Here is a 137,213-nt window from a genome sequence, read left to right on the forward strand (position 1 = left end):
CGATACACTCGTGGCGCAAAAAACCACGAATCCGTTCGAAGAACGGAGGATCATCGTTCGAGTGCGCGGAAACGAGCGAGTCTCTCCATCGAGTGTGACCGATACGTAGTAGCCACTTTTGTTGTGTGTGGTTCAACTTTTCGTAGGGAACTTTCGTCCCGAGAAAAAAGCCAGGCAGCTAACTTTTCTTTTCTTTTCTTTTCTTTTTTTTTCCAACGCAGCTCGTTTTCCCGAGCCGGGAAAAGTTTCCCTGTTTTCGTCGACGAAAATGAAACCGTGTCCACTCTCCTCTTTATTCGAGCACAACGATAGAATCGATCCATCCAATTCCATAATCGTGATCTCGCGAGAGAGAGAGAGAGAGAGAAAGAGAAAAAGGTTCGATTTCGATTCGACGTGTATGTAATTGACAAACGGCGCGGCCAAACCGATTGTCATGCAAGCGTCTCGGAGGAGGGACGTCATTCTGAATGATGATTCTCCCCCATCGATCACCAGCCATTAGCCTGGCTCCCTCGGGTAATCTCCTAAATTAAATTCTATCATCCATTGCCGTAACGGGAATAATCAGCCACGATTTATCGCCAATAGAAATTAATCATTCCTCAATTGCAAGAACATTCGCTTAAAGAGGACGGAGAGAATAGAATTCGCTTTTTGTCGAAACGTAGGCAGAATGAATAGGTTGATTCGTTTATAAATTATGGATGCATCGTGTTTTCAACGAGAAGAAGGAGGAGGAGGAAGAGAAGGGGGGTACCGGTAATTCCGAAAATGCGCTTTGAAAAACCGTCTTATGCATAAATGCCTGCCTCCGATACCGGTGTGGCGCGGATGAAAAGCGTGGCGGCGAGGAAAAGCGAGGGGATAAGGGAGAGAAAGGAAGGAAGCGAGGAAGGAAGGAAGGAAGAAAGGAGAGGCGGCGGCTCTTTGCTTCTTTTCTTTTTTTTTTTTTTTCTTTTTCGACTCGAGGGAGCCGTGGTTAACCGTACGGAATCGGCGGTGTCGTGGAAAAGAGGGTTGTTATAAGCCGCCTTACACCACGCCCGGCTTGGCCCCCGAACCTGGGCGGTGTCACTGTCACGGAATCGATATCTGTTCGCTCAATTTTCTTCCCAGACACGGTCCAACTTCTGTCTCTATCTCTCCTCCCCTATTGTTTTCTCCTCCTCTTTTTCTCCTGCCGAAAATGGACTCCTCTCTTCCTTTTATCCTCCCTCCAGAGAAGAAGAACGGCAGATGGACGCGACGCGTCGATGCCCCAAGTCGCTCAACTTTTTCAAAATTTCATCCCGCTCTTACGTATTCTTGTCTCGAGAAGGAGGATAATATTTCTCCGGCAAGATTTTCTCCGTGTACGAGGGAGAAAAAAAAAAGAAAGGAAACGAGAGGGGAAAAACGTAACGAAGACGATCCATACCTCTTGCTCGGTTGTGTAGTCATACTGCGCAAACAACGTTCGTCCCATTTAAATATCAATTTAAAGCGGCGCTCGCTACGTATCCCGCTATGTAGACCACGTCCTATCCAACGCCGTATCCCACATCGCTTCTCATCCACGGATATCAGCTCTTTACGAGGGTTTGCGATGCGTCACGTCCGACCACGTACAAGCCTGCTCTACTGGCTCATCTACTTACGCTTGGTATTCTACTCCGTTGTCCGTGGTGCACGGCCAACGTATAACCTATTTACCCACGTGTCACGTCTGACTACGCCCCGACTTGTTCCACTTTATCCCTTTTGCGCGGACTACATAGCGCGTTCAAGGGAATTCGATCCGGTGTTTCTTTATGTAATAAATTGTTACTTTCGATAAATTTCTATATTTTGTGGACGAAAGAAGGAAAAAATAGAAGAAAGAGGAGAAAAAAAAAGAGAAAAAGACACGTACCTCGATCTTAAATAAATCTCGCTTTTTTCTTAACGACTTTTACGCTTTTAAAGCGTATGAAATATAGTTTTATACCCGGCCGGGTAGCCGGCAGTTTTGAAACAGTGAGCGCCGCTTTGAAAACCAACGAGGCGAGCTTATCTCTCATCCGTGTCATTTCCTCGTCAAACATAGGGGAATCTGAGTTGAGAGTCCATTGCTGGGTGGGTCAGTGAAGCGTTGCTTAACAAACGACGCGGTGAAAACCTCGAAAACCTTTTCTCTGTTTCTCCAATTCTCGGGTAATAACGATAAAAGAGTGTAAAAATAGCGTACGGTGGAAGGATCGTGACGGGGGATGGAAACGGATGATTCGTCACGAAAACAGAAACGTATCGTTTCTCCCGACTCGGGAGAATAAATCTAAAATCAATTTCTTCTCCGGGACGAGAGAGAGCTTCTCCCTTGTTGTTCGTCGTTGGAAACAATGACCAGGCAACGCGAAACGATTTTTCATCTCTTATCGTCGACGAGGTCGCCTCGTCACAGCGAGGCCAAACCGGAAACTCGATGCGTGCGCGCGAGGAATCGAACTGGAATGAATCTAAAGAAGAGGAGAAAGAAAGGAATGAAGAAGAGGAGAAACATAAACGAGTGGATCGAAACGTTACTACGATTTGTTTACTATACTTTCGAAATCGGTGCGAATTACGAATCGCAAGAATTATCCTTATTAAAAATCGTAATCTCTTCATCGAAAAAAAAAAAGAAACGGGACAGATTAATTGGAGATTCCGTGGAGGGATGTATAAATACACGTATTAACGAGAAAAATCGTACAACAAATTTATTCGTTCGTCCAGATTTTATTTACACGAGTACCGAGATCCGGATAACAAATGAAATGATTGGAAAAATATATACGAAAGAAGCAGGTGTCGCCTGACGATTTCCATTTCCGGTTTAATATCCCGCGATACTCCGTCTCTCCCATCTCTAGATCTGCATCTCTAGGCAAGCGTGGACCACGCTCGTGGACGATGGTGCAAAACCGCGCATCAAAGCTGTTCGTAGTTACGAACGTTCGAAATAGTTTTCGAATAGATTTCATACGGTGTTCGATCCTCCGATCTAATCCTATTATAGCAGGGCCGGGATCGTAACAATATTACAAAAGAATCGTTATTATCGATTCGAGTCGGCGAACCGAACACGAACCCGGATGTATCCTCTTATCCGTCCTCGTGCACTCGCTTATTTCATGGCCCCATCCCCCAATCCCCATCTAACCTTCCTCCTTCACCGATAGGTAGTAAGCTCATCCAATTACCGAAAATGTAGCGGTGCACGCTACCAGTACGTTGCAGGGAGGAGTATCACCATTCTCGAGGCTGGTTTCGACTTTACCTTCACCTTTCCGTATCACCTCTCCTGAGCTTCTTTCTTCTAACCACTTTACGTACCGGAACGTATTCTCGCTACGGGGGAAATAATCCCCTCAACGATTCTCTTTCCATTTAATATTTTTTACGTCGATGGTTAGTTGATCGATGGATCGTCGAACCATCTTTTTTTCGTTCGTCCCGATTTTTTATTTTTTAAGTTTATTATTATATTGAAATATATATATTATATTGACTGTTTGGATTTTCTAGGTATGGTATTAAGATTGAAAATTTTTAAAGAATATCTTTGAATATCTCTTGGTATTATTCTCGATTCTTGAAAGATATTCGCTTATTACGCGTAGATTTTTTAAATCTCCTAATCAGTTTGGATCAATGGATCGTCGAATTATTTTTGCTTCGTTCATCCAGATTTTTTAATGTATTATTATATTGAAATATATATATATATTATATTGACTGTTTGGATTTTCTAGGTATTCTAGGTATGGTATTAAGATTGAAAATTTTTAAAGAATATCTTTGAATATCTCTTGGTATTATTCTCGATTCTTGAAAGATATTCGCTTATTACGCGTAGATTTTTTAAATCTCCTAATCAGTTTGGATCAATGGATCGTCGAATTATTTTTGCTTCGTTCATCCAGATTTTTTAATGTATTATTATATTGAAATATATATATTATATTGACTGTTTGCATTTTCTAGGTGTTTTATGGTATTGAAAAGTTGAAAATTTTTAAAGAATATCTTTGGGTATCTCTTGGCATAGTCGATTATTCTTGAAAGATATTCGCTTGTTACGTAGATTCTCCAAATCTCTTAATCATTTTTCAGTGGAACGTTCGAAGAGAATAATCTATCCTTTCCCATACATATTAATATTAATCGTTTAAACAACTCGTGCAACAATTTCTACAATTTCCAAAGAACATCTTTGAACACTGAAGACGATTTTAAACGATATTCCGTTATATATAGCTGCTCGATGGCCGCAAGATCAATTTCAACGTAGAAAAAAAACTTTTCCTCCACGCTGAAAACCAGGAAGGTTTTCGAAAAAAAGGATCATCGTTGTTTCTTTCTCTCTTTCCAAATCGAACCAACTAATCGATTTCCCGCGCTGTACTCCCCTTCGAAATTCACCCTTCTCTCTGGGATCCGGCATCTCACGGTTATTTCATGTTGTACCTGGCCCAGCCCCCGTAAGAGTAAGATTCGTCCGTGTACCCGGTCGGAAGCGGAGGGCTCTCAGCCGCGTCGTATTTCCCGAGGGCCATGTCGATCAGGGAGAGGCTGCATCCGGCGAACATGGCGGCGCAGTCGTGCCCCTCGTGCCCCGCTTTCCGTGCCCTGCTGTACGCGTGATGCTCCTCCGGCTCGTGATCGAACAACCGTTTCAAAGGGAAGCTGCAACAACACGGAAGGGGGGAGGAAAACGTAGCGCGTCTCACTTCGGGGATGGGGGTGCAGCTGCGCCTGTGAAAAGGAATCGGAAAAGGGGGTGTCGCGAATTACGAGAGAGAGAGAGAGAGAGAGAGAGACTCGGTTTCTGTTTCTTGCACCACGAAAGGAAAGAATCCTCCCAAGGATCTGGAATAGTGAATGTGCGTATGGGAAGAGGGGGAGGGGGGCAGAGCTCTTTTCAAGCTTATTTGCTTAATAAAATTCGTCTCGATCCCGTTCCTTCTTCCGAGGGAGGAGACGAGATTATTCCGAAATCCCATCGATCCCCGGCCAAAGCTCATCAGAGCTCTCCCCTCCGCCCGCCCCCTCAAAGAGGGAAGAGAGAAAGGTGGAGAATGGGGAATCCGCGCAGCTGGAGCCCCCATTTTTTCCCTTTTTCTTCCTTTCCGCTTTTTCTGTCCCCGGTGAACCTTACGAGAACGATATCCTCATCATTTCCTCGACCAGAGTGTTCCCTTTCGGAAGCAATCGTTGCGAGGCCTCGCAGAGGGCGCGAAGGATACATGTTCTACCGTCGAAATTCATCCTGAAAAGAATGGAAAATTGGAAAAATTAGAGCTCGGGGAAAAACCAAGATTCCAAGGAGGAAAGAAAAATATTATATCCGAGATGCACGAGAAAGAGAGAGAGAGAGAAGGAGAGGCTCGAGACGAAAAGATTAAAAGCGATGGTTATTCGAGAATTATTCGAGAAGGAAGGAGGAGGGGAAATTCATAATGTATCGTTGTTGAACGTGTTTCCCAGTTACAAGCGAGCGAAAGGCGGTGTTTTCTCATCTGGTCCCCTTTCCAGAAAGATTAAACTTGCCTTTGAGGCGATTGCCTATCAAAAATTCGTTCCCCTCCCCAATAATTTCACTGTTGATTTGAGTGGCCGCCGAGCCGGCTGCGATCGATCTTTCGAAAGAAAGTTATCGCGCGCGTTGAAATATGAAAGTCCTCGCAACCTATGCTCCCCCTTGATATATATCAAAAAATAATAGGTTAAATTACGGAACGCGTCTAACGGCGCGGCTCGCCTCGTCGAGAGAACGAAGAACGAAGAATAATCGATGGCGCTGAGTTGTTCAAAAGAAGCGAGTGAGAAAAAGGAGAAGAAGTTTATGGATTTATCCCTTCTTCCGTGAGATGTTCTCTCTCTCATTAACGGACATCTTTATTCGAACAATACGCAATACTTACAGGACAACAGGAAAGATTGGGTGGAGAAACAAGATCGTAATCGTGGTTCAATTCGATTGAATGTCTGCCATTAATTCAGAGAGATTCGTCGAAGGGAAGAGAGTCGCAATCTTGGATAGAGAAAGAAACTGAATGAAATTACTGGCAGAATGATTGTTGTGAGCTCGGATTATCTCGTTCCTTTCTCTCCTTTCCCAAAATCTTTTATCCTTCTCAAGATATTCCACGAATTTCTCCAGATTCTAAATGTCTGTTCTGAATGCCATCCTTTGTTTCTCGAAAAGCATACCTGCGCAACGATCGCCTCGGCTAGCTCGACCAACTCTATCGTTATCTCGAATTCGAATTGAATTAAGGTAATTCACTCGTACGAATTATATATTCAAAATTATGTACATCCGATTTAACGACTCGCGTCCATTTGTAATTTTATTTCGTTATTACGGATCTATATCCATTGGGGTTAGAAGTTGTAAAACTCGTTTGACAAATTTTCTTAGAGCGGATGGAATTACGAATGAAAGAAAGGGCAAACAAGAGGAAATCGTCTGTCCCCCCGAATGGCGAAAAATTGATTTTACGCATTGAAGAGAGGAAACCGTAGTCATATAACGAAACGGTCATTTTGAAAGAGACGACGGTATTAGAGGTGCTTAAGGGTGGTTGTAGTGGTGGATCGGATGACGGCGCCTTATCCAGACTGGAACTGGTTGTTGGAAACGGTGGTTGGTAGTTGGAGCTTGTTTCTGAATTATCCTCTCGGATCATTTCTCCGGTTCCAGGCTTAACGACAAACGGGTATGGTGGTACGGTGGTTTCTTCTTTTTTTTACGCTTCGCTTTTTAGCCAGATATTTCTTCGTCCATCAATGGAGAAAACTTGATTATTTTTCTCGGTTATTGAACAATGAGAATAAAAGAAGTCGGACGCGATCTGACGCGATCTTTCTGAAAGATTTATTACGATCGTCTCGTAAATAACGCAAGTTTGATCGGTTTTTCAATATGTGATCAGCGACAAAGATAAGATAAAGTCGAAAAAAAGAAAAGAAAATCAAACGAAACTTTACAAATATATATATATAGATGCAAAGAATCAGTGTAAGTTTTGAGTCACGTGGTGAGATCATGTAGAAAGCACGAAAACAATTGGAGAAGAATACGAAAGAATAAGAATCGAGCGAGGAGGACAGGATCGATATTCGGTTTTTCCACAAGCTTATGCGACCATCGTCTTCCATCGAATCCTCCCTCTCCCTTGTCCGTTGATCACCATCGTCACGATACATTGACGTTTTACACTAACTCGGCCGAAATACATCACCGCAGATGACACGGAAAAAAACTCGCAGACGGCTCTCCATAAAGGCCGACGACGTTCCCTCGATCACGTCCAGACTACTAAAGCCGCCGTTACGTTTTATTATCGAGGCTGCCACTCGAGGCTGGCGCACTTTGTGCAAATTTATTCGTCCCTATGATTTTCAAATGGGAGGAGATGCGGCTTTTACGCCGCCAAAATGGATACGTCTCCCTCCCAGGGAACATTTTATCGAAGCCGGTTCGAGAGGGAGTTTGGTTAATTTTTTTTTTACCCAACGTATTATTATTCATTTCCGCTCGCTTTATTCCTCTTCCCTTTTTTATCGACCGTTGATAACGAAGGATCACGGTCGTAAAAAACGGCGATATGTAACAAAAGAACAATAGATGCCTTAAATTCTCAGATCAGACTCGCCATTTTGCTCCTACGAGAAAATCCCCTTCCTTTCCTTTTCTTCTTCTTCTTCTTCTTCTTTTTTGCATCATTAAATATCTCTTCGATCCGTCTACCCACGCACAGATCGCCAGCCAGATTTTCGTTCCCAACGATCTCTCCCTGCTTCTTTTCTTAATCTACAGGAGGATAGGAAAAAATTTCTCTCGACGACTTACGCATTCATAATGGTCTCCAGTTTGCTGTAAAGTTCCCGTCGATGTCTGCGCTGAAGGTAATAGTAGTCAGGCTTGCGATACTTGCCCTTCCCTGGTTTCACGTAATATTTGTCACTGTTCCATCCCGAATACTTGACCACGTTCTTGTCGCTCGTCGCGTATTGGCTCCCGTATTTCTTCACCGGTTTCACTTGGTCGTGTCTCAATTGCAAGAATGGTTCGAGGGCAGGTTTGCTTTCGTTAGGCAGGTCGTAAGAGATGCCCCAATTGATGCCCTCCGTGAAGATGTTGTCAGGTGTCACAGTGTGCACCGTCACGCAAAGAGCGACCTGTAACAATTATATATTTATGAGGGAGAGGCAATTTGTGTAAGTGAAAGTGAAATGTCAGCGAGACAGAGACGAGAGAAAGTGTTTCGTTCAAAAGTAATTAAAGAACAATGTATCGTGACTTATATTATTTTCGTTACGTGATTAAGATTAGAGTAAGATTTATAATAGAATAGAGAGAGTTGAACTTACGGAGAAAGTTGAACCCTCGGGAAAGACAACGTATCTCCTTCTCCTGGACAAACGAGCGTCGCTGTCGGAATTGACTCGATAATCGCTCAGCAGAATGCAGAGAATCAAAAGTAGGAAGCAACACGCTTCATTTCGATTCATGGTCGAGATTCCTGAAAAGAGAAAGAGAAATAAGAGAAGTGAAAAGTTAATCGTTTCCAAAAAATTCCTCGAAATATTCCTCGAAGCAGGATGATCCAGATGGCGTCACTGCACGACCGCCCATCCATCCGTCCATGGACGGAATTCTATTAACGTTCAAGAAAATAAGTAAACGGGAACCGCAACATCGGCCAAAGTATCGGTGTGTTAAATCAATTCCAATAAGGATTCCCAGTTGGAAACGAATCCCTCCGTGTCGTGGCCATTTCTCACTGTTTTCGAACAACTAGATCGACCCACGGAGAACGCGGATGAAGGCGGAGAAAGAACGGAGAAGCCGTTCAGCTTCATTTGTCCTCGTCTCATGCTGCTGTTCTAATTACGAGATGAGTAATGGAACTGTAATAAAGCGGCCCTCCTCCATCCACCAGCGACCATCCACGTCAGTCAGGTTATTCGCGAGGAATGAAATAAACCATCGGCGACTCTTTGCTTTGGCTTTCGAAAAAAAAAAAAAAAGAAAGAAAGAAAGAAGAAAGAAATCAGATTGCAAAGCGCTTTTCTTCGTTTTTCTTCGTCGAAGAAAGACATCTCATTAATCCGAACAGGCGAAACAAGGCAATTTTCCTTACGTTCTTTTTTTTTTTTTTTTTTCTTCACGAGCTATTCCATTTCGTTCCCTGCCGACAACCGCGAGAACTTCCGCTGCGACGGATCGTAAAGGAATTGGAACAACTCTTTTCCAATTTTTATGAAATCTCTCTATAATAACCGTTCAAAGAGTTTGGCGGACACGAGAAAAAGAGGCGCGTTGTTGATAATGCTCGCCGTTTTAAATCGCGAAATTGTACCGCTTTTGTGTGAGAAGAGGGATCGAAGATTGATTCGATTGCGACTCGAACAAAATCAATCCAACGACTTGATTAAACTGCGCGTTAATGCGGCAACAATGGAATTCGATTCGAAAGAGAATTTTTCTTTTTTTTTTTTTCGCCTCTATCAAACGATCTATTTAGAGATTCTTAATTTATTTCGCTCTCGAGGAAAAGCTTCCTGCATAAAAAATGCGTGTAATTTCCCGACACTCGAATCTACGTTCCTTGTGACGCGTCTCACGTCCGAGATTCCTCCGTAGAACACCGTCGAATACCTGCAGATTGCATCGGGCAAATTTAACACCAGACGTTAAGATAATAATTCACGTTTGACCCAGCAGTGGTTCAGATACGGGGTCATTCATTGTCGACCTAGTGGAAAAGATCGATAGGTCCGATACATCCTGAAGCCGGCGGGTTCCATCACGACGATGATGGAAACCTCCGGCCAGATTTCGCGTTTCCTCTGTCCCTTCCTTCTCTCTCTCTCCTCTCCCCCTCTCCTCGATAATTTGTCACGCACAATTTCGATAATCAGCGGCCCCGTTGATTTCGTTTCGTTTCGAATATGGCGGAAGACCGAAATGGAAGGAAGAAATTCAAGTTTGGATCGAGTTGCATACGTCGATGAGCAACGTCGATGGAAGAGAAAGGAAGAGAAAGGTCGACTGTTAATTCGCGAATCGACGCATTCCTTCGCGATCCATCGTTCGAATGACATAAGATGCAGCTGCATCGCTCGCTTCTTTCCTCTCTTTCGTGTATCTCGCCCCTTCGTTCGTTCCAACCACCAATTCCTCTTCCGTCTACATTCCGTATTCCTGTCTCCTTATCTCCCTCTCTCTCTCTTTTTTAACATGAATTTTGATAAGGAACCGTTCTTTTTCACCCGGAAAGCTCCATATTTTCCTCTCCCCGCTGTTCCATTACCGGTAGAACATTTGAAAGAAGCTATTCGGGGATTTCGTGGATCTCGTCGCTTTGTCACGCTGACATTGAATTTGACTCGTCAGAAAGGGATTTGATCCGGGAAATCTTGATCGAGCATCGAGCGTGTATACGTCGCTCTCTGAGAACGAAATTTTTGGATTTATATATTTTTTTGAAATAAAAAAAAAAAGTTGATTCGTTAAGAAAAAAGTGTCGAAACGAATCTAACCACCTATTCGTCAATACACATTTGCGATTCCCCTTTCGTATCCAGCGTTATGCATCCTCCCTCTTTTTGATTACACCCTCGTCGTCTCGAGCTTTCCATCTTTCTGTCTCCGCCCCGAGGAATTTCCCCTTTGTCGCCGTCAACAGGATATTGTCGAATACCTCGAAGGAAGTTGTAGGCCAGCCGTCGACGCTTTTCGTCCGGTTCCGTGAATTTTCCACGATCAGGAGGGAACGAGGGGGCTCGCGATTGCGTTCTCGCGATTACTTCGCGTGGAAGAATCCCGTGGAAGCTCGCGCGAAACCGGGTCGGACGCCTCTTCGTCAGAATCTTTCGTTTCCCCTTTCCTCCGCCCTTTTCCTCTTCCTTCTTTTTTTCTAAGCTGATCCGTTGTTATTGGAGCGTGCGTAATCGATCGATTTCTAATAAAACTTGCGCGCTTCTAACGCAAAAAAGAAAAGGAAGGAGAAACATGCTGCGATTCGAAGGAAAAAGAAATCTGGTGTGCAAGTCTAATCTTGTATTACAATTCTAAATTCTTTATTATTATATCATCAACCCGTGCTTCGATCGTTCCAATTCTATTGTTCTTGTCTAAAAAAAAAAAAATTATGGCACACGTCAGTTTTCCATCATCCCCTCTCCATTCCGAGTGAAAATGGTTTCACGACCGCAGCTGAAACGTTTCCACTCTATTGCAAGGAGGAAATGTTGTATTTTCCCGTCCATTTTTTCCATACGTGTTTTCGAACCAAATCGGGGAAGTGAAAATTGCCACCCCCGTCCCTCGAAAAAGCTTCGATTCGATTCTGTCGTCCCGGTATATTCGAAAATGATCGAAAAGGTGGGGATGATACGAAAGGAAATTGACGAATCGGTTTGTAAGGAGACACGTGCATACCATTCTTTCGAGAGACGAAAATGATGGAAAATCGTGATCGCGATCGCTTAATTGCAAAGCCTTGCCTCGCCTTTTCTCGCGATAACGAATTTCTCGAATCTCTCTCTCTCTCTCTCTCTCGTACAAAAATCGAAACCCGCCAACACTTTTTCCGCGAGATTAAAGGCGACTTCTCTTTCTTCTTCTTTTTTTCTTTTTTAAAGAAAACGAGGTTGGGGTGAGAAAAATCTGCGATAAAGAGACGATAACGGAGGGTATCGGCGGGAGGGTAACGTTCGATAACTTAAACAACGAGATCCAATCATATGTGCGATTTAAATTTGGAGGGGGGGAAGAGAGAGAGAGAGAGAGAGACAGCATCGAATCGAATCGAATGAAAGTCTGATCGAATCAGAACACCGCCCCCGTTTGCCCGTTTCCCCGGGAATCTATTAGGCGAGTCAACACAAACGATTGAAATTTCTCAACTACTTTCTCTACCCTCGTTCGTTCGTTCGTTCGTTCGTTCGTTCGATTTGCCCTCCGTGTAACTTTGCGTACCATCTGAATAGTGCACACGCGATTCCATCCTGGTTGGAAAAATGTTTCCTCCCCTCGATCAGGGGAGGGGGGAAAAGGGTGTACAAATATTGACGATTTCGAATAGGCTTCGAAAATCCTGTACGGATCGGTCTCGTTTCATGATATTTCGATTTTAATTAAGAGAGAAGTAGGTGATCGATATCGTCACGCGTATATATATATTCCGCACGAGACAATGAGTAGAGTATTTTTTTTTTTTTTTTTGAAACGCTTGTTGACGCTCACTTTATTTTAACGGCTCGTTACGTTGGTTAACAGGCGGTCGCAAGCAGATTGCTCGACAGATTATTCTCGTTATCGACAGATTTACTCAACGGATTATCAACAATTCGGCTAGATTTCGGCCGTTCGAACATTCGATTTTATTCTCACTTCACGCCCAATGTTTTGATTTCTCTAAAAATCGTTATTTCATTTCGTCCTCTTCTCCTATCCTCCTGTCAAATGTACAACGGGGGGCGGGGGAGGGGAATCGCGGAATCGCTTTGTTTACTCTCGCAACAGTTTTTGCCGAAAAAATTGTTTCGGATAAAATTCGAATGATTTTTTTTTTTTTTTTTTAATGAAAATCAAATTCCTTTTCAAAGTCGTCGCATTCGTTGAAACGAATTCAACAAAACGATTCGAAACGAATCGCGTGCGGTCGTTGAAACGGATTTTAAAAACATTTTCTATTCGATTATCCATGCTCGACTCGATCGAGGGAGAAAATATGGAACTTCGTCTCGTTCTCGGGATCATCAGCGGTTCAAACGAGAAATCGAGGAAATTTGGAAAATTCGATCGACAACTTTTAACTTGATTCCGAGTTATCTTCCGAGAAACTTATCTTCGGTTTGAATGCACACACATAAACGCACGTACTGATATCGATCGTCACAGCATTTCACAATTTGGACGCGGCCATATTTCAAGGAAGAGAAACAATTTCGTGAATCGTCGCTGCGATCCGTCAAAAACGAGGTCGAAAGAAAAACGAGCGCCACCGAAATGTCGCTAAGCGATGCAATAAACGACTCCCGCGAAACCGGATGATTTTCGAGGCAGATGGATGCTTTTGTCCCGCGAATTTCGAATGTTTCCCTCGTTCCAACATGTCGGCTTCCGACTAGAAGATAAATTTCCTCGATATATTTTTCGCGTCGATCGATGATCGATCGCTGCGTTGTGCGATACCGCGCAGAGAATGAAACGGAATTTTCCTTGATCCACCTTTAAGGAAGCAACTAACAAGTAAACTTCTAAATCGAATTCCTGCTATAAATCAATCCGTGACAGTGAAGAGGATAGCGTCACAGCGCGCGCATCGAATCATCCGATCGTCCTCGTGTTCGAATCTCCGTTGACCAATTAGAGAGAGAGAAAGAGAGAGAGAGAAGGAATTTCGAACTAAAAGGAAAAAGAGCTTTTCGACGAGTTTTTTTCCTCTCCGATTCTACGATTTCATATGATCGATCTCGTCGTCCTTGTTTCATACCAATTCGAAAAATTTATTGCGCATATCTGCGCATATCTTCACGATTACGTATCTTTTTAGAGATCTTTCTAACGATTGACTCTTTCTTCTCTAATGTAACTCTATAACACTTAGAACACGTAGATCCTTTTCGAAAAGGGGATGCAGCTCTTAAGAAAAAAAAAAAAAGAAAGGAAATAATTCTTATCTTCTTCCTTTGTTTCTTATTTGACAAACTATATTCAATCTACCATCACTTTATCGATTGAAGAAATACGCGCGATCTTAAACCTAAAGCCTCGCGCTTTTAGATCTAACTACGGCGGCGGGTACATCAGTGACAGCTATAAATAGCTAAAAGCTCTCGCTGCGCGTGTATAATATTTCTCCTTCCCCCTCTCTCCCCCTCTCTCAATATCGAAGGAATCGTCCCGGTTGATAAACGAACGATCGTGCGAAAAAAAAAATCTCTTCTCTTCTCCGGTTAATGGAAAAATAAAGAAAAGAAAAAAGAAATAAAAAGGAGGGAGACGAAGCGGAGGGGGATGAATCCTCTTCCCTTCCCCCTCCCACCAAGGGAAGATCGATCCTTCCTCCCCGTGGAAGTATCTTGTAACTCAGTTCGGTAAACTCTTTAGGAAACAGGAAATTGTTAGCCCGGCGTGGAAGGGCGGCGTGGGTCGGGTGGGTCGAAAATGATCGATAGGTGACGGTGGCCGATAACTGGAAAACACGGAAGGAGAAGAGGAGGGGAGGAGGAGTAGCAGCAGCAGCAGTGTTTCGGCATGAACGATGGCAACGACGTGATCTCACTTATCGGGCAACCGTATTACCCCGGCATAACCGCCCCGACCTTCCCCTCCTCTCCCGTTTTCTTTTTTCTCTTTCTCGACAAGGGCCGTCAAGGATCGGCCGAGAAATAAAATACGAGATATCGTCGAGGATCGTCTTCCCGTTCTTCGTCGAATTTAATTTAACGGCGACCGTGAAACAATCGAGAATCGAGAAGTGGGAGGAAGGGACGAGACTCGATCTCGAAAAAAAATTTCGGGCGGCAAGTCCTGGAATTGTTAGTGGAAGAATGTGGAAATGGAATTTTTGAAGTATCGCTTTTTACCGAACTTTTCATCGGCTTTAATCTAAAAGGTTAATTTTGAAGCAAGATTCGAAAGGAGGAGTAATCCGTCCACGTATGCGTATAAATTTCTTATTCTTCCGAAGGATACGTTTCAAGATCTGTTCAAGAAGCGAGAAAGAAATCACGATGAAAAACGCGAATTGTTATAACGTATATATATATATATATATAAAAGATTCGAGTAACGCGCGTATTCGAAATTTCTTCTGGAATTTTTCACTGTGTACTGAAAAAAAAAAAAGAAGAAGAAAAATATAAAAGCATCCTCTCGTATATACGAAACTGAAGAAAAGTTCTCGTTGATTCTCGCTTGTTCCACTGAGAGAAAATTCCGCGCGTATATCAAATTCAAATTGAAGAGAAGGCAAAAAGGGAAACTGGTTGCAGAACTCTTGTACGGAATCTCTGTACGTAAAATTAGTTTACCACTCACCGATACCACCCACCGACGATCCTCCGCTGACGTCTTCCCGACGAATAACACCGGGGCCGGTGTCAAACGGCCGTTATTTGCTGCATTTCGAGAGCATAGCCAGAAGGCCATTGTCAAGTTTGTTAGCAGCGTCCCCCTTTCGTTTGCCCAACAATTAACGACTACCGTGAACGGATTGCACGTGCTAATCACCGCCACCGCTATCGAGGCCGCCTAAGTTGACATTTTGCGTCTCGCGTGGCACGATCGGAATTTTAAATTTCAGCTTCGAAAGAAGAAGATCTCGGGCGGAAGGTGATCTCATCGATGCGGATTTTCGCGGTTGGACGAGAAAATTTGGATCGATTCAATAACACGAATTCGCGGAAATTCGTGGACCAACGTTCACTTATGGGTTCTCGAGAAGGAGGAGGAGGGCGTTTAACGAGTTTATCGAGAGACGATGAATCGAAGAGAAGGTGGAAAGGTAATTGGATAATTTTGACAAATATTTTAGTTACAAAAGTGAGCGAACAATTTTTTCACTATCCACCACAAGTGGAGAATTAACAAGTGTTGTCCTCTCGTTACAACGACATTGAAATTCAAAGTTGCGGACGAGAAACGTCCCTTTTCAGAGGGGACTCTTTTTCCTCGTAAAAAGAATGGAAAGGGAATTTTTTCGAAAAAAGTTCCTTCGATACCTTTTTCATTGGCCCCATGTGCCGATTACATCCGATATAAAGAACTCCCTTCTCCCCAACTTTCCAACTTTCCCAACTTGCCGCGTGCATGGAAGAGAGGAGGAGGAAAGTTTGAGCGCGAATATGAAAACGAATTTAACGAACATCGCGAAAAGTACCGTATATACATACATATTTTCAACGCGATAATTCGATCGAAACGATAATTTGCTCGACTTTACACGTCCATCCGTAACGAACGCGACTTCAAACAAACGCGGCTCGAGAGTACTTCGATTACCACGTACAGGCTAATTCGACACACAGTGTTTTGATTTCCAGTTAGTTCCAGAAGAGACCAAAAAAGAAAAAAGATAACTGTTCTTGAAAAGAAAAGGGGAAGGAAATGTCTCGAACGGTTTCCCCTCGACAAGAGTGGAAAATTGGGTCGCGTAGCGGTGGAAATACGCCCGTCGGGACTCGTTTCCAAGTTTCCGAGCCAGTTGCGCGAGAAGAAGCTCTTTAAGGAGGAAAAATTAGCGCTCGCCCCTTGTCCACCGAATTTCGAAAGGAAAAAGGGAGAAGAGGGTGGTGAAGGAACGATTGGACGAGGATTGGATCGCGTGGTTGCGGGATCGGTTTATTAAACGGGAGACGTGCACAACCCGTGGACAATCGATACCGACGGTTCTCTTCTTAATATCGAAGCCGAACATGGAATCGCGATTACTTTTGACGAGAATTTTGAAAACTTGCACGAACCCGGCGGTAAAGTTTATTCGCCACGGGATAGAATTTCCGGGAGATTGAATGAATGCCTTCCTTGCTTTCGTAATTTCTTCCGGAGGAGAGGAGAGGGAGAAGAAAGTCACGTTTTATTATTATATGAAATACTCGACGAGAGATTTCCGTATTTTTGTATTTCGAAATTTCCTTTTTTCTCGGCTCGGTTTCCTTAATTCAACTTTCGAAGAAGAAAGGGAGACGATTTTTTTGCCACGTTTTATTGTTTCGTCCATGAATTCTCTCGAAATTCATTTCGAATCATTTCTTCATGTAATGCATTTCGCTTCGAATAACGATTAGGATTAGATTTATTAAAATATATACAAGTAAACTTCGAACGACTAGTCACACTCTCACTCTTGTCACTCGAATCATCGAATCATCCGATTTTAACACGAATCCTTTATCGACAAGAAAACTCTTTATTCTCAACCTAGATCGTTAGAATGGTACAAATGAGATAGTAGCAGCTTTAAGAGAGAAACGGGGCATGGGTAAGCAACTTCGCACGGCGTCTCGGTTCTGTAAGCGACATCGTAGGAATCGACTCGTCTCACGTTGTCGACGTTGCTAAAAAAAAAAAAAGAAAGAAAGAGAGAAGAAGGAAGAAAGAGATAAATAGGGAGATTCGATGAAACTTCGCAGCAAATATCGTACCTTAATATCAATCGAAGGGCATCCTCCACGAAGGAATCGCCAGGTGGACTCAACAAAGTTCTCGCCTCGCAGATCGTTCTCAACGTGCACTCTCTTCCCGGCAAGTTTTGGCTGAAAGGCAAGTTTCCCTTCAGAGAAAGGAATGTGAAAATACGCTGACATACCTGTTTATACCTGTTCAACGCCGTCTCAAACGTGGCGTACAACTCTCGCCGATGGCGTCGTTTCACCATCCACTGTCTCCTCTTGTACTTCTTGTACTTCTTCCTCTTGTAATCCTCTGTGGTCGGTATAGGCCAGATCACGTCGAACTCGAACACCAGATTCCAATTACTGGGCAATTTAACGGGAATCGGTTGCAAGATGGACGCCGTTACCTGCGAAAAGAAAAAAAATAAAATCTCAAAATTCCTTGCCAATTTATTACACGAATCGAATCGAGCCGAAGAATGGATTCTCCTCGAAGATAAAACACGAGAGAAGAAAAGAAAAATACCGTTGCTCCGATCGCGATTATCCTCGAATCAGTGGTCACACTGTTCCCTCGATTCGCGTATTCTGCCGAGAACGCACTTTTCCGAGAACGCTGCGCCACTCGAAACCAAACTGCCGATACTTACCACGAACGTGCTGCCCTGTGGAAAAGCGAGACGCCTCCGCCTGGACAGCACCAACTCCTCCCGCGATCTTTGACAAGGGATGGCGTGGTCGGTGTCGTTACGGTGACACCCGTCGTCCCCGAGGAGCGGCTCGAGGATCCTTGCCAGAATCAGCATCACCGGCCACAAGCCCCTCATTTCTCGGAATTACCAGCTGAAATCAGCCGTTTCGCGGTGGCCAACGACCACCGCTCAGTCCTCTCCTGGGAGAAGCGGGTCGAGGAGCGAGTTTTTCTGGAAGGACGGCAGCATTATTCGCGGTTGAAGGGGCCGCGGCACGGGTTTTGCTCCTCCACTCCGCGGCCACGGTGGATACAAGCACGCCTTCTCGCGTGTTTGAACTTTGTGTTATCGCTTCGTGTTATCGCCTGTCTTTCTCTCTCTCTCTCTCTCTCTCGTTACGTAACGAATCCTCTTTGGGATCTCCTCTTGGTTGAATCTTGGGTAGAAAAACCGATTCGAATGATTCGGTAGAGAAAACAGATCGAAAGATTTTCGATGGAGGATTAATTGATATGATACTTTTGCATCGATGATAAAATTTCACATTCGGATGTATAACGATACTCATACGAGATTCGACAGAAATAATGTCAAATTTTTCGACAGAGATAATGTCAAAGGGAATTTTGGTGAATGAGAATCTTCGAGTCGAGTCGACGATTGAAAAATGGACAGAAAGAGAGAGAGAGAGAATTTCCAATTTCGAATATTCCTGCATTTTTCCGTCCCATCGTCGTTATTTAATTAATATTAATAGTCTCGTCTCGAGGAACGAAATGACTCTATCGTTGAATTGCGCAACGCGTCGCTCTTCTATTTTTTGCCCTTATAATTACAGAAATTATCCCGAGCGAGGGGTAAACAATGAACGCGTGTATACGCGGAGAGGAGGAGGAGGAGGAGGAGGGAGAGGGAGGGTTGATGAATGGAAAATAGGCAGGTAATTAACGTAACGCAAAACGTTCGCTCATAATTACTGACCTTTTTTTTTTTTCTTTTTTTTTTTTTTTCGGTGGGAAAGACGGCGGCCAGGCGAAATCCCAGGCATCGGGGATTCATTTATTCGTGAAAGTATTGGCCGGCTGTAATTTCGGGGATTCCCCGCGCTCGTTTAAAATGCAGCGACCCGTTTAATTAGGGGCCATCGGGCGGTGGACCGGGCGCCGGCAAAATCGGCTCGTCTCGGACGTCGGATAAATCACTCGTCGAGGGACTCCCCGCGACGGGATAAAAAAAAAAAAGGAAAAAAAGGAAAAGCAAAAAGGGGTTCACCCCCGAAGTTAGAAATTATCTTATCGCGAGGCAACGAAACTCGTCGTCGCGGAGGCGTGCTTTCAAAGTTTTCATGAAATTTAGGATTTCGACTGGGTCTGCGATGCCCGCAGAGAGAATCCTGTAAATCGAATCTGTCAGAACGGTGATTCTGGAATTCAACGTGAAAATGAGAAACGATGAAACTTATGAAAATTATTGTATAATATGGAAAATGCGTCGTGAGAAGAATCGAAGATTGAAATAAATTGCCGGCTAAATTAAAGGAATATTATTATTACTTATCTCCCTGAAATATATAATGAAATATATAAACAATGTTATATTGATCTAATATAAAATATAGAATTAATCCATAAATGGTTAGATTAAAGAATCATAAGTCAAGTGATGAACCTGTTCGGTTGTTAGCATGTATATCATGGCCGGTCGTAAATTAATTTTAGTAGTTTTGTAAAGTTTCGTAAATAAAATATATGGGCGGTAAAAAAAAAAGTAGAAAGTTTCTACTTTTCGTATATTCCAACTTTTATTGCGTGGAACGAGGTGGAACATGTAAAAAAAAAAAATCATTAACAAATCGTCACATTTGTGAATTTCTGAAACACGAAGGTTAATTAACTTTAACCTCAATTTACAAAAGAATAAAAAACTTATTGATAATTTATAACGATTTAAATTAAAATAAATCATATCGTTATAAAATTATCAAATTTAAATGCTTCTTAATAAATTTGGGATATTTCTCAATTATTGAAACATGATTAGTTCTCTGTCTAAAAAAGAGGATTAAAAATTTTAATGTACGATTATTATACATTACATTGATTATTTCTTACAAATTTGAAAATGAATCTTGTCCACTTAATTACTCGAACCAATGCTGTAAGGATGAAATTTTTCGCTTAGCTCATGAAATCTCCCTTCCAACGATACGGAAGCAAGTGAGAATTGATTACGTTGGATGCAAAAAGAGCCTCTTAAACAAACAAAGAGTTTCTTAAACATCTTCAAAAAAAAAAAAAAAAAGAGTTTGTCTAGTGTTACGAAACGTGTCGTAAGTACTGAATACGAGATTCACAGGATATTTACAAAGAAAAGAATGTAGAATCTGATTAAGTATTCCCCCAGAAGTCTTGAATCTTCTCACATCCAACGGTACAAATTCTAAAATTGCAAATGACGCGCAAATCAAACAAATTCGAGGAACTCGAAAGAGAGAAAGGGAGAGCGAGAGAGAGAGAGAAGGGAGATAGAACGTTAATGGCGGGTGATTCGAGCGCAAACCTCGGCTGACGTTCTCAAAGGGGGAATTGCGTTACGTCGAAATGTGTGCACGCGCAAACACGCGCGGTCGAAAGCGAGATACGCGCGCGTGCAAGCAAAATACCGAAACCAGGCCGCAATCCCCAGGAAGGGTGCGTGCTCGAGCACATGCCACGATATTATTCCGGGCCGCGGTGTTGTCCTAGGGCTGATGAATCCGCCGATAACTCCCTCCGCTCCACGAATACCGACATCTCGCGTCGTCTTCCGCGCATTATATCGCACGAGTTCATCCTTACAGATAGATTCGAGAGAAATTGTTTGCAAGCTGTAATCTTTTCTCCTCGAGTCAAGTGTAAATGTACAATATTTTTCGAACGCGATTTGTTTTGCGAATCATCCGTAAAAAAAAAGAAATAGATGGAAACGTAGAAGAAGAGATTGGCGATTTTTTTTTATTCGTTCTTTAAACAAGAGACAAGAGAGCGATCTTCGTTTTATTTATCTTTGAGTTAATAATTAAATAATTTTTGGAGTAAAGGTGATTGGACGGAAAGGGGTAGCTTCTTCGAGAGATCTAAGACACAGTGGTGGCATAATTATTTGGTGAATTAAGAAGAAAGATTCTCTCAGAACACATCCGGACATTTCCACTCCGCTTCGTTGCAATTCTCTTTCAGGAAGTAAGCTCTCTCGTACTCGGTCGTTGGATCACCGTCGTCGTAGCTCGCCGGCAATCTGAAACGTGGAAACTTCTCTGAATTATTATTAAAAGGGAGGATATTGTTAAAGAATATTCTATATTCTACAATCTCCTAGCAAACTGCTTTCGAACGAAAATTTCGCATCGATGTGAAATCGTACGTATCATCAGAATTCATTAGAAAAACGAATTTTTCTATCCTGCTCCTCTCGAATCAACCTCTTAACGGGTCACCTCTTCCTCGAGCCTATATCTCGAAACCGAGTTCGAGAAAATATCCGAGGAAAAGTTGGAAAAAGTCTCGCGTTTCATCGCCTTCTATCGAAATAATTATCGGGAGAGGCATCTCCAAGGAACGAAACAACGAGCTCGATCGAGCTCGCGGCTTCTCGCAAGCGCTCCCTGAAACTTCATAACGATTATTAAAATGGAACGAGGAGGGAGGGGGAGGGGGAGGAGGAAGTTGTCGAGGAGGAATTCCGCGAGTGGCCTCGTCGGGCTTTTCCCCGATGCAGCCCGGGGACGACGACGTTAAGCGCAACACCGGATGTCATGAATAAATTCAACGTGTTATCGAAAAAGTGTAACGCGACCGGCTTGTCACGTGGAGGGCCACCCCTCCTCTCTTCTTCCGACTTTCGAACCAGAGCTTCTCTCGAGTACCGAGTTCTCGAAAAGACGGCGAGACGACACTTTGATAACGGATGCATCCGTCATCCCCTTCCCCTTCCGCATCCTCCTTCCCCATTTTTCTTTAAACTTGAAAACGTGGAACGTGGAATTTTTTTTTAAGGAGAAAAAGAAAGAAAGAAGGAAGGGAAGAAAGGGAAAAAATCATCGATCAACGGTTCGATCAATCAACGCGCGATCCCCCATTTTTTACCCCTCCCTCCCCCTCTTTTTAATCAATCTTTTCGGTAATCATCGTTTAACCATTCCATCGTTGCCCATTTGGCGATCGTCACCTTCTCGATGCCTTCTCGATGAACATTTGATTAATCTGCGTTTTCCATTCGTTCCGCCATCTTCTCTCCCCTATTCAATATTCCATCGATCAATCTTCCAACGCGGCGGCGGCGATCTTCCATTTTCGATCGATCCCGGCTGATTGAAAAGTCCAACGAACCGCGTATAACATCGCGCCCGTTTCATTTACCAGCCAACAAACGCTAATTACCCCATTCATCTTTAATCGATCTCCCTTTCCATCCACTTTGCCCGAGATCGCGATTAATCCTTAACGAATTCCATCCTCGCCCAATTTCCAAACCTTTCCTCCTCCTTTTTCCTCTTCCACTCTTTCCAGAAAGTTTTTACTTTCGATCTTTAAATCTTTACTTTCTCTAAACACACCAAAGATCACGAATCGTCCATTTCGTTCGTTCCCTTTCGAAAAAGGAAGGATATACTCACGTGAACACCGTGTGGAGAATCTCCCGCATGAAGGATCCTTTCCCAACGTCCCTTCGACTCCTCCCGGCCGCGTTGCAAATCGCCTTCAAAACGCATCCTCTCCCATCCTTGCCCCGGCTGGATATGGAACAACAACGCACAACAAGAAGGTTCAGAGGGGGATGGTTGCACGAGGATCGTTTATCATTATCGTAGCCTCGTTATCGTCCCTCGGCTGCTGGAGTCCGTCGCTCCATTCATTAAGTCGGCGATAATACCATCGGTGGCTTGATACCAGAGGCACGAGTGGCGGCCAACGTTTACAACCGTGCTCTCCTCCTCCGCCCTTTCCAGTTAACCCCGCCCTCCTCAACCAACCCCTAAACGAATACCAGTGGCCAATTACCGTGGCTTATTAAGGTGTGATCCGATCTATCGCGACTTATCTCCGAGCAAATTCGAAATTTCGGCCGAAAAAATCGAATCGGGATATTCGAAAATATTCCTACCAATTGGTTTACGGTCCAAGATACGAAGATCCAAGGATTAGAGGAAATTGGAGGTTGCGGGTTGTCGAGGATACGCGTTTTTAATGAGAGATAAGGCATCGTAATTAGTTCAGGAACGTTTAAGCATGTAAATGCCAACTGCGGATGGGAATCGGTTGGAATATTGCGTGTCGTTTCGTACCTTTGATCTCCTTGGAAACAAACATAGTTACAGTAGAGTTGGAGGAGTTCACGATCGATTAATCGTGATTCTCGAAAGGGAAGAAACCTTTTCTCTTAGAAAAATAGAATTCGATGGAAATTATTGCTGCATTAATTTTCTACTTTCTAATTTCTTTCTAATTCGTGCAATATGCACAGAGTGGTTCACCAGGTATCATCATCCAGTGATTTATTTATTATTCGTGTCAAAAATATTTCAAACGGAATTGAACGGATATCAAGAAGTAATCTACTTATTAGGAAATATTTTAAATCAAAGTAATATCCGGTCAATATACCGTCAATATACTAATCTATACTCTCTTTAATGAGTATAGATCAATTCAAATTCTGAAAACGTAGAAGGATACGAAGAAATGTCTTTTTTAGAAAAATAGAATTCGATGGAAATTGTTTTACTTCCAATATTAAATTAATCTTTCTTCCACAATTTTCCATGCACAATGCACACAGAATACCAATTTTCATCGTTGTTATTATCCATACTTATACACGAAAAAAATGGAATTGGACGATTTTCACTTACTTAAGCTTAAGGGATATTTTAACTCGTAAGTATAATATCCGGTAAATACACCAGTCCCCGTGCATCCTGAGACTCGGTGTTATTAAAATTGGGACAACCGATGTTGCTCGTGTTACCCTCGAATACGAGACTCGCTTCGTATAGCTGGTGCATACGGATCCGGTTAAGAAGCCGCAATCAAGAGAACAATGGGTGGAAGGGAGCAGACCGCGATCAGAGAATTCGAGAAGAGAAATAATTCCGAAACGAGCGGAACGTATTTCCACCAACAGTTACGGATGCATTTCCAATTGTGACAGTTTACCAATTCGCGGAGAACGTGTATTTATCGTCTCCTGCGCGACGGTGAGGGAGAGAGAGAGAGAGAGACGATTGAAGGGGAGGCGGAGAAGGAGAAATCGATTTGGAAACGCGGCGGGGGAGTAAATGAAACGAGCATAAATATAAAAATTAATCTTGACTGCCATTTTGTCGGCCGAGCGGCCCCCGATGCAGCCACTTGACAAATGGTTACCAATATCGGCCCGATCCAAAGATATTTATGTAAGCAGTGCGCGATGCTCGACCGCGCGTGTACAACGCTCTAGCAACCTGGATGGCTGTATTAATCGATCGATAACGCCTCCACTTTTTTTTTTTTTTTAGAGTTACGCGTCCGAATAATGCTTCGCTGGATTCGCGTATGCAGTTCGTATATCGTTCGTTTCGGATTTGAAACAACAACGACGAAAGAATATTACTTCTTAGTTTCTTAATGAGAAAATTCACCTCGGAGAATTCAGTTTTTTTTTTTCTTTTTTTGGTTAAAACAAGATCGTTGATGTAAAACGATCAATCTTTATCTAGTTGTTTCGATGGTAACGAAAACTGCTTATTAAAGTTTCTGCTTCTTTTGTCCCGAAATAATGGAATAATGGAATATTATGTATCGTCAATCTTCCTTAACGAGAAGATCGTTCGAAGGGATGAAATTGTTGTTCTCTTCTTCCTCTCTAAGGCAAAATAATTCGACGATCAACTCGAATCTTTCCTGTCTAATTACTTAAGAATTAGATAATTAAAGATTTATTTCGTCGGGAGGAGGAGAAGGAGAAGGAGGACGACGATAGGATTCCTCGAAAAATATTAAATCAAACGTCATTGATGGCAAATCCTCGTGTTGAATATTCGCGTTCTTTTTAACGAGAAAATCGTCGTCATTCCCTTCTTCTCTCCTCGTTTCTTTTTTCCTCTTCTTTTCGACTTTAAACAAAATAATGCAAAATAATTCCACGGTCAAGTGGTCACGGAATTTTTACCGTTTTTACCGATAGAAACCTAGCCTTTCTCCACCACTTGTCCGATTCTCGCTGGATAATCGCGAAAAAACGACAATGAGAAGGGGAGGAGGGTTAAGTGGCCGGCGACTCTCGAGCGTCCCGATCCCTTCCCTCGTCGTCTCTATCGCAACGTACAAACGTTGACCCACGAAAATGGTGGAAGGCGATCGCGAAACGATAGAACTTCCCGTACCTTTCAACCTCAAAGCACTCTATTTCCCTTTCTCTCTCTCTCTTTCCCTCTTTATTCCATCTCGCGTACCGTTTCACCTCTTTGCTCAGAGGTCCAGGAGGACGAAACAAAGCTCGACGCTGCCGAATCGAGCTTTCGTCGCTCGTTTCTCTCGTCGATTCAACAGAGAGAGAGAGAGAGAGAGAGAGAGAGTGGAAAAGACAGAAAGGGCGGAGAAAAAGCTGCAGTTTTTCGCGGACCAGCCGCGATTGTGCGGTTCCGAGGCTCGCGTTGAAGCGGCTCCTTTCGCCATGATCTCGAGCCCTTGCCTCGAGATTTCGACCGTTGGATGAAGGTATATTGGAGAAAGTAGCCCTCTTTGTTTTCACGCGAATAATGCCGCCTTCGGATTAAAGAACGTTTCGAGTCGAGGGTAAATCGAATTTTTAAAGCTTCTGTTCGTCGATTTGCAAGTCGCATCGATGATGCTTACAACTCTCGTAAAAATTTTTGTAATAGCCACCAGTTCAAAGTTCAAAGAAACGCTTTTTCTATACTTAGCTTCCTTTTCCGAAGGATTAAATTAATTATAAATTGAAACGTTTTCAATATCTTTCCAACCCATTCTCAAGATTATCTAAGATTATATATATACATATATAGAAAGCGTAAAATCTAATCTGTAATTAAATTTCGTTGAAAATTCTCAAATCTTCAAATAGACGAGGACGGAATAATAAAAGAAACACTTAATTTGGTTAAAATTTGAAGAAGATGAAAAGATGAACGAAGGACGAAAGAAATCCTTGTTTCTGTCTCTTCCATCTTCTTTCCTTTCCTTTCTTTTCTTTTTTTTTTTCCATCACTTACCTTGCCAAAAGTAGTTCCAACTTGCGATACAGCTCCCTTCTGCTTCGACGATGATAATCCTTGAACTTGTTGGACAGGGTGCTCTTCGAGGGCAGCTCCCATGCCTGGCCAGCCGTCAATCCGATGTTGAACATTCCTCGAGGCTTGGAGTAAGTAGTGATGGTCATGCAATACACCAGCTGCGCACGAATCGAACGTTCAAGTCGAGAGAATGCCTTCTCGGGAGGAAAGATCGCGCCGATCTGATTCGACGGTTTCTTTACTAGCTGTGCAGATGTATATGAAGAGGGAAGAAGCGATGGTATGCATTTTTTGGCATGTCCAACACTCTACTCGGAAATCTTGCAACATACTGGGCCGAGATAATCGATTTTCATCCTCCAGAAGGGAGAAAAGAAACGCGATGTAAATTGGTGATTGGTGGTAAGAAACATTCGTCGTTATTTCTCATGCAATACTTTCCTCGCTCGCGTGATCATTCTATTATTTTCTAACAGATCGAGAATGGAATATGATAAAAACCGTTGCGATTAATCTACTAACAACAACCCTTCATCGTTATCGAGGGTGATAAAGTAGAAAAAAGAAGCTAGGACAGGAAGGAAAATTCCAGAGTGAAAAGATGCCGACAGCAATTGGGAGATTGGAGGCGGCTCCCTCGACGAAACATCGTCCAAGTGGTTCGATGAGATAGAAATTCGTTCGCGCGCGAATGGAACAGCAAATCGTCGGCTGTCAAAAACTTTACTTTTTACTCCCTCATCGATTCCAAAACGTTAATCCCCCTCCCCTCCCGTTCGAAGTTCCATCAACGCGTTTCATCTCGGCCAATTACTCGTTGCAAGTAAAGCTCCGTCTCCTTTTAGCGCTTAAATTTTCCATGGCCTCGCCGCCCTCTCGACGAAACACTCGAGGACTCGCGAAATGCAGGTTTCCTCCCGGAGCCGGGGCCGCTTATTAGAAATTATTAGGGCGTCGTTTGCATCGCAACTTCCGCCAAGTTATCCAGTTAACCGGAGGACAGACGGTGCATGCACCATTCTGACGTCGTAACCGAGTTTTCCACGATGCGATGTGAACGAAGGATGGTCGAGTAATTTCACCGAGGGAGAGAGAGAGAGAGAGAGAGAAAGTATATATATATATACACACTCACTTGAACGTTGCTTCCCTCTGGAAACACCAAGTACTCCTCCTCGAATCCTCTCTTCGATCGTTCCATGCTCCTGTTCTCGATCGACTCGCCCCAAGTCGCACCATTTAAAATCCACAGGGTGAAAAGTAGAAGACGCATGATGATCGAGAAATTGGCCGACGCGGGAGAATTCGGCGAACTGGCTCGCTCGCAACACAGAGAAAGAGAGACGTTAAGTGAAATAACCGGAGATGATATAATGGATGGTGGCTATAATGGCGATTAGACCGTTTAGCGTTTCACGGTTTAGAAGAAGGGGTCGTTGAGCCCGCTTAAATTAGCCCGCTTGAAATGTACCCAGTGGCGATCGTGTTTTCACCGTACACTCTCTGGACAGTTGCACGGTCCGTGGAATCGTTCGCGCAACGGTTTCCGCAGAGAACGATTGGTAAAGGAGATTGTGCGCTCGTAAGAGTCGCGTTTTTCAATCTTTCACGGACAAATTACTGTGTGTCGGCCGAGAAAGAGAGAGAGAGAGATTCGCTTAATCTCTATTTGCCGTTCCCTCATCCTCAATCTCGTGAGAAAGTACGGGAAGGATAGAAATCTTTTTCGATAAATCTTCGATACCTTCGAAACGTCTTTAAAAGATGGCTTGGATCTTTCTTTTTCGAATAAAGGAAACGCGTCAAGTTTGTGGAATTTTTCTCTTTCTCGCTCCAGGCTTGGTCGAAATTATAGGCATACATATATATAACTCTGCAGGAAACGCAGGTTAAAAATTAGAAGGCATCCTGGTCAAATATTAATCGACATCGGCGCACCGAAGCGGGCCACGTTGAATAAATAACGGCAAATGGATTTTCACGTGGCGGTAGCCGCATAAATAGCAAAGTTCGCGCGGAGAGAGTTGGTGCCAGAAACGAATTAATAGAAATAGGAGGAAAGATCGCGCGGGTCCGAGCGCTCGCCAAGTAATTAGAACGATGGGGGATCGGTGATCGTCCACCCCTCTTCCCCCCCTTTCGAATCGCCACGAAATTTCACACCGATGGCCAAAAATGTAATTGGAATCGGCCGCTGCTGGAATTGCGGATTTTTTCGCGATAGGGGAAGATAAATCTCCTTTACCCTCTCTCTTTTTTAACCCTTTTTCTCGCCGAAAACTTTTACTGCTATCCTCGATCGTTCCCTTAATTTTTCTAGAATTATTCAAAGTTGGATGGGCTTCGTGTTGTAGCGGATTTTTCACGATTCTCTGATAAAAATCTCCCTCGCTTCCCTTTCCATACTTTCTCTATTGCTTTAATGTTCTCAGGTCAAGTTCATTATCCTTCAGCAAGAATATTTTTTTAGAGAATTTAATTTAAAAAAAGAATGTATTTCCTTTTATTTCTCAAATTTTCGATTAATTTGGGAATAATTTTTCAAACGATCTTCTTGTCGATTGGAAGAGGGGAAGAATTTTCTTTATAGAACGTAGGTAGGATGTTATTTATTTTTTCCAAAATCTGAAATCTTTCTCTTTTCTCTTCGTTGAGACGTGTTACATTCCAATCAAAAATATATTTCAATCATCCGTCTTTGCATCACCTTGCATGTAACTATCTACATATCGATAACGAAGCATCTTTTCTCTTTTCTCTTTCCAACCAATATACACGTGTACGTATAATTTCATCCAAAAGTTTTCCACCCCATTGAATTAAAAGGGAAAGATGAATACCAAGATTCCACTCGAATCCTATCTTGATCTCTCGACGAATGCAATTCAAGCTGGCCTACATCGAGCAACGATACGAGAGAATCGCGATCCTTCATGTTACAACATTTTAATTAATATTAAAAATAAATCGTCGTTTCGGATTTTCAGTTAAAGCACACTCGTGCGCGCACACACATACAGAGGAATCGCGCAAACATTCAAAATTGCATAATTGGAAGTTTAATGCGTTAACAAATTGCAGCGGATGCGTTTAATTGTCTCCCTCCATCATCTCTCTATCTCCACCCAGGCATTAACCTGCCTTAATCCTCTTTGAAAAATAAAATTCCACGTATAGGGATTAAAATAACGTTAAAAAAAAAAGTAGACTTTACGTTTGTATGATTATTTTATTTCGAGGAAACCGTGTGGAAATTTTAATTTTTTTTTCTTTCTTTCTTTTTCTTTTTTTCCTTTCTTCCGTTCCAAAAGCAAAGTGAACTTCGCCTTCGTAATGGATGTCATGAACCTATTATTATTATTATTATTAATAAAACGTCACGAATGCATTTAAACGTTGTTGCAATATTTGGCGGTTAAATATTGGATATTTAAATAATACCGCGATATTATTCCCCTCTTCTTCTTCCTCCTCCCCGTTCCGTTTCCATTTTCCCTTTCTCTTTCCCCCTCCCCTCGCTTTTGTAGACTTTTTCACTCGGGCCCGTTTACAAAAGGGTTGAAAGAGCTGGGCAGGCACAGCACTCCGCCGAAATGAACTGTAAATCCGCGGTCACTCGGTTGACCATTTTGTTAATGCAAAACGAATTACCGCGAATATATACCCGACATCGTCTAAAATGTCGTGGCGAAAAAGTCGTGAAAAATCTTTGAAAGAGAAAAGGGGAGGGAAAAAAACGCGTAGAGCGTCGACACTCTGCTAGGAAAGAAAAATGATGGGATACGTAATGACCAAGGTGCATCGCCTGAAGGATCATCAACTTGCGTAACAACTTTTATCGATCGATCGATACTTACCTAACAGATATCCAATCTGCAACTTGGTTTAAATGGATTAACACGATTTATTCTCTCCATCATAATCAACTCAACTACACTCTCAATATAACATATAATGCAATCAAACAGTATTAACTTACAAGTTTAATTTTTCAATCTTTTAATTTTCTCTCTTGATAAACTGTAACTTGAAATAAAAAAAGAAAAATTAACTCTTTCACTCATTTCCATCGATCCATTTCCGATAAAATAGAGATACTAGCCGCACACCAGTCGTAACCATTCCATTCTTATCCAACTCATTCCACCGACAATTGTTCAAAATTTCCATTCCTCCGATATATATCTGTCCACTTTGCATTCGAAAATTCCCGTGCTGGATCGCTCGCACGATCACGTTCACAGAGAGAGAGAGAAAGAAAGAGAGAGAGAGGCGTTGGAAAAATTCGAAACACGGAACGAGGATGCGGTCAACTTTGGCAGCGATTCGACCGAAGCATCGGGGGGATTAGACGGACGGCTCGGTTTGAAGAATCGGCGAGGAGAAGGGCGAGGCACGTTTCCGTCGCGTGGGGAAACGCGGTCAACGTTCGCGCACGCATACGAATAGCGTCCAATTGAGGGGGATGGCTGGGGCGACTCAGAACTCGAGCTCGTAAATGGAGTGGCGGCAGGTCGGGTACAGCCCGTTGCAATCCTCTCCGCTCGTGTAAGCGCGCTCGTAAGCTTGATCCTCGGATCGCTCGAAACGGCCACCGTCCCCCGGCAACCTGCAAGAAAAAGAGGGGGCGGGATTTTAAGACTTTAAGGTCGAATGGAGGTGGCCGAGATCCGGATTCGATTTCAGACTTCAACGGATCCGATCTCTCGTCCCCGTTAAGAAATCACAATAGCGGGAAATAAGGGGTGGGGAGGGAATTAGGATAATCCCTTTAAAGCTACTTCGATCATCGTAGACGATTCCATTCGAAATCGTAGATGTAATTTGATGTAATTATGATTGGACAGGATGGCGTGGTAATTTCTCTCCTTTGCCTCGAATGGAATTTAGAGGAAGGATATTACGTCCAAAGATACTGGGAGAAAAAAATTACCGGTGGAAAAAAAGTTATAGACAAAGCGCAACAGCGTTGATTCGTTCGAAACGAGTGGATCGGTTTGGCAAAATCGATGGCTAACCGATGGTTACCTGAATCCGGGACATTACTCCTGATTCAATCGTTTCGGTTGATTAATCCCTTTAATTGATTATACGCCGCCCCGGCCAGACGTTTTAGTTTCATAGTAGCTGCGAGTTTGAATAACGGCTCGAATTAGCTATCCCTGTTTCGTCATTGAATACGGTTATTACATATGGGATACATAGAGGATATACAGAATTCGGCCTCCTTTTTCGTTTTTCTTTTTCGGTTCGGAATTCGATGGATTTTCGGTTAATAATTAACGTAAATACCTCGATGAATATTAACCACGTAATTACTATATCGCTGCTTCGTTTCATATTCATACGTCGCATTTGTTATTAATGTAATTATGAATATCAATCGTAATTTCGATCTCATCTTTTTTTACGATTGATGTAAAATTTCTTTTTTTTTTCTTTTTTCTCTCTTAATCTACATGGTTTCAAGAGACGATCAGACCAGCGTCCATAAATAATCGAAATATCGATGAGGTGAACGCGATACCCACGTAAAGATGGCGTGCAGCAACTCCTGGACCAGGCTCCCTTTTCCAACATCCTGTGGGCTCCTCCGGGCAGCCTCGCACAGCGCCTTCATCACGCAAGCTCTTCCATCCAGGCCCGTGCTGCGGACAAATTCTCGTTTAAAACACTTGCTCTTTCGCAAGTGTGTCAAAGAGTATCTATCTAAGATCGTATAATAGATCGATAAAAGTGATCGATGATGGAACTTGAACGAGCAAAACTCGTGGAACGTTAATAGACTCGTGTTAATTAAATTCCTGCAAAAGGAATATAAGATATTCGCGAGATATTGATATCATCCTTCGGGGTCTCGTTAAACGTTCGTTCGTTGATGGAAGAAAAAAGAAAAAAAAGAAAGGAAAAATTGCGCCGAAGGAAAAGTTTGTCGCGTATTTTAATTTAAAAAACGATTCCACGATGTATCCTTTTTTCCTCTTTCTTTCTTTTTTTCCCCCTTTTCCTTTCAGAAGCTGTTTATCTAATGAAAGATATTAAACGACGTTTAAACGACACCTTTAGAACCTTTTGAATAATTCACTTTATTACTCGTGCCTCTTATTTAATATTCGAGGGGGCCGATGTGTCGACAGCGCCGCGATTTAAATACGAATTACGAAAATAAAGGGAATGCGTTACATAGCCGGAATCAAACAAGCGACGTCCTCTTTCTGTTTCGTTATTCTCGCACGTCCCGCATGAAAATTTCTGCGCGCATTTGCATGTGGCTGGCCGGGGGAAAAAAAGGGTTCCATTTGCATGTTACGTCACGCTTCGAGGACGAATGGGAAACGAGCTTTCGCTTTGGATCGAGACAGAAAAGGGAAGTAAGGATGAAAGGATGTACGCGACACCTTCGCGTTTACACGCTGTTTCCTCTATTTCTTATTTCTCTCGAAGAATTCGACGATTAAGATAATTAATCATCGAGTATAATAATTTCTCGATGGAAGAACGAAGAAGGAATATTGAAGAATAAAAATCGTTAAACATAGAAGAGAGGAATATTTGAAGAGGAATTTACTCACGATTGCAGCAGAGCCTCTATCTTCGGATACATGACGCTTCTACTCTTCCGATCGAGCAACTTCGACACCTTCGAGTCCACTTTGCTCGGCAACTCCCATGCCAGGGCTGCTGTTATCCCCATTATTACGTCGTTCTCCTTCACGTAGGTTCCCACCGTCAGACAATACACTAACTAGAAAAAGAAGAGTGTGAGAAAAAAAAAACGAGGATTAATTAAAATTGGATACACGATAGTCTTAGATTATAAAATTCGAAATACTATATTTACTACACGAAACAAAATTTTTCTTCAACAAAATACAAAATTCTATTCCATACCTGCATGTTACTCCCTTCGGGAAAAATCAAGTACCTCTTGCGCCTGGACAGCGTGGTTGGAGCGTCGATCGCGTTTTCAGATACGCAGATGGCGAGGAAATGGAGGCACGCAAAGACGAGGAAAAGATCTCGGATGCCTTGCATCCCTCGAGCGCCGCCGCGATGCGACTCTCATGCGTTGCACCATGGGCCGCCGCCCGCCACCCCGTTCTCTCCAAAGGGAGAAAGGAAAAAAAACGCTCCAACTCCTCCCCCCTCTACGTAGAACGCGCGCCAAGAATCGTATCCCGCGACTCGGTTGGAACGCTGTTTCCGCACTGACCGTCTCCGTTTCACGGGCAAACGTTTCCAGTATTCTCGAATAACGGGAACGTGAGACGGATTCGTGTTTTTTCACGGGTCTAACGAACAGACATTGGCCACTCGTTCGATAATTCGTTCGGCAAATAATATATATATATACATATGATATTATACACCGTCTGGTGTTTAATTATTATATCGAGAGCCTTTCTCCTCGGTTTTGGTTAGCAACCGATTCTCATCATTTCTATTTTTTTTTTAAACAATTGTAGCAACTAAAAATTTGTGCATCCTCCTCCTCTCGTTCCGTTTATTGAAATATTATTCATCCCTTACGTTGCGATCTATTAAAGTCAACGTCCACGTATTTCGTTCGAGATGGCGAGGGGGATAGAAATCATCGCGTTCCAAGACGGGCGAGGATCGCTTGAAATATGTATATATAAGAGGGAGAGAGAGGGAGAGACACGGAAGATGGCTCGCTCATTGTACTTTTAAATGCGCGTTTATATTAATTCACACTGTCTTCCAGAATGTGTTGCTGTCCTCTCTTTCTCTCTCTCTTTCTCTCTCTCGAAAAACTGGACGGCAGACGTGGAGGTGTCGCGGAGGAGAGGGAGGAGAAGTGCCCTTTTTCACCGGGGCGACACTTATTTCCTCATTTCGCGGGTCATAGCGGCGGAACGAGCTGCTGTTAATTGCATATGGGAGTTGCGCGCACGCACATACCTTCTCCTCCTCCTTCCCTCTCCTCCCCCACACGGAAAGGGTGGAGGGGAAGAAAACCGCAGGACAGTTCTAAATTAATGCTTTTCGTTAACGCGTCGCTGCCGGCCCCTCCCCCCACCCCCGACACGGATGCAATTATAGGACCGTTGCTGTCCACGGAGGAATGTGGACCCCACCCCTCCCTCTATTCCTCTGGACGTATCCAGAGAAATAAGAAAATTTCACGGTCCGGTTGCACTTTTACTTTTACCGTTCGGACGGATAGGTTTGAGTGGAATTTATTCTCTAACCATCCCATCCAGGGATCGATTAACGAGGAGGTGTTATATAATTTCATATAATAAATCTCAATTTCCAATTGTTAAATTGATACTCTCTGTATTGTGAGAATCTTTATTGATTTACGAAGTAGTTAATAACTCGTCGATTCGAAAATATATTTCTCAACCAGATCAGTTGCTTCGTCGATTCATTGGCCCGTGAAATAGTCGACGCCGATCAAGTCGAGGGGGCAACGTCTTACGTGGACGTCGCAGTAAACAGGATTACCCGTGGTACCGTTGTACGATCTGAAAATTTATCGCAGTCGTTAATAACATCTTCTAATAACAAATCGTATTTGGTCGCGCAATATATCGATATCTATGTTACCCGGCCAACAATTTCAATATCTTCGCGATCACTCCGTCCCTCTGGCTCACGTACTCCATCGCTTGACAGATGTTCTTCAACAGGCACGATCTCCCGTCGAATCCGTGGCTGCAACCACATTTAACATTCCCTCCCGTATATTTTATCCGTATATATAACCGGAGAAAAGCGTTGGTTCGTCCGTCTTCGAATCGAGCCAACACTCGGGGCGAAAAGCGATTTTTCGACTCGAATCGGGGGAAGGGATGGAAAGGAAGGGCAGGGATGGAAAGAAACTGCGGAAACCGACGCGGCATTGGGGAGGTTGGGAAAACCTTCGGCCAGAAATCCAACCTCTTCTCCGCTATTCCAGGGGTTGTAATTTCCTAGGCTGTACGAGTTCCAGGACGGTCACGGATCCATTATTCACTGTTCTGTTAAACTATTTATTACCTCTCGTATACGATCTCGGCGGCCTGGTGAACGTCGTCCACGGACCTGACGAACCTGGTGATCTCGGCCCCGGTTGGAAGCAGCCACACCAGTTTGAAACCAGCCACGTGCGAGAAGATGGTCGTGTAAGGGAACATCGCGATCTTGAAGTTCACCCTGTACTGTAGGATGAGTAAAAAGGAGTGTCAACAGCTTGTCAGAGGGGATGGATCTCCTCGATCCATCGATCACGATTGTCGAGATGACTTCCCTATTTGTCTCGTTTCATCGATATCGGTTTAAAATTGGTTTGTTTATTCCAGGGGAAAAGAGAGGTAATAGCGGGAGGGAATGGCAAGTAACCGGAAGTAAGGAGAGGTACGGTCACGGTCACGGAGAAGCCCGATTGTTCGAAGCCTGATTGCACGGCCGATGATACGTGATGGGAATCGAGCGGCCTCGCGATCGATTCGCCAGTTTTCATTGCGATTTAGGTCAGCCTAAAGGCTGGCCGGCCGAGTTACTCTGGTGGGGCATGATCGAAAACGCGCACTCTCGGGGTTAAAAATTTCATATTGGAAAGAATAGCGGCCGTAGGGGGAGGAGGGGACGACTTTGAGAATAATCCAATATCACGGCAAGGAGGAACCCGCATATCCTCCCCCCGCCCAGTATCCAATATCGAGTGGACAAAGTTAAAAAAAAAGAAGAAAGAAAAGGAAAAAGAGAGGGGAGAAAAAAGAGAGAGACTAAAAAGCAAAAGGGACACGTGTGTGTCCGGGATCGAGCGTGAGGGTGAAATTTCAATTTCGAATCGACAACAGCATGCAGAGGGTAAACTCGATCTACGGTGCGCCGCGTTTGAAGCAAGGCAAGGAACAGGCTGGGGCAAAGTGACGGAGGCAGGTGTTGCTGGCCACGCTGTTTCTCTCGGCGTATATCTCGTCCAGGTGGTCGCAAGGTGTCTTCGAATCTGCCGAGTCATTTATCAAAGATTCGTCGACTTTCTCGGATATTAAGAAATGAAACGAAGAGAGAGAAAGAGACAGAGTTTCACTTTCCTCTTCCTTTCTCGTTTTTCGAAAGAAGATCTCACCGTACCTCCAAGATCCGTAAGGCAAGAGGGAAATAATAGAAGAATAGAGAATTTGCGACTCGCGTCCCTTCACAATCCAGCGACGAACGTACGATTGTATTCGGGATTGTCGAAAAAGGGAACGATGATAAATCGTTGCTGCGCTCCCTGAATAGATGACGTAGATTCGGTTCAATTTTTACATCCTCTTAATCGTACTCTCCTCTCCTATTTTCTTCTCGCGTATCTTTTTGCCCATGGGAACGTGTTGCGGGAATATTCGTGAAATTCTTCCAATGTTTAACGTTAAACGTTTCAAAAACACGTAAATCAAAGTCTAATATCGTAAATAAAAAGAGAGGAAGAAATAATTTGAAAATTTAACGATAATTCCATCGAAGAAGAAATAAATACGAAATGTAGCGATATACCACTCCCTTATCCGACCAAACTCCCTCGTTTCCTTCGTCGAGTCGATCCTCTCGAATAATTTAATTCAAAAATAATCAATTCCCCGATAAATCAAGCATCGAGCACGAATATCGAAGCTTGGATCCGATAAAACGCAACGCGATACCGCATTTTTGCCACTTTATTATTGCACAGTGTGTATCGATTTATGGAACGGTGATCTGGAATTCAACGGCTGTCTCGTATGTTACACGCGGGAGAGGAGGGGGGAGGTGTATAGTGCACGTGCAGCATCGTCGATACCAACTCGATTCCGCTCGAGGTATCGTAGTAAGTGCACTGGATCATCACATGGCTGCATAATTCTTCCAAGCACGAAATGCAATCTAACGGCTGCTGCACCTGGTGCATTCTTCTTCCTCCGCGCCCCCGAAAATCGTAAACAATTACCACCGGGAATAATCCGCCACAGAGTGGAGAAAATTTACTTTACGTCTAATCCCGCTGCGGAAAAATTATTGACAATAATCTCCTTTCCTCCTCTTCCTCTTCTTCTTCCTCCTCTTCTTTAATCCCATCCCTCTGAATAAACACGGTAGGGGAAGAATTTTATCTCTCGAGTTATTACATTCGCGGGGGAGGAACGACGAGTATTCAAAATTGGACTCGACAATTGGAAATAATCGGGTTCCATCTCGCGATTCGATCAAAAGTAACGCGAGAGTCGAGATATTCGATTCGAATGGATGTTGGCCTCTCAGCCACCCACACGGGGTCACACGTTCGCCGGCTCGCGAGTAAATATTCGGAGGAAGCGAGCACGACAAGGATAATGGATCCGGCTTCGGCGGCCGTGGGTATATACGTTTTAGCCCGATCCACGAATTACGTTGAGGGGCAACTTCATCGTGCATTAATGCGGTCCATTACAGAGTTGCTCGTAGGGCGTCGTCGTCTAGGCGGCCTTTTAAGGCGAAAATACGGCGCAACGATCGACTTACATTAGTCGTGGTCCTCTATACACCGGCACATATGGCGCATAAATTTTCCCCCGCGACCGCAAACTGGATCACGTCGCACGGATGGAAACACGGTCAACGGTGTTGCCGGAAGATTATGCTCCCAACGTTACGGACGAATTCGAGTCGATTAAAGGACGAGAGCCAAGAGAGAAAAAGGAAGGAAAGGTGAAACGGTGTAGGAGACATCTATCTAGAAACTATCGCGAAATTCACGTTCAAATTCAGGTATCAAGTAAAATGATTTCGTAAATCTTCTTCGTTGGTTATTCGAAAGAAAAAAAGAAAAAGGAATAAGACATATATATATATATATTTCGAGGAATAATTTCTTTGCGCGCAAATGAGAAAATTTTATATTTAAAACAAACGAAGAGAGATGGTTATTGGGATAATTCGGAAAATCTGTGTCAAAGTTACTTAACGAAAAACAAAAAAAGAAAAAAAAAAGATCCAGCCACAGGAAAAGAAGAATGGAACAATTTCTTCCATTTACATAAACAAGCTATATATATATAGTTTACAATCCATTAATCTTCATTGATCACTCGATTAAAAAGAAAGAGATATAAAGAGATAGATAGAGAGTTGATGGCTTTACTCACAAAAAAGGAGCTGCCCTTCCGAAACGACAAAGATCTGGCGGGTCTGGTCACGAGTTGGGCCGCGGTAACGAGGGTGAGACAGAGGATGGCCCGGAACAACAATCGCATAATCAATGGATGGCGGTGGGCACCCGGCCAAAAATCTCCAACTTGCGGCTTGCACCGAATATATCGTTCGCCTCTCTCGTCTTGCACGAATCTTCGCCCGATGGGATTGAGACGTTGGGCGGAACCAGCGTTCCTCTTCGTTATTGATAACGGTGCTTTGCCCCCTCCCCCCCCTCATTCCGCCGACCGGCCACTAACGACTTTTTCCCCCCTATTTCGCCAAAAGATCTTGGCTCTTGGTCTTCCCTCTTCTTTCGAACTTTATCAAGCTGTTCCTTTCTGTTCTTTTTTTTCTTCTTTCTTTTTTTTTTCGATATTCGATATTCGAGAATGTCGGGTTATATGTATATTCGAATCGATCAAAAGCACGAATCGAGCACGAATGTTACTGCGAGGAGAAATTTTTATTTGATGTTTTCCTTTTTTTTTTTTTTTTTTTATACAAATTCAATCAAACGGCGAATCGAATATCGCAGAATGGAAGAGGGGAGAGGCAAGAATTCGTTCCGTTTCGTTCCGTTCCGTTTCGTTTCGTGTCTTTTTGAAAATCCGTATTTTCTCTGTACATATACGAATTACGCTTATTCGAACGGTTCATTAAACCTGGCGTGAGTGAAAATGCAGTCAACTACACACGATTTGGAGAGGAGGGGGTGGAGAGTGGGAAGGGAAAGAGAAAAAAAATATAGAAGAAATAGGGCGAAGCACGAGGATTTTCAAAGAAGACGAAAGAAGCGGTAATACGGATGTTGATGTTGAAATAAGAAAATTCTCTCGAGTTTTAGTTCCCGCATAACATCCGCCCCTGTTAGGTTAAATCAACTTTGTTCAAACCGACCTACCTTGGGTTTAACTTCCGGTTGAAATAACTCCATTGCGCGCATCCAAAATACCCGTAAAACTCGGGGGTTTAATAACAAATTATCCCGCGTACCGCGTTACGCACACTTATCTTCTCCCCAACGTATTTATGAATCTAATCTCGGAGCTGTAGTACAAAGTTTCCTTCCCCTTTTCTCCTTCTCTCTCCCTCTCTCTATATATATATATATTTTTTTCCTCTCGTCGATTAATCTCCTCTTTAACGCGACGCGAGCCCAAGACGCCAAGGGTGAAACGAGCGATTAAACGAACTCGATAGAGAGGCGGATCCGTCAAAGAGTGTCGTATTTAATTTAAAACGGGTGCTTCGAGAAATGAGATTATTTCGCCGGCATTCTTAATCGACAAGAAAATTCTCGATAAAAAGTCGAACGTGCCAACCCGTTTATTGCATAGCAGAGATGCGATGTAACGACGAAAACAGTCGTGCATCAAGGTTTGGTTGATAAAAGCAGAGAGAGAGAAGGAGAGAGGGAGAGAGAGAGGGTGAAGGAGAAGCGTAGCACAGTAACCCGGGCGCGAGGCCGGATGTAACTAGGTCGAGGAAGAAAATGGAGGCGTTGAGGAGAGTGCGCTCCAACGAATAATGATGGATATTGTGTGCACAATGTACAACGATAACATCTTATCGTTACGATACTCAATAAATCGTGGATATTCTGTCTAAAATTCCTTGGCCAGGAGGACACGTGGGATAAATCATCGAGCAATTATTCCCCCTTCTTCCAAGCGCGGCCGCTTCTAAATATTCGTAGTCCATCGTGAAAGCGTCTCCTTCGTCCGGCCTGAAACGAAAATATCATATTTTCGAGCCCATGAATATCGTTTCGATACAAAGTGGAGGAAAGACATCCCCCTCTCCCGAAAATCCTCATTATTTATTCATCGATTCGATCTATCTTTTCGCTCGGGGATTCGGGAAGAATTTTTCGAGCCAAGTTCCAATTCATTTTTTTTTTTTTTTCAATGAAAGAAATAAAAAGAATTCGTGTGTTACGTTAACAACAAGTGCAACAATTCGCCGACCAATCCCTGGTCCCTCAACGATGTCGATGCCGCTTCGCAGATATTTTTCTTCAAGCAAGCTTTCCCGTCCACGTTACGCCTGCAAACGATCGTTAATAATTAATAATTAAATCGATATATCACATACGTTAGACGACAATCTAATCGAAACGTTTATTACACCGTCAACGATTAAATGAATTATCTCGTTGGTATATGATTAAATTTAAACTAATAAAATTTATATACGTATATCTGAATCATTCGTGAGCGCCCTGTTAATTATTTATCAAACCTACACGATAACACGCGTTATACATTCGAAATATTTCCAATCGTAAAAAAGTCGTCGTTGAATTAATTATTAATCGTGAATAAGCGATAAAAAGGGCGGCGAAACGATTTGTAATTATTAACTCAAATTATAAACGTCGAATTATTGAATCGATGATGAGTTACGAATCTTTCATCGTTATACAAATCCAAGATATCGAAGATTAATCGAGAAACGAGTTGTTATTCTTTATTTAATGGAAAAAATTCTTTTCTCGTATTATTATTATATCCTCGATCCATCATTCGACAAGTAAGATTCGAAGATTCTGGGTTAAAGGCACTTACATGTCAAGTTCACGTTGAAGAATGTCGTATACAGGGAGCCTCTCGCTCCAACCCGCTCTACGTCGTCTTCGTGACGAGTCTTCGAAGTAGTTGGTGAAGAAGGTGGCGTTGTTTGGCAACATGTATTGAAACTGAATGTTTTGGCCGTATGACAAAATCTGGCCCGAGACCTGCACCGGCATCGCGAACCCCACCACGAGCTTGACAGAAATTTAGAACAAGTAAGTTTCGATCGTTAGAATGAATGATTTGATTCCTTCTTGAAAAGAAATTTTAACTCGATCAATTAATCGATCGAAAGGATACACAGAATCCTTAAGTAAACGTGAGCCAATTTCATAAAAATTTTTCGAATACTTATATAATATGAAAGAATGAATTCTTTCAGAAATAAATTAAAAAAGGAAAGGAGATCCATCGAAATTATATCGTGCAATTAAGAGAGATCACACACTTCGATCCTCGAAAGTGAAAAAATATTGTGCAAGGAAATAGTCGAGTTACAATTATGTTAAGCACTTGAAACCACTTGGAGAATGGTTATAATAAACCACGCGATTATAGGAAGGAATTATCAAACGGAGAGAGAGAAGTTTCACTTCGTGAATCGCGAGAAGTGAAACTTTTGCAAGTGTAAAGAATTTATACGGCCGAGAGATAGGGGGAGGAGAAGGAAGGAGGAAGAAGAAACCGGATAGTTCCTCCTTTCTTTTTTTTTTTTTTACTTCTTCTTCCCTTTCAAGTCGTTTCCCGAACAGAGATAAATCTGGCGCGCGTAATGAAATGAAAAAACTAGCGGAAACGGAATCAAACAGAAAATAGTTTCCCCTACCGCCGTGTTTGTACCACGATGATTTTTACGTTAAACCTTCCACGAATATGAAAACGAGGAATGGGAATACAATCTATGTTGGGATAAAGTCCAACAAAAAAGAAAAAAAGAAAGGAAGAAAGGAAGAAAGAAAGAAAGAAAGAACTGGAAGGAAGGAAAATTTGAAGCTCACCTCGGCGAGGCTAGATCTCAACTTTTCGAATACTGCTTAACCCTCATTCGTTCCCAAGAAAAGATATTACGGCGTCGCTGAATTACCTTTCTTCCTCCCACGTTTCTTAGTTTCCATCTCTCTCTCTCTATCTCGTTTCCTTCTACTATCACTTTGCGTATACGTACTCGAGCATTATCTCTAACTTAAATGTTTTATTTTTCTTTCTTTCGCGATAAGAAAAGAAAAAAATCCTTTTCTTTCTCTCTTCTCTTAAAATCAGGCGAGAGATATTCAACGAGAGTTGATGATATCATATCTTCCTGAAATTCTCACTTCATCGTCAACGTCGTACGTTCGTTCGTTCGTTCGTTCGAGATCACTCATCGCGCACCTTTGTGCACGATAAATATCCAACCTTTTTCCCGTCTCTCCCATTCAAGATCCACGCCCCCATTGAAAGGTTAGGCGAGACACGCGAGCTCCAAAAGGGAGTCGCGACTCGTGGATGGTTAAATAAATTCAAACTCGGTGTTTTCGAGACGTTCCCGTTTCCGTCCGGCACAAAAGTGAAACGACGCGTGCTACAACTTCGTAATTGTCCTGGTGATAAGATGGAAGGAAGGCTTCAAGGCCCTGCCCCCTCCTTCCAAGCCGAGCGAAGAGACATGGAAGTAACTCAACGTCGCCCAAACCCCCCCTCTTCTTTCCACCGTTTCTCCTTTTTCTTTCTCACTTTGAAGCTGCGCTTTTGACGCAGTGCAGCTCCGCCTGTTTAGATACATACTGACCCAGAAACCGGGTGAATTTTATTTCACGCCAGTTTCCCGCCCTCTCCCCAAGGCGAACGTCCAAATATTTGCCTTATAGTCGTTCCTGTTGCTTGGAAATTTGCTAATCAAACACTTTTTACACGCCGTGGAAACCGTGGTGACGTCGATCGGGATTCAACATTCCTCCGTTCGAAAATCCAGCCACCCGCCGCGCTTCTGCGAATTTCGGGAAATCCTTTCGATCGATCGATCGCGCGTTCGATAAGAGAAGAGAGGAAATCGGAGAGAAAAGATAAAAATAAATGAAAGGAGTTAAATTTAACCGCCTTCCCGTTTAAAGTTCTACACTGATCCTTTTTCCAGGTTACTTCCAACCATGCAAGCGAACACGTCCATACCCTAAATCCCTGACTAAGACTCGTAACTAAGGCACTGGCGTTAAACTCCCTCAAACAAATTCTCTGTTTAGCTCGTATTCCGTTTCCTTGTCCTTGCACCACCTCCTCGAGGGGAGATCCAACCGGCCAACTGTTAATTAATTCCGTACCGTGACTGAGACGACATCCGAGACGTCAATCGGCGAGAAGAGGGAAATCTCTTTCGCGTTTCTTTTCTCCATCGCCAATTTTTCGATTTTCGAATTGACCAGAAAAATGTTATATTTTTAGAGTTCTCTTTGTTATTCAAAGTTACTTTTTCATTCCCCTTCTCCGTTAAACGAAAATTAATCGTTGCTTCCTTTCTCTCGTAACAATCTGATAATAAATCAAAGACGAACAATAAAAGACAGACCCTCTCCATAAAATCTGAGGAACGATAAAATTTGAAGCAATCCAGCGATATTTATGAATACGAGAAGAGGTGAAAGAGAGACGAAACGAAACGCGTTTCATTCATCTTTTGGATACCATCACTCCGAATGAATCGATCGATAGATACCACCACGACTAACTTTCGATAATTCGAAATCTGATTATCAACCGATTAATTATTTCAACGAAGGATTCGCGCCCCGTCCAATCCAATGAAGGGGGCGCGCCAACGATGCCGTTATTCAAATTAGCGCGCGAGTTAAACCCTCCTCGGTGGAACGAGAAGAGGCGTGCTGCTCTCGCGGTAATCCCATCAGCCTCCAAGAGGACGAAGCTCAATTATTATTAAGTTTTATCGCTGCCTACTACGTCCAAGTACGGAATAAATACCTTCAAAACACCGCCGAGAGGATAAACGAGGGGCGGTGGATACAGGGCCTGCCTCTTCCCTCGAACATCCCCCTTCACGCTCGCCCCGATCCGTCCCATCGCCGCGAGCAACAGCAACGACAATCTCCAGTCCACCTTCGTCCGAATAAACATCATTTCCTCCTCCAAGTCTCTCCTTCTTTCTTCGATTCCTCCTCCAAGTCTCTCCTTCTTTCTTCGATTCCTCCTCCAAGTCTCTCCTTCTTTCTTCGATTCCTCCTCCAAGTCTCTCCTTCTTTCTTCGATTCCTCCTCCAAGTCTCTCCTTCTTTCTTCGATTCCTCCTCCAAGTCTCTCCTTCTTTCTTCGATTCCTCCTCCAAGTCTCTCCTTCTTTCTTCGATTCCTCCTCCAAGTCTCTCCTTTCTTCGATCTCTCCTCCAAGTCTCTCCTTCTTCCTTCGATTCCTCCTCCAAGTCTCTCCTTCTTTTTTTTCGATTCCTCCTCCAAGTCTCTCCTTCCTTCTTCGATTCCTCCTCCAAGTCTCTCCTTCTTTCTTCGATTCCTCCTCCAAGTCTCTCCTTTCTTCGATCTCTCCTCCAAGTCTCTCCTTCTTCCTTCGATTCCTCCTCCAAGTCTCTCCTTCTTTTTTTTCGATTCCTCCTCCAAATCTCTCCTTCTTTCTTCGATTCCTCCTCCTGGAAATGGAAAGATCGATCGAGAAATTTGATCGAGAATTTCGCAGTATTTCCCTCCTTCTTCAGCTGGATCAGAAGAATTCTTCGATTCTTCCACGAAAGGAGAGAAGAAATGAGAATGAAAAAGGAAAAAATAAGAAACTAGAGATTATATAGTATTTCTGGAAAATTAACTCACCTCCACGAGACGAAAGAAACTATCCGAATTTCGAGCGTAATTTCTTCCCCTTTCCCCAAACGCGCTGCCGCAACTCGAAACTCGTAGGCCACAAGTCTGGTCGGGGATTCTCGAACTTGCCCACCCACTCCGGCGAAATTAACGTATCATCTGTCAACTCATAGGAGCATAGTTGCGCACCAAGAAGGTTCGTACAACCGACTGTAGTTCGGTCGGACGAGCTAATTTTCCGTCCTTGCTAGACAACCCAGCCCGCCCATCCCTTTTCCTCCTCTCCGCCCTCCTCTCTCTCTCTCTCTCTCTCTCTCGCTTCTCGTCGACGACCGGTTTCAATCGTCACTTCCCCCGTTTTCGTTAACGAGACGAGAAAACAAACTGACCATTTCTTCAAACCGATCTTTAAGTTGACGTTTTATATTACTTCTCTTCGTCGCACGGACAAAAACATCGTTTTTCGAAAAAAAACGGAATGGACGAATCATCGACGAGATCCTCCCCTCTATCCTCCAAAGAAGGAAGAGAAGAGCACGTCTCTTGTCTTTCTCGCGACCAGAGAGAGAGAGAGAGAGAGAGAAAGAACGATTGCTTCAACTTTGGACAACTCGCGAGATAAGTTTCGGCAAGGATAAGATCCCAAAGTTCCGCTTCCGGCGTGACAAAAGGGAAGTGAAATATATAAACAAAAGGGAAGGGAAGAGTAGTCTTTCCAACAGAGAGAACAAAGTTGCCACGTCTTGCTGAAATTCCCGGCTTCTCTTCCCCGGATCGTAACAAGTATCCTTCCCCTGCAGAAGAGAGAGAGGGAGGGAAGGAGGAAGCGATGAAAATGATGTTTCCTTGTTATAATATCGCCTATCCCTATCCCTCGTCAACGTCGTCTACGCGGCGGTTGATAACGAGTCGATGCAAGTTATCGAGAAAATTTCCTCGGTGGTAGATTCTTCTCCAAGAATACGTGATACGAAACGTATCTTACTCTCGAGGAGGATCTCGTTTTCAAAGATACACGGACCCTGCTCGAGGCTGTGAAACGTTATCGGAATACGTCGTATACGGAAGACAAACGCGCGATGAATCGTTGTTGGAAGAAGGGAATAAAATGGGAAATGGCGATAGAAAACGGCGACAAACAACGGTATCGAGAGAAATAGGTGGACGCGTATATTTCAGAGACGAGCATCAACAGCGAAATTTACTTAGGACTTTCTCCGTTCCATTCTTCGTTCCTTCTTCGTTCGAGCATCTCCATCGAAAAGTCTGACCGACTCGAATATCGTATCCAAATGTCCGATCGAATCACGTTCACCAATAAATTCTTATCCTTGAAAAAAAAGAAAGGATTATACAAAATAACTCTTCAAAGATCGAATTTCCTCGTTGACAACAGGTCGACCTAGAAAAGAAATGAATGATAATTTCTCGAGATTAATCGAGATTAAGCGAATCTGGTTTACAATTATAAAAAGCTCTTTTATTGCCAATTATATCATAGGAAGGAAGGTTGGGATGGTTGAAATACATAGAGCCTTTCCAGGGCAGCTCTCACTTACAACGAAATTTACTTAGCACTGTGCCACCATCCCCCACTCCCCTCGTCCAAACCCCTCCGTAATAAATTCTTTTACGATAAAGTCACGCTCTCCCATACACCCTCTTCCTCACGCGTTATATGCGAAAGGTGTAGAGAAAAGGTATACCAGCTTCTCGAACGATCGTCTCTCGCGCCAAGTATAATATATATTTTTTCACGTGGAGAAAATCTTGGACGGATCATCGACGAACGTCGTCCACAGTTGGAAATCGATCGATCGAGGGAGAGGGCTCTCCAAAGTTCGGCGAAATCAATGTCGTCGAAATGTCGCGTTCCTCCCTAGGGGGACGCGATCTCCGTGAACGTTTCGAGGGGCGAATCGGTGCAATCGGGATAGGCGAGGATGCAGTCGCCTCCGGATCTTCCCAATAGTTCGGCATCTCGGTACGAGTGGTCGACGATCCGGCGAGTCGAGTTAACCGAATCCGGCAAGTCCTCGCTCGGCCTAATTGAGAAATTTCAACGCGGTTCTCATCAATCGTAGCACGCGACAACTGTTTCGATTTCTCGTCACAGGATGCTTCGCTCAATTTTCGAAACTTGTAAATAAAATATTGAAAAAGTTTGCGATTATCTCGAAGCATCCTATGATACGATAATGAAGTGCTTCTTTCGAAAAATTCGAACTTTCGTCTTGAAACATTTGCAAAGAAATTGTTTGGCGATGAAAGAAAAAAAGGGAATCGATCTCGAAGGAAATTGTTCCAGTGTAAATCGAAGCGATTTATTATTGATATTCGACGCGCATTACCCGCCAATTGTTTCGAGGGACGTTGTGGACGCTGGATTACGTCGATAGAAATTTTGAATCGTGTGTACAAAGGGAAAACCTACGCGAAACACCTTCCATTAGAAGCTTAATGCACGCGCCTAACTTGGTCGCAATTAAAGTAGCCGCCCACTGGCTCGGTTGCAATTTCCTTCGAGTACGCGGCCGGAATGGCAAATTCCTGCCCGGTTTCCGATCGCTCGGCCAATCATTCGTTCCATCATCGATCAACCATTAACTCGATTCCACCCTTGCATTACCACCGCCCTTTAACCCTTCCAATTTCCCTCCCCTAAATTAACGATATCGCTCGTCCGATCTTTAATTTTCCAAACTCGCTGCTCTCCTTCTTCTTCGATTATTTCGAAAAGCTATCGAAAAGCTTTCGATAGATTTTTTTCCTTTACGATAGCAAATATATGTCGTAATCAAATGTGAAAATTTTTGCGTAAAAATAACGAATTGACCGAAAGGAGTAATTCGTCGATCGAACGAGTTGTATTCTCGATACAAAAATAAAAAAAGAAAAGGAAAGAAAAGGAAAGAAACGAATGGAAAAATCGTAGAGCAAAATCGTTAAACGTTGCCACGCCCGGTCGCAACATGGATTTTACTGCATTATCTCGGTGTATTCGTGCTTCGTTACGCGAGGCACCGTCGTCTTACTTCGTCGTAAGCGGGCAGGACAGCCATTAGAGACTTCCAACGGAATTCATTAACCGGAAGCTCCTCGAGAAATGAACTTCGTTTCGGAAAGTACACGAGTCAAAGCGCGATTCGTCGGAACCAACTTACGTTAAAATTAAGTGGATCACCTCCTCGAGAACGTCACGACGTGTCCTTCCGAACGGTGTCTCCGCGAGTTCGCAGATGGTCTTCAGAAGGCACTCTCTCCCGTCCTCCCAACCGTGCCTGAACACAAAACAAAATGCTCCGATTTTAATCGATACTCTCCTCCCCCTCTCTCCTTTCATTTTCCCTTCCTTTTTCCCCCCTTTATTTCGTAATTTTATCTAGGAAATCGATGGAAATCGAGCCCTTCGGCGAACCGTGCGCCACGATATCGGTTTTATAAAATGTCGAAAGGGAATTTCTTAAGCGTACCCTCCCCCCCTCCCCGTACTTCGTTCCCATCCGAGAAATTCATTATCCTGGACGGCTTGCCTCGAATAAAAATTATGTCATCGGACGAGGTGGACGCAAATTTCGAATTTCGTTCTTCGAATACTTTCGAGATAAAGACACGTGGAAAAAAAGCAGGAGGAATGAAAATGTGAGAAATTCATTATACTGGACTCGAATAAAATCATACCACCGAGGAGGAATGGATGGATGCAAATTTCGAATTTCGATCTTTTAAACTTTTCTTCGAATACTTTCGAATTAAAGACACATGGAAAAAAAGGAGAGAGAATGAAAATCCGAGAAATTCATTATCCTCGACTCGAATAAAATCATATCACCGAGGGGGAATGGATGAATGCGAATTTCGAATTTCGATCTTTTAAACTTTTTTTCAAATACTTTCGAATTAAAGACACGTGAGAAAAAAAAGGAGGGGGAATGAAAATCTGAGAAATTCATTATACTGGACTCGAATAAAATCATATCACCGAAGGAAATGGATGGACGCAAATTTCGAATTTCGATCTTTTCTTCAAATACTTTCGAGTTAAAGACACGTGGAAAAAAAAGGAATGAAAATCCGAGAAATTCATTATCCTGGATTCGAATAAAATCATATCACCGAGAGGAATGGATGGATGGATGCAAATTTCGAATTTCGATCTTTTAAACTTTTCTTCGAATACTTTCGAGTCAAAGACACGTGGAAAAAAAAGAGAAGAGGGGAGGAATGAAAACTAGCAAAAGTCTCCATTTCTAATCTCTCCAAACAACGAACACTTCTCTCACCGATCAGAGAGAATGACCAGGGAATTCTCGACGGAATCTCATCTCTCTTGTAAAACTCGTGATGAGAAATTCGCCCTATTCAGCCGGCTAACGATCCATTTCACGCGACATCTCGCCCCCCTCCTTGTCAACCCTTCGTATCGGCCAACTCTCTTTCTTAACTTTCGCGCCGACTTTCGCTCCAAAGCTAAATTATTCGTTTGTTATTCGCGCCCCCCCAGTCCCTCTACCCCCTCCAAAACGGAGCAATTACCCATCTACGCCCCAATTAGGTTACGCCTCGAGCTCTCTCTCCGCGTCTTTGACGCTTTGACGCTGCACAACATCAGCCACGCCCTCACCTTTCGCCAACGGATAACCGTTAGGCGCATCTTGGCCTAATCAGTCGTTCTATCACTCCGTCGCAACCTTTTCCTCCATTAAAATTTCCAATCTATTAATCGAAATTTCGAACCTTCTTCTTAATTCGAGTAAAAAAGCCAGGAGAGCGACGAGTCTCCTCCTCTCGATCAATTTCATAAAATATTTTTGAACCACTTCCTATTTTCTTCTTTCGAACGTGAGGCGAATGGGACGAAATAAAATTCGTCTAAAGCTCGAAGGAAATAAAAGGGGGTTGAAACTAGGTTCGCCAAATATCATCGGCGCACGCAACTCGAAGGCCTCCTTCCTCCCCTGCCCCCTTTTCGTTTCGCGTAATCAACCGCTCGTTGTAAGCGTTATCGGCGATAAACACGAATGTGGCGAATCACGGATGGATGATCCTCGAAACCCTAGAAAATGGAATTTCATTAATTCCCTCCCCCCCGAAAACGATTGAACTCGATCTCGGCCAATTCCGGTGTCCCGGTTAATTACGAATTTATTCGTTCGTTTCCACCGTGTTCCCGTGTTTACCGATTCATCGCCCCGCTTATTCTTCCGACTCGAGGGCCTATATCGAGGCCGATATCCGATCTCTCCTCCTCTGTTTGCGCGTGCGTAAATAACGGCCAATTTCGTTCCATCCGCGTAATCTCGTTCCATCCACCCCTCACCTTGTTCCATTTACTTACTGTTATGGGGATCGTATTCCATACACTCACCGATCCAACAGACTCTCGATCGCGTCGTAAGCGTCCTGCAGATTCAGATCCCTCGCCTCCCTGGCCAACGTTATCGTAGGCTCGAGCTGCGACAAGTTGGACGGAAGTCTGTAATTGAATTGGAATGCGGACGAGAACACCACGCTTCCCCTTTTGTTCATGGACACCGGAACCGAGACGCCGATCGTGAACTGGAAAATGGAGGGGAGGTGGAGCGAGTTTAATGGGGGGCGCCACGAAACAACTTCTCTCTCGAGGGGGAGAGAAAAAATTGGGGGAGAAGGAGGAAAGGATGGAGGAATGGTGGAGCAGTCGTCGAGGAAGTTCTCGAAGGTATATCGTTGTGAAGTTTCTTTTTTATTTTTTTTTTTTGAGAGGAGAAGTTTCGTTTGGGAAAAGCGCTTTCGCTATTGGAAGGGGGCACTTCTCTCTCTCTCTCTTTTTCAAATTTTTCTTTCGAATTAAAGAGAAGAAACGAGACGAATCCGCGAAAGTAACATGCTAAACTTCAATTTCTACATCTTTCCCCGGATTTCCGCCAATCTGGTGATGTAATAAACCGTTCAAGTTTTCTTTCGCCGCGAAAAATGGCGAAAGAAGGAAATAACCTAAGTAGGAGCCGCATAAAGGGGCAACGAAAACCAAGGAAGTGGCGAAGTGGATCTCGACACGGAACGTTTCTTTTTAAGAAAAACGGATATATATATATATGTACGTAATATTTCCACTTTCTATAAATTTCTCAACGATATACCACCGAAGCCCGAGAAATATAATATTAAAATTACTTTCAATTCGATTACAATTCTTCTACCAATGATTCTACTCGAGCTTGGCTGATATTAAATCACGAAACCGGATCTCACGAACGATATACTCGAGAAACACACTTTTTCGAGTACGAAAATATTTCAAAAATCCGATTGAAGAACGTAAACGTGTGTAAAAAGGGGGGAGAAAGGAAATTAAAATCGGAGGAGGAGAAATTACCTGGAACAACGTGTTGTTGGGATAAAGAAGGATACTTTCGCTTCCCCAAACGAACGAGCACACTATCACTATCACGGCTCCCGATGGAAACGAGCGGAAGAACATGTTAATTTTAAAACACTTCGAGTTTAAAAAAACGACAAACGGAAAAGGATTTTCAGATCGACTGGTCGACGAGCCAACGACGAATAGGCTACCAGTTCGCGCGACCGACTAAGCGATAATGAATGCGTAGTATTCGTAAAGGAAGAAGACCGTAAGGTATGTTGTTTACGTTCGACGTTCGTGATTGCGAGTCGTTCCTTTCCAAGAATCGCTCTGTGGTTAAATTGTACGTACAAATTCTCTGGAAAATGTCGAAAGATCGAATAAACGAAAACAAAGGCCGTGTAAACGCACGCGTGCGAATAACGTGTTTATCTCTCCTTCGACTCGATTTTATTTCAATTCTAATCCGACGATAAAAGTTATCTCGAGCATTTAGAAGGGGAAAAGGATAGAAGAAAATTTGTCGATGGAATGGAATAAAAGGAGGGGGGACGAAAACGCAAACGCGTTTCGGTATGGAAAACCGGAGCCCGATTCATCGGTATATCAGCTTAACCCCTGCCAACGATAGCGTTGTAAATCCAATAATTGGCCGGCCCCGGCTGTTAAGCAGCTTTAATTAATTCCGTTTCCAACGCGGCGCGATTAACGACCGAAGTTGAATTAAAATCTCATCCGAGGATAGGCGGGATCCCGAAGAAACGCGAATTTCTTCCGCTCGCAAATTATTCCATCCCACTTTTTTTCCCTTTACCTTTCCATAAATAATCTTTGATCGTGTTAAAATTTTTAATTCGATCTTGCAAAAGTTTGATTTTCGATTTCTTTCTTTTCCTCTTTTTTGAAAAAGAGAAGGGAAATGGAAGGAGAAATTATCGTTTTGAAGCGAGGGGAGAATTATTTTTAAGTTAAAATTAGAATCGCGATGTTGTTCGTTTATTTGGTTATTTTGATTTAGTTATAATCACACGTTTGGCACACGCAACACGGTTGGCATAAACGATGTCATCAATTTTGCAATCTTGCCCAGAGGCAACGCCAATTGGCGGCGTTCGCGCGGTATTCGTAGAATTGTATTAAAAAAATGTATTTTCGAATATTATTTATACATTTGATTCCATTCTTGCATTCCAATGTCGAAATTGAAGCGAAGCTATTATCTCCAATTTCCGAGAATCGAGCTTGTCTCGTTTCTGATAAATTCTTATTGCAACGAGACCGCAAAAAACACAATTATCGAACATTCAGTAAATATATACAGATTAAAGGAAAGGTATTTAAAATATTTTCGAGGAAATCGGCCCATCGGCCAAAAAAAGAATCGATACCGTGTTACGTGATCTCTCGTAGGCGCGTATCCTGAAAGAAGGCAACATGCCTTTTTTCATAACGACGCCATATTTTACGGTCACGTGGATCGTAAAACACCGTAATGACGATGGTAATAAAGCGATAACTTATGACGGGAATAATGCGTCGATGTCGCGAGAAAAAAATGATAAAAAACGACCGCATTTGTCTTCATCCCAGAACCCGACGCCTCTTGTCTCCTACTCCTTTCTACTTTCAATTACATTCCTCCCTATCCCAATTCTAGCCTTGCTTTCTCTCGATCGATAACGCGATCGCCGAGGTTTGCCTTAACCCGAAAGAAAATTTAAAAAAGGAGGGAGGAGGAGAGAAGTTTTCAAAGAAATGCCGAAAACAGTCGAAAAATCGGGAGGGGAGATCCTTCGAGACAGTAATTCGAGAAGAAGGAGACATCTCGTTGGAATTCTCGAAATCTACTCGATCCGATCATCTCTTCTCGCTTCGTGAACGAGTTTCAAAAAAGAGGAATGGATTTTGTCGCAGGAATTACGAATCCCTTTCTTCCAATTTGTTAAATATTTTAATAGAATGCTACGCAACGAATAACCATAACGGGAGAGGAAAGAAAATCCGGAATCTACTTACTTACTCTAACGGCTGATCTTAAATAACGATGGCTCGTCCACACGAGACCTCTCTCCCTCTCTCTCTCTCTCTCTCTTTTCGGGAAAACAAGTTTTATACACAAGATAAATTGTCACGGAGCGGAGGAAATAAAATTCAAGGTACGAAAAGGTAGGGGTTTGGATCGAAGAAACAGTTCTTCGGAGGAAAGAGATTTCGCCGGAACGAAAATTTATAATGGATGGACCGATAAAATGACGGGGGAAGGGGGGGGCAAGAGTGGATATGCCCGCGGAAGGAACGCGTCCATTCTTTCGTTCCGCGTGATCCACGAATTTGATTCGACTGGAATAATAAAAAGGGAACGAGGGGAAGGGAAGCGTATCATTTTCGTAGGGGAGGGAATATCTCGTGGGATCCTCGTGGAAAAATCCAAAACCTTCCTTCTTCCTCCCCTCCTCCTGCTCCCTTCATTCTTCCATCGTTACTTCCCACAGTTGCATCCCCCCAAGAGGTCGGGGCGAGAGCACGTTGGTGGAAGGAGCACGTCTCGCGAAATCGTTCTCACTATCGCGGTTTCGAAGCAGACCGGAATAGCAACGAGAGGAAACTAGAGACGTCCGTAGAAATTTTCATCCCCCATTGTTTCTCCCCTGTCCTCTCCAAAAGAAAAATCCTTTTCCACGCAGAGGATCTAACCCTTCTCGAGGATGACGCCGAGTTTTTTTAAATCTAGCCCATCGTTAAAATCCAAACTCGCTCCACACCGATCGAATTTATCCTTTAACTAGAAGCCTTTAATTTGACACGATAAAGAGAAATAATAAACTTAATTCCTTAATTCAACGCATAATTAGTAAATCTCGCGTCGATTTTTCTTCCCCAAATTCGGCATCGTGTGAAAAATGTCAAAAGATAAGAATATTCCGTATACTTTAATTTGACGCCACGATGATGCACGATAAAGAGAAATAATAAACTTAATTCCTTAATTCAACGCTTAATTAATAAATCTCGCGTCGATTTTTCCTCCCCAAATTCGGCATCGTGCGAAAGATGTCAAAAGATAAGAATATTCCGTATACTTTAATTTGACGCCACGATGATGCTCGGTAAAGAGAAATAATAAACTTAATTCCTTAATTAAACGCTTAATTAATAAATCTCGCATGGATTTTTCTTCCCCAAATTCGGCATCGTGTGAAAGATGTCAAAAGATAAGAATATTTCGTATATTCTAATTTGACGCCACGATGATGCACGATAAAGAGAAATAATAAACTTAATTCCTTAATTCAACGCTTAATTAATAAATCTCGCGTCGATTTTTCTTCCCCAAATTCGGCATCGTGTGGAAGATGTCATCACAAAAATATTCCGTATACTTTCATCAATTTCACATCGAACGAAAGAAATTCTAAAAAAAAAAAAATCTCCTCTTCCCCGAGGAATTGGCGAAATTCGAAACGAAGAATTCGTACGGATAGGGAATTAATACGGGACCAACGCCCATTCGAGGGGGGGGAGAAAGAGATCGACAAGATAAATCCACGGTAAAATGTTGGAGGCGTTCGACTCTGGGCATCCCAACGGGGCAGACGTTCCACTCTTCCGAGGATACTTCCCCCGTCTTCCTGTTTTTATTTTCTCCCCCTCCCTATATTATATACATACCGGGCGGAGGAGAGTGGCTGTGTCCTACACACCTCCTCTCACCCCGTCTCCCACGAGCTTTTCCTTCCAGCTTTTAAGCGTTACGCGTACTTGGCTCGCCCCGCACGATAATGGACTACGCTTTTTAAAGTGCTTTAACACCGGCTATTATCGTTTTGCAACCGGTTCACCGACGACGACGACGACGTCCACCGAATTCCTCCTTCCTTCTTCCTTCCATCGACTTCTTCTTTCCATCGACTTCTTCCTTCCATCCCTCCTTCCCGACAAAGCGTCGATCCAAGTCGATAAGAATCTCTCTCCCTCTCTCTCTTTCGGGGCGGAACTTCACGCACGCCTAGATTGTCCATTTATCCCTAATTCACCATCGTAAACGATCGCATAAGTCGGGCGGAATTTTCAATTCCAACTTCTCCACGACACGACCACCCGTTTCGAAAACTTTTTACATTATAAAAGGGTCTAATGCGATTTAAGGAAAATCCATTCCCTGGGTGTGAAATTTAAAAGTGGGAGAAAACTTCTTTTTTTTTTTTTTTTTTTACCTTACCTATTTCCATAACTAACGCGAAACGTGGCGAAATAAATATGTAACGATCGAAGAACGAGTATGTATGTGCGCTGTTCGCTACCACGAACGAACGAAGTCGTTATTCTTTGTGTAATAATAATAATAATAAAATTTCGTAAATTAGGTATGTTCGTGGAACATTTTTGTATCGATTTTAATTTTATACCATCTTTTCAATTTTTCGACGAATATGATAAACGAAATTTTGAAACTCGGTCGAAATTTACAAAATGTTGCGTAAAAGATCCTGTGGACGTTTTTTTATCCCATCACGAGCAGAATAATATATGGTTATTCGTGAATCACAACGTTCAATCAATACGTTTTATTCGCGAAAGAGATCCTAATTGGTTCGTTGGAACAGACAAACAAGATTATCTCTCCTGCGAATTCAAAAAGGGAATTGAATATTCACCGGAAAAAATTTTACTTGCAAAGAAAAAAAAATAACAGATCGAAAGAATATTGGAAATCCTTGGAAATTGGTACAAGTTTCGTTCGATCCTTAATCGAACCAGCCTCGTTTCTTATTCAAGACTTGTTTAGGGACGAGAGTTACTCGAAAGAATTGTGTTCGCGAGGTCCGCGAAGATTCTTTAATTTCGAATTCCTTCCAGAGAACTGGCGGCGCGAGACTCGACGACGATTGAACTGCGGGTCGCTCGACTTTTAGGCAAATGAAAACTTCCTCCCTGAGGGGAGGAAGAGGGGAGGTCTCAGAATGCTCGAAAAGAAGAAGAGGACGGGACGCACGGTTAAGGAATGCTTTCACGGTGGCTCGACACCTTGAGAAACGGCCTCGAACGGATGAATTTTAGGATGCATCGTTTCAACATAATCGAGCGTTCAACCGATCCTTCCGCCGGAACGATCACCTCCTCCTTCTCCTCCTCCTCCTCGATGCACTCGATGCACTTCTCTCTGGCCGAGTACTCGCTCGCTCTCTCCGATAAATTACAAACGCGAGGGCGTGATCCCTTTTTCCTCTCCTTCTTCTTCTTGCTCGCGCATTTAGGCTACTTTTCTCGGGTGAAAAGGTTCTAGGAGCAAATGTTTCATTAGCCTCGTTTTGCACGATGATTAACATCGGTCGCCGTTATGAAATATTTTTTCAAAGAGTTTCCGCACCCAAGAGAACGGAATAGAAAATTCAAACGCTCGCGTTCGAAGTGAATAATAAGCGCAGTGACGAGAAAAGTTTAACAAACGATCGAATTTAAGAATTCTACGTTCAATCTTGTTCAAAGCGTCGATATATAATAACTGTAATTATTGGGTTGTTCGGAACGTTTATTTTTTCATGACAATGAAACACCAAGTCGTTTCACGTATAATCACAAACAGTCGAATTCGACGAATTCAATCTCGTGGCAATTTCTCGGTTCGTCGGTTTGCTTCGATCAATGCCTTCATTTCGTCTTCATCAGCTTCAACTAGTCTTCCAAAACGTGGCACATGTTTAATGTTTTAAAATTTTGAAAACCAGTTCTGACACGCCGTTAACATAACCTTCTCCCATACACTTCGCACTTTTTTCTTGTCTGAAACGGTATTCTTACCTCTTCGATAAAAAAAATAAAATATACTCCTTCTGATCTCGCATCTTTGCACGAAAAAACACATTCACGTAGAATCAAACGAATTTTTCTTACAAAATAAACCAACGAAATGCCAACTCTCAAAATACGCAATAACAACAACGGTTTGGAATGAAGTTGGCTGGATAAACGAGTTCGACTAGCGACACTCGTGTGAAAAAACGAAATTATTTCCAAACGACCCAATTCCCCGATTGTGAGGTTATACAAAGAGTGATCAATTTCGATTACAATAACGTTAACTTGAAAGAACTTTTTACCCGCGAACATCGATTTCGATCGCACGCAGATCAGAAAGGGTCGTCTCGATCCCAAGAAAAATCGTTCAGTTTCCAACGGAACGGAATGTCCACGCGTCCTCGTCGTCCGGCCAGAATAGATTTCACGTGATCACCGTGGAAAACACGTCGAGCATACTTCTCGGGCATTCTGGATAAAGGGCGTGGCAGTTTTCCGCCGACATCTGCTCGCCCAAACGTTCCGCCGCGCTGTACTCTCGATCCCCGTACTCGTCGTACCGCTCCTCGGTGCTCGAAGGCCTGAAATTCCAAAGCACGAATACGCGTCTCGAACCGTGAAAAATTACAATCGTCGTCCTCGTCGCGAGAGATCCGCGGGACGAGGAAACGGTCTGGAAAAGAATTCGGTGGGTCAGGAGAAGGAAGGATGAAGGAAGAGAGAGAGAAGGAGAGAGAGAGAGTGGCACTCCGGGATCGATAACGCCAACAGATATGCAGAAGGAGCTTCCAAGTTATTTACCAGCTTCACTGGCGTTAATCGTCGCGCAGACCATCGCTTAATCCCTCCCCATTCGCGCTATTATATTATATTATTAATTCATCAATTGGCGCGTAACTTCGTACTCTGATAAGTTAATCGAGCATTTTCTTTGTACAAAAATATTAGAATTGAAATTTTTAATCTTTTTTAATTTACAATTCTTTTCGAGATTTTTTTTTGATGATGACTGAAACATCGTGTAACAAGCGTGGACAAAACGATGCACAATGTATGCTTAGATTAGATTAAATTGATTTTAAATTGATTTAAGGATCGTCAATTTTTTTGCTTCTTCTCTTTCTTCTCTTCTCTTTTTGGACTGGATTGAGATTATTATCGAAATATCCGGATAAATGGCTTGGATCTCTCTTCTGAGAATATTTTCTTTTTTTCACGATTACCTGAAGAAGACGTGCAACAGCTGTCCCAACAAACCGTGAGTACCATCGAAAGGAGCGGAGGCAGCTTCGCAAATGGCCTTCAATAGGCAGGCCTTCCCACCGAATCCGTACAGGCCAGCCGCCTTTTCCAGCGCCTTGTAAACGCTCCACCTGCTCTTCTGCGCTCGAGAATAATAGACCCCCGGAACGGTGAAATCTGTCGCGTTCGATGGCAAGTTGTACACGATCTTGGTGAATACACCGATAATTATGCTCTCGCGGTTCAGTTGCAACGGCGTTCCCAGTCCCAGGATCAGCTACCCAAAATTATAAAAGATTTATATAAGTTTAACAATATTTTACATCTTTATCGTCGAATACGTATTTATATTCCAAAATTTTGTGGAAGGAAATTTTCATTCGAGAACGAATCGATCGATATTGAAGGTATTTCGATACGAAATATTTTTCGAGAAGTGGAAAAAAAAAAAATCTGTGGAATATTTACAATATTTAGTTTCTCGTCATATCTCGCGTTTTCACGGGACGAAACTCCGTCCGAGGAACATTTTCGAACGGAATCCATCGGTACGAGCGCGTAGATTCGATCGGGGGAACTCGTTGTTACACCGGTTATTCATGAGAACGAGATCCCCAAAGAGGAAATTGGATGAACTCAGACGAGATCAGGTTAAAATCCTAGTTTCCGGATTCTAGGAAACGGATCCCTGGAAATCCCCTCCGCGCTATCTCTTCCTTCGCGTATCTGTTTCCACGTGTGGAAGAAATAACTGGTAGAAAGGCAAAGCGTTAATCGTCGGAGCTACGCGATTTCCGGCTGCTAACTTTAACACCTGATCATTTTCACATTTTCGAGAATTATTCACCGGTAGAGATCGGGATTTTTAACAATAAACATCCCACGTAGAATAGAACGTAGAAGCTGGATGTTTCGTGGATCGCAATTATCTCTGTTTGCACGCACAAAGGGATTCGTATTTGTATAACGGCGAAACACGAGAGTATCGAAGAGAGGATAGCCGTTAAAGCTCGCGTAACCTCGTGAATCGGAGAGTTTCCCTCCTCGACAAACTTTCCAAGGAAACTACTCGGCTCTAGGTATCGATATCCATCGAGCAGTGACGAGATTCAGAATTTCCGGATCGACCATTTATCCGGACAACGGATTCGCGACGCGATGGTCAGCTCCTAGCCTCCTGGCTGTTTGCGCATCGATCTCGAGAGAGAGAAAAAGGTAACCTAACCCCTTCCTCCACCCCTTCGTATCGTTAAACTGTCGTCCCCAGACAGACGCGGCCCCGAAAACGATTCTCCGTGGAAATTTTCGCGGTTTTATCGAAAATTCATACGCCAACCCCCCCTCGTCGTCGCCTCCACGTGTGCGCGATATGAATATGCATGCGCATGCACGTATGCCGCCGCTGCGGAACGGCGCGATACTGCCCTATACTGCCCCGGGGGAGGGGGTGGGTATCCACGGATTGTATATCCACCCGGTGTAGAAATTGGTTCAGCCTTGAAAGGGGAACGCGGTATCGGATCGGATCGAGAGATGGAAATCGGAACACGCGTCTCTCTCTTGTTACTATCATCCCCCACCCCCTTATTGTAATTTGATCCTAAAGAAGGAATTTTTGACGAGGCGATTCTGACGATCTCGAGAGTTCATCCAGATAGGATAGGAGGGAGAGAGACTGGAGATTCAATAGGGAAGTTATCCTATCCGGAACTCGTTTGATTCGGTGTACCGCGAAGGTGGTGAAAATCCAGGTTGTTGGCAAGTGAAACTATCCCGATCTAGCTAGCCCTGCTCATCCTATCAACCCGAGCAGGTTGTAATCCGAAGGACGACCGTTTCCAAACACGATGGACGGAAAATTGGATGAGCCTCGGACATGTGGCGTGGCCGGGGATTATTCAAGAAGCGGCCGGTCGCGTTGCAGACCCAGCTCCACTGTTCCCGCTATATTTTCTCATTCCAAATAATAATCGTGTACGGATATACATTATCCTCCGATAATAAATAATGAAAAAAAGAAAACACGAATCCGAGACATCTCCAAAATCGCTCTCCAAGTCGCGTGTATGATTCTACGGAATCATTTTCGATCGAGCCACGAACGAAAGGGAAAAGGAAAAAACTGGGATCGTTTGAAATTTTCCCTGGAGCACGATGGAAAGAAAAAAGGGGAGAAGAAAAAAAGAAAAGGATCACTTGAGCGATTCCTCCTCGATATTGATTCATTAGCCTTCGATCTTTAACCACGGTTTTTGTACGTACCAGAAGCTGGGAGTCTTTGGGGAAAGCGAGAGCCCTTGGTCGCCGCGAGGGACTTTCCAACAGGCCGGTCGCCTCGTTCACCGTGAAATCGCCCTTGTCAAGCCTCTGCGCCAGACACGGCGACAGGGAAACGAGGGCGAGGAACACCACCGAGGACAACCCAGCAGCCATCCTGTGCCGCCTTCTCCTGGGCCCCCTCGAGCGATTCTCTGGCCGCGTCAAGCGGACGAACTCGAAGCGGACGAACTGGTGGGCCGATCTCGAGATTCGACTCGAAAACCCGAACGTATTAGGATAGGATAGTACCGTTTTGTATCTCGGCTACAACCAATAACGAGTGTAAATATTGATCGAGAGGTGGAGGTGTGCTCGTCCATTCATTCCGTTTCGCACCGGGAGGACTGTTAATCCGACGAGAACGCTTCGGTAACGGGACTCGGTTAACGGTTAACGAACCGATTCCGATGCTCTTCTTCTCGTCGAAGCAAATCTTTTATATTCGTTTCGCTCATTTCCACTTTTGGAAGATTCGAGAGGAAAGGAAAACGGTGATCGACGATGAATTTCGATCCCTTTCCTCTTCCTCGCGCGCACAATTTCTCCCGAGATTTTAAAAGCCGGTTAAACTTACTGCTCCGCGAGCGAGTACATTTCCAACGATGAAGAAACTTTCGGGGCTGCGCTTAAATCAGCGGCCATCCGCGCAATAAAACCCACGCCAAAGTTCCTGGTCTAGATTCCTTCGATTCGCCGGAAGAGGGGGAGTTGGAACAAGGAGATCCGGTGAAATTTTAGAAAAAGCTTTCGTGGTGTATGTGTGTACGTATATATATATCCAAGTAACTCGAAATGATTCTTGGTCGAATCGAACAGCGGAGCTTCCGATCTCCCGTCATTAAATCGAATCGCAACCCCTCCCCCTTTCCAGCTCTCCCCCGTAAATTCATCCCCCGTTACATATACACGAATCTTTTCCCCCGTGAAACGTGAACCGAACGCACACCCCTGCCTTTTATCTATCTGGGTTAAACGGTATCCATTTGTCCCGCTCCTTATCCGGCTGGCCGAGACGTCCGATCCGGAAATCGAAAGCTCGTCCCTCGTCCTTCTCTCCAAGAAGCGAGAGAGAATCGATGGAACGGTTGGAAACGGAGGTTGCCGACTGCGATTAAATCGCTGGATTTCGCCAGTCTCGTCGATGTTTCATATACGCTCGGATGCTGGACGCGTTTCGGGCACCGATAATTGTCCGCCAATTTAACGTAATTTTGTAATTTAAACGAAGCTACGAAGTAGTTTCGAGTCGCGTTTTTTCTTTTTCTTTTTGGATCCGCATTTCGTAGAAATTTCGCACGAAAATATTTCTTCTGAAAGATTTCTTTTCGAGAAGTTTTTTTTTCTTACTTAATTTAGAGAAAGTGGAAATTGTGTCTCGAAATATAGAGGAAATGGTAGTCGCGAAATAGGTATATAGAGAGGGGGGAGTTTTATTTTTTCCAACTTTTTCCCAGTGGGGTCAGTTTCCTGTGCCGAACGGTTCTCGAAACTTTATCCCGTTGCAATGCTAATTAATCCGAATGGCTATCGACTTGTAAATGGCGCGGCTCGACGAGTTTTACCTTTCGGGCGGGAGAAGAAAACTCCTGAAACAAAGGAAACGCGTCAACCAGTTTTCCTCGACTGGTTAATATATGGAGGGGAGGGAGAGAGGATTTGGAATTTTCGTTAGGGTTAATATATGGGCAGAGTTCTCGAAATTTTTCAACTAAAAAAAAAAAAAAAGCCTGTCAAATATACTACAACTTTTCTTTCTTTCTTTTTTTTTTCCCCTCTCTCTCCTCCAAACTTCGAGCTTGTCTCAACTTTCTCCACGGTGAAAAATTTATTGCTTCGCAGCTTGCCCGATTGCTCGACACTATTTATCGTTTTCCATTTCCCGACCGCGCCTGACCTCTCTTCTTCCCCCGCTTTACGATCGTCCCGTTCGAATCGAAAGCGACGTCCTAATTGATGTCCTTCCCTCTTCCGAAGATCGAAGAAAAGCGCGAAAAAAATTCGAAAATCTTCCCGAAAACAAGAGAACCGGTTCAACAACAATGCGTTCGTTAAACCGAAATGCCGAGCTCTCGATTCCACGCATCGCGAATTATCGCCAATTAACCGTGTACAAACCGCGAGTGGAACGCGGGACGAGTTTGGAGATAAAAAAGAAGAGGAAGAGAGAGAGAGACTGGAGAAGAGTAGGAGGAGAGGGTGGTCCTGCAAGAGCTCAAAGGGTGGTTTCGACCTCGGTGGCGTTGTAACGACGCGGAAGTAAAATCGTATATTGTCGTGTTAATTACCAAGAATGGCTTTGCCCTGGAAAAACCATCCTCTTCCTTCTACCTCCCCTCCCTCCCTCTCTCTACCAGTTTCTCTCGGTCACCGGCGTCACGAGCCATTTTTTCCCCCTTCCTCCTCCCCCTGCCTCGCTCTCTACACCCCTCTATAAATTTCAACCGGAGTATTTTCTCTTTAACGTGTACCTGTTATTGAACGAGAGAACTGCCAATAACGGCGGATAACTGCGTCACGTTTCGCCACGCGAACCCCCCTTCTTCTTCTCGATCGCCGCTAGGCTCTCGACCCGCCGCCATTCGCGCGCCCTTTTCTTCCCTTGATATTTCTAATATCGTACGACATCGGCGCACATAAATTACTCGACCGGGTTTCGATACAGCGTTTCGTTTCAACCGCAACCCTCCTCCTCTTCCCACGGTACTTTCCTACCATTTCGCTCCACCTTCCTTCGAACGAGTTAACGCGTAACATTATTGGGAAGAGGACCTCTTCGTTTGTCGTCTCGTTTCACGAAGATATCTCTCTGTTCAAAACACAAACACGAACGATACGTATCGAAGCGAAACATTTAATCGTTGATTAAATCGAATTGATGGACGGAAAAATATTTTGGATTTTGGGAAGGAGAACGATGAAAGGAAGGATAAAGTTGGGGAACGTAGAGCCGAGTCGAGTTTATTGTTCCATCGATCGAGTATTATTCGTAACAGGGTTAGCCGAATCGTTGGTGGACCTCGGTGAAGTAATCCAGGGGGCTCTCCTCGCATTCGGGAAATATAGTATCGCAGGAGTGGATCCCTCGTCGGCCCATAATTTCAGCGGCGTGATACACTCGATCAAAGTCGGTCCTGAAGGCCTCCGAGGTGGTCGACGGTCTGAAAAGCGACGGGAAAATTAATCGATCGCCTCGAGTTATTTAAATTCCGCGTTACACGATAATCCCACGGATGAATCTCGCCGAAAATTAAGTCGATCGTTTGCACAACGCATCTCTGTTGAATAATACTTGTTCGTTGAATTGCCAATCATCGTTACTCATAGAATACCCTTCTATACACGAGCAATTAGAAACCAGAGCTATTGGAAACTATTAATTTGATACAACGAGGAAAAAGTTCAACAGCAATGCATATTTCAGGTTTCATTGAAAAAAATTAATATTCCAATATTTACTGTGATGAAATGGAGAAATTGTATATGAGAATAATTCCACATACGATATGATATAATCGAGATCGATAAAGGAGAGTCACACGATCGATCGAGATATACTCACGTGAGGAGAAGATGGACGAGCTGGGAGGCGAGGCCGTGAACCCCGTCGAAAGGCGACGCGGAGGCCTCGCAGATCGCCCTCAATAGGCACGCTTTCCCCGATCGCGAATCACCGAGGGCCGACTCGAGCATCTCGTAAATTTCCCATCTGGTGAGGGCGCGCGCCACACCTATCCGCATAAAACAGCGGATGAGAAATGGGGACGATTAACGGGGTCGAGGAGCTACGTACGTACGTACGTTGCGCGGTGTTACGGGACACGCAACAAAAGAGGCTCGTTAATATGTGGAGGAGAAAGATCCGCTTCTTCCATCCAGGCCATGAGATTAATTCTGAGTTAAGAGGATGATTTCGAGGTGAGATTGATCTTTTCGACGAAACTCGTGTTAAGATTCCGTTCAAGTTGAACGCCAAAATTTGAAATTCGCGGAAGAAAAAGGAGGAGCGATGATCTCTGAAGAGGTGAAGAAAGGAACGAAGATGAGAGACGGAGGGGAAGAAGCGAATTTTTGGGTGGAAAAATGAGAAATGCCGGAAGCTGATGAAAGAAAGAAGAGAGAGAGAGAGAGAGAAGGTGCGTGGTAATACCTTGGTAATCGGGGTTCGGCTCGTCATCCCCGTCGACCTCGACACCGGGGCTGATCGATCTGTCATAGCGAACGTATGAATCCGTCAAGTAGGAGGCGTTATAGGGCAGGGCGTAATTAAATTTCATCACATATCCGATAATCGTGCTGACGTCGACTTCCATGGGTAAACCGAGGCCGAGGATGAACTGGAACGGTTTTCAAATACACGAAGGTGTCATCGATCGTTTATAATAACCGGCAATCGAATCCCAACTGGCAGCCTCGTTCCCGTTCTGGCTGGTTAGCTCAGTGACATTCGACTGAACGAAATTAGACGCTGAAGGGAGAGGGAGAGGAGGGAATTATCACACGAATCATCTGCCGGTGAACGGGAATAATTCGAAGCATTCATAGATTGATGACAACTTCGCTTATACAACTTCGCTTACGAATCCGAGTTAAATTGAAAATACGAAAAATTATTTTCCTCGATTCGAATTATACTTTGAAAAATACTTTCATCCTACTCGAATACAATTTTTAAACTCTACTCTATTCTTTTATTATTTTTCTTTCTTTCTTTCTTTCTTTCTTTTTTAATATTCGTTTTATAAATTGATCCTATTTCGTGATCGTGTCTTATCGATTCTCAACAACACGTTTAATATATCGTCGTTTTCCTCCATTTCCGCTTGTACACGGTTCGTAATCGTTTACAATTCCCGTGGAATTACGATTATCGATCGATCGTCCAATTCCACGGTTGATTCGCAAACTATAATAACGCGCACGCTGCAATTACAGATAATTGCATCGCGATTGCGTGTATGAAACGCCTATCGAGCCATCACCGAGTCAGACACCGTTGTGTCTTTAGAAACGTACGCCTCCCTCCCAACATACGTTCACACTTTCACCGTTTAACGCATCGTATGCGCATCGCTTAAACAATTAGCGATCGATATCCAATTAGAATCACTGGCACAATTAAACGTATAGGATGGAGAGGGGGGAAGGGAGGGTTGTCGACTGAAGCGACAATTCGTAGCATTACGATGCAATTACCCCCGTCGATATAATCTATCAGGGTGAACTTTATCCCCTCGTCGTAGATAACTTTCTTTGTTTATTGAAACCGTGAAGTGGTCGATGACTCAACGATATATAATCAGGACTCGAATTTTCCAAGAAGAAAAATAAAAAGTATTATTATTAAAAAAGAAAGAAAGAAAAAGAAATCACATCAGAATACCTGGACTTTGGTTGGAGCGCTCGTTCCAGGCGTTGGAAACACCAAATACCTCTTGTCGCGTTCGAAACACGATCCAGAATGTTGACTCGTGAACAGAAGCGAAAGTAGAAGCAAGAAACGCCGCATGGCGATCGTCCAAAGCGTAGCAGAGCGAATGCGTCGGAAATCTTTTGGTGGTCCAACGATCGACCGCCAACCAGATGGCGAGTGCTCGTTAATAGACCCAATTAGTTGTGTATCGCGAGTTCGGCCGAATAATAAACCGGCTTCGATCGCGGTAAACGGAATGCATCGTCAACGATACCTCATGGTGGAATTAATGCGATGATCGATTATTTCATCACTAATCTATTCGTCGAATTATTCCTCTTTAAGGAAATAATAGTTTCTTTTTCTCTTCTTTTTTACTCCAAGGATGAATCAGGATACGTTTTATTCTTCGAAATGTTCGGGACACGAAAGAGCGGATCTAAATCCAGGCTCATCTTCGATTCGCATCAACTCTTCCTTTCCTTTCCTCTCCCTTTTTCTCAATTGTATCACGGCCGCGATATTTCCATTATTTTCGTATCACGCGCACGCCGGACCTTTCGTCACGATCATAAATCTTGTCTAAGAACGTGGAGAAAGAGGATATATATATATCCCCCTCGGAAGCAAAGCACCCTGGGGATTGATTCGAAACGGCCGCTGATATCGAGTGGAGAATTTCCCTTCGAATGTAAACGCGGATGAAAACCAAGCCAGGCTAATGAGAGAGAAAAACGCGGTTATGAAAGGTGATTATCGAGAGAATAGACGGTAGTAGGATCGAAATCCCTCCCTTTCCCTTTCCCTTCTTTATTCCCCAGCGCTGTCCCCGACGCTCATTTCCCCTTTTGAATAGGGAGGCGGCTGATTCCGAGTTTGCCGGTCTTGGGTTGGAGCCGAAAGGAAGAAGAAAGAATCGGATTTGCGGATCAAATATGTCGGAGGGATTCGTTATCGAGCCGGCCGTCGAATCGGCTGACACCGATCGTTCGGTCACAAAGGAGGGAACGAAAATTGCCTGTTCGCAAGTGGGCCGAGTAGATGGGATATAATCCTCGTGGAGGATATTTCGAATATTCGATCGACAGATTTTGGAAAAATTTAAATGAATAAATCCACTCGCCACGAAAAATTTATGAACGAAATTTCGCAATTCTTCGTCGATCCAATCCAACTTCCAACGATGAAAACATCGTCTCGGCATCCTTTTCACGGATCTCGTCGGAGCCGGTAACTGCGCTTCATTCGTCTTCCCACAGGCCGATGAACGCTTTCACGTGGCCAGTTTATTTCGGCGACAATTTATCCCCATCTGGACGAGGAAACTCTAAAAAATAGTGGCACACTTTCATCCATCCCCTCCTTTTCACTCCCCGTTGAATTCGGTAATGGAAGGAGGAAGAAGAAGAAGAAGAGGAAGAAGAAGGCGCGGGGATTGTACCATTCCACGTGCCATTGCTACCGAGGTGAACGAGGTTTGCAACGTTGGAATTGAAACGATAAATTGCCAACACCGTGTGCACACGATCTCCGTAACGCGGATACCGTAATCGCCCGCTCGAAAACACTAAACTCGACTACTCCCGTTACTTCCGATCCTGGGAGTAGTTATCGCGTCCCGTGTTACACGATTTGCTTCAATTATGGCTCGCGATTTTTTTTCGAAAAATCCTCTGTACGGTTTCGCCTGGCCGCTCCAATACCGTTTAAATTGGCGCTAATAAACGAAATTTCGCGACCGGCCGCCAAGCGTATCGTTGTTTGCAACGTGTTGTTAACGAGAAGCGAGTATCAAATTTGGCGACGAATTATCTTCTTAATCGGAGAAGAAAAAAGAAAAAAACACTTAGGCGAGGATTGATCTTCGAAATCTTTCCATTCTCTTTCCATTCGACGTAACAATTCAATTTAAAAATCGTAGCAGGACCGGCGCGCTGCAAAATTTTCGGTTCGAAATTTATCATTTTTCTGGGTCGAAAATCACGGTCATTTTTCACGGGTATAAACGGTTTTTTTTCGAGCAAAAAAAATAGTTGGAGAATTTTCGTAATAAACGTGTTATATTCTCGGCCAGAACGCATGATGATTCTTGGTAAATCGTCGATTGTTGTAATGTTACAGATATTAGAGACATCTGTTAATTTCGTTACGAAGAGCGTCGCTCGTTAATTCCCACGACGTATCAAAATAATGCTTGATTTTCCAATTCCAACGCTCTAAAAAAAAAGAAAAAAAACCTCGAAACGACAGACAATGCGCCCAAACAATTTCGAATAATCACACTTACGATGAATTTACTTATCGACATGCATATACGCAGCCGCGCGAGAAAAAATCCGGTTCCAAAAATTTGAAAATGCGGGTCCAAAAATCCCTTTGGGAGATGCGTATGCATACGCGATTACCCTTTATTTTCGCGCGCGCGCGCGGGGAAAGTACGTTTAATAAACGGTAAACGGAATAATGAATTCAACGCTTCAACGCTTCAACGCGTGGATAAACAACGGAATCAGAAGCAGAGTTTTAATCCGCGCATCGAATCGCTCTCTCGACACGCCAAACTTCCGGGGCTATTCGTTTATTATTATTATTATTATTATCATTGTCGTTACTATCGTTATCATTGCTATCATTATTATCATTAACGGAGAGGGTTGCAAGGGAAGGAGAAGAATCCAAACGCAGTCGGTTCATTGTGGATTCGCGTTATTCCCGTTTAGAAACGGGGGAATCGTAATTTTGACCAGCCTTTGAACGGATTTACCGCGGTCTCTCACGGGGCTGGCCGTTACGTCTCTATCATTAAAATTAGAATGGTCGACGCTCAGAGGAAATTACAGACCGCCGGAACTCGCGGTGGATACCGAGGCGAAAATCTAACAACTATTCCGGATACGAAATGCGCTGTATGTAGTGTGTCTGTGTACGTATGTGTGCGTGTGTATGTGTGGATTCGTAGGAAAAATTTCCCGCTACGAACTTTGTCAGAATTTTCTTCCTTCGACCCTAAGCTTTTTATCCCCGCGTTTCTTCTCGTTTCTTTTCGAGAAGGGAAACAGTTTCGATCGTTCTTCCGTTTTTTCTTTCTTCAGTGAAAAACCACCACGTGTTCGGTGGTTATTCGCGAGTTTATTGCGGAGATCGGAAGAGAGATGCGGGCGATAAAATTTTAAGAATAAAGTTGGTTCGAAATGATTCCTCGAATTACCAAGGTTGATGAACAACAGGCGGGATTAAGGGAAAGAGATTATGGTTAACCGTGTTTAAAAAAGGGGAAGGAAAAAAGGTTGTTCCAAGATTTTAAATAAAGTAATTGAAGTAATTGAAGTAATTTTATTCGAAATTTTAATTAGTTAATTTCTTATTCCGTTAATATTCTGCTCTCCTCTTGCTTTTCTCGTGCACGTTGTATATATATATATATATATATACATGGAACGAATAAATCGTGTTTTTAAAGCTTCTCGATGTCACTCGCTGCTTTCAGTGTTAATTGATTGCGGGGAAAAAAGAATTGCGTTAACTAATCGTCAATTGTTCCACTACGTAGTGGAACTTTTTTCTCTAGATTTGGAAATTTGACAAACACGATGTACTCTTTTATCCTTCCTTGAACGATTTCTTGGAAAAAGGATTTATGGACACCAGCGATCAATTATATTAAAGGAAAATGTGGGGGAAAAAAAGGAATTTTTGAAAAATACGCTACATTGTTGTAGCGAAACTGTTTACTACCGTTAACGCTTTCCTCAAAGATAAATTTTGCTATAAATCCGTGTCGTATAAATCCTGCTGGCCATTTGCACGATCGATATATTTTATTATAGCGCAGCTTAACCGCTGCAAATTATTCGAATGGAACGAATGAAATAACGAGTGTTCGTGATAATTGCACGATTTGCAGCCTTATAAATTCGATCGGTCGGTTAAATTCGGATCGTCTTCCAATTGAAATTAAATAATTTCTTCGAATTCAATATTTTCCAAAGCTTTTTTCGTCCTCGAAAAATCGAATCAATTAAATAATAATTTTCCACGATCAAAAGTGGAAAGAATATATGTCCAAAAGTATCCATCCTTAATCCGAAAAGCAAGAAAGGGGGGGATAATGGGAATAATGTCGCCGACTATAGGGTGTGACCTAATAAATCCACGTTGAAATTCATCGACACGTAACCAGCATAGGATTCAATTATTCCGAGCAAAGAGGAAGAGGAAGAGGAGGAGGAGGAGGAGGAGGAGGAGGCGATGGTTATTAATTCATGGGAGTTTTTTTTTTTTCGTGGATTATGTAAATCGAGTTTTATCGCTCGTTTGGATATCTGGCATCTTTGAAACTCGTTGAATGATGCAAAGCCTTTTTAAAGAACCCGGCTTCGAATTTATTGAAACACGAGGCATCGATGATCGTCGATGGCGATCGAATTATATATCAAATGTCCCGTTACGCTTCATTTAAATTTATCCTCGACAACATCTGCGCTCAGAGCAGAAGAGAAGAAGGAAAGCAAAGGAGGAGCGTTAAAATGAATAAAATGGAACGCTGCGCTGTTGGCAAATCTATCTTCGTCTCGATAACTTTTTCGGAAAAAAGGAAAGAAAAATTAAAATCTTCGACAAAAGCAACGATAGAGGCAAATATTTTTCCCGTTTGCAATGGGAACGCGGATGCAAATTCCGTTTGAGAAATTACAAAAATTATAATCATACTTATATATAGATCGGAAATGGATCATTCTTTTTTTTTTTTTTTAGTTTCACGATGATCCATTATTCATGGATTCTACCGACAAAGAGGTGTACGATCCAGAATTATAATAAAGTGGAGGAGGAGGAAAAATCGGGGATTTCTCCTTTCTGGGCCCTTCCACGATATCGTTTCTCCGCCAATTTGGATTCTCGTATTCTTGTTCGAGGATCTAAGGATAAAGGGGTGGCGAATCGTGGCCATTCATTTCGAGAACTGCACTCGAAGGAATCGCGTTTTTAATCGCGGCCCATTACGAGCGAAAAATCTCGACGATTTGTCCCGGTAATAAAGTTATTTATTTTCAAGTATCGGAAGGGTAGGGTATCCGAGAAAGTACGGTGGAGAAGGATGGATTTAGCTATAGTTTAGGATAGGAAATGGTTATGAAACGAGATGGTTGCCGAACGATGATGGTCGGCGGTTGGATAAAAAGAGGAACAACGACCACGGCGACGCTCTGTCCCCGTAAAAAGGTAACAGACGCATCTGCGGTGAATAGGCACTTCGTCCTGAGGAGGAACAATCGTCTCCGACCTGTTTGTGAAAACGGAAAAGTGTCGCTATACGTCATGCACGAGCGGTCGATGCACGGGGAATAAACGTTTCTGGAGCAAAACGACGAGAGAAAAATACAAAAGGGTCGAGGAGGCAGGGAGATATTCAGGCGCCGCTGTATTTTTTTTCTTTTCCTTTTCCTTTTCCTTTTCCTTTTTTTCCCCCCATTTTTTCTCTCGTTGTGAACAGCCGCGAAATACTCAAACTCGAAAATAGACGAATAGGTAAAAATCGATTCGTCCTTTCGTCACGTCTTTTCTTTTAATTTTTCGAAATTTGCCGAGATTATTTTTAACCTCGAACGAGATGTACCCTGACGTATGCGCGATGATACTATTTTTATCGATGAAGAAAAATGAAGTAAATATTAGATAAATAAATAAATAATGCGAATTGATCGTTAAGAGAAGTTAATTGCCCCTTTTCCATTATTGGAGTCGATATATTTTCGTCCTCGCGTTCTCGTTCTCGATTTTTCGATTCTTTTTCTTTCCTTTTTTTTTTCCCCTTCCCCTTCTTCTTCGAATCTTATTCGCGTTTGTTGCAAGTTTATCATCGCGTTCCAATGGTTAAAAAACGAACGCGCACTCGTTAGCGGAGAACGAGCTCGTGTGTATTGATGTAAACGAGAAAAAGGGATTAAAAACGGGGGAATAATCCACCGGCAAAGTGGTCTCATTTATGTATGCATGGTTTAACCCCAGCAGCATTTCCACTTGGCATAGTCCTCTTTTTTTTTTTTTTTTCTATTTTTTTTTCTTCTTTTTTTTTCCTCCCCTCCACCCCTCTGCTCGCCGCGCTAACGCTAAAATCGGTGAAGTTTTTTAATCACCGCCACCCCACAGGCCACCACGCTGATATCTGACGTGCCACGCGTCGAGAATCGTAATTGCATTTCAAAACGGTGGTGAAGCCAGCCAGCGCCACCCCGACCTGTTAACGCGGACGGGAAAGTTTTTGGCTGACTTTGGAAACCGCCTTATTGGGCGGTGGCTGGTACCTCTCCCTTCCCTCCTCTCTTGAAAATATCTAGGAAAAGATGAGAGAATCGATGGAGAGAATTAAATTCCATCGTGAAATTCAGTGGAATGCTAATGAAACTTCGACTCCAGATGTCCGGATCCCTGTTTCAACCAAAGAATAATAATAGTTCGTTCGAAATATACGTACATATCTCTCTACTCGCGTTTTCTCTCCTCCTCCTTCCTCCTCCTCCCCCCCTCCATTTCCATCTTCTCGCTCCTCCTCGTTCACGCGTAATTATCGTTAACACGGCAAATATCGTTAACAAGGAAACCGGTTTTCTTCTACCATGGATCGGAAAATGGATCGGGGACAGACAGTTGCACAGCTTCAGAATCGAGTCTCCTGTTCGAGTTAGCAGTTCAACATGCCCTTGAGAGATCGAGGCATGTCGAGCCATCGGGACCAACTTTTGTACGTTCAATAATTAAACGTAAACCGATTATCGTTCGTTAACGGATTTCAACGGTTCGCGCGTCGAAAAGTTCTCTTTCTCCTCGAGGGGGAGGATGGATTAAAAACCATCTTCCGACATCCGTTCGATGAATTTTCATCCGACCGAGGAGGCTTTAATCTCTTTAATTTACCCGCCTTTTTTTAATCTCTAATTTTAATCGACTCTTTCCTTCCTCATTTTCGACGATTTCCTTTCGCCTCGAGAAATATCTTCTTCTTCCAAGCTTCCTGTTCACGCGTGTTGCGGCCATTTTTTTTTATTTCCATCGAAATATTGCCTCCTACGGTGCACTAGTTGGTTTAAAAGGTTCAAAAAGAAAAAAAAAAAAGAAAAATCTTGCTTTATAGCCTCTTGATGGTGAATCTGGTGGCGCTGATACTCCATTCGACCGGCTCGAGATCCCCGAATTCGAAGCTCGCGGAGACCCTCCATCGCCCCATCCGATCCCTCACGTTTCCGGAAGAGAGCACCTTAGGTGTGAGTGTCAAGGGGAACCGAGTGAGATAAGAAACGAGGGAGAGGGAGGGAGGGAGGGGGGATTCACTCGAGCGAAGGAAGAAATGAAAGTTAGAGTTGGTTGTTAAACGGTGTGTGTTTTCTCTTCTATTCAAGATATTCGTCGCGCTGGCCATACCGCTCGAGGATCCCTACAAGTCGATCTCCATAGCCGATTTCTTCGAGGCGACGTACGACCTGCCCACCAACGTAACCGACGAATACCTCTGGCTCAGCGACGGGAGACGAAGGAAGAGGAGAAGCTTGGACAGGGTGACGCTTTATCAAGTCATAGAGAGCAAGTTTGACAAGTGAGTGAGGGAAACGAATTTCAATCACGCGTATGAAACGTGTATTATAATAATAAGTAAAATTTGAAAGTAGAAATTTTTTGGGGAAGGAGAGGGGGAAGATATCGAGTTTATTATTTTATCTTCTAATCAGATATCGATACGCAAGAGTTAAAATCGTTCGAGCAAAGGAATACCGTCTCTCGACATTTACACTTTCTTTTTCTTCTTCTTCTTCTTTTTTTTGAATTGAAATTTGACGAACGGAATTCGAACGTTATCTGAAAAAAAGAAAGAAAGAAAGAGAAAGAGAAAAAGAAAAAGAGTTGGGGAAACGCGGATGGATGGACGACGAAATTCGAGCTTCTTTATTCTTCTACGCCGCGATAGAATAACGCGAGGAACGTGGAAAATGTAGAGGGGCGTAGAAAGAAAATATATAGGTTCACGGTTCTGGTGACCCAGAAGTCAGTAGTAGGTCAGCCACGGGACGGTCTTATTTTATTTTTCACTTTGCTCCCCTGACTTTGTGCACAGCTACGGGTATCAGGGTCACGAATGCCTGCTGAGGGCCATTTGCGAAACTTCGGAGCACTCCCTCCTCAGACATAACGGACTCATTGGTGACATTCTGCACGTGATCTTCACGTAAGTTTCTTCGTTAGCTTTTACATAACACCGTCCAACCCTGTCCCTCCCTCGACTGATAATCGCCACTCCCTTATCTCTGCCCTTTTAACCCACCCACCAATTCCTTCAACCTCTAATTCTAGATAAGCTAATTTTCTTTACCTCGATGATAAATTTTGTTACATTGAACCATTAATGACACAATTAATCATCAACAGACGATAAATAAATATACTCTTTACGAACAGTTAAGCTTCCTTCGAAATTGGATAAAATCGAACAAGTATAATAATAACAATAATAATAATAATAATCAATTTCTTTAAGAAAAAATTGAACTGCCAAAAAAGAACTGATCGACTTTGTCAATTTCTCGAAGAATTTTTGTCCAAGCAATCTAATTGAATATTTCGTTCGAGAAGAAAAAAAGAGAAAAGCCACCCTTTCGAGCGTTACAAGAATACAATTACGAGAAGAAGGAGGAACTTACTCTCTCTCGAAGAGCGGCCGGATCATTTCCAACCCTTTAAAATCCGGAGGAGGAAGATCGGCGAAAAGAGGCGGGGGCTATCCATGGGCTGGGCTCGGAGAGAGAAAGAGAGAGAGAGAGAGAGAGCTAGGGGCCATTGTTCGCGCGGAGCATAATGCGCTAAAGGATTCAGCTGGAAATTTATTCGGCGCGACCTCCTTTCGCGCGGCGGAGAGAGAGAGAGAGAGGAGAGGAGAGAAAAGAAAGAAAGAAAGAAAAGGGGAGGAAAAAAGAAGAGAAAAGAGAAGAAGAAGAAGAAGAAAAAAAAAGAAAAAGAGCCAGGCCTTTTTTCGGCCTGGTCCAAGGCGGCGCAAATTGGAGTAGATACACAGACCGTGTAGAAAAGCAAATTTGGTTTAGCTTTCTCGCTTCTCACGTACGTACGCCCGAGCTCCTTCCCCTGCGCGGGTGTGCGCGCACGCCGTGGTGCACGCGAGCTCGTGGGTGGATAAACTCTCGAGCCAGGGACGTATGAATAAAAAAGAGGGCCCGCAGGCGGCCGCGCCGCATTGTCGTAGTCCTCCTCGTTTCGCCGTTCCGAAAATTCTACCCTTCCTGGCCAAATGGAAAAATGGTGCCCGCCCGTTTATTACTTTACGATTTCCTGTCGAGTCAACAGTGGCTACGAATGCAATCGTAGTACTAATAAAAAAAGGAAGAGATTGTGTCGATAAAAGGTAGGTCTTTTTCAATATTTAAGAAAAATTATTGACACTCAGCACGGGATTAAACGAATTGAATTTCTGTGGAGATGTATGTATGATTTCTTTAATAAGAGCGTATTCGAAGGAAGAGAGGATAAAGAGGTAGGAATAAAAATTGCAAACCAAGTTCGTTTTTTCGTCGAGGAGGAATCGAAGAATATTTGTTTGAAATATGGGGACATTTTGGATTAATTTTAATTTAACGAAGGCAACCGCAGTGGTTAAACAGGGATGGGAATGGAAATGCATTCGGAGTTGTTTATCTGAGCGAGAGAGAGAGAGAGAGTAAAGTACAAGAGGGTTGAATAAAAATTGCAAATGAGCTTCGTTTTTCCCTCCGTCGAAGTTGTTATCGCGTTACAGTGGAAGCGTTGTCATTCTTGAGAGTCATTTCGCACGGGTCTCGCGGGTAATTTGAGGGAATGAAAACCCGGGTAAGAAGACGTGAAAGAATCATGGAAGGCAGCTTTGCCTTCTAGCTGCGAACTAGAGGCGTTATTATTAAACTCGCGATAAACCCTCTTGCTCTGCCTCTTTAATAAAGATGTAATCGCGTAAATTGTGTAAATTGTTCCGTAATACGAATCGTGGCTCGATCAAGATAACGAGAAAATTGCGGGGAAACGTATCGATAACTTTCCCATTACTCGGGTACCAACTTTCGAACTTTCAACATTCGTAAGGACAATGAACTTAAGAAAGGAGAACTTTTTCCAACTTCTTCTTTTTCTTCTTCTTCTTCTTCTTCCTTCTATTTTTCCAAAGAAAAAGTGACCGAGCTTTCAGATTGCATCGAAAGGAGTGAGATTCGATTTTTCGTTCCGCTTTACTTTAAAAATAAATCCGAGGGATGGAAAGAATTTATTCGAAGCGAGAAACCACGAGCGTGCAAGATCTCGGGTCTCGCTCTGATAACGAAATTATATTGTTTTTCACCTCGTATCTCCGCCGCGGGAAGAGTCGCAATAAAGCAGAATAAGTGAGAAACCGGTGAAACTCGTGTTCCCTCCATTTCCTCGTGGTCCCCGAGATTCCAAGTAAGAAGGGACAAGAGGCGAAATAAAAGCGCGATGAAACCGTTCTTACTCGTTTTTTACGACCACGCGACATATGTCCCCTTTCGTCCCTCCCACGTAATCGTCTCTTTTTGGTGGTTCGTAGACGGAGGGTGGTCAGGTGTATAAATAAACAGGGGAGAGAAATCCCATATTCCAATTCTTTCACTCGCTTCTTTCCTCGCTTTTGGAAAAATACTTTTCCACTCCGTTCTTCGTTACTTTCGAGATCCGATTTTCCGAAAAATCTTTCAACTTTTCTACGAGTAAAGTATTCTTCGAAGGAAAACGGACCAAGCACGGAAATAGATAGACTCGACTTCAACTTCTTTCACGAGTGTTTCCGTGCGATCATAATTCCATTTCTTGTATAGATCTTTATTTTCTTTTCTCTTTTTTCCTTTCGCCAACGATACAACAGACGCTACTCGCCTTTCGAAAGCCATCTTTTATTTCGACGCTTCCCCACGAATACAAATACAAATTTCTCGCAAGGAAATGCGATCATTGAACGGCGTTAACTCGATCCAATGAAAGAATCGTACGGCAATTTAAGTCACCTGACGACGCGCTGGAACTCGTTACCTCGAGTAAAATTCATGGAGAGGGGGGGAAAATAAGGGTAGGATAAGAGAGAGAGAGAGAAAAGAAAGAGCTCCTTATTATCGTCCAGATGGTACGTACGTACAGTGGGCGTTGTTGTTTTCAGACCGACAAGCTCGCGACACGAACTACTGCCGCAGGACATTCTTCAGGCTGAAGTGGTCGGACGTAATGGAAGCTGCTCCGAGTACCGACCGCAATGCCCCGTGGGACTCTTCGACTTGATTGGAGTCCTCGGTTGAGCCCAGAAAAACCACCAAGGTGTACCGCCGCTTGCACTCCGATCGGGTAAACAATTCGATTTCACGCTTCCACTTTCACGAGATACTCCCCGTTCCAGTTTCCCGAGGATCGCTTGGAATACCGTATCGGTCCGTAATGGATTGATCGTTTCGCGATCCAACGATCGTATCATAAATTATAAGAAAAGTTTAAGAGTGAAGGGGACGACCAAGTTTTTTTTTTTACCAACTCGAATCGCGTCTAAAACTAAAACTAAATAACGTAAGTAAAAAAGAGTCGAGAAAGAATCGCTTCGAAAGATTTGTCGGAGAAGAAAAGAAAGTTTTTAAATGGAATACAAAGGATTATTTAAATATGATTCTAATTCTTCTTCTTCTCGATAAGAACTATGAATTTACGTGTAAAAGAAAGAATAAATAATGTCGTCACGCTGTTTTCCATAAGAAATTGTTAAAAAATTGATAAATTCTTTTTTCTTTTTTTAATTAAACGTTCAATTAACGACAAGTTCTCGATTGTAAATAAAGAAGCAATCTCAGAGTTGATTCCGAGTCCGTCAAACAACCCCCTTTCGCAATTCGCGCGGCCGTAAATTCCTGAGATTTCCTTCCCTGAGATTTCGTCCCGCTACATCACGTTTAATTACAACCCTTCCAAAACAACGGAAGCGCGCGAAAGAAATAACAGGTGCGACGATACGGGGCTCTAAAAGTGTCTCTGAATAACCCTATCACGGATATACATACACAAGATTTATCCTTCTCTCGAGAAATAAAATTACAAGTCTCGTCGAATTATGTTCATTTAACACCTTTCTTTCTTCGTACATCTGTACGATCGTTGATCGTATTATTCCTTCGAGACGATTCTCGCTTCTCAATCAATCAATCCTCTCTTCCACGAGAGTATTTTCAAGCAGACGTAAACACGAAATCCTAATATCCTAAGCTAAGTTTACGAGCATTGTAGGAGAGAGAGAGAGAGAAAAGTTCGACTCCTGATACTGTAATAGGCAAGCAGAGTTTATGCGGTAAGTTCGTAAAACCGGTTGAATTTTACAGTATGGTACGGGTGTGAAGTCCACGGGAATTTCGACAGGAGGGCGCAAGTAAAGGGCGGATATTTTACAACGGCAACTTGCACGAAACTTTGGCCAAGTTTCATTATGAATTTAAGGGAGGGAGGGAAATAAAGAGGGTGATAGAGTGCGGTTAAGCGTACGCCGATTTTCACGCTGTGCCCCCACGTGAATTTTCGATCGGCTGACAATTAAACCGGACGGACGAATTGTAAAGTTTTTAGAAAGCGTTTCGTTGGCCATAAAATTATTAATATCGGATTAACTTTCTCCATCGGATTCGTATTTACCCTCCCTCCTCCCTGTTTATCGCGCGTTCGCAATTATCGTGGATTAACGCGGGGACTTCTGAATTTGGCGATGCTCGTCCACGCGCGTGTAACTTGATCCGAGAAAATCGGGATCAGAGGCCCCGTAATCTGGAATTTCCATTGGACGAGAATCGATGCCTCGCCGAGCTATTATTATTGTCGAGTTATTACGCCCGAAACCTCGCCTGTTTGCTCTCCGATTAGAAACTTAACATTAATCATTTAGTGTTGTTGAACCATAGAAACCTTTCTTCCAACGAGCATCGATGTAATAAATCGTCATCCACGCGTGGAATAAATAACAAAGTAAAGTATCAACTTTCAGATCGTGATCAGGTCTTACATAGTCGAACGACGCGTGGAAAATTCATTCAGAGGAGCGAGGTAGCGTTTAATCCGGGCGGTTGGCATGCACCGATCGGTTAATGAATTTCGAAATTGTTAATCGATTTCCTTTACACCACCACGTCTCCTACGGTGTGCGATGTACACCGCTCTCGATCAGCCTCGAACAAGATTCCGACATTGGCAGAATTTACGACAGGCTGAAAACTTTCGCGGAAATCTTTGCCACAGTCTATCGAACATCTCGAAAGAGATTGCACAATTCCCGGCCAAAGGTCTTAGGAAATTCAAACGTTTACAACCAACTGTGGGGGAACTGTTAAGACGCTCGCCCAACTTTCCAGCTTTTCCGGACCAACGTCACACGGCCCCAACTCCTTCCCTCCACCACTCGATTAAAACTCGCCAAACCGAGTCCTTACCCGTGTTTCCTTCCAGCGTTCTATATATATATATTATATATATATTCCTTCTTTTTTAATTTTTCAAATACAATTTAATCGTCAAATCTTCAACTAACCTTATTTTAACGCTCCTCCTTTACTTTCCTTCTTCTCTTCTGCTCTGAGCGCAGATGTTGTCGAGAATAAATTTAAATGAAGCGTAACGGGACATTTGATATATAATTCGATCGCCATCGACGATCATCGATGCCTCGTGATTCGGTGCCTCGAATCTTCGTTCACCAAAGTTGCGAATGTTGAATAAAATTTATCGATCGATCGGCGAGGACGATTTATGTAACGAGACGAATATACGAAGCTTTACGTGTCTGCACGGTTTTCTCGTTCGCCCACGCGTCAGAGAGACGAAAAGGGAAAAGGGGGGGAGTGACGAACGACGAGTGGTGGATAAGTCGACGCGTCGATGGACTCGGTTACGATACGCTCTGCTGTATGAAACAAAGGGTCGAAGAGGTTGGAGCCCGTAAGGGATTCCCCTCTAAATAAATCGACGATTATTCGTGGGGCGGAAAAAAATGAGAATAACTCCATGTTCCGCCCTGTCTCTTCGTCACTTATCGAATATATAACGTAACAAACTATCTGCAAAAAGAAAAAAGAAAGAGGAAAGATCGATAGCCAGAAGATTAATTAGAAATTCCATCGCGAGTTTGTGGTTAGTTTTAGAACAAGAATTTCAGCAGCAAGTAAAACAAAGCATCGTACAAATGATTCTGTCGATAAGAGGACAAACACGTGTAGAGAGAGAGAAAGCTGTTCCAATTCTCTAATTAATCGCGATTAACTCGAGGCTGTTCCCTTCCTTTCGATTCGATTTCTTATCAGACGCGAGGATCGATCAACGTCAACGCTCCTCGATTTTCATTCGAACGAAACGTTCCCTCGAGGACGATTCGGCTGTTCCCTCCCCTCCCTTTGCAACGTTTTCAAGTTGGCGGGGAAAAGGTGTGCGGGGAAGGGGCCAGATTCGACAGGTAAGTGTAGACTAGTGTAACTTTTGTTGCGAAATCCCCGCTCAAAGGAGCGGCGGGCAAGTTGCAAATGAATTTTCAGTTAAATACTTGGGAGCAAGTTTTTGCAGCAAAGTGTCGTTAGCGACGGGACGGGAGGGGCTGCTGCTTCTTTGATGTATCCCGTAAACCTGAGCGCAGGCAAAGGAAGAAGAGCTCGAGGAGTGTCTTGAAGAACTTCTCCGAAGAGAAGCTTTTTTATTTCGATCGACCTTTGACTCGCGAATCTTTCCGCTAACGGAGCCAACATGGATCTCCTTTTCAAGGATTTTCCGTACACGTTACTTCTTCATATCTTATTCCCGTGAATCCCCTCCGTTATTACTCCTCGCCATCTCGAGCATCTCGCGTGATTCGTGCCCTCCTCCTTCTTCTCCTCTTCTTCTTCTTCTTTTTAAATATTTCTGGTTTGAAATATTAAAAATAAAAGTAGGGGCAAAAAAAATGGCAGCGAATCTCAGCAGGGAAAGAATGCGGGGAAGCATCCGGGAGGAACGCAAAATTCTTGTCCCGCAACAAACACTTATTAGAGGGGAGGAATGTGCTTTCTTCATTCGCGGAGAGAGGGAGGATTCCCTTCTCTTTAAAGGACTCCTCGACTCGTACGTTTTAATAAGAAGGAAGTGGAGGAAGGACGAGATAAGAAATCACGCGGAACGATAAATTCTAAAAAGTTGGCCGGCCTTAGTAGTCTCCCCGCCGACCTTTTCCAACGCCTCCTCCCGGAAAAAGGAGGAAAAAGAAGAAAAGAGGATCGATCCACCCATCAACCTTCCTCCCAACGAATATCGTGGAAAACAAATTTCCACTTCCCGTTGTAAAAATAGTTGTCAATGTCGATGGACGGATCGATGGATTTACCGGGGAAGTCGATTGATCCGTCGAACCCTCTTCTCCACACTCCGTCGACGACGATTCGCCGTTGATTTTTGCCCATCGATCGCCGGATGGAAGTTCGTTAACCGGTGATTACAATATTTATACGGGCGAATTGAATCCCCTCCTCTCTCTTTCTCTCTCTCCAAGCATTAATTACTTTCCGCGAATTTCACCGAATAATCCGATCCAGTAATAACTTCCATTGATTCGCCACTCGAGAACGTCGAATCGCGAATGAAATTTGCATATCGACTGCGAGAAATTCGTATGCGCCGTGACCCTCTTCTCTCTCCTTTCCTCCTTCGACGATTTCGCGAGTCAAGGATTCTTAACTCGGATTACAACTCATATCCATCGAACGGATCGGCGATTATTTCAACGGTCGAAAATGAAAGAGCGAAGTTTTGAAATTTGGATTGGTAGAAGAAAGAGGAGGGAAAGAGGGAGATCAGAATTTTCGATTTCGGAAGAGGATAAAAATCGAAAAGGTAGTGGACGAATGCGAAAAAGGGAAAAGGAAACGGGAAAAGTTAATCTCGAAATCTAATCAAATCGCGAAATCGGGAATATCGGGTCGAAAAGTTTTTAAAAGTTCAAAGAGTGACGCGAAATAGGAGACGGGAGACCGCTAAGCTTGCACCAGCGTTGTTGTATTCCGTAACGATGGGGCAATCTGATAGGATTCAAGTACGGTCCCGGGTGAAAATAAAGCCCACCGTGGCCACAATTAAACCCCTCTTAGTAACGTTGATTACCAAAGGGGACAGTTCCGGTAGGGACAGCGGTTGGTTGGGCCGACGAAAATCGATGCCGCTCTTTCGAGAACTCTCCTTTTCTTTTCCTTCCTTTTTCCATCGAGTCGATTAAAAACCATCGTTTCGTTTAAAACTTGATGACGTTGTTATCGGGATATATTAACAAGTCTTGAGAAAGAAGCTCGCTCGAAAGAAAATCTTTGACAAAGATCTTTCGCAAGATACAAAGAGAATTCAAAAGAGAGAGAGAAAAAGGTAAATAGTAAAGCTTGAAGAAACGAGAAAAAAAGGGGGGAAGAGTTAGGCGATCTTGACAGAACTGAGATGGGTGGGAAGAAGAAAAAGAAGGAATCGAAGTGGATGGTAATAGCACGATTGAGGGACAAGGAGCGAGATAATGGAAGAAGAGAAGGGGGCAAAAGGGAGGAGGAGTTCAGAGAAACGATATTTCAATCTTCTGTGATTACTTTTTTCCTCGATCCGACGGGATAATCGGTATATCGCGATGATAAACAGAGAGATAGATTTCGTTTTGGGAGGCTTGACACGAAGGAGGGAGAGACAAAGACCTTCGCGAGTCGATTGCAGCAAGTCCGAACAGAAACGAGAAATTGCATTTCTCATCGCGTGTATCCACGCCAGGCTTGCTCGTCATTCCGTTTGAGCAAACCGCTGTCAACGACCAATCCTTCCATTCTCGGTCTTTTTGCCGGCCAAAAGCCGTGCTGCGAAACCGCGAAACTTTCATTTCGTTTGGTGGCGGGACCCGTGCCGCAGACACTTTGATTACGATCTCGCAAATAACTCTCTTCGACCGACGAGAAATCGGCTGCATCTTTCGAACCTCTCCTTCCTCACTCGTCCGGCGATTTTACTTAAACAGGGCTCGTAATTCTAGTCGACTCAGAATCTCTTGACACGTTTCTTTTAAAAAAAGATAGAAAGCTTTCTTCACGATTTAGAGATATTTGAAGCATAACGTGTTGGTTCTTACGAACGTATTTATAACAGTATACCGTTTCGAACAAGAGTTAGTTTTTGGAAAAAAAATGAGCGAGTCTTTTCCTTGATACCTTATCAAATAACGAAGAATATCGGATGAAATAATTCGACTGGTTTCGACCAGCCAACTCGAATACAAATCTTCCGTGAATCCTTTCGAGATCCTAGGTTTCTAGCGCGGGAAGCCGAGAACTCGAAAAAACTAATTGCATTCCGATGTAGCTCGTTTACCATCGGAGCCAAGTAACGCGCCATCATCGTGGCCAGCGCGAACCTTTTGTCATCCGCTAACTTCCTAGATTGTAATTTTCCCCGTAGATTAACTTTCCACGGATCCACTTCCTTTTTCCGTGAAACTTTCCTCCCAATCATTAGCACGGAACTCCCCTCACGGAATGAGACGGACATTACACTTTACCGAATACCTTTGTCCCTTATCTCTCTCTCTCTCTTCGAAATTAAAATTGGAATCGTCCAACGTTATCCTTTCTCTCTCCTTTTATCTCTCCCCTTTTCCTTACGTTAATATCGCTCTCATCGATGTTTAAACCTGGGATTCGCCCCTTTTCATAAAACGATAAAACCCGCCGGCTTCGAAACTCGCCACTTCCCTCGACGGAAATTAATCGAGTCGAAAACTTTACCGATACATCCACGAAGATGGGCTCGAGAGAAGATAGATCAACGTCAAAACGTACACACCGATCGAGTGAATCGAGGAGAAAAAACGAGGAGGGTGGGAAAGAAGCAGCCGCAAGAGGAGGCACCCTTAACTCGATTAACCATGGAGCCGGCATCCAGCAATGAGAATAATTATCGCGAGCGATCGATCAATCGTTTCGGAGGGCATTGGATTAAAGCGCTATTAAACGGCTCCAATCGATCGGATCCGATTGTTTTCGAACCGATTCCCTCTTCCTACACGCGACCAAGATCGATTACTTCGAAGATCCATTCTTCGTAGAGGAACGTTGTTGAACAGAGGGAAATGTCATCTTGTCGACGATTTCTGTGACCGGCTACAAAACTAATTTCATTCGGTGGATTTTTATAATGGCTCGCTCCTCTGTCAGCGCGCCGCCAATCGGACAGGTTCGGTGAAGGAGCCTTAACCTTTCTCCCTTCCTTCTCTCCGTCTTGAGTTTATTCTTCGCGTAATTTTATGTCGTAAATTGGACGTGTGACATCCAATCGCATCGTTTACGAGATTAATTCAACGAAATTCATTTCTCAAGTAAGATCCTCTTCTCTTTTCCAACGCGAGAAAACGCGAAAAAGCAGGATTTGAAGATTCGGTTTCGGTATTTTTCTCCATTATCAACATCGATCATTTCGTAACCGGGCGGTATTAACCTCGTCGATCCTTAATCCCGGATGAGTCTCCTTGGAGGTTTCCCTCCTACGATTAGAGAAATGAAATAGCCGATAAATCCATCGTTCTCAGGATTGACAAATGTCATTAATTATCTGGGATCTCTTCAACATTCGCATATTACATCGTCTTTGGAAGCTCCTTTCTTCTTCTTTTTCCTCCGTTAAAACTTCTCTCGTATCTTTTTTTAGATAGAAATTGGAGAAAGAGATACGATATGGAGAAATTATTGGGGTCCGTGTCGTTCGAAATTTTCGATTCGCGGAACAACCCTTTAGCAACGATTTTTAAAGCGTCTTCTCGCACCAACCAATGGATTTCGTATCTCGGGATTCCCTCCACGACGGTTTCCATCCTTATATTTTCCAGAACAACTCTCCCTATCCAGCCTCGAAAGCTTTCTTATCGGGGCCGGCCACCACCCCTTCCACAACCCGTTTAACACGTTCAGTCCCAGACGCACACTTTACAAAATTAGCTTTGTCAGCCCTTAACCAGGTACGTACAGCGATGGTCCGGGCTCCAGATGGTCAAGATACAACTCGAGGTCCCCCTCATTTCAACCCTCTCCAACCGGACAAGGAGAATTGGGGTCGAGACCAACCCAGTTTTCGCGTCATCGGACCGACATCTTCTCTTTTTTCCTCACCCATTTAACCGCTTTCAAACCACTTATTTCCCTTTTCCTTTTCCTTTTCGTTTTCCTTTCGGAGGAAGGATCGTTCACAATTCTCTCTTTTTCTCTCTTTCTGTCTTTGTGGAGATATCTTTGCCAGAAAGATGAATAAAATTTCGAAATCTACGATTAATTATTCGAATTATTGAATCGTGGTTCCTTTTCTTTTAAACAGTCACGTGTTCGTTCGATCATCTTAGTACGAGAAAGATGTCAACTATTTGTTGAATCCAACGCATCGATACGGAGAGAAATGATCAAGAAAAGGAAGGAAGTAAGAAAAAGTGTGCGTCGAGTTGCGTTTCGAATTGATTTACAAAGAGACTGTAAGTAAGAGAGAAAATAACGATGGAACGAAATTTTTGAATTCAATTTTCACGTTGCGTAACTTTTGATAAAAAAAAAATAAAAATAATAATAAAAAAAATGATCCAAGTCGCGCGAAATGAACGATTAGACAGGGCAAATAATTGTTTCAATTGCAGCCACACTCGATGCGGCGGTGTTCGTTAACGTTGAACAAACTCGTTTCGCGTGGCCATCCCGGAACATTGCACGCTCAGCGTTTCCGGGGCTGCGCGTTAAAAACATTAGCGACAATTTTAAACGCTTTCGGCCGGCCAATTTGAAGGGAATGCCGATTGGGCTGTGTGCTCGGCCAATTTTTCCTATTTTTTTCTTTTTTTCTCGCGCAAACATCCCCGTCCAGTCCTCCAAAAAATCACCATTATTCCGCATCGTTGCGATTAATTAATCCTCGCCGTTCCGATCGCTTGTTTATCGCCGAGGGGAGGAGAAGAACAAACCCTCCTTTTCCCTCCCTCTTCTAATTCCGATCTGTTTAAAAATCGAAATTGCCATTTCGTCGAAAGGGCATTTGAAAAAAATACCCTGGAAAACTCGAGAAAAGATGGATTTCATTGAAGCCCTGGTGAACAAAACCCCGGGGTTTGAATTCGCTTGAAACATCCTCGTTAAAAAAAGAACACGAAGCTCTCTCTCCTCAAAGGAGAGAAATGAAGGAGCAATCGGTTCCAGCAATCTGCCGCCCGACTCGTGCATCTTGGCCAGCCACGAATTGCTTGTTATTTAAAAAAACGGAGAGGCGAGGAAGAGACGAAGATCCTCTCCTTTATTTACGTACGATTTTCGCTGAAAGCGGCGCGATACGATTTTTCCGTCAGACGCAAGAATCGAGAAGATCGAGGGCGGAAGAAAGAAAGAAAGAAAGGAAGGAAGAAAGAGGAAAGAGAAGGAAGAAAAGACTTAAAAAGACGCGGCAAAGGTAATCCCTCTCCCTCCTCTCTATTCCTTCCTCCGAAAGCTTAAATTTACCACGAGCATTAACTTACCGAAATAGTACACACATACATGCGAATACGCGGGGGCGTGATTCTTCCAGTCGAAAGTAATTTCTCTTGTGATAACAACCTCCCTGTGGGGCAACGCTCGCTCATGAGAATTACATCTCCGCGACCGGTTCAACCGGAATAAACGCTTATGGCACACTTTTTCCCTCCTCTCCTCCCTCCATTCCAGGAGAGGTCTCGATCGACAGTGATACTTCGACGAATCTTAATATTCCGACGATGATCGTCGTCGAGCTAATTTCCTCCTCGACGGAGAGAGATCGTTTGTTGTTATCGAGATGATAAATTTTTAGAGAATTTTTAAAGAAGAATGGATTTCGCGAAAAAAAGAAATTTCCATGGACGGATGATGGGGGAACGTGATTGATCGCGTTTCCGACCAGGCGAAAGAAAGGTAAGGGAGAGATTTTTTTTGCAAACGACTCGAACTTCCTCTCTTTACTTTGGGAAATTTTCCTCTTTCGAAAGAATCGGCACGCTTCTTCCTTCCATCGCGTGAAAACGTACGATCGAGAACGAAAGGTTGTTGGGTTTTAAAGATTGGAGCAAGGTTGTCGAGAGGATCGAAGATCCAGATTTTTCACAGTCTCGAAGATTTTACGGAGATTTAATTGCGACGCATCATCGTCGATGATGTTACATTACACGTAGAATATGAAAATTGATGCGATCAAGTAGTTTTCGACGTGTAACAAAAGCTCTGGTGTCTCATTCCAATTTTAAATCAATTGACATTTTAATCGATAAATTACAGCATCAATTTTTCAAAATGAAACGAAACGTGCACACACACGTGTAAGCCACTGATTGAATTTAGTGTCGATACTTTTTCATCAATTTCGAAACGATTCCATTTGCAAAAAAGGATCATTCTTTTTTTCTTTTTTCCTTTTTTTTTTTTTTTTTTAGGACATTAGAGAAATGAATTTTTCCCGTATCGCTTTCATTCATTCGATAACACGTATGATATCACCCTCCTCTAAAATGGCCCATATTTATCGGGGTTGAGCACCAAGTTAAACCCTCTCCGCGATACCGTCGATCGTTGGCGCGCTTGACGTTGTGCAAACTCATAATCGTTCCGATTCGCGAGTCCTCAAAGCAACCCTCGAACTTTCCCGCCATAGAAGGGAAACTTGTTTGACGCGGCCTAAGGCGGTTCCAAGTCTCACGTCAAGGATTTTGGACAGTGCTTAATGTTGCTCCACTTGCGACTGCAATAAGTCTTCGAGATACATCTTCGAAATCCATCCCTCAATTTGTAATTAATCACGCTCCGAATCATTTCAGATATCGAACAAATCATTCCTCGTAGAAAATATACAATTTTTATACACATTCTTTCTTTTTAACTATATACATACTATGATGATCTAATCTCTCATACTTATTTTCGATTCTTCTTCTTCTTCTTCTTCTTCTTTCCATTATTTTTTACTTTTCATTTTTTTATCGTGACCTCCTCTTTTCTTCATATTTTATTTACGATTATTATTTTATCTCCCCGTACGAGTGAATTTCAAAATATCTTTCACAATTTGTACAACAGATAGATAAGAAAGAAACGAGAAACTTGTTTGGATTCGAACCTCGAGAGTCAAACTCATTTCCAACTCATCACTCTGCCAACGATCTTATTATTATCAATAATTTCCATTTCCTCTCTAAATTTCGCAAATATTCATAAACGTATGTATCCGCGGTTGATTAACGATGAAATTTCCTACCATCCCTATAATAATAATTCTTCGAAATTCGGTTTAGCGAATTAATGGGGCGGCTCGTCCCGTTATTAGCTTCCCTGTAATTCGCGCGAGATAATTTAGTTCTTAAGTTACATTAGCTACACCCATTTTACATCTGTTCTCCGCCTTCCGCCCAACGGAATCTCAACGGCAAACAAAAGGATCGTATCCATTTCCCGCAGATCTCGTAACTCGTGACATCCCCGTAGGGATATATTCTGCGCGCACGCCTTACCGGCACACTACGTGATTCCGTTGTTTGCCAGTCAACCGAAACTCGTCGCTTTATTTAATTAAAAGCCGGAGAACCACTTTTAACGGAAATGATAAATCACGTTTATTATAATGCCGTCAGTTATTTCACACAGTCGTGTATGACGATTCATAGCACGCTTCATAAATTCGACCCGCTCTCGATAGAAAATATAATAGAAACGAATCCTTCTTCGTGCAACATGCGTGTCTGATCCTTATTTATTTATCATTATCGGAAAGGATAATAATCTTTTTCCTTTCCAAAACATTTCCACTTCTTATCCTGAGAAAAAAGAAAACTGAATCGATAAATTAAAAAAGAATTTCTTCTTTTTTCAAAATCCATCACTCATTCGATGAAATCTCGCTCGATCGATCGCTGGATCATCCTCGAGTTTCTCTCCTATTGTCCGATACGATTTCTTCTCAATATCTTTCCGATGTTAATATCGAATTGATTATTGAATTATTCTCTCATCCAAGTTTCCCCTTCCACTCGAGAGATGAGGATTCCATTTGATGTTTCCCCAGAAAATTTTAATCGAATCTCCCCGCGAGAGTTTAACGCAACCATGGAGAAAGGGAAGAGAGAGAGAGGAGAGGATGGTTAATCCTCGAAAATTTTGATCCCTTCGTTCGTTCGACGAAGCCACCGAAAAGGATCTTGGATCTGAAATTAGAGATAGGGCGGGGCTGGAGCTTGTGAATACCAACCATCGGCCGCCATCTGCGAACCGTTGGCCGAACAATCTTGGGAACTGCGGCTCGTGCAACGCGGACTGCAATAGTGCCGCGCTCCAATCTTTAAAAACGGAATTTTGTACGTTCTCCTCTCCTTTTTTTTCAACCATTCTTGATCGAAACGAAATGTTAATACCGTTTTTTCTTAAATTGGGAAAGCTATCCCATCATTTCTTTTACCACCCTTAAGAAAAATTCCTTGCTTAAATTCCACCTTTCGATTCCAGAAAACGATCGGCATAATTTAAACTCAAAACAATTAAAAAATGATCATCAACGTTGAAAAGAGGGAGGAGGGGATGACATCGTCTGAATTCCAGCATCCGTTTTCCGTTTTCGAGAAAAACGTGCGGCCAGGTTCCAGCACGGTGAAGTCGAACGTCGTAGAACGGAAGACGTACGAGCGTTGAGAAATTGGCGAGGTTGGTGAATTCGCAAATATAATCAATGATGTATCCTCGCCCCGTGTTTCCAACTTCGGCCCAGATATCCAACAAAGCCCCCGCGGCGTCGTGGCCGGGGTTTCCCATTTGGGCGGAGACACGCGCAAAGTACTGGAGAATAATTACAAGTTCGTTCCATTGAATCCGGAATGCGCTAAACAACGCGGAAACAGCCGCATTGCGATTCGATGATTAATTCAATCTCGGGCTAATGCATACTGATCCCCTGCTGTGCGCGAATTGAATTGTTTTAAATGCCTCCCCCCTCCTCGCCTCGCCGACCCGATGATAAACGCGTGGCCCGACCCGGAGGAGATTTTGCAAATTTACGGAAATGATAGCCAGAGATTCTCGCACGAAAATGTTTGGACGAGTCGCGAGAGATAGGGATTGAAATTCAACTTGCCGCGAAGATGTAACATTAAGATTTGGAAATTTAATCCTCTTTTTCTTTTTTCAAAGATTCAATCTTTGAGAAAGTTTCTTTCGCCCAGGGCGGGTAAACTTGTTCTTCCGCTTCGCATCAAAAATGTAGCGGTATCGCGCGAGTTTCTATTCGCGTGTACGCGCGAATAGAATTTAGTTCTATTAACAATTACGCAATTTATTAGACCGCTGTAAAACTGTAAAACTCCGTTGTGGTATCCGTTTCTTTTTTTCTTTCCTTTTCTTCTTTTAACGTCCTGCCATATATATATTATAAATCGTTAAAGCCAGTCTCGTTCGAGATTTTAAGCCGTAAGAGACTTGTCGTTTCGTTTCGGGGGAGAAGCGAGTTTAAGCTCGATTAAGAGATTTCGAGGAGTCTTTAAACAATTCTTGTCGCTTCTTTTTTTAACTGGCGTACTATAAACGATTTAAACGATTTAATTCTTCTTGCCTTCCGTTAAATACGCAGTGTTTCGAGACGAATGATAATTTTGTATCCACGAAATGACGCGTCGTACATCCTTCAAACGTTCTCCACCGCTGACGATGTACGTAGCGGTCGTGTGCTACCTCACCCCGTGGGTATCCGGAGTGAAAAACATCACCCACGGGGTGGCGAGACACCTTAGATCTATTGGATTTCCCGAGGGCAGCGGCGCAGGGGTGAAGTATAGAGATAAATCATTTATCTTTCATCGACTAATGCTATTATCGATTGATGACCCGGCCACTGCGACTCCATCTTTTTTATTTCGGAGAATAAAGATATTGAATAAATCGAAAATGGGGTGAAATTGGAATAAATATTCTTACGTTTCGTGCAGATATTCTTCGCCCTTGGAGTGCCCGTCGACATTCCCGACAAATCGGTGCTATTCTCTCTGTATTTCGAAGCGAATTACGTGCTCCCAGGTGAGTGGAGCTCCAATTATTATTGGGACGAGTCGGGTGGTCTCGAAAAACGGAGTCTGGATCGACGGCTGGCTTACGATATTCTTATTAGCAAATTGGAAAGGTAAAAATGAACGTTAGAAGTGAAATTAGATTGAATTAAAAGGAAGAGGGGGAAAAAAAAAACCTACGATATTTTTCGTTCACAGTTTCGGTTATTCCGGGGAAAATTGTCTGCGAAAAATGATCTGCGAAGTTGCCAACTTTCCTCTAACTAATAATGGCGTGCTCGGCGATGTCCTGCAAATTTTATTTACGTGAGTGCTAAAATATATATATATACTTTAATATTAAGTGTAGTTTAAAAATTTCTTTTTTTTTTTTCAAATTTTCCACTTTAAATTAATTAATTTTGATGGCAAGTTTCGTGATAAATTTTTCTTCGTCGATATATATATTTGACGATGATTGATATAATTAAAAAATAATCTATAACGCGATATTATACGATATTTTTATCACAGGCCATCCTCTTCGCAAGATGAAAATCTTCCGAGCGAGATCACCGAGGCTGAGTACGCGAAAGATTGCAATAACCGCTATAAAAAATGCCCTCAAAGTCCATTAGCCTTGATAAGGTATCGTGATCTCAACGATAATAGTTAAAAAAAAAAAAAAAAAGCCACGGTTATTAAACGCAATCTTCATAATTCGTGGCACGGTTCGTGGCCTGTCGTCCGATAATGTCGTCTCGTAAAAAAAAACAAGATTCTTACATCTCTAAGATAAATAACATTTATCAACATCGAACGATACATACCATTTTTTTTTTTTTTTTTTTTACAACAATATTGTAATATTTATTAAATCAGAGAAAATACATGCGTCTTTCCTCTCATTTTCGTATTCGCATGATTCGTTTCTCGTTTTAAGGAACATTTCGACATTTAATAAAAGCTCCAATCGAAAAATTCACGAGACATGGTACGAAGGCTGTTCATTTAAAAAGAGAAAAGGGAGCAACGCAATTTATAGTAGTTCTTTCTTATATGTATAAAAAAATGAAGCGTTTAAATTATAATTGTAACTAACAATGATAAGAGATTGAAAATGATCGAAGTAAAAATACTTAAGAACTATGGAAGAAGAATATTATCGAAAAAAAAAAATATATAAATATACGCGAAGCAAGTTGTTATATAAATATATAAAGAAAAAAAAACTAAAATTTCTCGAATATTATATATAAAGATATGTGTATATGTGCGTGCACAGCTTGTTTAAAGTAATTTCATCATGTGATGATGTAAAAATTAAACGACGTTCAACGTCTCGCAAAATTAATAATAATAATAAAAAAAAAAAATCCTGATAAATATTAATATAAGTTCAATCACTCTATTTACAATATTTTTCATTGCAACAGTATAAGGATCAATATCTTAGATTTATGGACACAGAGTAATGCCAGCGAAACGAAAATTTAGCCAATATTTCATTTGATTTCTAAATCGATTAAATGCATTTCTATCATTGTAAATTTAGCTAAAATTTTCGTTGACAGATCGAATAAATAAATAATCTGTGTCGATTGATTTAACTGAAAATAAACACAATTATCGAATCCACTTTTTTTTAAAGCTGCACCGGGCCTTTTTTTTTTTTTTACAATGCAATTTCTTAAATAATTCTTAAATAATTTCTAACAAGTGTTTTATTCTTAATTCTCTTCGAGTTTCTTCATCAAAATCGGCAAAGTTCGCTCTTCATCCCTCGTTTTTCTATGCTGAAGATAGTGAGACACATTTTCGTATACCACAAATGTGATCACGGTCGCTGGAGTCACCCTGGTCAGGTTCGCAGACAGACCCTTGTAAAATCCATTCCCACCTTCAAACCTGCAATTAACCACCAGCAATACCGTTTTGTTAACTGCTTCCTTTTTCCTTTTCATCGTAATTGCGTGGGAATTTCTGGATTAAATAGCACGTTTCTCATTCGCACTATGAACCGGCGTACGATTCTTGTCGTGATTTATCGATCAAATGCGTTCATTTTCTTTCAAATGAAATCGTACGTCATGAAAATTGTAAATCGTACAAGTACGATATCGTTAATAACGCATACTTTTTCTTTTTTCTTTTCTTTTTTTTTTTTTTTCATTTTGAATTCAATTGTTTATCTTATATATTCAACGATGATCGTTAATCATCATGGCTTTTTTTCGATAAATGTTTTGAATTATCTTGATAAAAAAAAAAATCACGTCCAATTAAACATGATTAAAAAAATGGATAAAGGTATTTCTTAAAATCAAGACAATTCCAATTCTACATGGTTTATTTCTTATTTCAGATAATTTCACCTCGATGATATGTTGTAGGTGTACATACAACGTCATAAATTATATACGTAATACGTCCAAAAATCGTACCGCTGGTGGTTTTAATAGAAGACCCGTCTAATCGCAATTACATTCCACATGATGATTCACATCCATTCAACACACATCTAAACACACAAGTAAACACAATGCTCTCTTGCTACATATTGTACGTGCGTTATTAATAACTGTGGTCCCGCCACAGCAATTAATTCGTAGTAAAAGGGGAACAAATAAGAGGCGATCAGCTGATCGTACGAGACAATCATCCGATACGAAGAAAAATATTTAAATAATTGATAGAAAAACCAGTGTCACATCTCACACGAGATCCCTCCCTAAATCGTTAATAATCGATAAATATTTTTCTTCCATTAAGCTCCATAAACTTTACGCACAACCATCAAGCTTTGCGCTTACTATTGCGGGAAAGAAAGAGCATATCTAAATAATCCAGTAGCTAAATTTATACTGTAAAACAATTAAGTTTCCATTAATGTTTATTAAGTCACTTATAGTTTTTAAGTAATGAGTCCCATTGTGGAAACATATATGTATGTATATATATATATATATAAATAAATTGTATCTATTGTTTGAAAATTGCAATGACATTGAATTTTATTGCTATATTCTTAATTATACCGAGTACCAGACTCTACGGCGAACTTTGCAACATTCATCTCTATTGATTTTTCAAAATGAGGTAATTATTCATTGCATACAGAAATATAACATAGGTAACAATTAAAATTGTAAATAATTATTACATTCCTACGCACATCTTCATTTCGATTATTTTTATTAGGGACTTGCAGCATTATTACGAATTGTAAAATCACGCAAAATCCATTTTGTCTATTTCGCATAAAAAGAAATAAATTGCAACTATTGCGCGAATAGCAGGTTGCAATTTTTGTATTTTGTGTGTAATGTTTTGTATCTTTCGCCAGTTACAGTTATACAATACACTACAAATATTTTTTTAAAATAAAATCATTCTTAATTCAGTTACAAATAATATTAATTTATGATAAGTAAGACTATTAAAGTGTAATTTCATGTTTAAAAAAAAATATTAATACATGATAGATATATACTTGAGTGCCAGCCCAAAGAGATACATTGTTATGTAAAAAAAAAAAAAAAAAAAAAAAAAAGAAAAAAGAAAAAAAAAGAAAAAAAAAAGAATTTAATTGTCCGTACGATCCGAGCTTTGTTTTCTTTTTTCGCGCTTTATAAAGGAAAATAAAATTATTCTGTATATGCAAAATATTGAATAAATAAAATATATGATCTTGATTCGTATAAATTATTGTATATTCCAAGAACAGAATCAATAATTGTTCGATATAAAATGATCTAAAATGATTTGTTAATTAACTAAATTTTCCTATCGATTTATTAAAGAGATCGATCATTATATGAAACAGTCGTCTAACAAATATCATAATAAAAGACATATTAGAGACTGTTTCTATTTTCTTTAATAACAAATAAAAACATATTAGTGGATTGCTTGTTCTCAAAAATAAATTTAAATAAATTAAACGTCTATCCTCGAATATCAAGGCATTTATCATTCAGAAACTTTAATAAGATACTATCGTTAAAAAAAAATAAAACTATTTCCAATAATATCATTTGCTATATAAATATCTTTCTTTAAAAAAAAAAAAAAAAAAAAAAATTCAAAAAATATTCTCTAAATTATTAAGCACTGCATCTGTTACAATTACTATTTCTTTTTTTTAACTAATATTGTTGATAAATATATATTTGATTTGCGAAGAGAATATTCAAATGTTAATTAATAACATTTTTGTAATTGATACTAATAAAAAATGAAAATATAAGTTTAAAAGTTGATCCAGACTATTCAGACTAAAAACTATTATTTTACTTTGTCGTTTGTATGAAAATATATAAATAATTTTTTAATACTGTTTCAAATGTATCTCCAACTAACGACAAAAAAAAAGAAATAAAAAATTTGAGTCACAACCCACATATGACTGTTTCGAATAAGAATCATCTGGATATTTTCATCCATCTACAGATTACATCTAGGGCTGGAAAAAATTCAATACTAAAGCATAATGCTATCCGAAAAATTATAGAATATTTAAATAAGACTAATATGTTTGTGTGTTCTACTACGTTAAAAAAAAAATCTAAAATAAATGTAATCTAAAAAGTCAATGAGAATTTGTAGGCACGTTAGAAAATGTTTCATAAATTACGATAATTAAACAAATATTTGGTGTCACGTGTAAAAGATAGGGTGTCAAGCCCTTATAAAAACCCCTTATTCCTTCTGACCTCCATATTGATTGAATACAATGTATGCTGCCACTGTAGTTGTGATGATGGTCTTGAAGTCGTGCTCTAACAACTTGATACGGATAAGTCGAAGCGGCAGCAATTAATTTTGAAACTGCTGCAAAGAAAATATATTCCCATGTGCTCTGTAAATAAAAATGTTTTTTTCAGATTTTCCATCAAATAAAAAATTAATTCAATATACGTATAAAAAAAATGTACAAATAATTATTGCATAATTAAACGTACCAGCTTCGTATCAATCGGAACATTCAAATAATTGTTGTACCAATTCTTCAATTCTTCGTACACCATAAATTGAATAGCACCATGTGAGACGCCAAACATTCCAGGTACAAAACCCTATAAATATTCGAAAATATTTATAAAAACAATTAAATTAAGATTCAATATTCCATTTTCTTTTTCTTTCTTTCACCGAAAAGAGATTCACTTACTCGATACAAGCCTCTAACTCCTTCGGTTCTATAAATCTTCTTAATTGCATCTATCATACCATTATATCTAAGTGTTTCCGGAAGATGCTTATCATCCATATATTGTAGACACAAACGTGTCTTTACTACCCATAATGGATTTGTCATAACTAAAGTAAGAATTCCAGCGTCCGCTGCTGCGAACATGTGCATCGAGGGTCCCAAAGGTTTTCTGCTATTTCCCCCTTGGATCCATGTTTTAATGGTATTGTAACTAAACAAAGAAAATATTTCCAAATGTTACACAGTTCAATTTTTCAATCTGTTTATTGTTAAATAAAATTTATTAAGATTATTTAAAATCCTTACAAAAAGAAATAGCAACCCCATGCACCGCCAGATCCTAGAACGTTCGGCGTTACACCTCTGTAAAGTCCTCTCACTCCTTCAGTCTTAACAATCTGCATAACCGCGCTTTTAAGACTCTTGTATTGTGGACCCACACGTGAGTGGCCATCGCTAACTACAAAAGAGAGAGGCAGCATGATGAATAAATCTTGTGTTTATTCGATCAAATGCAAAGTTAGACGGACAGAGAAGAAATATAAGAAATTGATATTAAATTTTTTTAAATGGTACCATTGTCCTGAAAATGCTCATCAAGTCTTTCTCACTCACAACTTGATAATAATGAAAAGGGGCCAAAAGATAAGTAAAGTCTAATTATGTATTTTTTTCTTTAATCACGCGTCGACAGAAAGTTTATCTAGCAAGCTTGTTGCAACTTCAACCTCGTGACACCATTGATTTCCATTGAAACTCATATTTTATTTTTAATTGCATTGCAACATTCGCTAAACCATTTTAAATAAACATATGATAATTAAATAAATATGATACGTTTAATTCGTGTAAAAAATGATTCTTGATTCATTTTCATGCGTTATTATAAGATATTAAGTTACGATAAATTATATTTGTAAACGTATTATATAGCCAATAGGAATGCAAACTTTTAAAGCTATTGATAATAGCTTTTAATTAACGAGCATCAAGCAAACGTCAATATTTTATTATTAAAGTATTTTGCTTGTATAATATTCAATGCATTCTACAAAAAAAATCAATCAATCATTTATTATTAGATTATATAATAATAAGTATTCCATATTCATATCTTGATAGGAATTTTTATTAGAAAAATTAAATTATTAATTAAATGCTATTATTACTTATTATTTTTTGGTATATATTATTAAATTTATTTCGTAAATATAAATATTCTTGTCGTGGATTAGTTTCAAAAATATAAATTTCTTAGAAAATAATAAATGACAAATTTTTTGATTTTCTTATTATTATATATCCTATTATATATATATATATCCTAAATTATATTGTTATCATTATATTGTTATCATTATTAATGAATCGATATTTTTAATAATATTGTGCATAAACTTATGAAAAAAGACGATTTCTATTAAAAATTTCGGTATTTAATAAATTAAGAATTTTTCTATAAATTTTCCATAAATTTTTAAAAATTTTTTTAAAAACTTTAACATAAATATAACATAATGAACATAATGAATATAAATGACTCATGTTTACAAATGTGAAATGATCAAATATGAAAATTATTGCATCATATAAATAAATTGAAATTATTAAAAATTTTTTTTTATAAATAAGAAATATAAATTATAAATAATAAAATTGTTGAATTATAGCATGAAAATAATTTCAGGCAAAATAATTACATAGTGTAATTATCGTAAATCAATTTGAATAAATTTACTGCACGAGTCAAAATTTTAATCGCAAAATGTAATCGTTTGAACTCACGTGTTTCTGATGCAATCCGCAGAATTTCTTACTGTTTGGTATATAGCCAACGAATTTTACGACGAAAATACAGCAAAGAACAAGCTTCTTGATGACACCATCATCATCGGCTTTTTTGATAATGATATAAGAAACTAATAAATAGGCTTTGTTTTTAAATTCAATTTTAATGATTTCTTAATGTAGTTAAGCAGTCATTAATTACTATTTTTGAGATAAAAAAATATATATTTCAAAATATATTCATAATATATATATATATATATTTCAAATATATATTCATAATTACAAATTAATTGATGACATAAAATAAATATTAATAGACAATATGTAATAAATATTATCTTTAGATCGAGTTCATTAGAATGCATTAATGTACAAAGAAAAAGAACAATACGAAACCGCAGACACTGTGGTATCAAATTGTATTGAATAACATTAGCGATAACCTGGTCAATTCTGAGTAATCTTTCTAAGTAATTTGAGCATTGCATTCACATTTACTTAGAATAAAGTACTTAGAATTGAATATTAACTATAATTTTTAATATCAAATAATAGAAAAAATTTCCTTAAAAATTTTCGATTTTCTTTTATATTTGAAAAAAAAATAAAAATCAAAAAATTTATTTTTGATCAAAAGAAATGTTAATAAGATAAGAATGATATATATAAGAAATGTTCTATTTAGTAACATAACCACAGGAATGTTACTTTCCACTTCTAAATGTGGTCGAAAGTTGATCATAACTTTCCATTTCGTTTCGAAACATAATGAAATAATTTGCTTATTTCAAGATCGTTTTATACTTTAAATTTTATGTATTTTATTTAAAAATATTATATAAATTATTATTTTTATTTACACTTTATAATAATTACTCTTAATTAATACTCAATAATTATTCAATAATTTCAATAGAAATTCTTGAATATTTGTCCATTTGAATTTATTAGAATTCATTTTTTTAAAAAACTATTGATGAGAAAACGCCTTAAGGAATCCTTGTGTGATAAAAGTATGTAAATAAAACTAAATGTAGATATAAATAGTGTAAATCCACCCAATTTGTCATCAATTGTAAATACATAATTGAAAGATAAAATATAAGTCTTACTTAAAAGCAAATGGCAAAAATCAATACCGAAATATTACTTTCTGATGCATTGAGCATACAATTTACATATTTACAATATATCACAATGAACATAGTGAATAGTCATCGCATATCCCTAAGCCGGTCAAAAATATCTCTCGATATTTCTCGATAATGCCACGTGCTTTTATATGCTCGACCTTGTCGGTCGAAATAATAGGAGCATCGACCGAAAACAATGTTATTTTTTGGGTTTTATTTCAGCTAACTACATATTTTACTACGATCGTGATATGTTAACAAATATATATACATTATTAAACACATTCTATTAGTATATTATATATTAATTAATCTAAATTGTTATTTTAAAAAATTTATATGATATATAAACAAGGATAAATTATTTAAATTTAATTATTTTTTCAATATTCAATTTGACATCTAGATTTTCATTCAATTTTCCCAACGAAAAGTTAAAAATGAAGCAGAACTATTACGACAAATGGCGTACGTCATTTGTTTCGAAAATGATATCAATATTATTACTTCAAAGTTTCTTCTATTGTTGATTCTCTATAAAAACTACCAAAATATTCGTATTCCGTACATTAATTATGAGTAGAAAATTCTTATACGTGAGTCATAGATAAGAATCAAAGACACAAGAAATATTTTCTATGTCTAGAGAGATTAAATATAGAACGTAGTACGTGTACCACGTGTACTTTATATATCGAATAGATTGAACTTGTACCGGCCATTTGCATCTACAACCGTTATGTCGTCAGCGATGACACACTCGAATCGCTTACCTGCGAATCTAGTCTTGATCAAGTCCAACGGATGCAGCATCAAGGTGGAAACCACGCCACCAGATATACCAGCGATGAAATGTTCGTATTTAAAGTGGCTCAGCACGGGTAAAACACGAGCGGTTCCCGGTGAACCACTAGACTTCATTGCCGACATTTTTCCCGTGTTAAGCTGTTCGTTCTTCGTTATCGATCCGTCAGCGGAAAATCCAGTCGCATCCTTCACAACGCTAGCAATATTCGCCTCCACTCTGCGGCATATCTCTTGATCCGGGGCAGGCAGTGTTGTTGCGTTTACGGTAGCGCGAGGCACGGTTGAATTCGCCTCTACGATTTGATGCTTTCCTCCGTCTCGCTTGCTCTTTTTAACCGATTACGCAACACAGCAAAACGTCACACGCACCGTACACCACCATACTAAGTGCTCGACTGCCCGCGTCAAGCGTTCTGCGCATCGCTTCTTTTAACTCGACTGCGAGTGCCATCTTTTAAGGAAAGAGAGAGAGCAGCGCACTCTACCGCGCGAAATTCGATTCAAATTACATACACATCTACTTTTTGGCGTCTTTTTACTTTCAATTGTTTATCTTATTTAATATTTTTCAACATATTGTAAAAAAATATTACAGAAAATAAATAAATGTAATTTTAATAAATTTAATTTTTAATAAATAAATATATTACAACAAAAAATTAGCGAAATTGGACATAATACTAATAATAAAAGTATTCTTTTTATCATAAAATACTAAAAAATATTTGTAAATATTTTTTATTAATTATATTTAAGAATTATAAAAAATTTATAAACTATAAAAAAATAAAGACATAGTATAATAATACAATAAAATATAAATAAATAAAAAAACAATCTATATCCACTTATTTATAAGTTTAATTTTTAATTACGTTTATATTATATTAATTATGTTTCATAATAAATTATAAATTATATTCTAAATGAAATTGCAAGTATTGATTAAATAAAATAAAGTTTGAGACAAATATATATGTTAGATAAAACTTATTCGAAAATTCTTATCTTTTCTAATAAATTTAACAACGATATTGATAACGATAATGAATATCAGTGATAATCGATGATAAATTTTTATATTACGACAGAACATTTTTCTTTTATAAGCAACTAGTGAATTGTTCAGTTAATTTCTATACATGTTTAGTGAAATGTTATTAAAATTAATTCAAGTAAATAAAAAATAGTAAACGTTGAACATTTTTGATTCGGAATTTTTGATTCAGCAAGCATTGCAATTAATATTAAGTTAAATATAAATATTTATTTGAAAAATTATTTTCGATGTTATTTTTGAAATATACAAAATATATATATATATAAATGATCTAAATTTTTTTCTATTAAATAAATTATATGGTTAAAATATTATATAAATATATAAATAATTCATGAAAGATAATTTTTATATGAAATTCAAGTGTCCATGAATTGATGATGATTGTAGTTAAAATATTTAAATAAAAAAAATACTTGATTCAAATTGACAAAAAAAAAGCAGTTTTTGAAATATCAAGATTTCAAATCTCGACAAAATGGTAAGACGATATTTTTATATTATACAAATAATACAAATAAATAAATTTCCATTATAAAATAATTATAATTCAATGTTATAATAAAAACTACAATAAGATCTTGAAACAAATTATATTTTTATCAAAAATTATCTAAAATTAAAAATATCTATAAAAATATCTAAAATTTTAGTTTACATTTGTTATTACAATATCGACAAAATTATTTATTTAAAAGTTAGAATAAATATTATCAAATATGAAAAAAAAATTTAACATCTTGCTTAAAATAAAATATTCACGATCGCTTACATTTAACTACTTTTTGTTAAAATTAATAAAATATCAAAATATGAAATTGATATTTGCACAAAATAATTACACTCTTTTTAGGCGATAAATAAATCCATTTTAATGTTATTCTATAATTGAAATGTCAATTATATGGTACAAACATATTGTATTTGTATTATTATATAACATGAAAATGCATTTTATATAAACAGACAGAAATAAATATTGTAATAAATATTTATTAATTATAAGTTTAAAACTATGTATACAATATTATGTTACAAATTATTATGGACAATAAAATTTTATCACTAAAAAAATATCACAACTGTATAAAAAATATGATAAAACTTACTAACAATCTCGATATATTTTGCGATATATATAGTGCTAACAATTAGCACTATTCCCCTAGACAATTCTCAAGTTCAGATATGTGAGTACGTCATATTAGCCTCACTTAAAATATCGTGATCGCTAATCGTGAAGCAGAATAATCACATACTGAAAAAAGAAAAAAAAGAATTATAATGTGGAATTATTTTGACGAACGGATTTCTTCATATTACAAAAAAAAATCCTACAGATATTTATATTTTTTGGTAAGTGTGAATTAATATTCGTTCAGTGATATTTGATATTTGGAATATTCGAGTTGTACGATCAAAAATAAAATTCAAAGAGAAATTCATTGTATAATTAAATATCGTGTATTCATTCTTATTTCATTTGTTCATTGTTTACTCACTCATTCGAATTTTTATCTGAATATCTTGCATACATTTCCTGTTTTATTTTTTATATATCGCTATAAATGTCATATCTTTTATTTGACATTCGATTAATTCTGATTTCAATCAAGTTTCAAAGCCATCGTTATCATATCGTTGTATTCATTTCTGTGAATAACTTTGCTGCCAGTTGCTGGAGAAGATGATGGTGGTCTGCCTCCATAAGCCAAATCTTCTAAACGTATTCCTAAAGCTAATGCTATTCTATCTCTCACATACAAATATGGACCTTGATTTTTATGTTCTTCTTGTAACCACATAAGCTAAACGCACGAGATATTTGTTTTAACATTGATTTAAAAAGTTAAATTTATTTAAAAGATTAATTTACTTTAGCATTCGGATATTTTTTCATTTCTTCAGCTAATAAATGATATGGAAATGGACAAAGTTGTTCGATGCGAATAATCGCTATTTTATCTACCAATTGTTTCCCCTGACGTTCAGTCACCAAATCATAAAATACTCTTCCACTACACATCAACACTTTTTGTATATTTCCTGGTTTGACAAATGGATCAGAGAGAATAGGTTTAAATGAAGTGCCAGACTCCATATCAGCGAAAGGCGAAAGAGCCATAGGATGACGAAGCAAAGATTTGGGTGTCATTATACACTGGTTGAATAGATATACAGTTATACCTGGGTTTACCTTTAATAATAAAAAAAGTGAAAGTAGATATAATAAAATATAACTAACCAATGGTTTCCGAAAAGGCATATGGATTTGACGACGAAGGACATGAAAAAAATTTGCAGGCGTCGTTAAATTGCAAATAATCCAATTTATTTCGAACAATTGCCGTGTCATAATTTGATCTATAGTTTCTCCTGGTTCGGCCGTCGGAAGATAGGAAAAATCATCGTCACAAAGCTCGAGGTACCGTTCAATTTTTGCAGAGGAATGTTCAGGTCCCTGTCCTTCTAATCCGTGGGGCAAAAGAAGAACTAATCCTACCTGTCTACCCCATTTCGTTTGTCCGGAACTTAAAATAGTATCTAAAGTGACCTGAACATATATTTTTATTAGTTTTTAATAATTATTATTTCATTGCTATAATTCATTGTTAAGATTCTGTCATAAATAATTTTAATATTTGTAAATTATAATGTCTATATTACTTTATAATATTAATAATTAATAACTTTGTAATAATTTATAATATAAAGGTATCAAATCAAATCTATATTATATATCAAATAATGTGCAATAACAATATATGGTAACATTCTTAATTATATGAGAAATATGTATAATTTTTAGTTAATTTTTAAAAAGATTCACCTGACAAGTGTTCGCAAAATCACCAAACTGAGCTTCCCAAATTGTTAATGTGTTATGGTTATATGTCGAATAACCCACCTCGAATCCTATATTTACAATCGATTATAGTTTATCGATAATTTTCTTTTTTTCTTTCAATTCAATTGTTTAAAAGACTCACCGCAAACGCCATATTCCGATAATGAAGAATTCGTGACAGTATACATTGCTTGTCCCGGAAATATATCATGCAAAATATTTTTATAGGTCTTATCTCTACTCTGATCGTGAATAACATGTGTGCGATGAGAAAAGGTGCCTCGCTCAACATCTTCACCAGACAATCTCACGGGGCAACCTTCTTTTAATAAACTACTAAATGCTAAACATTCACCCATAGCCCAGTCTGCCTGACGAGATTTACTCAATTGCGCTCTTTTTTCCATTACTCTTAATACCTACATTAATTAAATTAAACATTTTTAAGATTTGAAAAATGAATGAAATTATTTCATCATTCTAAAGAATATAAAGTTTATCTTCGTCAAGCATTTTCTAAATTCTCTAATAAGATTATCAGTATTGATATTCGATAATAAAAATTAAAAATTATATTTTAATACCTGTGTATGGGATTCGATGTCATTAGGAGGAGTTGATATCGCTTTACAAATTGTCTTTATAGTTTCTATGTCGATACCTGTCGGTGGAATTTTATTTTTGGGACTTTGAGTAGCAAAGAAATCGCTCCAAGGTACATCATGCCAATCACCCAATTGCATTGAATCTATAGTTTTTGCCTTTTCGAATTCTGTTTCACAATAGTTCCAATATTTTTCAATTTCCTATTATATATATTATGATTAGAAATTTATCAAAATATGAAACAATAATTATAATTGTATCTACTTCTTTGGCAAATGCTTCAGTAATCACTCCTTCTTTGAACAATTTATCGCTGTAAATATTAAGCACATTCGGATGTTGCTTAATACGTTTATACATCAAAGGTTGAGTGAGCATAGGCTCATCTAATTCATTGTGCCCGAATCTTCGATATCCTACGATGTCTACAACAACATCGTTGTGAAATTCGGCTCTATATTATTAATTTGTAATTTTTTAAATAATATTTTATTATATTTTTCATTCTAGTGCGAAAAAGGTATAAGTTGCATACCTGTATTCGCTGGCAACTTTACTACAATAGGTCACTAAATCAGGATCATCAGCATGTATATGAAATATCGGGGCGTTTACAACACGTGCTACATCTGTGCAATGCGCACTTGACCGAGAATATCTAGGATCCGTAGTGAAACCAATCTGTAAATTCATTAATATTGTTAAAACAATTAATCGATTATAGGAAAAATTTCATTTATGAAAGTGAATAAAAGTGATAAATGAATATCATTACTTGATTGTTGATTACAATGTGAATAACGCCACCTGTCGTGTAATTCGGTAAATTAGTCAAATGCATCGTTTCGTAAACAATACCTTGACCCGAGAAAGCAGCATCACCATGAACCAAAAAAGCCACCGATTTTTTGCCAACTGGTATAAATGAATTTTTAATTACAAAAACATTTTGATCAACGAATTTCAATTTTACATACATACATTCGGCATCATTCTTTTCTACTTGTTCAGCTCGAACGCGACCAACTACGACAGGATCTATTGCCTCCAAATGAGATGGATTAGCCATCATAGCAACCCGAATCTGTTTCTGACTTCTGTTAGAAATTTCAGCTAAATAATTTTATAATTTCATCAACTACATAATTTATCCATATAATCATATAATCACCTTTCTAACATTCTTTCCGCATGCGTTCCTAAATGATATTTGACATCACCAGAACCAAAACCTTCTAAAGCAATCGAATGAAATTGTGTAAGAAGTTGATGTAATGGTTTCATACAAACGTTGATCAATGTGTTTAATCGACCTCGATGAGCCATTCCTATCACAACACTTTCAACTCCTAAAATATTATTTATTTTATATTTTTTACATGATAAGAATCATAATAATTTTTCCTTACCATGTTCCGCTGATGTTTCCAAGCACTGATTCATTGATGGTATAAAAGATTCGCAACCTTCCAAACCAAATCTTTTTTCAGTGGGAAATTTTCTTGCTAAAAATCCTTCGAATGTTACTGCCTTCATAATATTCATCCAAATAAATTTCCTATGATCCGCTGGAAGATCCCAAGCACCAGGTATTTCAAACTTATCTCTTAACCAATCTAACTAGAAATAATTTGACGAAATTAATCCAATGTAATATTATTCTTATCTTAACGACATTTCCAATACAGATAACATATTATCTTATTTTCTCAAACTAAAAATATCTACCATAACAAGATCATGAATATAGGTATATTCAAGACCTAAATGCCCGCAATAAACTTGGTTCAATCTAATTAGAATATCACGCAAAGGAAGACTTCGTTTAGAGCCACCAATTACAGTAAATGGTGCAAGAGGAAATTCTCTATTCATATCAGCTTCGGTCATTCCCTTCAAATATTGTCGCACCACGATCGCAGGTGGTAAATTAGGAGTGCCTTGAAGCTTACGCGATTCTGGATTTTGTATGCCCAATGGATCAGTATCGGCAATCAAATGACCACGTGCCTGAAACCGATATAGAATAGAAATAGACCAATTACAATGGTCTGTTCGAATGGATTTATTAATGTAAGCTTAGAGCCTGATTGACGGATACTTGATAAGCTCGAATCGTGGCATTGATATCGAAAGCTCCAATTATATACTTATCACCTTGCATATCACTGTTTGACTTCGATTTTGCATTTTGTTCAGGAGATTTTGCTGTTGTTTTACAAGTAAAGTATATTTTTCTAGATATATATTTTTCTTTTAAGTAAAAGTATTAAACATTTAGAAGAAAATCCATACTTGACTGTGAAGATGGTGATCCACCGTGAGTAGAAGATGAAGTCGATTTTGGTGATGATTTGTGGGAAGCTGCCTCCGATTTTTTATCTTTCTCGTCAATTAATTTAAAATATCTATTCCAGGAATCACTCACAGAACTTGGATCCTTTTTCCATGATTGATACATATATTCCAAATACTGAATACTGTCCATGTTCAACACGTGATCGAATCTATCATTTTTACCTTTTTGATTATCGTGCTTGAAACGCGCGACATAGTTTTGTGGATAGAACGTTGCAAAGGAGAGACGTTTGAGTAATATTTTCTTATCGAGGCAATTGAACTTTCGCGGCGTATGTATAACGAAAGGCCGCATGCAATAATAAGATTGTCTATTAGCATGCATATCTCCATTTGTTATTATTCACCATAAAAGTACCAGGTATATTCACTATTATTCTTGAAATTTCGAATTTAATAAACCAAACTTGCTAAACTGCAAGTGTACTAGGAATCATCGTGACACTTGACTATTTCAAAGGTTGTGGTATCAATCAGTTTCTAATATTTTTTAATTTCTTTCATGAAGTTGTTCATTGAAGTTCTTTCATATCAATTTTCGATATTGAAATTTTATATTTTACTTTTATCAAAGTAATTTAAAATAAAATAAAATAAATGTATAAAATTAGTTGTCGAAATTATCATCCTTGAATGAAGATGATAAGTGGAAATAATAAATGACAATCTTATTATTTAAATTTTTTAATTAGATTAATTTTCTATAACGATTGTACGAGAAATAATAATTGAAACAAGTGAATCGATTGATATAAATGCAACTTCTCACGTTTCTTGCGATATAATTAAGCATCAAAGTTCTTGTTGATATTTTTGTGCAAAAATGTTTAAAATAAAGTTCAGTGATTCGGAATTACAAGATTTGAAATATTACAAGAATTAATAAGATGTGATGACATGATGCAACATGTTACACAACCCTATGATGATTTAATTAACATACCCTATATAGATATTCAAGTGGATATACAATCGTTTGGTATGAGATTATGGCAATTTATTCGCAAAAACTGGTTCAAATCGCGAAAATTGTTACGTATACCAGCTTTTCTGAAAACTCAATATTCCACTTCTCATGTGATATTATTTGTACAAGCAAGTTTACAAATTGAACAACAAATCTTATATATGTTATAATTTTATATATATCTGTTTTCTAATTAGAATATCTGTACATAGGATACACCACCATTAATTGTTGATCACAGGGTAATACACATCAGTCCTGATATCAAGCCGGAGCAAACAATTTTTCCAGATAATCATATTGTCTCTAAAAAAGTAAGTATTTTTTAATATGTATTTTAAACTTTTATAAATTTAATTTATCTTTGCGATTTGAATAATTTGGATCACTTCGTTTTCAGTATACATTGTGGAACTTTATACCAAAAAATCTTTTTGAACAATTTAGACAACTAGCAAATTTTTATTTTCTTATAATGGCGATAACATCTGTATCAATAAAGTCCCCGATTTCTCCTGTAACGAGCATTCTTCCCTTAAGTATTGTCATACTAGTAACTGCGTGTAAGCAAGGCTTCGAGGACTATAATCGTTACCTTAATGACAAACGAGAGAATCGGACATTCGTCACTGTCATACGCAACAAATGTATACAGGTAAGTGCAATTATATAATTAAATTTAAAATTAACTAATTTTAATCTACGTAAACATATTTTTTCTAATATATTTCTTTTCCTTAGTTTTTTCGACGTTCATGTTTATAATTTATGATTTATAATGCAAAGCGTGTTCTAATTATCTAATTATCATCATTAATAAAACAAAGACGGTAGCGATATATATATATACACATTTATATTTCAAATTTATTTTCTGCGCTATCGTTGTAAAAAAAGTATTATAATTTTTACTTTTCTAGGAAATAATGTAATTATATAAAAGTGAGAGACAAAGAAGATAAAAATCAATTATATTGTCAGCTTCGATCGAAATGCATCAAAATATTCATCATATTCTCCATTCTATATTTTCAGAACATTTACCGTGAAAATATAGTAGTCGGTGACTTAGTGAAGATAAATCGCGAGGAAGATATCCCTTGCGATCTTTTGCTTCTCTATAGCACAGAAGAAACGGAATGCTGTTACATTACCACGTCAAATCTTGATGGTGAAACCAATTTAAAGGTAATTCTTTTTTAATCAAATCAAATAATAAGTCTGATTAATTCAATAATAAAATTTTGAGTTGGATATATTAATAATAGATATTGAATTTGATTATTCATAGACTATAACGATTCCAAAAGTAATTTCAAATATGTCGATGCAAGAAATAATATCCTTAAACGCCATTGTCACTTGTCAACATCCTTCATCGAATCTTTATTCTTTCCATGGCAAAATGGAAATCAAAGATGAAAACAATGAAACGATCAGAAGTGGATATCTAGCGATCAATAATTTACTGCTTCGTGGATCTAGATTGAAAGACACGGATTATATTATCGGTTGTGCGATTTATACTGGTCACGATACAAAATTGTCTCTCAATTCAAAGATAACAAGTAAAAAAATGTCCACAACTGAAAAGTAAATAATCTCGAGTATAATATTTTCATATAAAGTGAAAATTAGAAAAAATAAGAAAATGGGGTAAAGCTGAATCTCTAATATATTTTTTATGCCAAAGTAAAATTAAAGAACAAATAAAATTTTAAACATTAATAGAAATTTTGAGTATTAAATGATGACAATTATAAAAAAAAACTACTTTTTCTTTATAATTATTTAGCTCTTATAACGAAATATAATGAATGAAAAAATAATTTCTTAAAGATGATATAAGTATTCATATTTTAATAATCCAAAGAAGATATTTATATTTTTCGACATTAGATAATAAATTGCAATTTTCTAAAAATGTTTATAAAGCATAATATTATATTTATTTATTTTAATGGATTTTTTAGAAATTATAAATAGTTAAATTTTAATAAATTAAAAAAATTATAAATATAAGGACGATATATCAATTTTTCAATTTTCAAAATTAAAGAAAAAACTAACTACAAACTATAATGGTCTGTAGTTTAGTATGATGTATGGAGATCACCTGAATCTAATATCTTATTATGTATAATTCCACATTATTATTTTTATCTTATTATTAAAGAAACACTAATACTCTATTATATTTTTCTTATAGATATATGAATTCAATCGTAATCTATTATTTACAGATCCAATAATAAATATATCGTCTGTTTTCTCATCATATTACTATTTGAAGTAATAGAATCTTGTACAATGAAAGTCGTACTAGAGGAATCATGGGCAGAGTCATGGTACTTAAACAGTATTCAGCCCTTGACTTTTTCCTCATTGGTTACGGATTTTTTAAGCTTTCTTATCCTTTACAATTATATCGTGCCGATATCATTATATGTTAGCATAGGTAAAAATTATTTTTACTATTTTTCTTAGCTACTTTGTTTTATATTTAGCTATTATAATTAGAAATTATTAAGATTAAAAATATAAAAATTAAGATTAATATCAGAATAAAAATCAACATTATCGATTAACTGAAATAGAAACAACTGACGAGCTTCGATTAATTAATTGTTTTTTTTATAGAATTACAAAAATTCTTCGGTTCGTTTTTCTTCAGCTGGGACATTGACATGTATGACGAAGACACGGATCAACCAGCATTAATTCACACATTGAATCTAAACGAGGAACTTGGCCAAATCGAATACTTGTTTGCAGATAAAACTGGTACACTCACTGAAAATATGATGGTATTTAGGCGTTGTTCGATCAATGGAAAAATATATATGGAAAAAGATTGCGATGGCAAATTGTATCTGTTACCTCCCAATGGAGATGAAAGTAAGGCAGTTGAATTAAAAACCTGGGAGGTAAGATTGCATTTCTAATTAAATGTGAGTATTTTTAAGACGTTACTCGATATAATTTTCGATTAAATTCCAGCCAGAACATTGGCATTTTATGATAAGCATAGCTCTATGCCATACCGTTCAAATTTCACCTCTGAGTCAAAAACCCAGTATCGTCATGAAACGTAAAGAATTTCGCAAAAGTTTCAGGCAAAAAAAAATTCATGTAGATAGTTCTCTCTTGATGCATCCGGACTTACCAGAGTATCAGGTAAAAATAGCCTATGTCTTTTGCATATAAATCTTTATATTAATTTCATCATATATTTTTGTCTCTGATGATCCGTTGATAAATAAAAGTTGAAAATGAATTTACATGACAAATTGTATTAAAATAACACGAAGGAAAAAAGCTGACGAAGCTGAACAAAAATGTCAATATTTTATTTAAATTAGTAATAATTAATTTGATTATGAGTTGAATATTTAAAAATATCTGATTATTATGCGGTAGGGAACATCGGCAGACGAAAAAGCTTTGGTTGAAGCCTGTGCCAGATGTGGAGTCATTTTTGAATCAAGAAAAAACGATAAGATAACATTAAAAATCCAGAATAAAATTTTGACTTATAGAGTGCTTGAAATTCTAGAATTTACTTCCGGTTAGTATTCAAAGATTCATCGAACTCTTAAGAATTGTAGATTATAAAAATTATGATAAATTTTTCATCGATAGAACGTAAGAGAATGTCGGTATTGGTAAAAGACTCAGCTGGAGATTACTGGTTATACAGCAAGGGAGCAGATAGCACTATGTTGCCAATTATAATCGAAGGAAATATCAACGAAATTATTTCGCACGTGACTGATTTTTCTATGGTTGAACGAATAGTCTTTCATAAATTCAATTATTATTTTCTTTTTATATCTTCGTTAAAAGAATACTGTTTTTTTTAGAGAGGTTTTCGAATTCTGGTTATTGGATATAAAAAGATAAACGAAACGAAATATAATAAATTTTCGAATGAACTAGAAAAAGCTAGACAAATAATTGGTTTAGAACGATCGAAATATGTAGAACGAATTTATAATACGATAGAAAGAGATCTCATTTTATTAGGTGCGACTGCTATTGAAGATCGTCTTCAAGAAGGAGTATCAGAAACTTTGGAATCCTTGCAAATAGCTGGAATTAAAGTTAATAATATTAATATTATTGATTATAAAAAGATATTTTAAAAAAAATTTCTAAATTAAATCTTCGTATATGACTTTTTTTTTATTCAGATATGGATATTAACTGGTGATAAAGCAGAAACCGCAGAAAATATAGCATATCTCTGTGGTCTATTTAAGAATGGTACCGAAGTTCTTAAATTGTTAGAAATAACAGAAAAAGAAATTTGTCTTTACAAACTTACAGATTATGAGTAGATATACAATAATTTTTCATAAAACTATTCAATCTTTCGTTCATATTTTTATTTATTTCTTTTTATACAATTTTAGAAGAAGATTGAAGCTCGAACCTTCTAAACAATTTGGATTATTAATCGATGGACAAAGTATTGCAATTGCAATAAAAAATTATGCAGATGAATTCAGATCAATTGCAATGGTTTGCGATGCAGTCGTTTGTTGCAGATTATCTCCGTTACAAAAAAGTGAAGTAAGTTTCTTATGAAAAAAAGTACATATAAATATATTTTCTTACAGTTATATATATATTTTTTTTAATCTATACAGATTGTAAAATTGATTAAAAAAGCAAAGACTCGACCGCATACTGCTGCTATTGGTGATGGAGGAAATGATGTTTCAATGATACAAGAAGCCCACGCTGGAATTGGAATAATAGGCAAAGAAGGTCGGCAAGCGGCCATCAATTCTGATTTTGCAATAGCTAAATTTAAATTTTTAAAGAAAGCATTATTTGTGCATGGACATTGGTATTATATCAGGACCGCCAATTTGACGCAATATTTTTTTTATAAGAATTTTATCCTCATGATGCCACAATTTATATTTAGTATATTTTGTGGGTTTTCCACACAGGTAAGATCTAAATTTCAGAATAGATATCTTTACAATGATTTTATATTTTTAAGTTATTTTATCCATTTGCAGTCATTTTTTGACGCGTTATACTTAATGTCTTACAATGTAATATTCACATCTTTTCCAATAATGATATATGGATTATTTGAACAGAATTATAGTGCTGATACATTACTGCGTAAACCATATCTGTATAGATTAAATCAAGGCAATTATTTATTATCTATGAAGCAGTTATTCTTATGGATTTTTCTAGGTAAATTATTTAAATGATTCATTAGCGAAAATGAACATTTTATTAATATATTCTTTCAGGTTCTTGGCATGCTATTGTTATATTTTTTATGCCATATACATACATACTCATCAATCCTGTTAGTTTATATAATAATACGCCAATAGAACAATGGACATTCAGTATACTTGTTTTCCATTTAGTTACACTAATAGCTAATTTACAGGTGAGATTTTTACTTTCTAAATGCCTTATATCAAATTTTTTTTATTTTATATGAAATTAATTTCTATTTTTTAGATACTTTTACGTAGTTCTTATTGGACAATACCACTTATATTAGTAGTATTATTCTCACAACTAATATTTGTTGTATTTGCAGTTACTCATTCATTTATACCCATGTAAGCAATATTTCATAATTTCATAAATTTCACATGCATAAAATCTCTATATTTAATTTAAAATTATCATTTATTTTTATTTAATAGAAGATACGATGGTGATATGTTGAGGGTCTTTATAATATTAGTATCGTCGATAACATTCTGGCTTCTAACTATTGTGGTCGTCGTCGCTTGTTTAATTCCTGATTATTTACTACTTACATATAACAACTATAGATCTACTTTTAAATTAAAAAACTAAAAAAAAATGAAGAATCATGGCGTTTTATTAATAGCGATAACGATAATACACAAAATGTATTATTTGAACATATGTTCTACATTTAGATAAGTTATGCTACTAATGATAATGAATTGATATATTTATTTCCATTTTCAGAGATAACGTTTTAACACGTCACAGTTTTGGAGACACAATTTTATATTACGAAAATCCGAATGAGATAATATTGCATCGAGGAACTTTAATTTTCCATGAAATTGGTAAATTGTCCTTTGTATTATATAGAACGTAAGTCATTTATTAATTTATTATTTACTTATCTAGATTATATATATAATATTCTTTATAAATATGTTTACTATATTTATTATTGTATTTTATTGTAATGTAAAACCATCAATTTATAAAACTTTATATTTATATTTATTTATAATTTCTTAATTAGAAAATGAAGCAACTCGATTAAATGTTGCAACAAGATTTGAAATCCATTTATAATATATACATTTTTTATCCTGATATCATAATTACATTATGCATGAAAGTATCGTAAATATAATATATAATATATAATATATATTTACGATGTGTGTGTGTATGTGTGTGTGTGTAAATAATATTTTAATAATTTGTCTATTTTTTTATTGTTGTTATTTTATTATTATTTAAAATGATTAGGAAATTTTTAATTAAATTATTTACATGATACAGTAATGCTCTAGAAAATACAAATCAAAATAATATAAATTTCAAAAAATATAAATTTCCTATTTTCATTAATTTATTACAATTTAAATAAACTAATCTTTGATGGAATAAAATAAAAATTGATCAGTTATCATTTTAATTTATAAAAAATTAAATTTTTATGATTTTCATGTTATTATAATATAAAAATTGATATTTAATTACGAAATTATTTGAATTATATTTCATTAAAGTGAATTCATGTAAATCAATTTCTATAATAAGAATAATAGAAGATAAATTTCAAAAATATCTTCAAGTATTAGTATATTACTAAAGTATTACTGTATTACTAATTCTTTAATTATTTTATTATAATCTATTGAATGCTATACACATACTATTACGCAATTTCAAATACAATATATTATTAAAAAGAAATATTGAAATTGATAAATATTTAATATTATGAAATCATATGTTTATATTATGTTTATATTATAAGAAATAATCAAATGTAAATTAATATAGAATAATTGTAGGATAAAAATACGTGCTTTTCTGTGATTGAACTAGAAGCATTTTTAATTTTTTAAATGATCGAATCTTATAATAAGTGTTTAATAATGTATATTTCTATCTTAATTATTGTAAATAATTTTATTGTAAATAATTTTATATAAAATTAAAAAAATTAATTTTAAAAACTATATAATGTCATCGCACATGATAAATTTTAAATTGTGTGTAGCAAAGATAATATATGTGATGATGATTTGTAACGTCGTAAATACATTAAAGATTTAATTTGTATTTTTCTCTTTTTATATCCATGCATATCAAGATACATTTTCTGTGTATTTTTCTCAAATGACGCGCCTTAATGGTAGTTATATCTATAGTTCAAAACTGAAGTTAATTCTGTTCAGTTTCACGGGAAAGATAGGGTATGTCAATATTCGCCAATGTTTTTTCGCTGTTTCAACATGATGTGATAAATTTCCAGAGAGAAATTCTAAAAGAAGGCAAATATACGATGAAAGAAGAAAGAAAAAAACAAATTTCAAGAAATATCTTATATGATTAATTATAGCTTATGATCTTATTATTGAATGAAAAAAAATAAGAAAATAGAAGAATGAAAAAGTCTATAATTAATTGTATAAATTGAAGACATTACTTGTGACATTATTAGAAAACTGGTAAAAAAAAGAGTCACGGTAGATTATTTATTTGTTAAGTCTCAAAGTTGTTTTAACCTAAGGATTGTTTTAAAAAAGAATCAATTAACTTTGTTGCAAACGAAATGTTGCCATTTTTCACACATTTAATTATAGATCAAAGTTGTTAATTCTATACATTTTCACAAAGTATACATATTAGACTTATATATATTTTGTAAAAATAGATTCTTGTTAGTTAATTTTTTAGGAAAGGATTTTGTACAATGGTCTGTTGAAACAATATAAAATTATTGTTATATATAAGTTTATTTGATTTTAATAAAATTAAACTTATATAATTTCTGTATTCATTTATTTTTTTTAAGATTATATTTTATATGTTTATTTGATTATTGTTTTAAACTTGAAATTTTGTATTTATATACGTATAGTATTTACTCTACTATTTTTTAATACTTTGTTTTGCTTAAATTGATGTTAATTATTAATATTTATAATAAATTTATATCTATGAATAAATGCTTTTATTTGTTATTTTTATTATATTAAATTTTAATTTCATTTTATAATATAGATATATATTTTGGATGAAAAAAATATTTTAGGAAAAAATTCACATAAATGGACAAGATGAAGAAATAAAATAAAAATAAATATTTTACCTTTTAGGTAATTTTATGATAAATTAAATAAAAATGAAGATTATGTCATGTTATTTTCGACGTTTAATAATAACAGCATTATTTGTTTTATTGCTGTTTTGTGTTATTCAAGTTTTTCGTTCAGAATTAGGATTTAATGACAATGAATTATCAAATTTAGATAAATTGTAAGTAAACATTTTATTCATTTCAATATAAGAATGAACCATTTTATATTATAATTCATATTTTGATAACTTATATCATTTTAGAATACACATATCTCAGCTAATTAAGGAATCTGAACAACCTTATATTGGGTATATAATTAATTTTATTAGAAAAATTTTATTAGATAAAAAAAAGTAGAAAGATCCGTATGTCCTTAGGGAAGGAATTGTGGCTTGTAAACTACCTCAATTAGATGTTTCTAATCCAGAAATTACCAAATTCATTCATGATGTTTCTCCCTTGCAATGTACACCAGAAGATTGGGTTATTCTTCGTGGTTCAAGATTGGTTATTAGTAATAAAGCAAAAAAAAAATATGGATCTATAACTTGTCTTTTCAGTGGTAAATTTTGTGAAATTTACATATTTACAGTAATATTTTATAATATTCATATCATTGTATTTTATAATTGTTTCAATTACATTTACAGAAATTCTCAGAGATGATGATTATAATGTATCATTTATGACTCCTATTGAATCTGATGATTCCTATGTTCTAAAATACAGTGATTTTGTTGATGTTAAATGTGAATCAAAAAATAGAAATGAGTAAGTATATATTAAAAATAATCTATTGATTATTATCTATTAATTATTTTATTTCTTATAAAATTTTTTAGATGGCATAGTATCATGGTTGGAGTAAAGGATGATCCTAAAGTAAAAGAAAAAAGTAAATGGGAAAATGTTGGCAACAAGGCTCTTAAGTTAAATGTACTTATGTTTGGTTTTGATTCTTTATCCAGAAATACATTTATACGTAAATTACCAAAAACATATCAATATTTGAAAGAATATTTAGATGCTTTAATATTGGAAGGATATAATATAGTAGGTGATGGAACACCACAAGCTCTTATTCCTATTCTTACTGGAAAAATTGAACTTGAACTTCCAGATACTAGGAAACGCATGGGATTAAAAGCAAAGTATGTCAATGTATATCCAATGATATGGAATCAGTATAAAGAGAATGGTTATATAACAGGATTTATGGAAGATGTTCATCATATTGGAACTTTTACATATCGTCTAAAGGGTTTTAATAAACAACCAACTGATCATTACATGAGAACTTTCTATTTGGCTGCCACACCATATTTTAGATACTATAATAAATTTTGTATTGGAGGCATTCCAAGACACATGGTATTACAAATTTTTTTTAATATTCTTTATAGTAAAGTTATCAATTTAATCATTAAATTTATTACTCTTATAGGTAATGTTGAATTATATTAAAGAAATTTTTAATGTTTATAAACATCAACCAAAATTTGTGTTTGGATTTCATGGAGAACTTTCACATGATTCTTATAATGATATAGGAATGGTAGATGAAGATTTTTATAATTGGATAAAAGATTTACATGAATTTGGTCACTTGAATAATACAGTATTGATAATAATGAGTGATCATGGACATAGGTTTGTATAATATATAAAATTGAATTGAATAAAATTTTACTTTAAATATTGTGTTGTATCAAAAAAATGTTATTCTTAATATATTGAAAACTTTATAAACATATATTTCTAATATTGAAAATTTTATTTTTAAGGTTTGCTGAAATTCGTAATACTCTACAAGGTAAACAAGAGGAAAGACTACCATATTTTTCATTTGTATTTCCACTGTGGTTTAAAAAAGTTTATCCAGAAGCTTATGCAAATTTTTTACATAATACACGTTATTTAACAACTCCATTTGATATCCACAAAACATTGGAAAATATATTAAATTTTGAAACACCAAAAATTGGAGATCGTCATCAGAGAGCTATTAGCTTATTTGATAAGGTAGATAAATTAAAAATTATATTTAATATCTACTATGTATTTAATGTCTACTAAGCAATCATTTTTTCGCATGTTTCCAAATAAAATTATGGTGACACAGTTTTTATTTTTTGCTATAAATTAGATATAACATTAACATTTAATTATAATTAAATTTAAAAATTAATAAATATACATGATAATACAGATACCATTAGATAGAACTTGTGCGGATGCATTTATAGAGCCCCATTGGTGTGCATGTCTTAGTTGGCAAGAAATTTCAATTGACAATGATAATGTTATTGCTGCAGCCAAGTATTTTATTCAATTCCTTAATAGTTATACAGAAGATCATCGTGATATATGTGAAAAATTGAAAATAAAAGAAATATTGTGGGCTGCTAAACTTATACCTAATAAAGGTATTATAAACAATTATATTTTTTTTCCATGTTAATTGAATTCCATGTTAATAAATATTAAAATGTAAAATTATAGGTTTATTAAAATTTCAAAAATCGGGAGATCAAGATGGTTTTATAGGAGATTTTAGCGCAAAAACAAAATTAACTACTGAAACCTATCAATTAAAAGTAAAAACAGAACCCGGAGCTGCTTTATTTGAAGTCAGTATTACTTATGATATAAAAAAAAATAGTTTTTTGACCAAAGTAAGTTTACTATTTATATTTATCAATGTAATTATCAAAAATAAAAAAATAAAAATAAATATATCAAAATTTTTAGATTTCAGATATTAGTAGAATTAATATGTATGGGTCTCAGGCAAGATGTGTAGAAAATTCTTTATTTCATTTAAGAAAATATTGTTATTGCAAAAATTAAACAGTATTTAAAAAGTAATATATATTTACTTAAATTAAATAACAAAAAAATTTTCATGAAAAAATTCACAAGCCATGAAAGAAATGCTGTGATTAGAATTATATTTCAATTTTTACATTTACCTCATGTTTTTCGTCTTAACATTATAATCTTAAGAATAATATAATAATACAGGAAAAGATAATATTACAAATAAAGAATATTATTATTTATAGTGTATTTATATATAGTACTATATTTACATTTTACACATATATGAAGTGAATAATGCATCAGTAAATAATATCTTAATTACATATTAATATTCTTAATAACAATTAATCAATTAAATAGACAAATTGCTAAATTTTAAGTTATTTTAATATATTTTAATATATTTTAACAAATTCTTAATATATTTTTAATATATTTTAACAAATTAATAAATATTAAATATATGATAAATGTATAATATAAATAATGCACAATATAATGTAATGATTTGGTGTATAGAATAATGTTTTTTTTTATAAAATATACTTATGATATAATTCTCTCTAAATTTTTTTTATAATTATTGTGAAAGACAATATTCGCCAAATTGATGCAAAAATGTTGTAATTTCATGAGTTACGCTGTCAATTAATAGAAATCCTATATTTTGCATATGTGATGGATCATATGGAAAATATGCTTCTCCTTTACTATCTTTAGCTATTACCTGTAAAACTATTGTACTAATTGATAAATCAGTATCTTCATTTTTTTGTACTCTAAATAATAGAAAAATATAATTATTTATTGTATAATTATTATTATATAAACACTTATAAAACAATTATATCACCCAACTTTATTAAATCCTTATACATAGCTTTTGTTACTTCTAAATATGGATTTAAAATATCTTCATATTGACACAATATTCCTCCAAGAACAAGCATTTGAAAAATAAAAAATATAAATTCTTCTCGTTCATCTTTTAAATATAAATTATACTCTGGACATTCTTCATCTAATAACATCTATAAATTTATTATAAATGAATATATAATTATATATTATAAATAAATATATATATATATATATATATATATATTAAAAGTATTATATATTAAAACTAATTAATTATAAATAAGTAAAAATCCATACTGCTCTAAGATTATCAGAGATTAGAAAATTTTCTATTTCCATATCAAATCTTTTACAAATTGCTCCAGATTTGTGCACAATTCCATTTTTAGGATCTTTTAATTTATTGAAGAAAGACATATTTAAAACAGAACAAGAAATAGGATTTATTTCTACACTTGATGCTATTATATCTATTAAATAAACAAAAATTAATAATACATAATATCATATAGAAAAATATCTTTTGTCACCTTGTTTTGCCCAATAATTTCCTTGCTTTGTTAACAATTCTTTAGCAACAGTACTATCTTTAAAAAAAGCCTAGAAAAATTAAAAAATAATAAAAAATTTACTTTAAAATTATTTTAAAATAAAAGCATTTTGAAATAAAAACTACATGATTAACTGACTTCAGCCAAATGATATTTATGATATTTTTGAAAAGGTTCGTTGAATGTAAAATGCTGGATAATAAAATTTCCTTTAATTCCCCTAAAAGTTAAAAAAAACTTATTACTATAACAAGTTGTTATATATATATATATAAATCAAAAATAGACAATAATAATGTAATAAAACATTAATATTATTACCATTTAGTAAGAAATTCTTGAATTTTTTTATCGTTTATATTAATAAGATTTTTTTGAACAAGAGGCACAAATGTATATTTATGTTCAATCTCCATTTTTAACAAGTTTATATTGTTACTATGGAAATACATATGATATTTATACTATGTTAATTATTTAATATATAGAAAAGTTTTGAAAAAAAAAAGGAAATTATAATATAAAAAAGAAATTTACAAAAAAAATATTTTTAAGCAATAATAAAGAAAATATATAAAATAACATATAAAATATTTGTATAAATTAATGTTATATAATTGTAATTATAAAAATAATTTTTAGTATTAATAAAATGAATATATAAAATTTTAATATTTCTAAATATTTTAATAATATAGTTAAAAAAATATTTAGCTTCAAAGGTTTTGAAAAATCATGGCGCCGAATCAACGTCAACGTCAGCTTTTTATTTCCAAGAAAGAATTGAAAAAGTTGAATGGCAGAAGATTTTCAAAGTAAACATAATATTTTTTTTTTCTTATTAATAAAACACGGAAAAAAAATTGTTGTGTTCTTTTATATTTAATAAAAATAAACACATTATATACCGGTTAACCTTTTTTTCTTTGACAATTTAATATTAATTGTTTTAATAAGAAACTGTAAATATTTATAATATGTTATTTTATAAGATTTGTATTATTATTAGTTATGATTATTTTTATTTTTTTATTTCATGATTAATATGAAATGTCTAAAATAATAAAATTATAAATTATAAAAATTAAATATGCATAAAATTAAATACAAATTTCAAGAAAAATTAAGAACGTATGTTTTAGACCTGAAGAATCCTCTGATATTGGACTTATTTATCCTTGTGTGGATACAGCATTTAAATTACTTCTATCTGCTAGATTTTGTTCTGCTATATGGAGTCACATAACAGATTGTGATGAAACATATAATTATTGGGAACCAGTAAGGAATTCTTAATAATTTTTTTAATTTTTAATAATGTTTATATATGTTTATATTATTTATTTTATATTATTCTGTTTTAATAAATAACTTATTTTACAAAAACTTACAAAATTTTTTTTTCTAAAATATATTTTATGTTTTAGAGTCATTATCTACTTTATGGCAATGGTCAACAAACATGGGAATATAGCCCACAATATGCATTAAGATCATACATGTATTTATTGATTCATATGGTACCAGCAAAACTTTATCATTACTTGTTAGAACCAAATCCTGTTTTAGTTTTCTATTTTGTAAGATGCCTATTATCTGTGGGTTGTGCATTGTCTGAAGTATATTTTTATAAGTATATATCTTATGAATCATATTATATTTTTAATAATATAGATTCATTGATGATAATTTTTATCTTAAAATATTAACTAAATATTATTATTTTTCTAATAGAAATGTATGCAGAGAATTTGGAATTCACATAGGCAGATTAACATTAGTATTTCTCATTCTTAGCTCTGGCATGTATATTGCTAGTGCTGCATTTTTACCATCCTCTTTTTCGATGTATGTTATTTAAAAATAATAATATATAAAATGAATATGCAAAATTAAATCATTTAAATTAATATTATGTGTTTTTATATAGGTATTTGAGTACTATTGCAATAGCAGCATGGTATGGACGTCAGTATGAATTAGCAATTTTTGCTACAGCTTTATCTGCTTTATTAGGATGGCCATTTGCAGCACTACTTGGGTATTTTATATTATATAGAAAATTAAAATGTAAAAATTAAATAGTTATATAAATATTTTTCATATCAATTTGCAGGTTACCAATTGCAATAGAAATGTTATTACATAAACAAGAATGGAGTAAATTTATAAAATGGGTAGTCATATCTGGTACTGTTGTATTAATACCAATGATATGGATTGATTCAATGTATTATGGTAAACTAGTTATAGCACCTTTAAATATTGTAATGTATAATGTCTTTACTAATCATGGGCCAAATATTTATGGAATAGAACCTTTCAGCTATTACATTTATAATGGATTTTTAAACTTTAATTTCGTTTTTATTGGTGCTATTTGTGCTCCATTTGGATTGGTAATATTTATGAAAATAATAATCTGAAACTTTATAATTTTTGATGTTTTAATCAACATTATAGTTTTTAGTGTGGCTAATTGTACCAGCTAGGCCAAGAGATCGTTTATGTTTATCTTACTGGTATTCTTTGGCGCCATTGTACCTTTGGTTTCTAGTGTTTTTTTCACAACCTCATAAGGTAAATTAAATAATATTCTTTTAATAATTAAAATTATATAATATCTATATAGATTATATATATATCTAATTATATATATTTTTATTATAGGAAGAACGATTTTTGTTTCCTGTATATCCAATGATTTGTATGGCTGGAGGTATAGCTGTAGATACTATTCAAAAATTATATTTTTTTATCAGGACAAAAATTAGTTCTTTACATATTGCTTATCATTATTTGCAATACACTGTTTATATTACATGTTTTGCTATTTTAATATGTGGTCTTCTTGGAATATCAAGATCATTGGCAATATATAAAGGTAAAAAGTTTTGATTAATTAAAATTTGAAAGTTAATTAAAATAAAATTTTTTCATTTTTTTTAAATATTAGGTTATTATGCACCAATGGAAGTACTGATTGATACTAATAAACTTGGTTTAGAAAAAGAAATATCTAAGGATATTAATATTAATTTTTGTATTGGTAAAGAATGGCACAGATTTCCAAGTAGCTTTTTCTTTCCATCAAATAAGTAAGTAATACATTTTTTAATAAATATAATATAAAATGTTTCATGTTTTTAAATAAAAATATTGTAGTTGGAAACTTCAATATTTAAGATCAGAATTTAAAGGTCAATTACCACAACCTTTTTTAAACCATGAAAATGCAACTAGTATTGTGCAACCCTATTTTAATGATATGAATAGAGAAGAACCTACACGTTATGTAAGCTATTTATAACGCAATATGAAGATATTAAAATGTAGATTTTTGCATAGATTTTTTTATATGATTATTATTCAATTTAACTAATTTAATGCATATTATTGTAGTTTAATTTAGATAAATGCCATTTTGTGTTAGACTTGGACAATGGTATTGAAACAATTTTAGAACCAAATTATTCTCGATTCAATGATAATTTCACAATAATAAAATCATCCAAATTTTTAAATTCAGCAAAGTAAGTGATTTATATGTTACATAAATTTTCTTATATAGTATTATCTATAATATTTATTAACTTAATATTTTATTGAATTTTTTATTTATTTTTTAGATCACATCGATTTTTTCGAGCATTTTATATTCCTTTCTTATCTGATAAATATTGTATATATGACTCGTATAATTTATTACAAAATATTAAATTGAAATCAATTCCTCTTTTGTCGAAAGGAAAGAATACAAAACCTGTTTAAGTAAAAATTTTAGAACATATATATGATTTTGATAAACAGGGTCTCTATCAGGGAAATTACAATTTCAAATGGACTGTACAATAAAAGATAAAACAAAATAATTTAAAAATAATAAATGAAAATAAAAAAAAAACAAAAATGATTAAAACTTAAAAAAATTACAAACTTTTTTAGTTTTATTAAAAATTAAGAAATTCATAATTAGATTCTGAATCGATCATAATTTTGTTATAATAAATGATTGTTAATATATGTATAATATAATATATGCGCTTATAGTTAAATATATGCGTGATTAGTATGTTTTAAAAAATATATAAATTATGATTGATATAAATATATTGAATGAATATATAAATTATGATTGATATAGATATATTGAATAAAAACTTTGTATAAAATACATAGATATATAAAAAACTTATACTTGTAATAAAATACTTAATTAATAATTATTTTTTATGTATAAAATACTTAATAATATAAAATATTTTAATTTTGTTCTTCCATTTTTAGTATTTGCATATTTTAATAAACTGTTAAGCATTATTTTTATCAATATATATATAAATAATTTTATCAGTATAACATATATAATAAACTTAACTAAAAATAATAATAGTGTATGAATAATATTTGATAATAATATTTATATGTAATTAAATTCCAGTTTCTTTGTAATTAACAATTTACATATATATAGTGAGATTATAAATATATTTATGAAAGTGTAATATAATTAATTTTAATTGCAAATATATTGTAAATTATTGTATTATATTTTATAAATATTCTAGTAAAAATTTTCAGGAACATATTGTGTAAAATTTAAATTATTTAATTATTACAAAATATTTTTTAATTTTATTAAGTTTATTAATATTTTTTAAATTATTTTTTAACAAATTTTATATGATATAAATTAATTATAAATTAAACAATATATGATTTATGAACAAATAATATGACTTTAATAATTTTAATATGACTAATAATCTTTTTAATATGATTAATTATCTTTATATCTTATAAGTGTCGCTATATCATACAAATTAAAATTGCAAATATTAATATAAATATATTATAAGAATTACATATATATAAGAAGATAATTTATTATGCTTTACTGTAACAAATTCTTATATAAATTCTTTCTCTACCAAAAATACATTATAGAATCATAAAATTCTTTGTTATTAATTATATATATATATATATATAATTATTATTATATATATATTAGAAATTATTTAAATAATTAAAGTATATTATTTTTTTTATCATAATTTGCTTTGCATATATAATTAAGCTTTGTGCATAATTTTTTATTAAAATCAAACGTTATCATTATGTATGAATGGGGCGCTTCTGTTTATCTAATATTAATAGCCATTTTTTTAGATCAACGCGATAAATTTCGAGTAAACAAAATTTTAATTCATGCGCGTTGATGTATATCCTAGAGATAAGAAAATTTTTCACTGCATACATATGATATTTATTAACAAATATTTAAATACTGATAAAATTATTATTTAACGTGATGTATACTGATTGCTAATTGTGAAAACACCTACTGTTCGAAGTATAGTAGTTTCGTTAAGATAAATGTAAAATGGAAACGAATGAACGAAATCATTCCATAAAATTACCAGGTGCAGTTGAAGTATTTGCAAATTTGAAAAATGCTCAAAAATTTGCTATTGATATTGGTATGTATTATGTTCTATATTTTATTAACATTCTGTAAAAGATTTTATGTATTTTATATAAATTCAATTATAAGGTTATCCTTCAAATCTTTGAAGATTATATATATTCATTTTTAATTTTTAAAATTTGAAATCATCATAGTCCTTTAATAATGCAATTCAAGATTATTTGGATTTTCATTTAATTACAGGATTATCTTTGACAAAAATAGCTTATTATTCAACAATTAGTTATCGTAAAGCATTATACGAGGATACAGGTTTAGGAAATACTGGAGAACGTACATACAAAGTACATGAAGGTAATAGACTTCATTTTGTTAAATTTGAGACCAGATACCTTGAAAATTGTTTGGATTTTGTGAAAAAAAATTTAGTAAATGTTGAAAAATTTCATGGCAAAAATATTAAAGTAACTGGTGGAGGAGCATATAAATTTAATTTTATGCTACAAGAAAAATTAGGGTTAATGTAAGTATTTTAAAATAATATTTAAATTTTGTATATTTATTAAATGAAATATATATAATTTAATAAGTTAATAAGCACTATTAACAAAAATAAAAGTAAATGAAATATTATTTTAGAATTGATAAAGAAGATGAGATTGCATGTCTAATAAAAGGTTGTAATTTTTTATTAAAAAATATATCTTATGAAGCATTTGAATTTGAAAGATATGGAAATCCTGAATATAAATTTCAAAAAGCTGGTCCTAACATATTTCCATATATGTTAGTAAATATTGGTAGTGGTGTTAGTATTCTTAAAGTAAGTTATAAATATAATAATTAATTGTCTTAAAAAATAAATTCTTCTTTATTTTTAAATTACTTTTAAAATACATGTTACCAGTTACTTTTAATATGTATGATATTTTCAGGTTGAATCTGATGAGGTATTTGAAAGAGTTGGTGGTACAGCTACAGGAGGAGGAACATTTTGGGGATTAGGCTTTTTGCTCACAAAAAAAAAGGTATTAATAATTTGATATAAATCTCTTTATACTTATTAATTTCTTTATATATATATTTATATATATATATATATATATATATATATATATATATATATATATATAAATTATTAATTGTTATATCTCTGTTTGAAACAAATAAATACAATATTAAAAAATAATTAAAAATATTTTATTAGGGCTTTGATGAATTGTTGCAACTTGCAGAAAGAGGAGATCATCGTAATGTTGATATGTTAGTGAAAGATATTTATGGGGGTGATTATTCTTCTCAAGGTTTATCTGGAAATCTTATTGCAGCTTCTTTTGGCAAAGCTACTTTTTATAATAGTGATGGTAAATGGACATAGAAAAAATAAATAATTTATGTGATTACCAAATTAAATATTAATAAGGAATAAATGTTTTTATTTATATTTTAGGACAACCAAAATATTCTGAAGCAGATCTTGTTAGAAGTCTTTTAATTACCATAAGTAATGATATTGGACAAATAGCAAGTTTACATGCAACTATGCATAACATGAATAAAGTTTATTTTGGTGGTTATTTTCTTCGTAATCATCCTCTATCAATGCATACTATTTCATGTTCCATCAAATATTGGTCTCGTGTTAGTTTTAAACTTTTCATTTTTCTCTCATATAAACATAATGTATATATAAATTTTTTTTTTATAAAACTAGGGAAAGGTGAAACCTCTTTTTCTTCGGCACGAAGGTTATCTTGGTGCAATTGGAGCTTTTTTATATGGTGCTGAACAATCTAATGAATATAACTGGTTGGAAAATTATGCTGGATCTTCAGGATTTAAAGATACAGCATGTACTAATCTTGGAATTAAAATAGATCAATTGGAAATTGACCAAGCAGAAACTGCTGTTACATTTTGTCCACTTTTGAAAGATCCAGCCTCTTATAATCCTGATACAACTGATCTTGCTGAGGATAAAGAAGCTAGGTAAATTATAAATAGTTTTATATTGCATACATTTTTTAATGATATATAATAAATATTTCTAGAGATTATTGGCTTCAATGTTTTGAAGAATCAGTAGATAAATTCATAGCTAGAGCTCTTCATAGTCAACCACATAGTCCAACTGCAAAAGATAGAGCAACAAAATTGAAGAAAAAATATGTCGACAGGTTACATTATCTACATCTTGAACCATTGTAAGTTGTTACCATTGTTTGTTCAATAATAAAAATCTAATATTTTATAAAAATATATTATAATTTTATTATTTGTAATATAATGAATTATAGTGCTTATGGGACACTTACAGTGAGAGTATTACTGGACACTATTGAACATTGCATGAAGGAATTCGATTTTCCTGATCCTTATTTATTTGTAAGTTTCAGAAAAATTTATTCTTATGTTTATTCTTGTATTAGGATTTCTATCAAGTATATTTAATTAATTTCTAATATGTTATAACATTTATTTTATATATATAGCAAAAGAAGAAAGAAAATGAAGAAGCTTTAAAATATTTAAAAAGTCGCATAATAACTATCGATAAATTGGAAGAAGTGGAAAAGATAAAAGCATTAATATTGGGAGTTTTGAGTGGTAATATGTTTGATTGGGGTGCACAAGCTGTTGCAACTCTAATGGAAACAACAGATTTTGGTTTTGCCGAAGCTCAAGCAAAAATACCGAGTACTGCTGCATTGTAATACTTATGATCATAATTTATCGAAAGAAACAATCTCGATAAAATTAATATATTTTTTTTACTTAGGTAGACCTTGGTTAGTTGATAATTTAGATGATTGGATAGAAAGATTAGAAACAGGTAAACCACATAAATGTGCTGCTATCTTCGTTGATAATAGTGGAGTTGATATAATATTAGGAATTTTACCATTTGCTCGTGATCTATTATTACGAGGAACAAAAGTTAGTTGAAATATATATCTTTCAATTTGATCATAATTACATTAATTAAATTAAAATAAAAATTATTTTAGGTTATATTATGTGCTAATTCTATGCCAGCATTAAATGATGTTACATATTCAGAATTAGTTGTAACATTACGAGATGCATCAAACATATGCAAAGTTATTAGACATGCCCTAAAAGAAAATCGTTTGATTCCTATGGAGACTGCTCAGGCTGGACCTTGTCTTGATTTAAGGTAATTATTATAATATATAATTAAGATGATTATTTTAAATATTATTTTTACAAATTATTTTAATAGCCGATTGAACTTGGACTTATGTCTTGCAATGGTAAAACATAATGTTGATCTTATTGTATTGGAAGGAATGGGTAGAACACTTCATACAAATTTTCATGCAAAGATGACTTGTGAATGTTTAAAATTAGCAGTTGTTAAAAATCGATGGTTAGCGCGTCGATTAGGTGGTGATATGTATGCTGTAATATGTAAATATGAAAAGCCAATAAAAATGAAAATTCAAGATATAAAAATAGAAAAAGAATGTCCAGTAGAATGTGTAGAGAATAAAATAGATATTTGCACATGCGATATAAAAGAATAAATAATAAAAATGTAAGTATATAAGTATATATTGAATTATGTAGTTATACAGAATTATGACTATTATGACTATTTAACTATGATATATTTGAAATTTTATTCTAATTTCAGAAATCAAAAATTGAAACATTACAGTATTTCTTTATTTTTTATTTAGGTATGTATATAAAAAATAAAAAATTTTAGTATATTATTTATAATTTTGAATGAAAATATAGGAAAAATATTATTTAAATTTTTATAAAATTTATTGTTATTTGTTTTCAATATTGTAATTATTATGAAATTTATCTTACAAGAAATGATCCCCAATTCGGAAATTCAAAAAATTATAAAATTTTAGAAATACGTAATATTTATATATGTTATGTATATCTACAGAATTTTTTTTTATGCCAAAATTACTTCAAAACGGTGAAATCAATGCTTAAAAATGTTTCGAGAACGAGATGATAGTCTTTATGAAAAGAAACAACTTTTATCTGAAATTTTTTTTTGTGTTTCTTATACGTAAAATAGAAAAGTAGCAAAATTTTCAAAGATTGATTTCATTCTCTTAAACTAATTTTGGACAGCAAAAAAAAAAAAAAAAAAAAAAATTTCGTAAGACGTACCTATATAAACACGTTATATATCTCTAAAGTATCATAATTTTTTGAATTTTCGAATTCTTTTTTTTTTGTTAGAAATATTACAAGTAAAGTGAAAATATTGTTGAAAATATTTTTAATATTATCAAACTTTATAATCTAGTATATAAAAACTTTAACATTGACAAGAAACATTGATAAAAAAAAATTAATGCCTAGTCATAAATAATGTAATTATTTTTTTTTGTAATATAAAGAAATGATTGAAAGAATGATTGAATAATGATGACCAATAATAACAATTAAAGACATGTATTATATAATACTGTACAGGATTCTTAGATTCAATAGATATCAGTTTCTGTGATAATGTAACATTCAATCAGAAAGTTACATATTCGTGTAAATTAAAACAGTAAATCAATAGACAATATAATAGAATAATATTATAAAAGATAAATCACTTTCATATATTATCATTTTATGACTTAAAAGTTTTTATACAGAAAATTGCTTCTTGTCAAATTAAATTTTTTTTTCTTAAACTTTTTTTTTTGTTTGTAAAAATTTTAAAAGAAATGTTAATGTTAATATTATGAAATAAGCAAAAATATTTTTAAAAATGATTAATTTATCATAATAAATTTTTAAAATTTTTAAAATGAATCGAATAAAGATAGATTACAAAAAGAAAATTGTTAAAATTAAGACAATATGATTTTCAAATTAAAGATTGATGCAAACTATTTGTTAATACTCAATAAAGTATATATATATTTAATTTGATTTATAAAATGTAAATAATATATGAATTTTTTTATGACTTAATTGCATAAAATATTTTAATAATTAAATGTGATTTTTTTTAAATTTGTAAATTATACAATTTAACATTGAAAAATAATAATTAATTAAGTATAAACATTTTTTTTAACAGTAATTTCATCTTCAAATTTGCTGATCAATCAGAAATACTGCTTTAACAGTTATTAAGTTTTATTCTATATTATTATTTTATATATATTATATATTTAAGATACTGACCTTTTACTAATGTATAATATTTTGCAAAAGAAATGTAAATGTATTTTTCAAAAATAAATTTCATACAATCTATATTTAATTTTTTTAATATTCACAATTATCTTCATTTATTATTTAATTCCTTTCGAAAAACCATATTTTTTAAAATAATAATTTTAAGAATATTTATCGCTAAAATTTACAAATCACATTTAATAAAATTCATTTTGTTTTTACGATAAAGATTTTATAATATCTATTTTTAATTGATTACATTAATTATATTAATAAAGGAATAATTTAACATTCGTTTCGATGATTCGTATCTTTCTCTCGAAGTTTCTAATTTGTCGGTAATGTTTTTGAAATTCTGGCATGTTGACAATATTTTGTGTCAGATTTATTCACAAATTTTTTACTGTTTGCAAGAGAAATAATAGATCCATGTCATATTGATTCGAATAAAGTAACATAAAATTAAACGACGAAATGAGAACAATCAATCAGAAATTAGCATTATAACTTATCGTTTCTAATACGAGACATTCAAATTTTCGAAAAATTAAAAGTTCATCAATCAACATCGTCAGAAACATTTAACGTCGAAATTTTTAAGTATCGGTATCTAACTTTAAATATCAATCTTCGCATAGGCGCATCTTTAATGGCAACACTTTAATTACACGTTATTCCGTAATTTCATGCAGATTACGTAGGAGAGGCTGCGCGTGTTCGTTTATTTGTGACCACACAAACATAGCGATAGCGTTGTGCAGGTAGATATTTTGAGAGCTCTTCGTGTCAGCTTTAATTCCTTCCCAGGGATTCCTTCGCGATTGCGGATTGCACTTGCACTCGTGTATTCAACATAAAATAGCTCCGTAGAAATTGCATTCGCAATTTTCGAGCGCTAGTAACTTTGCTGGATAGTTGGTATATTACGGGAATAAAGAATAAGGCGAAATATAGTTTTATAATTTTTCTTTTTTTTTTTTTCCCTAAAAGAAAATATGTAATTGTAAGTACAATCAAAATTTGCGAAATTCTTTCAATATTCATTACGTGGGAAAAAGTAGAAGATTTCAGTGGGAAAAAAAGAATTATGGAAGAAAAATGAAAAGGGGTTAGAACGAAACACATTTACGAGCAAAGTTCCTCGATCCTTTTCCAAGATGCAGCCGAAGGAAAGGTAGTTCTAGGTTCGATCCTGAGCTACCTATCACACGTAAGCTCTATCGGATTTTGTGCACCGGGCATGAAATCCCAAAATGCACGTATCATTTTGGCGCAAAGGTACAACTGCAATCCGGAATCGGATAGGAGTTCTAAAAACTATTATGATTGATGGATCTAACTCACTGTATATAGGGTATTTTACGCAATTGGGGCCAAGCTAGTTTGAAAAGAAAAAGAATGCGTTGCGATAATTTTGGATAAGAAAATATAAAAAAAAAAAATGAATTTTATTTTATAATATTTATAAAAAAAAAACAAAGTGTTACAAAGAAAATAGAAGAATTTGTCTTCATTCATATGATTGAAATTTTTACGTATTTCATGCTATTATCTAACGATTAGGAATCAAAGAATATTATTTTTATCAAATAATATTCTAAATCGACAAACAATATTTTCATTTCTTAAAATATATTTTTTGAAATATATATTTTTTAAAATACAAAACGAAGTTATTCAGATAAATACGATGATAATACGACGAGCGGTGGATATACACGGCCATAAATGCCAATCGATAAATTCGCGAAACGACAGGGAAATGATGAATCGTTCCGTTTTATCATCGTTGTTTTAATTACATTAATTTCGTAATTAGAACACGCGTTTGTAAACTTATCTATGCTACCGATACGAAGAATGAATTTTTTTTCAATCGTCGCTTTCAGCGAAACGAAAGAATTCGCGTGAAATCGATTTTAACGTGAATATCATTTCAATTTCGTCGAGATCTTTCACGCTTTAATTTAAATTTAGAAAAAAAAAAAAAAATTTCTCGAGTATCGAGTATGGAATTCGAATAAGAATTTCGTTCCGATTGAAACGATTGAAACGACGATATTGCGATCGATGATGAAATAAGTTGGTGGAAATAGATTCAGCCTCGGATTAAATTATTATTACACTTAAATAAATAATGAATCCCGATTAATTTCATAGAATGGAAGAGATACAGCTTTTGGGAGGTTCTGTTTCGATTTCAATTTTTTCGATAACAAAGCTATTGAAAGCCTAGGTTTCTAGTTTTCATGGTCGACTCACGTTTCGCGAAAATATACGATTGCCCGGAAATTGTTGGATTTCGGGAGATATCGTTTCGTTTCTTGCCCGTTTTCACGCGATACGGCTCGGGTTGCGTGAAATTAATTTCGATAAGTTGATCTCTAACGCAACATTTCCAGGGATGGAATTTCGAGGAGAGGATTTGTTTACGCCTGCGTTGCGTTTTATCGCGTATGTTACGCCCGGAAACAGTGTAACGTTCATCACTTCTTTTTTTTTTTTTTTTTGCCGTTTTGTATATTTTTTCGAAAATCTACAAAAACTCGTTCAATTTTTAATAAAGGTCTATTTTTTACGATCATCTGGCTCCTGAATTTTTTCGACAGTTTTTATTAAAGCCCGTTCATCTTCGGCTAGGAATGTAACGAATAAAAGTAACGAAGAAGAAAAAGAAAAAACAAAAAAACCAAAAAAAAGGAAAGCCGCGAGGAGGGAGAAAAAAAATAAAGGGAGTAAAAACACATGAAAAAAAGTAACTTCGCGTGTATCGCGTGTAAGCGTTTATGAAAAAGCTTGGTTTACGAGTATGGCTCGGTTTTAATTTCGCTGGAAAGGCAGCTGTTTATTACAATTGCACCGCTGTAAACGCACCGCTCCACGATTCTCCGATTTTATTCGAAGAAAGTAATAAAGGATGGGGGAACGCGCGTTAAAATAATTTTATCATATCACCGAGATCGAACCGTTTTCCCCGAATTTTCGATTTTCCATCATTTTTTTTTTTCCATTTACTTCAACGACAGTGCTCGTCACATATTTACTTATATATTCGAATATTTCCATTCAAATATTTCCATATTTATCGCAAATCCATTTATTTCACTTACTCTTTATCATTTTTTCCATAAACAATTAACGTCGCAAATGGGATATCGAAAATTTCCTTTTATATTTTCAAATCAAAAAATCGAATCCGATATCACGTTCAACCTTCACACCACAGTGGAATGAACGATATTCAGCAACGTATCCTATTGACCTTAGAGTCAAGGATCCGATACAAGGAATGGGACGATACAAGTTGGCTAAAGAAGTGGATACTAAAGTAACCAAAGGATACCATTGAGGGGAGCCACATGAAACAGGCTCTTCCATTTCGTCGAAATTTCTAATAGTAAAAGATAGGATATCAAAATAAAAATCTTGTTCTATCAACTTTTCTTCGATAAAATAAAACTGAATGCAATTTTCGATTTTGCAATCCATTTCGCACGATTTAATTCCCCTTAAAACGGAATAATAAGAGAGACGTAGGTTAATAAAAAGGTTTATGCGTGGTTAAAATCGATGCTTAATGTTCTCTTGAACGGGATAGTTTATTGCATGCGACGATTGCAAAGACTCCCCTTGATTTTCTTTCGCTCTCCCCGTCAGAATTAAATGATGTCGTTAAAAACGGGAATTACCTATTCCTGGCCGCGCGCGAAGTTTTTAATTCCTCGCCTGCCAAGCTGATCGAACAATAAAACCGTAATGAATAATAAACGCGATGTTTTTACCGCTCGTCGCAGCCAAGATTGTCGCGAATTTGTATCGATCGATTTTACGATTACGATTTGTCTTTCCAATAAACCACGTTTTAACGAACGTTCTATCCCCTCCCTTTCACTCAATTACCCCTCTCCCTTTATCGATCACGCCCGTCAATTATATCATTTCAATTCTTACGATCACATTTATTTAACAACCTAACAAAACGATTTTCGTTTCAATCGACACTTCCTTTATGCTGTTGAACAATTTCGACATTCCATCCCTTAAAAATTTTAATATCATATCAGGGGATATTTAAATTGGAGTTTATTTCGAAAACGTGTCATAAAGGGGGAAAAGCAAGCGTCGTATTTGACGCGGAAAAAAAGAAACAAAAAAAAAGAAAAAGCTAAAGAGACTCATTTCTCTTATCCAAATTATCCTCGCGACAATCCAACCTGTTCTCTCTGTTCTGATGACGATTCTCCCTCGACCGAATGTCATCGGTGGATTAATTAAAATCGGGACGGAGGGAGGGAGAGGGATCGAGGCATCAACGCGAGAAGGGAATCCTCGAAGGCGAAACAACCAATGCAAACGCCTCGGGGAGAGTTGCAGAACATTTCGCGCGAACACTCGGCCACAATTGCCGTGCGCTTCACGAAACTTCCCCTCCTGTCCGGAACCTGTTGATGCCACTTCTGCCGATGTTTTTTCCCTCCTCTCCGCCTTCAGTTCCAACCCTCGAGCGAGCATCGTTCGCCTCCTCTCTCAGAGAAATTTTCTCCTCTTTCGTCGCGTTTTCCATTGCGGGTCAAACCTGCAATTTTTCTCCCTTCTCCCCCTTTTTCTCTCCTCTCCTTCTTTCCCTCCCGAAAACGAAATACATAGCAACGGAATCTGCAATTTTATCAGCGAAAGTGGACGCAGATTTCAGAAATTTTTCGTTTCCAAATGTATGTACGACGTGTGTATCGTGTACAACGCGATTAATCCTTCCCTTATTAAATGGCGTAATTAATTAACGGCGCAGCCGCGCGTGCACGCGCGTGCAGCTGATATTAATTAAATTAGTTTCTGTGTTTTCGTAAGATTATACAGGGTGACCAACTCTGGCGTTCGGCCGTGCACGAGTTGCATCGGTTAATTACATCTAACCGGATTACGGGATGGATTGTGCGCATTCTACGAATACCGAGGGGGGGAGGGAGGGAGCCATTGTGCTTCCGCTAACGAACCGGGGCCGCCGAAAAGCTTTTGAAAATTACTCGAATTACTCCGAGACCGGGCCAAATAATTCCCGATAATTAGATGTCGGTTTGTAATAACTCATTCTTAGGGAGAGAGTACTTGGAAGTATTGCCATACCTATCTAGTCAGATTTCGATTCGAATTCGGGGATGGAAGGCGAATGAGTGCACGAATGAATGAAGGCTTAGAGATGAAGGATTAGAGACGTGTTACGTAACACGTAAAAAGAAGATCTTTTCTCTCCCGCGTATAATATAGCTGATCGAGCTCCCATTGTACTTTTATCTCTTCTGGGAGGGGGGGAAAGAACAAGGGAGAAATATGGTTCTATTCTTTTCCTCCCCGAGTAGTTGTTGAGTTGTAACAATTTTGTCTCGTCCTACGAATGCTTAATCGCTTAATCGTTCTTCCTCTCGCTCGGACAAAATCCTTTCCTCCAAGCAACTGCTGCTATTTATCAACGTCCAACGAACTAACCAGATAAATAATTTTTCCAGATTCCTGAGACGATGATTTCCACCCGGTGTTCCGAACTCTCGTTTCAACAGTGTATCTATATATATAATAATCGATTAATCGATTAATCATCACCTTCTCGAGGAAATCGAATCGAAGGTAATTCGTTTGTGCTATTTTTCTTTCTTTTCAGAAATTATAGCGAGAAACGATTAAAAATGAAATTGGGCGAAATTGAGGAATCGAAGACAAACGACAAACGGAAGATCGACAACGGTAAATCGCTTTCTCGACACATTATTCGATCCTCTCCACTCTGCCACTTCGAGGAATAAATCGATAACGATATATCCTCCCCGTTCCAGGTTGTCCTACAACCGTTCGATATTTGTAATTTAAATATATCGGAGCTTTTCTTCTCTCGGGTGATAAATGGCGCTCTCCCTGTCTCTCCTCCTTGCCTAACAGGTAAGTCGTAAAGTTTTTCTGATCATCGGGAAAAAATGGGAGGAGGGGAGGAAGACGCGCGAGGAAATAACGTCTCAACGTGGCCTGTGATGAAACGAACCGGGCCTTCGGGTTGCCACGAAAATGGGGCAATATTTCGAGAGGCACGCGTTGGCCGAGCCAGCAACGCTACGTCGTAATTGGTCTTAATCGGTGAGTCAGACGATTATGTCAGCGTCGAGCTGCTCTTTTTTTTTTCCTTTTTTTTCTATTCTCTCTTTTTCTTTTTTTTTTTTTTTCGTATCGACCAGGTTCTTCTTCCCGACAAGGCCGTGGTTAATTGTCCAGAAAATGATCAGGATGGTTTCTTTGAATTCTTGAGTCTGGACAGCCATGTGTTGTTCCAATCCTCCTCGTTTAAAACGAGGATACATTTTTAATTGTTTTGACAATACTCGTGGAAAAGAGATTTCAAGAGGTAGGTTACATTATATTATTCAAT

The 137,213-nt window shown here is 37.6% G+C and overlaps 18 protein-coding genes across 28 annotated transcripts in view; 7 read left to right on the forward strand and 11 right to left on the reverse strand.

The window, feature by feature from the left end:
- Positions 1 to 2,701: 2,701 nt before the first annotated feature.
- Positions 2,702 to 15,186, reverse strand: LOC100578091. Its single transcript, XM_006561758.3, has 5 exons — positions 15,068 to 15,186; positions 8,383 to 8,534; positions 7,862 to 8,190; positions 5,162 to 5,272; positions 2,702 to 4,689 (listed from the first exon to the last, which is right to left on the reverse strand). The coding sequence occupies exons 2-5, from the start codon at positions 8,521 to 8,523 to the stop codon at positions 4,455 to 4,457; spliced, it is 816 nt and encodes a 271-aa protein (XP_006561821.2). The 5' UTR covers positions 8,524 to 8,534; positions 15,068 to 15,186; the 3' UTR covers positions 2,702 to 4,454.
- A 1,543-nt stretch (positions 15,187 to 16,729) lies between these two features.
- Positions 16,730 to 18,429, reverse strand: LOC100578130. Of its 2 annotated transcripts, none has more exons than XM_016914188.2 (4): positions 17,793 to 18,429; positions 17,337 to 17,549; positions 17,173 to 17,283; positions 16,730 to 17,085 (listed from the first exon to the last, which is right to left on the reverse strand). In XM_016914188.2, the coding sequence occupies exons 1-4, from the start codon at positions 17,967 to 17,969 to the stop codon at positions 16,957 to 16,959; spliced, it is 630 nt and encodes a 209-aa protein (XP_016769677.1). In that variant the 5' UTR covers positions 17,970 to 18,429; the 3' UTR covers positions 16,730 to 16,956. The 2 variants fall into 2 exon arrangements, with proteins under 2 accessions (XP_016769677.1, XP_003249967.1); XM_003249919.4 differs by having other exon boundaries at positions 17,347 to 17,549; positions 17,793 to 18,401.
- A 1,409-nt stretch (positions 18,430 to 19,838) lies between these two features.
- Positions 19,839 to 27,541, reverse strand: LOC100576702. Its single transcript, XM_003249876.4, has 4 exons — positions 27,242 to 27,541; positions 26,086 to 26,264; positions 22,489 to 22,605; positions 19,839 to 21,110 (listed from the first exon to the last, which is right to left on the reverse strand). The coding sequence occupies exons 1-4, from the start codon at positions 27,377 to 27,379 to the stop codon at positions 21,002 to 21,004; spliced, it is 543 nt and encodes a 180-aa protein (XP_003249924.2). The 5' UTR covers positions 27,380 to 27,541; the 3' UTR covers positions 19,839 to 21,001.
- A 1,803-nt stretch (positions 27,542 to 29,344) lies between these two features.
- LOC726288 lies at positions 29,345 to 34,075 on the reverse strand. Its single transcript, XM_001122039.5, has 4 exons — positions 32,998 to 34,075; positions 32,679 to 32,851; positions 31,638 to 31,754; positions 29,345 to 30,715 (listed from the first exon to the last, which is right to left on the reverse strand). Exons 1-4 carry the CDS (start codon positions 33,139 to 33,141, stop codon positions 30,586 to 30,588), a joined length of 564 nt encoding a protein of 187 aa, XP_001122039.4. The 5' UTR covers positions 33,142 to 34,075; the 3' UTR covers positions 29,345 to 30,585.
- A 305-nt stretch (positions 34,076 to 34,380) lies between these two features.
- On the reverse strand, positions 34,381 to 39,264 carry LOC107963974. 4 transcript variants are annotated; one of them, XM_016914187.2, is made up of 4 exons: positions 39,152 to 39,264; positions 35,113 to 35,273; positions 34,681 to 34,788; positions 34,381 to 34,598 (listed from the first exon to the last, which is right to left on the reverse strand). In XM_016914187.2, the coding sequence occupies exons 1-4, from the start codon at positions 39,191 to 39,193 to the stop codon at positions 34,499 to 34,501; spliced, it is 411 nt and encodes a 136-aa protein (XP_016769676.1). In that variant the 5' UTR covers positions 39,194 to 39,264; the 3' UTR covers positions 34,381 to 34,498. The 4 variants fall into 4 exon arrangements, with proteins under 4 accessions (XP_016769676.1, XP_016769675.1, XP_026298582.1 ...); XM_016914186.2 differs by lacking the exon at positions 39,152 to 39,264 and adding an exon at positions 38,202 to 38,590; XM_026442797.1 differs by lacking the exons at positions 34,381 to 34,598; positions 34,681 to 34,788 and adding an exon at positions 34,795 to 35,050 and having other exon boundaries at positions 39,152 to 39,257.
- Positions 38,750 to 44,171, reverse strand: LOC410063. The gene is made up of 4 exons (XM_006561754.3): positions 43,776 to 44,171; positions 40,818 to 41,017; positions 40,189 to 40,296; positions 38,750 to 39,976 (listed from the first exon to the last, which is right to left on the reverse strand). The coding sequence occupies exons 1-4, from the start codon at positions 43,929 to 43,931 to the stop codon at positions 39,832 to 39,834; spliced, it is 609 nt and encodes a 202-aa protein (XP_006561817.2). The 5' UTR covers positions 43,932 to 44,171; the 3' UTR covers positions 38,750 to 39,831.
- A 265-nt stretch (positions 44,172 to 44,436) lies between these two features.
- LOC100576935 lies at positions 44,437 to 51,824 on the reverse strand. Of its 2 annotated transcripts, XR_003305298.1 has the most exons (5): positions 50,978 to 51,815; positions 49,988 to 50,178; positions 47,784 to 47,900; positions 44,629 to 46,664; positions 44,437 to 44,540 (listed from the first exon to the last, which is right to left on the reverse strand). XR_003305298.1 is itself a non-coding variant. In XM_003249881.4 (4 exons), the coding sequence occupies exons 1-4, from the start codon at positions 51,080 to 51,082 to the stop codon at positions 46,499 to 46,501; spliced, it is 474 nt and encodes a 157-aa protein (XP_003249929.1). In that variant the 5' UTR covers positions 51,083 to 51,824; the 3' UTR covers positions 46,075 to 46,498. The 2 variants fall into 2 exon arrangements, 1 of the variants encoding a protein (XP_003249929.1); XM_003249881.4 differs by lacking the exon at positions 44,437 to 44,540 and having other exon boundaries at positions 46,075 to 46,664; positions 49,988 to 50,073; positions 50,978 to 51,824.
- A 2,446-nt stretch (positions 51,825 to 54,270) lies between these two features.
- On the reverse strand, positions 54,271 to 65,939 carry LOC726382. The gene is made up of 8 exons (XM_026442959.1): positions 65,703 to 65,939; positions 64,470 to 64,656; positions 63,882 to 64,050; positions 63,323 to 63,480; positions 61,429 to 61,550; positions 60,266 to 60,586; positions 57,985 to 58,280; positions 54,271 to 57,342 (listed from the first exon to the last, which is right to left on the reverse strand). Exons 1-8 carry the CDS (start codon positions 65,826 to 65,828, stop codon positions 57,186 to 57,188), a joined length of 1,536 nt encoding a protein of 511 aa, XP_026298744.1. The 5' UTR covers positions 65,829 to 65,939; the 3' UTR covers positions 54,271 to 57,185.
- A 1,263-nt stretch (positions 65,940 to 67,202) lies between these two features.
- Positions 67,203 to 77,855, forward strand: LOC107963984. The gene is made up of 5 exons (XM_006561749.3): positions 67,203 to 72,474; positions 72,865 to 72,994; positions 73,130 to 73,323; positions 73,840 to 73,950; positions 76,930 to 77,855. The coding sequence occupies exons 1-5, from the start codon at positions 72,428 to 72,430 to the stop codon at positions 77,063 to 77,065; spliced, it is 618 nt and encodes a 205-aa protein (XP_006561812.3). The 5' UTR covers positions 67,203 to 72,427; the 3' UTR covers positions 77,066 to 77,855.
- A 5,059-nt stretch (positions 77,856 to 82,914) lies between these two features.
- Positions 82,915 to 92,036, forward strand: LOC100578227. Its single transcript, XM_006561748.3, has 4 exons — positions 82,915 to 90,604; positions 90,766 to 90,956; positions 91,042 to 91,149; positions 91,357 to 92,036. The coding sequence occupies exons 1-4, from the start codon at positions 90,446 to 90,448 to the stop codon at positions 91,496 to 91,498; spliced, it is 600 nt and encodes a 199-aa protein (XP_006561811.1). The 5' UTR covers positions 82,915 to 90,445; the 3' UTR covers positions 91,499 to 92,036.
- Positions 91,655 to 100,186, reverse strand: LOC410062 (mitochondrial folate transporter/carrier). The gene is made up of 6 exons (XM_393549.7): positions 99,735 to 100,186; positions 96,344 to 96,497; positions 95,996 to 96,248; positions 95,787 to 95,900; positions 95,538 to 95,683; positions 91,655 to 92,730 (listed from the first exon to the last, which is right to left on the reverse strand). Exons 1-6 carry the CDS (start codon positions 99,889 to 99,891, stop codon positions 92,553 to 92,555), a joined length of 1,002 nt encoding a protein of 333 aa, XP_393549.3. The 5' UTR covers positions 99,892 to 100,186; the 3' UTR covers positions 91,655 to 92,552.
- A 1,655-nt stretch (positions 100,187 to 101,841) lies between these two features.
- LOC100578323 (probable phospholipid-transporting ATPase IF) lies at positions 101,842 to 113,784 on the forward strand. Of its 4 annotated transcripts, none has more exons than XM_026442715.1 (19): positions 101,842 to 102,184; positions 107,820 to 107,921; positions 108,008 to 108,262; positions 108,643 to 108,795; positions 108,899 to 109,200; positions 109,851 to 110,065; positions 110,248 to 110,534; positions 110,608 to 110,784; positions 111,028 to 111,175; positions 111,250 to 111,392; positions 111,471 to 111,710; positions 111,801 to 111,943; positions 112,023 to 112,182; positions 112,260 to 112,568; positions 112,641 to 112,827; positions 112,887 to 113,032; positions 113,107 to 113,210; positions 113,298 to 113,510; positions 113,593 to 113,721. In XM_026442715.1, exons 1-18 carry the CDS (start codon positions 102,113 to 102,115, stop codon positions 113,452 to 113,454), a joined length of 3,300 nt encoding a protein of 1,099 aa, XP_026298500.1. In that variant the 5' UTR covers positions 101,842 to 102,112; the 3' UTR covers positions 113,455 to 113,510; positions 113,593 to 113,721. The 4 variants fall into 4 exon arrangements, with proteins under 4 accessions (XP_026298500.1, XP_026298502.1, XP_026298501.1 ...); XM_026442717.1 differs by having other exon boundaries at positions 112,725 to 112,827; XM_026442716.1 differs by lacking the exon at positions 113,298 to 113,510 and having other exon boundaries at positions 113,593 to 113,784.
- On the reverse strand, positions 102,347 to 107,107 carry LOC413768 (2-oxoglutarate dehydrogenase, mitochondrial). The gene is made up of 15 exons (XM_026442720.1): positions 106,583 to 107,107; positions 106,384 to 106,519; positions 106,011 to 106,292; positions 105,692 to 105,902; positions 105,454 to 105,631; positions 105,264 to 105,379; positions 105,058 to 105,197; positions 104,818 to 104,963; positions 104,547 to 104,736; positions 104,261 to 104,482; positions 103,819 to 104,095; positions 103,659 to 103,744; positions 103,074 to 103,382; positions 102,705 to 102,989; positions 102,347 to 102,636 (listed from the first exon to the last, which is right to left on the reverse strand). Exons 1-15 carry the CDS (start codon positions 106,963 to 106,965, stop codon positions 102,436 to 102,438), a joined length of 3,162 nt encoding a protein of 1,053 aa, XP_026298505.1. The 5' UTR covers positions 106,966 to 107,107; the 3' UTR covers positions 102,347 to 102,435.
- Positions 113,785 to 114,896: 1,112 nt separating the features above from the next.
- On the forward strand, positions 114,897 to 119,029 carry LOC551880. The gene is made up of 11 exons (XM_026442719.1): positions 114,897 to 115,325; positions 115,977 to 116,136; positions 116,221 to 116,268; positions 116,338 to 116,522; positions 116,611 to 116,731; positions 116,803 to 117,331; positions 117,405 to 117,610; positions 117,745 to 117,982; positions 118,170 to 118,386; positions 118,463 to 118,635; positions 118,712 to 119,029. Exons 2-11 carry the CDS (start codon positions 116,003 to 116,005, stop codon positions 118,808 to 118,810), a joined length of 1,950 nt encoding a protein of 649 aa, XP_026298504.1. The 5' UTR covers positions 114,897 to 115,325; positions 115,977 to 116,002; the 3' UTR covers positions 118,811 to 119,029.
- Positions 119,030 to 119,351: 322 nt separating this feature from the next.
- On the reverse strand, positions 119,352 to 121,429 carry LOC726515 (cilia- and flagella-associated protein 300). Of its 2 annotated transcripts, none has more exons than XM_006561766.3 (7): positions 121,340 to 121,429; positions 120,517 to 120,633; positions 120,334 to 120,415; positions 120,175 to 120,244; positions 119,942 to 120,036; positions 119,642 to 119,814; positions 119,352 to 119,562 (listed from the first exon to the last, which is right to left on the reverse strand). In XM_006561766.3, the coding sequence occupies exons 2-7, from the start codon at positions 120,609 to 120,611 to the stop codon at positions 119,364 to 119,366; spliced, it is 714 nt and encodes a 237-aa protein (XP_006561829.3). In that variant the 5' UTR covers positions 120,612 to 120,633; positions 121,340 to 121,429; the 3' UTR covers positions 119,352 to 119,363. The 2 variants fall into 2 exon arrangements, with proteins under 2 accessions (XP_006561829.3, XP_001122247.5); XM_001122247.5 differs by having other exon boundaries at positions 119,942 to 120,114.
- Positions 120,891 to 124,082, forward strand: LOC413917 (alpha-1,2-mannosyltransferase ALG9). The gene is made up of 12 exons (XM_026442721.1): positions 120,891 to 121,010; positions 121,338 to 121,476; positions 121,623 to 121,828; positions 121,930 to 122,043; positions 122,126 to 122,236; positions 122,312 to 122,594; positions 122,659 to 122,775; positions 122,866 to 123,079; positions 123,152 to 123,293; positions 123,361 to 123,490; positions 123,598 to 123,728; positions 123,825 to 124,082. The coding sequence occupies exons 1-12, from the start codon at positions 120,931 to 120,933 to the stop codon at positions 123,964 to 123,966; spliced, it is 1,809 nt and encodes a 602-aa protein (XP_026298506.1). The 5' UTR covers positions 120,891 to 120,930; the 3' UTR covers positions 123,967 to 124,082.
- A 1,238-nt stretch (positions 124,083 to 125,320) lies between these two features.
- Positions 125,321 to 129,325, forward strand: LOC409017 (pantothenate kinase 4). 2 transcript variants are annotated; one of them, XM_016913914.1, is made up of 14 exons: positions 125,321 to 125,678; positions 125,870 to 126,149; positions 126,266 to 126,449; positions 126,562 to 126,654; positions 126,834 to 126,990; positions 127,077 to 127,267; positions 127,341 to 127,615; positions 127,678 to 127,830; positions 127,924 to 128,011; positions 128,119 to 128,323; positions 128,406 to 128,563; positions 128,635 to 128,804; positions 128,871 to 129,185; positions 129,285 to 129,325. In XM_016913914.1, exons 1-13 carry the CDS (start codon positions 125,582 to 125,584, stop codon positions 129,172 to 129,174), a joined length of 2,355 nt encoding a protein of 784 aa, XP_016769403.1. In that variant the 5' UTR covers positions 125,321 to 125,581; the 3' UTR covers positions 129,175 to 129,185; positions 129,285 to 129,325. The 2 variants fall into 2 exon arrangements, with proteins under 2 accessions (XP_016769403.1, XP_016769404.1); XM_016913915.2 differs by lacking the exon at positions 129,285 to 129,325 and having other exon boundaries at positions 128,871 to 129,276.
- Positions 129,326 to 132,408: 3,083 nt separating this feature from the next.
- Positions 132,409 to 137,213, forward strand: part of LOC100577151 — a 7,613-nt gene continuing 2,808 nt past the window's right edge. The window contains exons 1-3 of the transcript XR_001704187.2: positions 132,409 to 136,540; positions 136,630 to 136,924; positions 137,023 to 137,189. The gene's annotated coding sequence lies outside the window, so the exon portion shown is untranslated. The remainder of the gene's footprint in view (positions 136,541 to 136,629; positions 136,925 to 137,022; positions 137,190 to 137,213) is intronic.

The sequence above is a fragment of the Apis mellifera genome, linkage group LG9, assembly GCF_003254395.2.
Source record: "Apis mellifera strain DH4 linkage group LG9, Amel_HAv3.1, whole genome shotgun sequence".
NCBI classification, from domain to species: domain Eukaryota; kingdom Metazoa; phylum Arthropoda; class Insecta; order Hymenoptera; family Apidae; genus Apis; species Apis mellifera.

What these genes read in the sequence shown, in the direction of transcription:
- LOC100578091 (XM_006561758.3), bottom strand. Translation starts at nt 8,523, where the DNA reads ATGAATCGAAATGAAGCGTGTTGCTTCCTACTTTTGATTCTCTGCATT. An exon ending in CTGGAGACCATTATGAATGC is followed by an intron (nt 5,273 to 7,861) that starts GTAAGTCGTCGA and finishes CATTCTTTTCAG; the next exon opens with GATGAATTTCGACGGTAGAA. An exon ending in ATGATGAGGATATCGTTCTC is followed by an intron (nt 4,690 to 5,161) that starts GTAAGGTTCACC and finishes GTGTTGTTGCAG; the next exon opens with CTTCCCTTTGAAACGGTTGT.
- LOC100578130 (XM_003249919.4), bottom strand. Translation starts at nt 17,969, where the DNA reads ATGAGGGGCTTGTGGCCGGTGATGCTGATTCTGGCAAGGATCCTCGAG. An exon ending in CACAGGGCAGCACGTTCGTG is followed by an intron (nt 17,550 to 17,792) that starts GTAAGTATCGGC and finishes TTCTTTTCGCAG; the next exon opens with GTAACGGCGTCCATCTTGCA. An exon ending in GCCCTTCGATTGATATTAAG is followed by an intron (nt 17,086 to 17,172) that starts GTACGATATTTG and finishes TTTTTTTTTTAG; the next exon opens with CAACGTCGACAACGTGAGAC.
- LOC100576702 (XM_003249876.4), bottom strand. Translation starts at nt 27,379, where the DNA reads ATGCGTCTTCTACTTTTCACCCTGTGGATTTTAAATGGTGCGACTTGG. An exon ending in CAGAGGGAAGCAACGTTCAA is followed by an intron (nt 26,265 to 27,241) that starts GTGAGTGTGTAT and finishes ATTCGTGCGCAG; the next exon opens with CTGGTGTATTGCATGACCAT. An exon ending in ATTCTCCACACGGTGTTCAC is followed by an intron (nt 21,111 to 22,488) that starts GTGAGTATATCC and finishes TCCACGTTTCAG; the next exon opens with ATTGCCGGCGAGCTACGACG.
- LOC726288 (XM_001122039.5), bottom strand. Translation starts at nt 33,141, where the DNA reads ATGCAAGGCATCCGAGATCTTTTCCTCGTCTTTGCGTGCCTCCATTTC. An exon ending in CCGAAGGGAGTAACATGCAG is followed by an intron (nt 32,852 to 32,997) that starts GTATGGAATAGA and finishes TTCTTTTTCTAG; the next exon opens with TTAGTGTATTGTCTGACGGT. An exon ending in ATAGAGGCTCTGCTGCAATC is followed by an intron (nt 31,755 to 32,678) that starts GTGAGTAAATTC and finishes ATTTGTCCGCAG; the next exon opens with CACGGGCCTGGATGGAAGAG.
- LOC107963974 (XM_026442796.1), bottom strand. Translation starts at nt 38,309, where the DNA reads ATGCGATTGTTGTTCCGGGCCATCCTCTGTCTCACCCTCGTTACCGCG. An exon ending in GGAAGGGCAGCTCCTTTTTT is followed by an intron (nt 35,274 to 38,201) that starts GTGAGTAAAGCC and finishes CTCATCCTACAG; the next exon opens with TACAGGGTGAACTTCAAGAT. An exon ending in GCCGAGATCGTATACGAGAG is followed by an intron (nt 35,051 to 35,112) that starts GTAATAAATAGT and finishes GAACTCGTACAG; the next exon opens with CCTAGGAAATTACAACCCCT.
- LOC410063 (XM_006561754.3), bottom strand. Translation starts at nt 43,931, where the DNA reads ATGATGTTTATTCGGACGAAGGTGGACTGGAGATTGTCGTTGCTGTTG. An exon ending in CTCTCGGCGGTGTTTTGAAG is followed by an intron (nt 41,018 to 43,775) that starts GTATTTATTCCG and finishes ATTTCTGTCAAG; the next exon opens with CTCGTGGTGGGGTTCGCGAT. An exon ending in TTGTTGCACTTGTTGTTAAC is followed by an intron (nt 39,977 to 40,188) that starts GTAACACACGAA and finishes TTTTCGTTTCAG; the next exon opens with GCCGGACGAAGGAGACGCTT.
- LOC100576935 (XM_003249881.4), bottom strand. Translation starts at nt 51,082, where the DNA reads ATGTTCTTCCGCTCGTTTCCATCGGGAGCCGTGATAGTGATAGTGTGC. An exon ending in ATCGAGAGTCTGTTGGATCG is followed by an intron (nt 47,901 to 49,987) that starts GTGAGTGTATGG and finishes TTTTGTGTTCAG; the next exon opens with GCACGGTTGGGAGGACGGGA. An exon ending in GTGATCCACTTAATTTTAAC is followed by an intron (nt 46,665 to 47,783) that starts GTAAGTTGGTTC and finishes TTTCTCAATTAG; the next exon opens with GCCGAGCGAGGACTTGCCGG.
- LOC726382 (XM_026442959.1), bottom strand. Translation starts at nt 65,828, where the DNA reads ATGCGGCGTTTCTTGCTTCTACTTTCGCTTCTGTTCACGAGTCAACAT. An exon ending in GCCGAACCCCGATTACCAAG is followed by an intron (nt 64,051 to 64,469) that starts GTATTACCACGC and finishes TTATGCGGATAG; the next exon opens with GTGTGGCGCGCGCCCTCACC. An exon ending in CTGTTGCACGTCTTCTTCAG is followed by an intron (nt 57,343 to 57,984) that starts GTAATCGTGAAA and finishes TTGGAATTTCAG; the next exon opens with GCCTTCGAGCACCGAGGAGC.
- LOC107963984 (XM_006561749.3), top strand. Translation starts at nt 72,428, where the DNA reads ATGCCCTTGAGAGATCGAGGCATGTCGAGCCATCGGGACCAACTTTT. An exon ending in CGGAAGAGAGCACCTTAGGT is followed by an intron (nt 72,995 to 73,129) that starts GTGAGTGTCAAG and finishes CTTCTATTCAAG; the next exon opens with ATATTCGTCGCGCTGGCCAT. An exon ending in ATTCTGCACGTGATCTTCAC is followed by an intron (nt 73,951 to 76,929) that starts GTAAGTTTCTTC and finishes TGTTGTTTTCAG; the next exon opens with ACCGACAAGCTCGCGACACG.
- LOC100578227 (XM_006561748.3), top strand. Translation starts at nt 90,446, where the DNA reads ATGACGCGTCGTACATCCTTCAAACGTTCTCCACCGCTGACGATGTAC. An exon ending in CCGAGGGCAGCGGCGCAGGG is followed by an intron (nt 90,605 to 90,765) that starts GTGAAGTATAGA and finishes CGTTTCGTGCAG; the next exon opens with ATATTCTTCGCCCTTGGAGT. An exon ending in CTTATTAGCAAATTGGAAAG is followed by an intron (nt 90,957 to 91,041) that starts GTAAAAATGAAC and finishes TTTCGTTCACAG; the next exon opens with TTTCGGTTATTCCGGGGAAA.
- LOC410062 (XM_393549.7), bottom strand. Translation starts at nt 99,891, where the DNA reads ATGTCGGCAATGAAGTCTAGTGGTTCACCGGGAACCGCTCGTGTTTTA. An exon ending in TGGGGTTGCTATTTCTTTTT is followed by an intron (nt 96,249 to 96,343) that starts GTAAGGATTTTA and finishes TTCTTTGTTTAG; the next exon opens with TTACAATACCATTAAAACAT. An exon ending in TTCCGATTGATACGAAGCTG is followed by an intron (nt 95,684 to 95,786) that starts GTACGTTTAATT and finishes TTTTATTTACAG; the next exon opens with AGCACATGGGAATATATTTT.
- LOC100578323 (XM_026442715.1), top strand. Translation starts at nt 102,113, where the DNA reads ATGTGGAATTATTTTGACGAACGGATTTCTTCATATTACAAAAAAAAA. An exon ending in ATGGTGAAACCAATTTAAAG is followed by an intron (nt 108,796 to 108,898) that starts GTAATTCTTTTT and finishes GATTATTCATAG; the next exon opens with ACTATAACGATTCCAAAAGT. An exon ending in TTGAATTAAAAACCTGGGAG is followed by an intron (nt 110,535 to 110,607) that starts GTAAGATTGCAT and finishes ATTAAATTCCAG; the next exon opens with CCAGAACATTGGCATTTTAT.
- LOC413768 (XM_026442720.1), bottom strand. Translation starts at nt 106,965, where the DNA reads ATGCATGCTAATAGACAATCTTATTATTGCATGCGGCCTTTCGTTATA. An exon ending in CTGAAGCATTTGCCAAAGAA is followed by an intron (nt 104,483 to 104,546) that starts GTAGATACAATT and finishes TATATATAATAG; the next exon opens with GAAATTGAAAAATATTGGAA. An exon ending in TGCCTTTTCGGAAACCATTG is followed by an intron (nt 102,990 to 103,073) that starts GTTAGTTATATT and finishes CTATTCAACCAG; the next exon opens with TGTATAATGACACCCAAATC.
- LOC551880 (XM_026442719.1), top strand. Translation starts at nt 116,003, where the DNA reads ATGAAGATTATGTCATGTTATTTTCGACGTTTAATAATAACAGCATTA. An exon ending in GAGGCATTCCAAGACACATG is followed by an intron (nt 117,332 to 117,404) that starts GTATTACAAATT and finishes TTACTCTTATAG; the next exon opens with GTAATGTTGAATTATATTAA. An exon ending in TAAACTTATACCTAATAAAG is followed by an intron (nt 118,387 to 118,462) that starts GTATTATAAACA and finishes GTAAAATTATAG; the next exon opens with GTTTATTAAAATTTCAAAAA.
- LOC726515 (XM_001122247.5), bottom strand. Translation starts at nt 120,611, where the DNA reads ATGGAGATTGAACATAAATATACATTTGTGCCTCTTGTTCAAAAAAAT. An exon ending in CAAGAATTTCTTACTAAATG is followed by an intron (nt 120,416 to 120,516) that starts GTAATAATATTA and finishes TTTAACTTTTAG; the next exon opens with GGGAATTAAAGGAAATTTTA. An exon ending in ATGTATAAGGATTTAATAAA is followed by an intron (nt 119,563 to 119,641) that starts GTTGGGTGATAT and finishes TCTATTATTTAG; the next exon opens with AGTACAAAAAAATGAAGATA.
- LOC413917 (XM_026442721.1), top strand. Translation starts at nt 120,931, where the DNA reads ATGGCGCCGAATCAACGTCAACGTCAGCTTTTTATTTCCAAGAAAGAA. An exon ending in CCATTTGCAGCACTACTTGG is followed by an intron (nt 122,237 to 122,311) that starts GTATTTTATATT and finishes ATCAATTTGCAG; the next exon opens with GTTACCAATTGCAATAGAAA. An exon ending in TTTGTGCTCCATTTGGATTG is followed by an intron (nt 122,595 to 122,658) that starts GTAATATTTATG and finishes TCAACATTATAG; the next exon opens with TTTTTAGTGTGGCTAATTGT.
- LOC409017 (XM_016913914.1), top strand. Translation starts at nt 125,582, where the DNA reads ATGGAAACGAATGAACGAAATCATTCCATAAAATTACCAGGTGCAGTT. An exon ending in GTGGTGTTAGTATTCTTAAA is followed by an intron (nt 126,450 to 126,561) that starts GTAAGTTATAAA and finishes TGATATTTTCAG; the next exon opens with GTTGAATCTGATGAGGTATT. An exon ending in TATTATTACGAGGAACAAAA is followed by an intron (nt 128,564 to 128,634) that starts GTTAGTTGAAAT and finishes AAATTATTTTAG; the next exon opens with GTTATATTATGTGCTAATTC.